Source organism: Hippoglossus stenolepis, chromosome 13 (assembly GCF_022539355.2).
Source record: "Hippoglossus stenolepis isolate QCI-W04-F060 chromosome 13, HSTE1.2, whole genome shotgun sequence".
Taxonomy (NCBI): Eukaryota; Metazoa; Chordata; class Actinopteri; order Pleuronectiformes; family Pleuronectidae; genus Hippoglossus; species Hippoglossus stenolepis.
Window position 1 is genome coordinate 21,223,464 of NC_061495.1, and position 143,700 is coordinate 21,367,163.

The following is a 143,700-nucleotide window of genomic DNA, read 5'->3' on the forward strand; positions in this document are numbered from 1 at the left end:
CAAAGATATCTGGCAGCACATGTAGTTATCATTATCAATACTATTCAAATATTGTTATTGGATTTTTTTCTAACCCCGTAGGAGACTGGCCATCACAAAAAGAAAAAAAGAATGAAGCAGAAACAAAACAAATCCATGTTGAAATAGAGAGACATAAGATAATCAGTTACAGTCACATTTATTTTTGTGTGTACACTATTATAATAATCCAGAATTGGTTTCCCTATATTTACAGAATGTATCAAAAGAGCCTATAAAGTGGTACATCTGAGCATTCCCACAAGAGACTGAATGATGGAGTGATAAATGTACCTCTAAATATTTGAAAGAGTCAGGCTCTATATAAATTTACACCTATCATGCATCATTTCCCTCTTTTACCGTCAAGTTCAGAGAGAACAGTAGGTGTGTAGATCTCTTATCAGATACACTAAGTGTATAAATACTGATCAAACTGTGAAGGTCAGTACAAACCTGAACGCAGCACGACTGAGGTGAGAGACACGAAGAGAAAGCAACTGGTACTAATTTACACACTTATATAACTCATCAGGAAGGTGAATTTAATGGTGTAATATTTCTCTATAGCTAATTTGTCGGAACAAAGCTCCAGAGCCATGGCGATGTTTGGGAAGGTTTTGGAGCCTGTGGGCTACATGCAAACTGTGAGGTGAGTTACCTTCTCTATATATATGTGACATAAACTTCTTAGTGAGTCCTTTTGATCGAAAACTGGGAGAGAACATTCCATTTTCCACATCCTGTTTAGAAAGCAATGTTTTCCAATGCATTTCCAACCCATATGGTGATCTGTCATTGCTCATATCACACAAGTCAATCGGGAGTGTGTGTGTGTGTGTGTGTGTGTGTGTGTGTGTGTGTGTGTGTGTGTGTGTGTGTGTGTGTGTGTGTGTGTGTGGGTGTGTGTGTGTGTGTGTGTGTGTGTGTGTGTGTGTGTGTGTGTGTGTGTGTGTGTGTGTGCGTGTGGCTCAGGGTCCTCGTTCAGGGCATCTGCTCCTACCTGGGCGGCAGTGCCTCAGCAGAGGAGATGGATCTGGCCAAGAAGAACCTGGACCACATCGATCAGGAGCTGGGGGTGTCGGGTCATGGCCTGCTGGACGACCAGGAGGTCCACCGGCTGGAGGACGACCTGGCGGTGGTCTACTACCAGCTGGGTACAGCGGTGAGGAGCCTGTCCCTGAATCTCATACATGCAGTTAGACTGAGTAAACAGATGAATATTACTGTGGAGGGAGAGTATCTGCTTCTCAGTGTTTTATTGTGAAGGTTAAGAGAATGTGAAACAGTCACACCTAAAAGTTAAATCACACACAGTGCTGGGAAAGTTAAAAATTACATGCAAATGATAAATCAGATTATTCAATGATTATTTTGATTATTGATTGATTGTATTACAGATACATTTAAAAATTACACCCTCATTAATGTGAAAATGTCTGTTCCTCAGCCCTGAGGAATTTCTTATTTTCTGACATTTTACACAACAAACCATAACTTGATTAAAAAATTACAGTTTTCTGTATTTATTTAAAAAGACAGAAAGACCGATTGCAGTGTATATTTCTGACAGTGTGAAAGAAAGCCCATGGGAATGGTAGGGATTCAGAGTTCTTCTCAAGGACAAATCAAATCAAATTATTTCCCATGAAGAATTATTTGAATTTATCTTTTTTAAATAAAAACAACAGAGCTGATGCTGTTAATTGATTTGATTGATGCTGGGATCAGAGGTTTTATTGCCATGTTGACTTGTCCGAGAACAAACTCCAGATCAACTTTCTCACCCGACAGACATTTTTGTAGTTTTCATGAACACCACTAACTCTGCCAATTTTCCTGATTCGTGACTGACTGGCCTCATCATGCAGAGTGCATTATGTAAATATGACCAGATGTATGACCCAAGCATCTGTTTAGTCGTAGCAGCCTTCGCATTAACAGGCTTATGCCTTTTATTTTTCTGTTTTAATTATTTCAAAACAGGAACTATTATCATTTCACTGTGAGTGTTCGACCGGGGTGAGAAATGTGAAAGAAAATGTGACTCTTCATCAGCGAGAAACAGAGAAATATGTGATGAACAAGCTGAAATCCAGAAGAAAAAGTGGCTGTGCAGGACGGAGGATTAATTATTGTTAGAATGTGTGTCTGTCTTTTCAAGGACACTTCAGAGTTGGCATTCACTATTTTCAGTTAGTGTCAGCTCTGAAAACTAACTTATTTATTCTTAGAATCCCTTTCAAAAGCAGGATGTGGGTTTTAGTTTTATCCATTATCCAAACCCATCTATACCACTTATCCTTTGAGGATCATGTTTGGGTTACTGGAACTAATCCCAGCTGACATTGGACAGGTCGCCAGCGTAACACAGGACCAACAAACAGAGAAAAACAACCATTCACACCATCGATCTAGAGTGTCAAATTTGTCTCTGGAGAAAAAGCCAGAGAACCTGAAAAACACACACACACACACACACACACACACACACACACACACACACACACACACACACACACACACACACACACACACACACACACACACACAGAAAGGTAGAAAGGTCACAGCCAAGCTGGAATACAAACCAGCAACCTTCTTGTTGTGAAGCGACAGCTAACCACTGTATGGTGAAGAGTCAAACACAGTCATCAGCAATTGAACCCAAATCTTAACGACTGCCAACGACCTTGTTCTACCTTCTACTTCCACCAAAGGCTTGAGGGGGGAATCAGGGGAGCGGTGTAAGTACAGCGAGTGGATAGTAGACTTGTTTGGATAATAAATGGATTCTTGCAAAAGCCCACTGGACATGAAATGACTTTTGATGTAATTTGTTGTAAGGCAATCAAATATATGCAAAGAAACACAAAATGACCACAAAGAGACATAAGATGAGATGCAAAACGAGGCATAAAACTACTATGACAAGATGCAAAATGACTTAACAAGATGCACAACACAACGATAAAGAGACGTAAAATGACTACAAACACAAAAATGAACACAAAGAGATTGCTCTGATGAGAGGTGCGGGGCCGATGCATGTCTGTCTCCAGCTATTTATTCATATTATATCTTATATCTTTTTAATTGAAGTTTCTGATCCGTCCCCTGCCTCCTCAACCCCCGTATCTCAAGAGAAAACCCTCTTATCTCCTCTTGTTCCAGGTGAGGGCCCAGTCAGATTTCACCAAGAAGGAGACAGAGGTGTTCCTGCAGTACGTACATGACCACCGCCTGGAGAGGCAGCTGACAGCGCTTTACAACCGCCTGATGGGAGTGTCAGCGCTGACCGACCAGCCAACCCTGCTGGAGCAGCTCATACTGACCCGCAAACCCAAACGCTGGGAGCTGAAGGAGTTCTGCGTCAAGGTTGGTGAAGGTGCGGGGGGGGGGGGAGGAGTGTGTGTGTGTGAGTGTGTGTGTGTGTGTTTACCTCATCTCCCTACAGGCATCGTTAAAGTTTAATTCTGTCCTACCTTACAAGTCATTATACAGAAGCATGCACCCCTGCTTAACTACACCATGAGGAGGCCTGAGGTGACACAGCCATCCAACGCTCTCAAGTACACAAATGAGAGTAGGAATAAAAATGTCTTTAATCTGAGAGGCAGTAAAGCTCTCATCTGTTTGTCCCGTGTTAAAGACACCGGACCCAGGAATCAAGTAGCTACTTCAGATGTAATTTTAGGAAAATAATGCAAATCTGCTCAGTTAAAGCATCGAGGAGCATGCACAGCTACAGGATTAAATATTCAGTTCCCAGACCAAAGAGATAAATATGAGAGAAAAACATCCAGGTCCTGTGGGGAATGAAACAGGCTGCATCTATCTTGTTGGTATGAAAATAAACTGAATATTTAATACTGCGGAGCTGTGACCTTCTAGTGTCTTCTTGTGTGCTGAGTTGGCAACTTCCCTTTTGCTGTTGTAAAAACTAATTCTTTTTCATCCACCAAAAAGGAGATACAACAGAGAACTGTGTAGGCTTTTAACTTAAAAACAGGAATTTTAAGTAGTCTGTGAAACAACATTGCATAACTGGGGTGTAACTAAAAAGGTTTGAGAGCAACACAAGGAAACATTTCTCTGTCTGCACTCACATTGAGCTTACATAAAAAACCCCACAAAGAACTGGATGGTTCACTCACTTTAAAAAAAAAAGTCACTGTTTGTCCATTAGTCCATCTGTTGTTCTGCTGTGACCCCGAGCAAGACACACACAGAACCAGCAGTCGCTGGCTTGTTTGTTATGTAAAAGCAATTATGCAATTACCTTATAAATATTAGAAGGGCGCACAGCAGAGCGCGGACAGTCCCCTTATGACACCACATTTAAATTCACCGGATCCAGATTTTTATTTGGATCTGCACAAGATTGCACATACTCATAAATTCTTTTCATCAAGTTTCATGAATTCTTTTCTGAGAAATGAAGGAAGTTTAAAACAGTTAAAAAACACCCTATGTTGCAACGTTAAAGAAATCTATCCTTTTTATCTTTATTTAGTTTTTTATTTAGTTTATTATTTAGTTTATCCTGTTGAGGGTTCCGTGGGGGGACGTGGCTGCCACTCTCACATTCTAACCTACCGTCAATTCAGCAAACTCCACACAGAAAGCACCAAGAAACCAACTGGGAACCTTCTCGCTGCTAACCACTGCATCACTGTGCTGCCCACATTCATGAATATCGCTCTCCTAAACATGTCTGATTTTATTCATCAGGAGCCCTCAATTATTCTCTGAGACATCAAGAAAAATGTAAAAAAAAACTCACAAAATCTCACAATGTTAAAGAAAGTGATTACAAAATTCCTCAATCTGCCCCTTGGTTCGGATCCGCACCAAATACATCATACCGCATCCTTTCACCACGTTTTGTGAAAATCTGTCCAGTAGTTTTTGTGTAATCTTGCTCACAAACAAAGGGACAGGGGTGAAAACATAACCTCTTTGTCGGAGTTGATAATCATGGGCATGACGTACGTTGGACCAGCATTTAACCCTCATTACACATGATGCAAAGATCACTCTGAGGGCAGCGTAAGGACTATTTACCAAGTGTTTGTTCATTTAAAGCAGCTGTTGTAAGGACTGGGTGTTTTCAGCTTAGAAACTCAAATCAGTCTAGATTCCACTTCAGGGGGCTTTAGTGTGTGAGGCAGCCAGCCTCGCTGGATTAGCCTTAATGCTGCAGCAATTTCTGCTTGAACTCGGTGCTGGAGCAGTGATTTGTTTGTGCAGTGCTCTTTCAAGGACTTGTGTGCACTATGACCTGGTTTGCATAAATGCACAGGGGAAGATAAAAGCAAAGTGCTTCCACTGAGGCGGCAAGTAATTGAAAAATTTGCCCTCACGCTGCCGTCAAAGTGAACCTCAGTGAAACGATCCAATAAACAATACAATGGCACAAACTTTATTCTGCGTAATGAGCTGAGGAATCGACAGGCTCTGAGACCAAGCTGTAGTGACGTCTACAACTGACTGCAGCGATCAAAGTCACACTGCAGAACCTGACCTTGTTAAGCAAAGCAACCACAACTATGTTTCTTTAACCTTGGATCATATCATATATAAACAGGTTGTAGGTGATAAGTTTATGTGTCATGTGGTATTTTCGCTCCTGCTGGCACAAGAACTCTCGTGGTCTTTTCTTTTTTTTGGGGGGAGAAATTCTAAAGTACACTTTAAATAGGATGAATAATACAAAACTAAAATAATATCCACAGTCTCATTCATTTTCATATCCGTAAAGCTTGGTTGCTCTATCTCCACCAAAAATCAGCAGACGCCACCAGGCTCTGTGCTGTTAAGTTAACCTTGGATAACCTTTGGTGGCGCTCTTTCTTTGAAATGAGTTTGGGACATCTGTGAGCTTTATCTAAAGGAGAGCGATCAGTCTCACCAGCCTCTGTTCTGCAGTAAAAATGAGATTTGGAAACACTATTAAGGTCAGTGTAGTAGCCAAAAAATCCCAGATGGCTTGGTGTATTACTAAAGACAATACAGTGTCATAGACAACGTACTACAGCTGTACAAGATATGATTGTAATGTGAACTGGACCTGTTTTCAGCCAAAATTTGCAAATGGGACCACAGCAGAAGAGAACATCCAATTTTCACGAATTAAAATGTGTTAAAATTATGTTCCGGTGTTGTGACTGTCAGGTACAGTCATGTCTCTGCTCCAGAGAAGGGATTATCAAGACCTTAATTCAAAAAATGTCCTAAACAGTAATTTGAAAAACAGCGACTTGATGTGTTTGGCATTGGGGAATCAGGCCAGCAGTGTCTCTACCACAAACAACAAAACACAACATGTTCTGATGACTGTTGAAACTAGAATGGCACTCAGTAGAGCGCATCCCTTCCGCAAGGCCAAACAGTCCCTTTAAATTAAATCAAGCTACTGCAAATTACACACACTCAAGGATATCAGTTCCCTTAATATATCAGATTTTTTTCAACAAGATTCATTAATTATTCTCTGGGAAAGTGGTGAAAATGTCAAAAAATATTATATCCCAAAATGTTACAGTGAAAAAAAAATCCGGGATCTGCCCCTTTGTCTGGATCCCAGGATCAGTTGAATACTTTATGCGTAGTACAAACTATCAACCAACCAACCAGCCAACCAACCAACCAACCAACCAACCAACCAACCAACCAACCAACCAACCAACCAAACATCAACCGACCAACCGACCAACCAGCCAGCCAGCCAGCCAACCAACCAACCAACTATCGACCAACTATCAACCAACCAACCATCCACCAACCCATCATCAACCAACCAACCAACCAACTATCAACCAACCAACCCACCATCAACCAACTATCAACCAACCAACCAACCAACCAACCAACCAACCAACCAACCAACCAACCAACCAACCAAAAAAACCAACCAACCAACTCAGAACCAACCATCCAACTAAACCACCATCAGCCAACTATCAACCAACCAACCAACCATCAACCAATCAACCCACCATCAACCAACCAACCAACCAACCAACCAAAAAACCAACTCTGAACCATCAACCAACTATCAACCAACTATCAACCAACCAACCAACCATCAACCAACCAACCCACCACCAACCAACCAACCAACCAACAAACCAACTCTGAACCAACCATCAACCAACTATCAACTAACCAACCAACCGACCATCAACCAACTATCAACCAACTATCAACAAACCAACCAAACAACCAAACCACCATAAACCAACTATCAACTAACCAACCAACAGCCATCTATCAACCAACCCATCATCAACCAACCAACCCACCATCAGCCAACTATCAACCAACCAACAAACTATCAACCAACCAACCATCAACCAACCAACCCACCATCAATCAACTATCAACTATCAACCAACCAACCAACCAACCAACACCAACCAACCAACCAACCAACCAACCAACTCTGAACCAACCATCAACCAACTATCAACTAACCAACCAACCCACCATCAACCAACTATCAACCAACCAACCAATCATCAACCAACAGACAGGGGCAAACCACAGTATAACAAAAAGTGCAACATAGTGTATCTGTGTGTATTGTTGCCAGTATGTTGTTAACAGTGTGTTTCGAAAATGACTTTTAGTTCAAAACGACCTCTTGAAGAATTTCTTGATGTTCAACACTTTTCAGTAGTATTCATGCATTAAAATAACCCATCTGGTTCTCCCTGTAAGGAAATACACATTTTAAAAACTATTTATGACCACTTTTCTCTTTATTTCAACAGGTAAACTTTGTCCTGGGCACCGGCCTGCTGTGTCTCTTCACGCAGGCTTCTCTGACAGGCAGAGATCAGGCTCTGCTGATGAAGACCTGGTCAGACCGTATGGGCGCCCTCTACAGGAAGATGAAGAACATGGGAGGCCGCTGCCTGGGATACTTCCTGGAGCAGGCGGAAGGGGATATTCGGCTACAGTTAAATGAAGCCGTGCAGAACCGCGCACCACCTGAGGAGGCAGCAACGGGCATCCTGAAGACCCTGGAGAAGAACTACGATTGGCTGCGCTGGGCGGTGATGCTCCACCCCGCTGTGGGACCTCTGGATGACGAGCAGGGCGAGGAGACAGAAGAAGAAAAGGAAGAAGCACCGGTGGAGCAGCCGCCCAACAATTTGCTGTCAGTGACATCTGACGCTCCAATCCCCCACGTGGTGGCGTGCTACCGTGACACGCCGACTTCACTGGACAAGAGTCGTATCCATCAGCTCATCGTGGACCTGGAGTGGAAGATCCCAAACCCACCCCCTGAAGTGTACGCCTCCATCGAGGATGACCCAGGAAGGGCGCGGCGCTACCTGGCGTCCCGCATGCTGAAGAAGCTGCAGGAGGGGCTGGGCTCCGGCGTGGCGGTCCACGTGGTTCCGGGCAGGATGGAGATGAAGTGCAACTTCCCTCAAGCCTCCTACTACCTCTACGAGTACAAACACCGGCTGGCCTCGGGCACCGTGTGCGTGTTTGGATGAAAGGGAAACGGGGAGGAAACGACCTGTTGTTCTCACACAGATGTTTCATAATCATATTAAAGTATCTGCTTTATTTGTGTTGCTTTCACACTGACATTAATTTGTCTTGAGTAATGTTGCTACAAATAAATGTCATTTTAGAGAAAAGAAACAATGCCATACATGAGTTTTTACCTTCTTTCAATCACTGAGTCATTGGATGTCATTAATTAGCTTCTAGGGGCAATGGGCAACATTTTGGGGCTGCTGGATATCCAAGACTCCGACTAGTTTTTAAAATCACAGAAGTCGAACGTTTCTCCACACAAAACACAAACAGCGATACTTTTTGTTGAAGTGTTTTAGGTCCAGATGACATTTTGGCTAAACTCTATATCAACATCTATCTGTATATGAATACATATAAATTAAAAAGCCTTTCAGTCAATGTGTTCTGCCTCTTTTGCTCTCCACACTGACCGTTCACCTGCTCAAATGTGATTGCTCAAACCAGAAAAAGAAACCAGAAGGCTTCCGGGCCCAAAATCTTGTCCCTCGCCTCCAGATTCTTCATATGCTCAAGAATCTGTTTATATATAACCTTCCTTTAAAGCAAATTTCCAGTTTAGAACAACTTGAGTCTAATCTAATACTGTACAGTCATCCATTAACAGGGTGATAAGTCCAGCGGGAAGACACACAAGAGAACAAATAATCTAAAAGACTACTTGAAAGTAAAACTACAGATTTAAGTTTAAACCTGTGTTTTGTTGAACAGTGATGGATCTTTGAACAACTGGGTAAGAAGTTAATGGATTCATTTACAACCTACGATCATCTGACAGCTTGTGTTTCTTGTTTAAATCTATGTGATCCCAGATCTAAGAAGTTGACTTGGTGAGTCCCATGTTATTGATAGGGATCATGGCCAAAACATCAAAAGCAAACCCCAAGTCATATAAAAACAAAAAGTCTGAATCTTTCTTGTTTTGTCACTAAGATATATATTGACTTTCCAAACATTGCTGTTAGATCGCAACAAGAAAGCAGAGATTAAATGTTTGACCCGTCTTAACTGTTGAGGTCTGAATCATTCCCAGTTCGAGTCAAGGCTCAAGAACTGTCCATCTCCTCGGTAAGTAAATGTCCAATTCATGTCCACATATGGAATCAGTTTTTTGGTCTTACACGAGTCCACCATCAGAGTTGAGCTCAACCATTTGTTCCAAGTCCTTCTTGACATCTGGGAAGCCCTGCAGCGCCTCCCGAAAGTCGTCACAGGACAGAGTGAAGCACTGGCAGTCGGTCAGCGCCTTCATTGTGGCCAGATGTTTGCCTTTGGTCAGCACGCACGTCTCTGTAGAGCGCACACACACACACGCACACACACACACACAGAGGGAACCACAAGAGCGTGGTTAATGAGCGAGTAAACCCTAATGACGGGGATGAGCTCTGACAATTAATCCTAAATTAAATAACCAGACTTAGCTGAGTTGTTTCGGGAAGCCTGCTTAGCTCTAAACGCTGCTGAGGTTTGCTGCCAAAAAGATTATGACTTGTTCCCACTTCAGCCTAAGAATTAAATCAGCCCCACAAATTGGAAAATGTTGATTTATTCACTTTCATTTGCCAATGGGTAAAAAAATAATCTGTCTTGCTCGCCTATGCGAACTTAAACAAACTAATAGAAGTGTTCAGAATGTGTGATAAATGTTGAAAAATCTGACTATATCTACCTAAAATATAATCCAAATATATTGAATTCATCAGTAAATCAAAATATATGTCTTTGAGATAGTACCATATGCCTGCCTCCGATTTTTTCCCCAATGCAATGGAAAACATTTTTTGCGGAGCTCACAGAGTCTTAAAATGACAAGAGCAACATCTTTTCCTAGAAACATGATCCATGTTACTGTAGATAATCCTCACAACCAGCTGTCAGCTGTTTTCATGTGGACGATCTCTGGCAGAAAGTAGCTCCAGTGAGAAGTGCTCACGATGACATCTGTGGATTATCCAGAGTGCAACTATGAACTGCTTTTATAAGACAGAAAATTGACTTTTTTTATGGATTTTTCAATGGAGTTTTGAACAATGTCTTCAAGTGAGACAGCAACATATAATGCTAAAGACCCAGCGATATACAAACTTAGTTGGACCCAAACAATTTGATTAACTGGGTTATTAAATTTAGCAATACTGTGCATTAGATATACTGTGCATTATTAGGATAATTATTTCAAGGAAGGCATGTTACTGCTGATTCTTTTATTAAAATGTGCTCTATAGGTGACAGGAAATGAGTGAAGACACTGACATTGTAATAAATGAACGGTATGGGTTTTAACCACAAGGTCAAAATGACACAGGAAAAAAATATTTTCTTAAATTTCCAAAACTTTCAGCACCATATGGAATTTCATTAATGTTCATTGTCCATTGCATTGAGGTGGAGGCAGAACACCCAAATGAGAGACATCTCAAACTCCAACTGCATATTCTTGGTTTCCTGTAATTTGAGTGAACTGATCCTCTATGGCTATGAGAAATAAATACTTTAAATTGATACCCTGAACACACTCATGGTCAAATGAAGTAGTATCACAGTGATGACTCAGCAAATATCAAATTTAAACAGAGAATATTAAGTATATATTTAAGTACACTGTAAAATTGTGATATTGCTTAATTAAAAACACAAAATGTGAACACAAATGAGCTTATAGTACTTTTTGTTCATTATATAATACTTACACAGCATCATGTACTTATTGTTAGTATTGTGTCACATACTTGGCCTGATTTCAGTTTCATTAAGTTTAAAACTTTTGAAATAAGTTGTAAAACACATTCTGATGTTAATACATCTTAAATTAACCATGAATATAATTCCCCAATGTTTCGCAACTTTTTTCTGTCTATCTCTGTCTGGAAATCAATTTCCAAATCAAAGTAAACACTTTGTAGATATTAAAAAAACTGAGAAAATCCCACCCACCTCCAAAAAAGTCTCCATCACACAGTTCCCTATCGTAGGAATCGCTCTCCATGAGGACCTGGCCGTGGTCGATGAAGAACATGCGGTCGCCCGGGACGTTCTCTCGGACGATGACGTCTCCCTCCTGGAAGACCTCGTACTCCAGTTTGGGGAGGAGGGCACTGATGAAGTTTTCATCTCTGTTCTGAAACATTGGCGCTTTTCTCAGCAGCCGGCTGCACATCACTGTCAGGATTTGCTGAAAAATCATTAGAAATGATTATCAATTCACAAGAAAGAAAGAAAGAAAAATAAAAAATAAAATAATAATATAATAATAATAATAATAATAATAATAATAATAATAATAATAATAATAATAATAATAATAATAATAATAATAATAATTATTATTATTATATGAATGACCAGGAAGCAAGAACCAGGCCTGACATTAAGAGTCAGAGGTTAAAAAATAGTGTTGTTGGGGGTTTGATTTAATTCAGTTTGTTCCAACAGATTGTTTCAAACTGCCTCAACTTTCTCCACCACATTGGCAATGTTGTGTTCATTTTTTACTTTGAAATTACTTTTTTATTAGTTTACCTCTTCAGACGTTTGTATGTGGGTGAGGTCTCCAAACCTCTGAGACACACCCACCATGAGAGAACAGACTCATTTCATATGAGCATGGTAAACATGGTAAACACACAGAAGTCCAGAGATGAGCATTTACCTCTTTGAGTGCTGAAGACACCGTGTCCATCACGTCCTTCTGGTCAAACCACTTCCCCCCATAGCGAGCCTGGTAGTAGTTGCTGATGCGGAGCTGCAGTTCAGGCGGTAGCTTCATAAAGGACATGTAGTGCTCCAAGCGACTCATCTGCAGAGAGTCACAAGGTTTCCACTCTGAGTGTCTCAGATACTCAATATTTGCATAGTCATAGTTTTCCAATGGCTCATTCCTACCCTTAAAAAGATTATAATACAACTGCATTAATAACGAGAGAAGAAATATCACATGAAAAAAAATAACTAGTCCATTTAATAATTAAGAAAGGCTTGACATTCTTTATTTTAATCCTCCACTTTAAATCCAATAAATCATTGCGATGGTGTATGTAATATTTAATGAATATCAATTTTTTACACCATCATTTACTCATATGGTCTCTAACATATAACATAATTTAATATATATATAATATAATATCTAAAATGTCCTTGTCTTTTATTTTCCTCTGCCTACTAATATTATTGTTATTTCCAGCTAATCCTGATTTCATCTTACTTTTTAAAAAATGTTATCTCTTTTTCATATGATTTTGTTTTAAATGTGTTGCCTTGTGTCAAGAACTTTGTAATTTGAGTTCTGGGAAGTTCTCCACAATTTTTTTTTTATTAGTCTAAAATAATTTTGACTTTGAATTGGAACCAATTTCTACTCAGTACTACTAGCTGGTGTAATAACTTGTTTAATATGGTGTGTATTTGCTGATGAAGGATAGTAATTGTCACCCATGAGGACCTTGATCTTGTACTCCTTGGCTGCTGGGTCGGTGTTGGCGATCATGGCGGTGGCGTTGGCCACGAGGACGGTGTACATCAGACAGCCGGACACCATGCTGACCATGACGATCCACATTTCAACATAATCTGGGGCCAACACACACACCAGCTCATTTAGTGTTATGTTTGGTGTATTTATATCTGAGAGTGAATGTGATACACATTTACTTCAAATGGTGTTAGTGTTGGATAAAGAAATCAATATCTCTCACTTGTTGGAGCGTCCATGGAGCCGTACGAGAGAGCAATCATCTGTGAGAGAGCTCGAAAAACTCCCCATGAGTACTTCACGATCACTGTGGCATTCTGGAAGAAATATTTACATCATTAGTGGTAGTTTCCGTAGAACTGCGGTCTGTACCACAAAGTCTAATTGCTCTCTTGAGGTTTTTACTGTGCTGGTCCTTATCAGTCTGGAAACTCTAAATACAAGTGCACTCATGTGAGAGCGTAACAACATCTTGTAAACCATGAATCCATGTGATATTGATTCAGTGTTGAGTTTTACCATCAGGTTTTCTTTGCGGACCCAGCAGTCAGAGGGGAACTCCTCCAGCATGGGCACAAAGTACTGGATGCAGCCGTTCCAGTGACACAGCAGGAAAATCATCATGAACAAAGACAGGATGCGGAAGAACAGGCGGACCACCTCCAGGTTTGCATTTGACACCTAAAGAGGGGTTGACACGAAACGACACGTGACTTTATGGCACTACGTACACACAATCCTGGTGGCTCAGATACAGTATGTGCCATTTTACAGCATTATTCACTGTGATTGAACACCCGCTATAAATAAAGACCTTGAAACCAAAGCAAAGACAGGTCATGAATACAAAAGTTAAACCTCCTGTGCAGACCTGACGTCTCTTTCTATGACTTTAACTTGATGTAAAAATGAGGAAAGATTATTCTGGTTTAGGGCGACATGGTGGAACAGTGGTTGGAACCAGTGTCACCTAACAGCAAGAAGAGATGAGTATGAGCATAAAGTGAATCTGGGATCATCTCTCTCTTTACTTTTCTTTAAGCATCTGTTGTTTGAGCAGTTACCTTTGGGCACATGTGATAAGAAAAAGGTGAGAAAACTGTTGAGTAACGGGCCGGCTTTTGTTTCACAGATGACATTGACAGTGGTCAAAGTCAGATTTGTCATCTGATCCAGGCCTGGTAAGATTTCAGCGGGCGGGGAGAAAGGTCGATTGAGTTTCAGGGGGGAGCTCTGAAGAGCGCCAGGCGTTTGAACTTACTTTCTCCACTTCATTGAAGAACCTGACGAGTCGGGACACTCGGGCGAGTCGGATCAAGCTGAGGATCCGAACAAACATCAGGATCCTCATCATCTTGTTGGTCTTGGACGGGTTGTCATCACTGTTGTAATGCAAGTCCTGGGAAAGTGAAATAAAAAATTCATAGTCACTTTATATGTTTCATTTTATTGATATTATTGTCATCTTTTATATTCATCATATTATAATACTCTCAAGTTCTCAACACATTATTTTATTTACTTTTTCTCAATTATTTACCGTCTGTAAAGCTCTAAGCGCTGCACAAGCTTTTAATTATAAACCACCAACAAATTCATGTAAAATTAAGAGCATGTTGGTTTTGTGCACTGACACACGGTGAAGCACACTGTGGGCTTTTTGCTGCTTCAACAGTTTGATCTCTTCATTACCGCAAACAGCAGAATGTAGCCGATCGGGAAAGCAGCTATGACGTCCGGTATGAACCATGTCCTCAGGTAACTGAGCCGGATCCGCTTGATATCCAGAATAGCTTCCTGTGATAGAGAACAGAGCAGCAGATCGAGCAGATGGATGAAGACGCCGTGCAGCCAGATCAGATGTATAATTTAACACTTGAACTGAACCAATATTTTTGGGCGATTGTCCAACATTAAGGGAGACAGTGATGTCAAATGAGATTAGCGTTCTGCTCAAAGAAGAGAATCTGAATGGATTTGACAACATCATTGAGCTGTTGGGGAAGCTCATGCATGAATATTTCAAACAAGGCATAAACCGACTGAGAATAAATCTGGAGAAACCAGATGCTCGTGAGATCCAGAGTAAACACCACAGATGGGCCAATTTGGGATTGCCAAGATAGAAGTGCGGGAACATATGCAGATGAAAACAAACAGGATGTAGTTGTCTGTATAATACTTAATTGGAAATGTTATACTTCTCATTCAACCATTACAATAATCCCTGTTATAAAATCAAACAGCAGGTGCCAATATCGCCGGTGTCCAGGAGATGAGGGGGCAAGTTTGTTAATCTAGCCTTTCGTGTATTGAGTAGATTACAGATGGGACAGAGATGGATTGTACGTGCTTGTCTGCACGGGGATTATAGTCTCCCAGATTGTGTCTGAAAATAGAGCACATCCACTCTCACCTCGCTGTCCTCTGCTATGATGCCCATGCGGAAATTCAGAGCCACGTCTATCAGGAACAGCGTGTCTGAAAACACGTTAAATCCTTCCCATGCCAGCCCGCTGGTCCCGTCCAGAAAAGCAATCTCCATGGGAATCCCGATCAGGTTCAGAAACGTGATGGCCATCATGCACATGATGTAGTAACTCCTACAGGACCAAAAAAAATCACATGTGACTGGTGAGTGAACCTCAGATCTTGTTTACTATGTGGTTTTGTAGAGTCGCAGTTCATTTGCCAGAGGGACTCATTAGCTGCGGCAGGATGATTTTCTCTGATACTATAACTGCACAACTCCTCAGCCGTGGTTCAATACCAGGCTCAAATAACTCCCTGCTCGCTGATCCTGATTGTTTCATCCCCTCTCTGTTTTCACTCCATCTGATCGCCTTACAGACTGATAATAACAATATGGATAATGCAAAGCCATTCGTCTGTGAAAACACAGTAATTGGATCCATCTGCTTTTTCCTCTTCCAATCCTCAGCTATTATCTTTAAATGCACCTAACAAAACGTGAATTTCAAGACTTTTAATCATTTAAACTCTCACTTAATTATCTCTGTTATTTCTTATGTTTGATTTCTCTTTATATTTTACACAAATTAATCTATTTTTGTTTTCACATGTGCAATCGGTTTTCTGACATCTTTTCAGAAGTGCAAGTCAAATAATCATAATGAATAATTTTTGACAAATAAGTAAAATTATAAATATGAATAAAGTAGGTGAGTAGGTGATGGGCTGATCATTTTATATTGCTGATAAATCTGCTATTAATTTATAGATTATTGACCAAATCAGTTTTTATATATTTGTAATATGATATATCATAAAACACAATTTCCTCACACCCTAAACCATCAAGGTTGTTGTTTTTTATCACTTCACTTTCAAATGTAAAAATATTCTGAAAAAATTCAAATCTGTAAAACCGACGAGTTGGAACCAGAAAATGTTTGCAATCTTTTGATTTATTACTAAAATCATTCCTAATAAATTTTCTATCAATCAATAATTAATCAATTAAACGACTCATTATTACACTTCCAATACGGATAGAAGATAAGATAACATAGGATAACAGCAAAATACCTGCAGGACCTCACTTCAACAACACAACTTCTAAAAATATGTATGGAGTTTTGGGGTTAGGGTTGGGGTTGGGGTTGGGGTTAGGGTTAGGGTTAGGGTTGGGGTTGAGGTTAGGGTTGGGGTTAGGGTTGGGATTAGGGCTAAGGAACAGGACTAGCCTGAATCAGATATATCAAATACCTCATGAGGCTGAAAGGGTGAATGACAAAGACCCCGCTCTCCAGCTGTCGGAGGCACTCCTTCTCCACGGCCACCTCGCTGCCATACAAGTACAGCGACTGTCTGTTCAGCTGCGGGAGGAGCAGGGCTCTCCATCCACAGGTGGACATAGTGCATCCCTCTGTGGGACCTTTTAGTTTCTCCATGGCCCGACCTTGGTCCCCTCTGATCAGCCCATCGCACGCTCCATCCTCCCTTATGCGGCAGCTGCGTCTTCCTCTCAGGACGAGTGGAGTCTGACTCGACCAGTTCTGACCTCCCCCCTTGTTCACGGGGTAATTTTCCACCAACGTTCCAAACCTAAGGGCTTATAGAAGCTGTGTGGAGCGAGGCGAGCGGACACCCTCCTTTCATCTGCCTCCCTCGCTCCCTCCCTCCCTCTCTCCGTCAGCCTCTCTCTATTTCTGCCCCCACCCAACCCCTACACTTCTTTTCTTTTTCTCCCAGCTCATCAACTATTCAGTGTCTGTGTCTCATCCCCACATAAATCAAGCCATGTCAAGAGGGTAAGGTCCAGCTCACATTAATACTGAAGACAATGACGTGTGTGTGTGTGCCTGTGTGTGCCTGTGTGTGTGTTGAGGGGATCACAATTATAGTCACGTGAGCTCGACATCTGCCAGCATGTGCGGAGGACAAGTTCGGTCGGAGCCGTCTCTACCAGGGATGTAATTAAACACTATACTGTGTTACCTGATGCTGGTGATGCTGTACATATGCTCGCAGCTCGGAGCCAGCTACCGTGCTCTCTGTTTGCATTTTTCACATCAGAAGCAAAAACATGTTGGTGTCTTATCTTTTCGGTTTTCCATGGAGGGCTGGTGGGATTTTGAGGCAGGCGAAGTTTGAACCACAAAATGATGTTACAGGATGTAGCAGCATGTGGGAATTAACTGAGGGGTCAGGCCAGTGGGTGAGGTGAACTGCTGGCAGCTTAGTGCATGAGGTGAGATGTCTGATAATGAGAGGGACAATTTAGGAGATGACTCTGCTCAGAGTATCATGGGACAAGAGAAGAGAGGTACAGGAAACAGCAACCGTTTCTCCACTTACAAAGAGGGATTTGTATTGGTAATGAGTTGGACGGATACGTGAAGTGTTATTGGAAAACACATTGTGATGTGATGGACTGTCGAACTGTTTGGGTGCACGCTCGTCTGACGTTCGCTCTGAAATAGGCAACAATGCACCTTATGACCGTGCACAGGAATATCATAACCATTGTAGTTTGTCTCTTAGTTGAGCTTCAAATCCAAATTACAGTTTTCAAATAACATAATAATCTTGTTCTGGAAACTGCAAGTATTTGGTGAAAAGGCAGAACAAGAAACCATCCTTCCTAAGTATAAGGTATTTTGGTGATATAATGTCACACTGCTCAATTGTGATTAAGTATTTTTGCACACTCAATCCATTTTTGCACTTTTCCAGTTTGCACTATTCTCATCCTATCCACTGTGTGCCTTATGACTGCATACTATGTTGTACTGTGTACTATGTTTTGAGTACTTAATATGTTGCATACTGATATGTTTACCCCAGGGCTCAGAGAGAAACATCATTTAAATCCCTCCTATGTCCTGTACAGAATTAACGGTGACTTTCGATCTTGGCTTCTGTCATTACACATATGAAGCAGAAGAGGGTAAGACAACATGATTATCTCAGTGTTTCAAATGCTGCAGAACATAACGCTGCTCAGAGAAAGTAAAATGTTTCTCAGTCATTTTTGCAGAAACTGGACAGAAATGAACTCGGAGCCTTTGTCCCCCTTCGGCTCCCCTTATTAGAGGGTTGATATTTGTCACTCAGTAAAATAACAATAACAGGGTTTAGTCTGACAATTGCTGTCCAGTAAGATAACAGAAATGCCTGAGTTGTTGTATTTTGCTTGGATTAAAAAAAAACACGGGTGTTTGTAATCCATTGACATAATGTGACCTAAATAAATGTTCAGCTTTTCTGGAGCACTGTTTTGTGTGATGGCAATGACATTTTTGCATTTCCATAAAGGGACAAGGCTTATTGGAATATACAGAACATGGGGGATAATTATTATATGTACGCATAGCAAACACCAGTCAAATAAAAACCCTTCTGCGTGTTCTAGAGACTGCTGGAAGCTTTTAGCAGCTGTGAAGAGGAAGTGGCACGTGGTCAGGACCTCGGCTTACACCTCTTCTCCATCAGGGGGCAGATTTCTACATGAAAAAAACAAAACAATGACAGAATTAAGATAAAACTCAGAGTGAATTAAAAGGTATTTGACTCGTATGTTCAGCTCTAGTGCCACACTACATGGATTCTACTCCTGGGGAAAGACTGCAGAGTGTGTTTCACATGGAGGTGCATATATAAATATATATATATATATATATATCACACCATACAGATTAAACCTACAATGTGCTTACTTGCTCATTTATCTAGCACACAGCTGGCCCCCAAACCAGAGTAAGTGACTCAGTGATGCTGCTTACGCACTGCTGTGCTGCGCTGACGTCCTGTGGACCCAGCACACATGTGAAAACACACACACCTTTACCACTGTCGGACAGAACAGGTACATTTTTCATATTAAAATACTCCCACACCACAGAGGTGAGCCCATCGGTAATATATTCTTACAGCTCAGAATATAATATCTGCAACAGAACCTGCTCATGTAGAAACATAATAGCTTTGTGTATTGGCTGATGTTCATTCTCAACTCATATAATGTTTACAGGATTTTTCATTTATTTTATTATTATTGTCACAGATTGTACAGTGACACATTTTGATATTTTACAAGAAATCACTAGTAAGGTGCTGAAAAAAGTGATAATATACTTTGCTTTAATTATGAATTGAAAGAGTTGACATTTATATAGGTCATGGTAAAGTTGAGGCTGTGTGTGTGTGTGTGTGGCACTGAATACATGATTCAGAATCACTGGAGCTGATAATTACATATAATTTGATAATGTTATGGTCTGTTTACGATTTTTTATATTTAGTCTTTTCACTCTCCATCTCTCGTCTTTGTCTCTAGTTTATATTTCTTTCAATTCAAATTGCTTAATTTAACTGATATTTAAATATGCATTCCTGGTTGTTCATAGTATTATCTTTTAAATATGTTTTACCTTGTGCTTATAATTTATTGTTTTCATCCTGATTTTTTATTTGATGCTGTAACATGGCACATTTCCCTAAGGTGGGACTGATATAGAATTATTATATATTATCACATTTTTAAATTGATTTGTTTTTTATGACAAAAAAAGGGGAATTTAATTGAGTTTACTATTTACAGAAACCTGGGAATATTTACATTTAATAAGCTGTTACCAGAGTATTGTTTGTTTTCTGAGGAAATAATGAAACTATTGTGTATAACAGAGGTCAGTAGGTGCCTGGAAACTAATATTAGTCAGTTAGTAGACACTGAATTAGGATTATTTTCTAAAATCGATGTTTTCCAGCATTTTGTTGTATTTAGAAACGTTATGTCTTAATTAATATCACAAAAATCTAAGTGCACATGAAATTATGCTGTAGTATTTAAATGGGTTGTTTCACCTTTCCTTCAATTGGCCGCTGAGGACAAAGTACTACATTTCCCAGAAGCCTCCGCTGCCGCTGGCGGCACGTGGGATTGTATAAAACGCGGACACGTGCTCTTCTCTTCCTCGTTCATTTTGAAGGTGAAGTATTCCCTGTTCTTCGTCCTCCATCCAAGTAAGTGACAGACCTGAGCTGTAGATTCTCCACCGGGTTGTAATCCACGTTGTTCGTGACGTCATCAGCTCATTGATCCGCTGGGTCTCAGTTAATGGTCGTGAGCACGTTTCTGGGGCTGTGGTGTCGCAGCTCTTTGCTAACTTGCAGAACAGGAAGCTAAAGATGCTAGCTCCACCGGTTCAATGTAAAAATCCTCTGTGTTGATCTGAGTTCATGTTACATCATCATCAGCCTCCTCCACGGTTACTATGTGAATCTAAAGCAACGGCACAGACTGTACCTGTAACATCCCACTGCTTCTACCATTCAAACACAAGTAGTTTACTGTCACATCTCAGAAAGGAAAACATCAAATATTTACTTGGTAGAAGCCAGAACCAACAGAAATGAGTATTTTTTGTTTTATTTTTCATTATAATGTATATTTGTAGTAATTTGACTTTTTATTACTGCAAATGCTTCAGTCATACTACAACTGCCATTTACTACATCCTGTGGTTTTATTCAACTTCCCATGAAGTAATTTTGCACAATTCTGATTTGCACTACTCCTAGCAACCGTGCGACTCATCACTGCATACTATGTCCTACTGTGTACTATGATTTGAGTACTTAACATGTTGCGTACTTTATTTACACCGGGTATCAGAAACAGCATTTCAATCCTGTCTATGTCCTGCACATATGTCAGAATTGACAAAGATGACTTTGACTATATGAAACCATCCTTTTATGAATTAGAGACAATTAATAATCAAATTGTCTGACAACAATTCTGACTATTGTGTCTTTCAAGTTCTGAATTCAAATGTACTGTTTACAATGTGTAGAGCTTAAACCTGAATTAATTAAAAAGCTAAATTATTCTCCAAACTGTTAATTGACATTATTTGTGGCTGTTAGTGTGATGAGGTCCATGAGGGGAACTACATGGCATCTATTGTCATTTTCACCTATGCTTTATTAATCAGTGTCATCTTCTGTGACTTGCGTTGATATAATTAAAATATCTGCATTGAGCGACCTTGAGCTTGTTCTCTGGACACTTGTCCACGAGTGATTCTGAGATGCAAAAGTGAAAAATGCACACATCTAATGTTTTCTGCTGGATATTCAAATGTCTCTCTTTATGTTAGTCTCCCTCAGCCTGAAGATGTCGACCGTTTCTGCAGCCAGCCTGGAGTCTGCTCATGTGACTGAGGGCACTGAGCAGAAGAAGCCACTGAAACCATGCTGCGCTTGTCCAGAGACAAAGAAAGTCAGGGATGCTTGGTGAGTGTCTGTCGCCTGAGGAACTGAAACATTTTGTCGTTAGAGAATATTTATTCATGCCTTTTTTTTTTCTTCTTTTTCCTGCATAGCATCATTGAAAAGGGAGAGGAAAGCTGCACAGAGCTGATTGAGGCACATAAAGTCTGCATGAGGGCACTTGGATTCAAGATTTAACCTACCCTGACGACTCCATTTTTGTGTGTGTGTGTGGTGAGTATCATTTAACAATTACAAGCCTTACCTCACAAGGTCACCCTTTGTAGCACTAGCTTGTTTGAAACCAATTTCCTCAGGCTGGGTTGTTGATATCCCTCAGCTGCTCCTGATTCATCCACCATCAAATTCAAACTGGGTTTGTTAATTTAAACATGTTTGTCAGAACCACAATTACACATACTCTTCACACACATTTTCAAATGTTACATTTTATTTGTAAATCGGGTAATGTGCCTTGAGTTTTAATTGTCGCTATCGAATCACATTTTTAAACGACTTTGAAATGTGTTCTGACCCAATTGGGGAGAAATCGCTCTTTGATGTCCAGATGTTGTAAAATCAATGTAATTATGCCATAGATGGATAAAATATCAAAGAGCAGGATGTGAAAACCTGAGAATATTTTTTTCTTCCAGTTATTTGCTTTAATGTACAATAGCTGCCATTTTCCTGTAAATAACCACGTTTCAGGTCTATGACACCCTGTATATTTGCTGTTCAGCTGGTTATTAGTATTCACCAGACTGTTCCTGGCTTCAGTCTCCTTGCTGGGTCAGTTGTGTCTCTTGGCCATTACTGATTTCATCCATTGTTGAGCACCTGCTGCAGTGTCCTATAAGGACATCATGTATCTGGGGGCAAGGAGATGTGGTGTGTGGTGGGCATCACGTCTCCTCTTTTGTTGCCATAGTGCACATGAAACATGCTCATAGCCACACAGCTGAATTCTCGTCTCAGCAGTTGAACCTTCTTTCTCACCGGCTCTTGTAAAATAAACTCTTTAAATCCAGACCTCAGCATTTGATCTGGGTACATTTTTTTAATTTATGCATCTGATTGCTGATCATAAAATCCTGACGTAATGCTCTTGACTTGTTTGACTCAAAATGTTGAAGGTGAAATACTCATTGTGTACTTTTGTTTTGATTTCCCTGCAGTGTGTTGCAGTGTGAGTGGAGGACAACCCTGGCTTTTCCTTCCCCCCCCCCCCCGCTTATTTATACCTCGACGAGAGGGGAGCTGTAGAAATGATGGATTTAGACCGTGTGTGGGAATGTTTTTTAATGTGCTCATTTGAGAAATGTGTGAAACCTAAACTGCTGTCTGTGATTAAATAAAAGTTCTATGCAATACATTTTGTCTGTTAAATCTATTTTAGTTTGGATTGAGTGCATTTGAGGGTTGTTGGCGTGTATTCATCTAAAGCTCCTGACGGTAGTGAAGGTCCTTTCTGCCTGTGATCGGTTACTTGCCACAGTTGCTGTCCCTGGTATGCACTTAGGCTTAAAAATAACTCCTGCCCCTGCAAAGTCAATACTTGCCCTATCTGCATTCTTTCTCTACAGTGTGTCGGTGTTACTGAAGTGTGCCGGGCAGCGGACACATGGCTTGACATTCATTTGCAAACTTGCAAGTGACTAATTGATGTCTGTGTATTTTAAGACTTTGTTTACAGGGACTGACATTGTCACAACTTCGATTAGCAAGTGATCCACCGCTTGCACTTAGTAACAAGTGTATACATGTATCAGACTTTGATTTAAATCGTGTCTTGAGTCTACTACACCAGACTGTTGTGATTGTGTTAAAATGGTCTGCATAGAATTGAGTAGCTAAATTTGTGCCTAAACTCAGGCAGTATTTTGATATATATATATTATATAAAGCAACTAAATGCGTCCTGTTTGAGGCATTAAATTTACAGCAATAATAACTCAAGTGTCCAGATTGTTGCAAAAGATTTATTGTAGAACTTAACAATTACTTTTTAGAAAATTTTTAAAGCTCAATTCATATTTGTTCCAAGGTTATAATTTTGTCTATGGAAAATGTTTCTGCACTCAGACGTCTCTAATGTGAATGTCTGACAGCAAGGTGGATGTTGACAATGAGTAACATCTGCTCAGTACAAATTCATTATGTCTTAAAGTTTTAATTTGTTTCATACATTCAAAATATGCCCAGTCAGTGTGTGTATATGAAACTAATATCAGATCTATAATGCAGTGAATATCCAAATAATTCTATCAAAAACTAGAGACTAAGTCACAACATTTGAATTGAATAATTAAATTGTGAGGCTGCACATTCATGAAACACTGGAACTCATCAGGCATAAGATGAGTAAAAACATAACACATAATAAAATGTCTCCCACATCACAAAGAAAACAATCTTATTTTCCTCCTAAATATTTGTACCAACTTCGACCTCAGAAACGAGCTGGTTCTTATTTGTTTAAATCAATTTTATATTTAATGTTTTTTGTTCGGACTTTGGACTATTCTTATTACATTCTGTTTATTGCCATGCACCAATAAAACTAAAAGTAAACAAAGCAGAGAACATGTTTCTAATGAACTGATGTGTTCGGAGAGTTCTCGTGACTGAGACATGAAGGCGTTGGTTGCACCGATGGGTGTTTATACCTGAAATTGGACCTGTGCTGTCGTTCCACTCATTTCAGTGCCTCTAAATATTCCCCAGCCGAGCCCCACACTCTGCAGGGAGTCAACTGGACTCATGAACTGAACTGTGCTGCAGCTCTGGAGGAACTTTATCAACAAATGTGTGCGACCATTTGTGAGTCACTTACAGATATTTTTTCTAGTCCCTCTCCTCCCTCGTGTTTCCTGCCCCTCTCTCGCCTTCACTTTCTGTTATGTTAAGTAGCAGGCCTGCTTTCCGTCCACCACTCTTCCCTCCTTGGGTTTCAATTCCAAACATGGTTATCCTTCTAGGGCTCAATCGGCAACCTCCCCCCTCCCGTGTCCCTTCTCTTCCAGCTGTTGGTTCGACGGTGCAGGGCCGGCGGGCGAGAGGCAGAAGAGCGCTGCAAAGAGAGACGACAGGAAGACGCAGAGGGCACAAGACGGAGGGGAGAGAGCAAGGGACACATAATGAGAGGAGAAGAAGAAGAAGAGCCATTCCAGCTGTGTTTCTATCACAAGTAGAGTCGTGAGAACTTCTTCACATTGAAGGTTTTTCCACTGCAACTCCAGGGAGCAAACGTTTGACATTTTCTCGTCGGTATTTTGGATCAAGCTGTGAGTCGAACAGAAACACTGAGTTGGACAAGAAGACTGTTTGAGGAGTTTCAAACATGAGCGCAGACAACTCAACTTTGCTGGACAGTTTGTTGTTCGCCCCTCTGTGCGATGGCTGGACCAACAACACCGAGGGAGCCATCTACCACCTGGGCAACACCATCCTGTTCCTAGGCTACATGGGAGGCAGTGGGGCCTATGGGTGCCTTTTCATCTTTGGCTTCCTGACCCCGGCCTTTGCGTGCCTGACCCTGTGGGGCTGGATGACGATGTGCGGCCTGGATGTCTTCACCTGGAACCTGCTTCTGCTGCTGGCCTGCTTGGCTCAGATCTGCCACCTCCTCCACCGACTGCACCAGGAGGGCATTCGCAGCGAGGAGCTCACCTCCCTCTACCAGGCGGTCTACCTGCCGCTGGGCGTCCCTGTCCAGGTGTTCAAGGAGATAGCGAGAGCATTTGAGAACAAGGCGGTAGAGCTGAAAGCCGGAGAGACGTATGCTGTGGAGGGCAAGACGCCCATCGACCAGCTCTCGTTCCTGCTGTCTGGGAGGTGGGGAGTGTGCATGTGTGTGTACGTCTGTTTCCAGAGAATACAACCAACACACAACGCTAACCAGTGAAAACACATCTCACATTCACGATTACCCTTTAAGTTACAACTTTAGCTTATTAACACAGTCATGGAGCAACATTAGCATTACATTTTATGGGTTTACATCCACTCTTTGAATGTATGTTCAATGCCTACTTTATTTTAGCTCCGTTTTTGGTCTCTACCATCTGCTGAGGGAAATATCTGGGTCGCTAGTGGCACCTTTTAAGATTGTTGTTATACGATCATACAAATGTTCTATGAGAGGAAAGCTAGTTTTACATATTTTACACAATCATACTTTAATACTTGAGTACTTTCCTCCACTAACAAACATTTCTCTGATGCAGTCTGAGCAAAAACGATCATTTTCAAATTTTCACAATATCTTCGGTATGCATTGCTTTACAGGTGTTTATGATTTTCCGACTTATTATACGTGTTCACATAGTAAGTGGACAATTTAAGACTTTTGAGAGAGGTAGTTTTGACATTTAATTGTTTTGAAAAAAGCATATAGTTGTTGCAGATATTAATGACACTATTATATTACTGCTGAGCAATTTCTACTACAGACATAGTGTAGAATTTGTTGATTTAAAGCTAAAGATAACACCAATCTTTTTTTTGAAGAAATCTTCTATTTCTGCCGGCTACTCCAGAGCTGAGTTTCTATTTTTGCCTCAGCTGTTGGCAGCGTGCAGCCGTTACAGGAAATGTATCCTCTTCATCCAAACATCCTCAAAGTAGAGCTGCGTTAGATCTCACAATTCTGGAGCCTACACAAGAGAAATGTTAAACAGAGTATTTTTGTCTGTGACTCACTGGTGTGTCGTCCCCCTGCAGAGTGCCAGCTGGTTAAATGATATCTTTGTACTTAGGACATGGAGAGTGGACGCTGACTGCTCCTCTTACCTTGAATTAGAGGTTGGACACAGTGTCGACTGCTCCGGGTGTGCGAGACACATTTTAAACAACAGACAAAGGAACAATGAGCAGATTTTTTCTGCATTTCTTAAATAGTTGTGTATTAGATGTGCAGCATATGATCTTTTGGTCTGTGCCTGTATTCAGCAGACATACTTTTCAGATATAAAGATAAGCAACGTTGATATTTAACCAGCTACAGTTTTAATGTGTCATCAAGAGTCTCTTGTTCACATGGCCAAAAGCATGTGGACACACACACGTGATTGTTGGAACATTTCATTCCACGACCATGGGTGTTAATGTTCTACAACTCTGACTGCTTCCATTGGGGTTGAGGTCAGAGCTATGCATGTGCACGCCAGCCAAGTTCTTCCACACCAAACTCAGAAAAACATTTCTTCTCAGACCTTGGCCTAATTTTCTGCTGCGTTGTTCCGATGTAAAAAAATGTCCAGACCACATTTTCTGGACATTTTCCAGAGTTCATGTCTGAAAACGGCTTTAGACTCACCCTACATCTGCCATATTGTACGTTCATGAAAGAACAACCTTATAGTTTTGGTGTCAAAGATCTACTCTACCTGAGAGGCCTCTGGACTCTATAAGTTTAAAGGCATTTTAAGTCAAAAAAAGATTTTTTACCCATAATTTTCATTTTCATTTTCCCTATCACCCTATCCCTTAAATTCAGCTCAAAGCCCTATACAGAACAGGCTACATTCACACGTATTCATACAGCATATTTATGTCATACACAGACGACATACCGGGGGAAAGTTGGTGTTCAGTATCTTGCTGAAGGACACACATGTGCGCTGGAGGAGCCGGGGATTGAGTCACCGACACGACACACAGCTGCCCCCAGAGGTCCTGGTGTTACAGGGACATTTTTAGCGTGGGACTCCCTGGTGGAGATCCCTGTCCACGACTGTGTAGCTTCCTTATAGGGTAATCAGACCACAATGCACTGCAGCAACATAGCTGTTAATTGGGTGGGACTGCTGTACAGGCAATCCAATTATATGCTCTTCTAGGTCCAAAAGTTTTCTCTTAATTAACACTGTTGTGAAGAGTGTAAATAAAAACTTCTACATTGTTTTCTCTGCCTCAATATTTCAAGCTAAAATGAACAGATTCTCAAATAAAAAGTTGCCAAAACAGAATACCAGTAATACTATTTAACTACTATTTATTTTTGAAATCCATTAAATTTTTATAATACCCTCTTAAAGTACCAACTGCTCTAACAATGACCTAAGAAAGGACAAAGTCAGGAGGAGAATATTTATTTTGAAAGAATTATTTCCTGGAGGAGACGTCCATCTCTTTGTGCAGATGTCAGGTGATTGATATGAAGCAGATCGTCTGCAGCACTGAAATGACACCAAAGTGAGGATAAAACAAACTTTGACACTTTTGATGTTATCCAATGAAGTCCTGATGTTGCGTGTGCTGGATTATCTCACTCTGCGGAAACTATGTCCTTTTTAAATCAAACTTCCCAGAGAAGGAGGAATGTCTCGATATCCCTGAATTATGATTTCTGTGTGTGGAGAGGCAGAAGAGGAAGTTTGGTTTTATCAGTTTATCTGAAAATGCTGAAAAATTCCTGTTTCTCTCTGTCTCTCAGGATCAATGTATCATTGGAGGGCCAGTTCCTGCATTACATCCACCGCCACCAGTTCCTCGACTCTCCGGAGTGGGAGTCTCTCAGACCAAACGAGGAGGGAAAGTTCCAGGTACTGCAGAGGCCTCAACTCGCAGAGACGTTAAAGTTGATTACATGTTTTAACTTAAAAAAATCCAAAAATGATAATTCGCTCATTATCTACTCACCCCTATGCTGATGGAGGGGGTGGGTGAAGTGTTTGAGTCCACAGAACACTTCTGGTGTCTCAGGGGTAAACTTTGTCAGAGCAGAATCCAATACAATTGAAGTCAATGGTGAGTCCTTCTTCAGACGTAATGAAACAACAGAAAAAACATAACATTCCTCCATACTGCTCCTGCTTCCGTCGGAATTGCTAAGTCCGCTTGCTTAGCCACTTCTGGTGGACTTTTAGATTAATAAATTAGTTTAAATGACCTCGTTTCGAGTCGTATTTGAATGTCGGGGCTTTCGGACACCTGGATGACACCACACGAGCAGTAGACTCAAACACTTCCCCCAGCCCCCCATTGGCATAGTGGTGAGTAGATAATGAGTGAATTTTCATTTCTGGGTGAACTATCCCTCTAAGTAAATTCAATAAGCGGACGTCTCCAGGCCAGAGCGTGGCACTAAAATGATAAATGAACTGCCACTAATCTTGAAGGAGCTGAAAGGAGACACCAGACGTAGACATCAAGTCATCTTTCTTGTCCTTTACGCATCCTGTTGATGCAGAATAATTCAGTTCAAGAAGAAAAAATAACTTGCCATGACATTGGACCTCAAATAGAAAAGGACTGCAACTAGGAGTTAGTTGAATACCAATTTATCTTCGTTTATGTGTTTTTACACTGAAATTAATTCCCTGGGGCGTTTTCTTGTAAACAAAATTCATGTTTACCTATGGTGTTACTCTCCAAAATGCATTGTGTATGTCATTGATGGCTAACAAAATTGTGCGATGATACATTTTATGTCACACAAACATTTCTGAAACTTGCATAATGTCTTTCCTTTTAAAACATTTGTAAAGTTGTCATCTCAAATATTTAAAATCATTGTTTATGTCTAGCGAGCAGTTTATTTCCGGTCCATCTTTTTTGGTGCACTGTTATGTTGTCCTGCACAAACCGTCCTTCGTTGTCATGTGCACACACAATACAAAATGTGCGCCGACTTGTAAAAACAATACTTCTCCTAATGGTCAATACCCTCAAAAGGTACCTTCAAAGTGCTTTTAATTATTATCTCATACAATTAAAACAAATCAAATTGCAATTAAAGTGTGACAAAATGAACAGGATCACTTGTAGTGATGATGCCATTGATAATTATCATCCGAATCTTCAGCACTGTCCGGAGCTTTATTCACTTGTTTACTGGTCTGTATCTTTCTGGCCCAACTTTCCTGCTTTGGTTCACTCTCACTGGTCTCAAGACATTCATTTTAATCACAGCCGGAAGTTGTTGTTCGTGAAAAAGCTCAGCAAGCTAGAAAAACACTAGCTGGTATATGCAGCAAAGAGACAGGAGATGGAGGAGACCAAAATCTGAGCTAGATTAGAGTGATTGATGGATTTACATTCTTCAGGTGGACATGAAGAGATGATTTCAAATAAATAATATTTTTTCTCTCTATCTATATTTTCAAATTACAAAAAACACATTGACATTCCTACTCCCCAGGTGACTCTGACAGCAGAGGAGGACTCCTGCTACATCTCATGGCGCCGCCGCCACCTCTACATGCTGATCTCAAAGGAACGCTACATCGCCCGCCTCTTCTCTGTCATGCTGGGCTATGACATTGCGGAAAAGCTCTACAACCTCAACAGCAAGCTCTACATCAAGAGCGGCGTGCTGCTGGACATCCGCCTGCCCAGTCTCTACCACGTGCTGGCCCCGTCCTTGCAGGGCAGCGAGGGCGGCAGCTGCAGCGATGGCGGCATCGCTAAGGAGCAACAAGTTGAGCAGCAAGACGAAGACCAAGTGCCGGCCTACGAGAAGTCCGACCCAGCCCAGTCTCAGCCCTTCCAGCCGTACCTGCAGGGACCAAGGAAGCCCTACCTGGATGAACCCCGGCCCTCCCAGCCTGACCGGTATCAGCACCCCTGGGCGTCGGACCCGGAGCTGATCTCTGGTGAGGACTCCACCAGCCTGGTCCTGGAGGACTTTGCTGATGTGGCGGGCTCCTTAATGGATTATGGCAGTGAGAGGGATTATTTGAGGTAGAGGGGCAGGGTGCTGGAGCTAACACACTGGGTCACCACTTAAGCTACATGTAAGTACCTCACCTGGGCGGGGAGTGGTGTGGGGGCGGCGTGTGTGTGCATGGCTTGAAGTGCACAGTTCTTACTAACCCTGGCTTTGTTGTGACACATAGGGCTGGGCCCTATGTGTCCATTTTTTGCAATATCGATTTAATGATGTTGCAGATACAATCGTAGATATGGTGGTATATATTTATTCACAATACATTATTGTTACTCCATTATATTTATTTGACAGCTGTAGCTACCACTTACTTTACAGACTTAAACATTACATGCAGAAAATATCATCTCCATAAAAACATTTAAAATTAATATTAATTAAGCATTAAGATATAAAGTTTATGAAATCCACCTCAACCATCTAAAACATTAAAATACTACACGTTAATGGCCAGTATCAATTAAAATATCTATATTTTGCACATTATACTATATTTTGTGTACAATGATATTTTTTTGCTCTAACTCAAGTATGATTTGAAATGCAGGATTTTTTACTGTTAAGTTACAACAATAGTTACAATAGTTGTAACATTGTTGGACTATTTTTTAATTTAAATTTTCAAGTAGTCTTGCACCTCTGGATGAAATGTGAACACAATGACACACACAACAGTCAAATCAAGGTTTTAATGTTCATTCTAGACCTTGTAGACAGTAATTGAGAAAATAATCTCAACCCAAAGTTTAATTATTAGCTTGTTCTGGAACTTTTAAATATATCACATGATCTTCATCAGCAAATTCACAATTTCTTTTTTTATAAAAATGTAAATTTGAAGGTGTACAGCGCTGATGATGATCATGTGATTTGATCAGACCTCTAAACATCAAATTTATACAGTAAACTATTAGGATTTTATTAGATTTGCAACTTATAATCAGACAGTTTGTTAAATAATGACATGATATTATGAATGTAGAATGATACTGAATTGTTGTGCTGCTTTATTCTCAGTCGTAAGAGAAGAAATCTTTGCTGTGACATATTATTATAGTCCTTTTGTTTTGTGGCTCTTCTGCTCTTATTTAATTTATATTGTGAGCATCTGATGCTGTGGCTCCTCGGTCTTTAAGCATTTGAAAGTAAAAACAAATTCACTTACAAATGTAAAGGTTTTGGCTGTGTTTGGATTTTGCTGGTTTTTAAGGAACTATACCAAACAATTTCTTGCTGTCGAAATTAAATGGTGTTGGGAATTATTTCCTGTTGGGCTCCTCTGCTTTGGGAAACTTCTGGATTATTATTTTATTTTCCAAACAATATTTTAGGATTAAAATCTTTGTTTGCTCTAATTCAGTCCCTTTACAAGCTGCCCGTCGTAGTTGGTGCAGTAGCAGAGCTAAAAGTGCCCTGTCAGAAAGAAGAGATCTGCTCAGTAAAAACAGTTTAACAGCATATGAGCGCTAAATGTTGCTTTCAGACATCCGACTGAAGGGGGGAGGCAGCGGCATCAGCTGTGTCCTCATCTGAAGAGGATTAGAGCCTGGAAATTCAGGGGATGTCCAAAAAGTTCAGTGCCGCGCTTTTAATCCAGTGTGCTAACCACTTGGCTATCTGTCTGCTTATGTGTTCATCACCCCGCCTCAACCCCACCTGCCTTTCTACCAGCCCTCCAGTCACAGGTGGAGCATCACATTTCATAGCCAGATAGTTGGTTTAATGTCCGGCTCAGGTTGCAGGGCGGCTGTGAGGCTGTAGATCAAATCTATCACAACTTCAGTTCAGACAGAGGAGGCTCAAAACTCGTGGCAACAAAATTTTCTCCAATCCGCAAAACGTGAATCCACAACTTTGAACCCTTGGATATTTGTGACAGTCCCTTCATTTCTGTTTGAGCAGCAACAAATGTTCAGCAGAAAATATTGAAATAGTGTGAAATCTATGCAGCTCTGTGTTTTTGACATCAGTCCCTCATGATTAAAGGTCCAGTGTGTAAGATTTAGGTGAAAAGGATCTATTGGCAGAAATTTAATATAAAATAATCCTATTGATGTTTTCACTAGTGTGTTTCATCTATACTGTAAGAATTGTTATGATATTTACCCAAATGAGCCCTTTATATTGAAATACTTTATATTCACATCAGGAGGTGGTCCTCTCTGCGGAGGCTGCCATGTTTTTTACAGTAGCCCAGACTGGACAAACTAAACATCTTTTGAGTTTTTATGACAACTGAACACACTGAACCTTTAAAGTGGGCTTGTTATGTTGATACAGTGAGATCATAGTTGATATTTTGGTTCTAATTTCTTGTAGGTTTTCAACAAGCTCAGTAAAATGCTGTCATGACAAACACCCATTCAGAAAGTTTACAAAATCACACACATCTAAACTTGATAAACTCATGGTGCTGGACAGAAGCGATGAAAATTAGAAGACGAGAAATGTCAGCACACCCGGATCAGTAACGTTTCGGAGCACAGGCCTTTCTTCAGACTTCTAATAAATAAATGAAAAATAGTGTATTGTTATATCATTCTTCATAATGAGTACTTTACTTTGGATAGTAATATGATTGAGTTTAAATTTAGGCCTGATTTTTACTTGTAGAAGAGGATTTTTTACTAAAAATCTGAATTTCTTCCAGGAGGTGATAGCGACGGGGATCTACCGCCTCGGTTTCAAAGAGGCAGAGCGCCGCTGGCTCCCACCGACACTCCCAAGCTGTGAGAACAGTCTCTCCTGGAAACACGGATATATGTTACAGTGCAGTCGAATGAATGTGTCACATGTCACTTGTTCTGTCTCCTCCTCCTCCTCCTCCTCCTCACGCTCAGTTCACATCTTCAGTCCTGAGCACGGTCAACATGTGCTCCTCTTTCTCCCTGATGCCAAAATGCAATATTTATATTTTGCAACAATCAATATTTGGAGCATATATGTATCACCTATTAACTTTATAATCAATTTGCCTAAAAATCTTGTCATGATGGCTTTGAAGCAACGTTTAGGCCAAAATAAGGCTCTGAAATCTGCTTTAAAATCTGTTGGCTGTTTTAAATGAACATGCAATTTTTACAATGTACAATTTAAAACCTGAGCGAGTTGATTAAATGTTCAAAGAGACAGAACGTTGAACAGGAGGAGATTCTGTATCCAACATTAAAATAAAAATAATAATTAACTGTTAACAATAAGTCAAACCCAAATTTAAATCACAAGAACACCTTCATCTTTAACTGGCACTGAGACAGGAAAGAGAGACAAACCTTCACTTTGTCAATCACCAGCACATTAAATGTCTGAAAAGTTATTTTAATGTTTTTTCATCTCACTAATATTCGATGTTGGATCTGGGATTGTTTGATTTGGACTCGACTTCACCTGAGTTAAGGACGTTTGATGTTTAATTCACAGAAATTCACTTGTATTTAGAGAATGAATTTAACTGCACAGGTTTAAGTTCACTAGAATAAGAAAACTGTTGGACCAACTTAAAAAATGACCTGAAGTGGTGACACAAAGATGAATCAACACAATTATCAAGTTTAATTCAAAAACGTAATTTATTCGTTTTCCACTAATTGAACTATTCTTTTAAGTTGGTTAACAATTTAACACATTTAATAGATGTGACAAATTTAGATGTATTTGGTATAAACTGATATGATGTATAAGTGTGTGAAAGAGGAAAATCTCCATCAATTCATTCTCTTGGAAAATATTAAGTTCAGGACGTAGATTTTCTCTGTTACTTTCATGTGTTGTTGTTATTTACCTGAATGCACCATGACTCTTGGTTCAGTAGCAGAAATGAATGCTTTTTAACAGATGATGTACGACCACCTCTCACTTCTACTCCGGCGATATATTGGATGCCTGTAGATGTTGTTTTTTATTTTATATTTTGTAATTAATTGAGAATTTATACACAGATTCACAATGTGAATTGTCTGTTGTTATCTTCCAAAATAGAGAGATGGGACTAAAATGACGCAGTCAGTGTTTGTAAAAGGTTTTTCTCATGGGGCCAAGATTTCTCCATAAAGATGTTTGTGTGCAGTGAAGATGTATCGGATTTTCTGTGATTTGAATATTAGATGATATAATTAAAATCTAAATATTAATGCAATACTCAAAAAAGTCACAACACAAGTATTGACCACTCAAAGCGCTTTATAGTACAAATCACATTTACCCATTTACACAATTTGGAACAATTTGGAACAATTTGGGGTTCAGTGTGTTGAGGGCACATTGGAATTTAGAGGAGCTGGGGATCGAACCTTCAATATTCTGGTCCCTACCTCCTGAGCCACAGCCGCCCTGTATCGACTGCTGTGTTTGGTGTCACATTGCCGTCAGAGCCAAAAGCTTGTTTGTATTTTTATGGATTTATGTAACGGTAGCTAAACACTTCTCAAATCTTTGATTACAGTAAACTATCATGAAGATGCTTCCATTTACAGTTTTTTACAGTTTAATTGTGGGAAATAAACATTCAAATATCGACTGGGAAAACCCTAAACAATCGCCACTTCTTTTTCTGTTTATTGCCAGAATCCCTAAATACAACAGAGTCTTGTCGCCTGGAGTTCATAAGTTAGACAGATGTTGGGAACAAAACCAGACAACAGGAACAAAGAACACCTCAAGCGAAAGGAATGAACTAAGACGCCATAAACAGAATCAGAAATAAGGATTCAAATCACTTATTTCTCTCAGTCACAATGTGAAATCAGTGGATGAGGCGAACAACAGTGGGACTAGTTTTCATTTTGAGTGTGTAGTAGAGTAAATCCAGAACAGCGTGTGGTTCTCAGTGTGGTTCCACAGAGATTTAAAACTCATTTTAAACAAGATGGTGTACGCGAGGTCAGGTTGGCCCCGATGGCTGACTTCAGCGTAGATTCATTATTATATATATTTTTTCCACTGTCCTGTTGAGCAGATTTCTCTCTTCCGTCAGTAGGAGTCACAAACCTGCACAAAGTCATGAGACCATGGAAGTCCTCGTCTGACGTTGACGTTGTTCACGCACAACGGATCTTCTCGTCTGAAACACAGACACGTGTAATGTTCATGTTAAACTTTAAGAGGAAAGTAGCTATTAAATGTGGGTTAAGGCAAACTTTGGACAAAACAACTTGAGACTAAACCGTACAAGACCAAAGTGGTTCAGGTTGAGTCTCTAATTTGTCACGATTTTTCTTTATAACTGTATTCTCACGATGATTATTTTTCTTAAAAGGCAAATAGAGAAGATGACATGCAACATAGACCCTGGCTAGAATCAAATCAGGGATGTTGCAGGCACGAGGACTTAAGGGATGCCCGGACAGTTACGTGCCAGACGTCTCAGTACATATGAACCATAAACTGTTCAAATATCCTGGATGTAACAACTGCCATCTTGTGCTTTTGACGTAATTCGGAGCAAGAGTCTGTGCAGTAGTGATCGTGGCTCGACCAACCAATTGCGGCTTGAGAGAAACAGGCCTGGACGCTGTCGGGATCCCAGTATCTGTGAGTAACTTTACAGAAGGATCAACTTGCCCATGCAGGAGGAGGAAGTGTGAAAGCTTGCACAGTTAAAATATACATGTCTGGTCCTGTATACCTGACAGAGGGGAACTCGGACAGACAGACGGACTTGAAGTGGATGTCTCCCTGCCTGTAGAACCGAGAGCCGGTGTTCTTCAGCTGGATGGAGTGGATCTCACACAGAGCCACGGGATGAACCATCACCGTCCGGTACACTGTCGTAGACGTCTGACTGAAACACACGTTCATCTCCATGGGAATAATGTCATGAGACAAACACACACTTTCACGTGAGCAATATTCATCACCAGTGGCAGTGTCCAAGGGCTCTGCACTGACAGGGGGCCCCCATATGACCAACATTATTGTTATTGTGGGGCCAGTGTCATATTCTTTTAAAGGATCTAAAACTTCTAGCTTTGCTTCTGGTTATTGCCAATTAAAGTGAATACAACAGACTGACTCCATAAGTGTTGTTGTGTCTTCTTCAACGTGTTTGCTCGATTTGATTAAATCTAATATTGCAAGAAAAAAAGTATCCTAACAATGGCCGGAGCTAGAAATAGATTTATTTACTCCGCCGGTAAAGTAAATGAAAAGCAGGTGAAACATTTTTTTCATGAACTAGAGTGAACCTGTGCACAGCCACTTCCCATCTCTCAGCGTTTCTGGCTCAGTATCTTGCACCTGGCCGGCTCTTTACAGTGGAAATACAGTACCTCGCGTCTGAAAATAGAAGCTGCACACTCACCTCTTCTGTAAAGAAAAATGATTACAGTATGAGCTGCGGGATGAGAAGCGTCTGTCAGAGTCTGTGCTGAACAAAGACAGTCTCTGAGAACGCTGTCACACTGGAATTATTGCTGAGAGATTGGAGTTTCCATTATAATGAAGATTATTTCGCATCATTTGCTTTCAAGGCGAGTTTACGCATCAGATTTGTGGCTGTTTGTGTTGATTTCCATCACGTCAACTTAAAGTCACCATCTTTAATTAAATCTCAAAGTGACTCAGTAAACAAAGGAACATCACGTCCTTCATCTGTATTTATTTATATTTGCTGTAAAAGTCTGGATCTCAGCTCGTCCTCTCTCCTTGTAAACAGCATGTACGACAGCAGAGGGTCAAACATGCAGACTTTTTGTGCAAGAGGATCATTTTGCATAGCTGTAACTCACAATTATTTTCATATGCTTTGTTTGGGTTTTGCTTGATCATAACGTTTGGCGCTTTTGTTTTAGGAATGACTTCAGATTATTGGTTCTTTAACTGATTGACAAATGGTTCCAGCTATAAAATTTTGATTTTAAACAGAAATCAAAATTTAAAGTACAAAGAAATTGCATTGATATGTGTAATATGTGTAATCTGGCTACCTTAAGAAAACTGTATCAATCAGTTGTTATTATTTAAAGTTATTAGTCTGGCCTGTAGAACTTCATAAAAAAGTGGAATCAGAGGTGTGGTACGTACAACCTGAGCCTCCAGTCTGTGCCCAGGTTCCCAGTCCTCAGCGTCACTTCCACCTCAGCGCTTTTATCCAGTCGAGAAACTTCCAGCTCCAGCAGGATGTGATGAGCTGAGCACAGGAACAACGACACACATTCTTTACCTTCTTACGTTCCAGCTGTCTAAATGACAACAAACATAAAAACTCTTCTTCTTGACTGTTGGTGTAGGGCCAATTTTGCCTTGGGGCCCCAAAGTCCATTGAAACGCTTGAGGCCAGCCACCCTGTTTTCAGAGCAGTAAATCCACAACTATTATCTCTCACTCTCTCACACACACACACACACACTCACTGCAGAAAGGTGGCGAAGAGGTCGTGAGAAGGAACAGCTTCTGCTCTTTGGGGATTGGAGATATGGCTATCCCACTGTTTTCTGATAAACCTGAAACACACACACACACACACACACACACATATAAAGTGAATGAGGGTCACACTTGTATGTCACATATAAGAAAGGGCTCCGTGTACGTTAACCGCGTCACAGTATCAGTGTGTGTTGGCGTATCAGGGCCTGAGATGATAAGAAGCTGCCAGTAGCTGCCGTGTGACGAGAGCAGAGCTGCAGCGTGAGTGCAGTTATATCGACTGGTGACACTGAGACTGAAACACGATACGCAGTTTTAACCTCTATTCCTTTATGTGCTGGTGTTTCGTCATCCTGTCGGTTTCTCCACATCCTGAAGGAAACATCAATTACTTCCACTGCACGTGTGGTGTTTCAGAGAGTTTCATCTCTGGTTGTAATGGAGGAAACAGTTATGGATCGTACGGAGTCAATATCAATCTGTTAAAAAGAAACAAGTTATAGCACACTGATGCTACAGTGCAGCTACAGCTACTGTCACTGCTGCCGAGAGGGAAATACGTACCGATATTAAAACGTGGAAGATTTGTTTATTTTGTTTTTGGAATCAAGAAAAAGAGATTTGACTGTTTAAATGCAGTCATACACATTTACAACATGATTAAAATGAAGCTTTGGAAGATTTTGGATTATTTTACACATTTATCTCCTTTGTTGTACTTTTTTTTGTTAGAATAATGTGTAAAACATGTCTGTTTTTCAACTTTCAGGAAAAGAGCTTCAAATCACTATACTTTCATATATACGTTAAGTAAAATTATAGAGAAACAGAGACTATACTTAAATTAATGACAAGAAAAAGAAGGATAAAAGAAAACTACTGGTCAACAGTTTGTCCTCATTTCCTGAAATAACAACTTGGTACCTTGAGATGAATACAATTCTTGGATTGGAAAATCCTGCATAAAGGTCCCCACATTTTTGGGATTTGTACTCTATAGATTTGTCTAAAGAGGGGCAGCTTCAGTGACTTTTTTTGCACCCAGCAACAGTGTATTTGGCTCATATAATAAAAGTTCATAGTAAATATACTGCATTAATAGTAGTTTGACATGAGGTTTCCTCTGTCTCCAATGTCACATAAATATATCATAACTTATAGTGAGTATGTGTGAAACAGTTCATTAAAGTAGAATTTTGGTGCATTATTACCTATAGTTGGACACGTCCCCTTGAAGACATCACAGTTCACACACTGTCCATTCAGGAAGTCCTCATAGTTGGAGCAGGGGATCCCCCTCATAGGGCAGGAGCCATTCAAGGCACTCATGTAGACGTGCAGTGCCCTCATATGGTCACATATCACATAACCGTACACTGGAGAGTAGATGAGAACTGACAACACACACATAAACTAAGGGAGCCAGATGTTTCCGGAATTATAGATACATCTATGTATTTATAATTGACATTTTAAAAATAATTTTAAAATTATTAAAAGTTATGTTAATTATGATTAAAAGTGGCCTGAGGAAGCGTAGCTGCTGTTGCTGCAGCATGTGGAACGTACTTGAGGCGAACCTGGAGCGGGCACATCCTGTCTGATCCATCCCTCCGTTCAGGAAGAAGTCCACATGACCCACAGGGATGGAGATGCCAAAATCTGATGCAGAAGAAAAACCTCATCATTTCATTTTAAGGTGAAAAAAATGTAATATCATGTGATCTAATACTATAAAGCAGGGTTCTTCAACGTTTTTCAGGCCAAGGACCCCCAAACTGATGGAGAGATGGAGCAGGGACCCCCTACTATATATATTGTATAAAATTGGGTTTTATATTAAATGGGCCTAGTGCCATGTATAAACATAGCTACCCTGTTATTGTGCATTCGATACTAAGCTATTCAAATAATACACAGGTTCATATATTCATGTTTTTGTTATTGTGTGTCGCTGAATGTGTGCATTGCTGACTGAAAGATAACGTCTTCTGCCTCCATTTATCCGTTCGCTACAATATGTTGGATTTATGTTAATGTGTATTTAAAGACATTTAAATTCGTGGGAAAAAAATTGGTTGGGAAAAAAATAAAAAAATAAAAAAAATATAAAAAATTGTCTAGTCAACAAAAAATGTCGCGACCCCCCTGCAGTACCTCCACGGACCCCCTAGGGGTCGCTGACCCCCTGTTGAAGTCCTCTGCTATAAATAGGTAAAATGTCAGACAACAACATTAGGCATTGTGCAGCACTGGGCTCTATCAGCTTGAAAAGAAAGTTAAAGTTGTCTCCTCACAGTCAGAGTCTGTGTGGATGGCATCAACAAACAGAGCATCAGACGGGTCCAACCGATCAAAGGTGTCAGCTCCTTTAAACATGGGTCCAGCAGGATCGAGGCCTGGACAACAAGGAAGGGAAACTCGGTTTGAAAGGAAGAAATTAAAGGATTGAATAGATGAAATTCACAGCCTGCATGAGAAATGGTCATTTATGTAACAATATCATTCTTCAGTGCTGTCGGCAGTTCAGAATCTCCTGTGAAGCTTAGTTTGTATTTCAAATGCAAATGGTATAGAGTTTGTATCTTTAATGACATAAACATATCCAGGTTTATAGTTGTAATTAGTGTTTTTACTTGAAAAAGTTTTCATGCTCTAATGTTCAGAAAACAAATCACTGTCCTCATACTGTCCATCGCTGCAGCTCCTCTTTTCAGCCTCTGTCTGAAACACTTGGTTTTAGCCCCTGTCTCTTTGAGACCCCCCTCCTGATAAAGCCAGTCTGCTCTGATTGGCCAGCTGGGTCACTCTGTTGTGATTGGTCAGCTGCTTCCAGCGCCTACTGTCACTTAATGTGGATTTGTTAGGGGTCGTGCCAGACTAGGGGATTCTTAACTTTTAGAACTTTTACATTCACAAAAAAACATAATAATACACGAGAGGAAAGAAAATCTGAGAATAATATGTCTCCTTTAAAATCATTTAAAATGTAAAGTGAAGCTTCTCATTATTTTTATGTCAGAAGCCTCGTTTTTGATATGGATGTTCAGGCTGATCACGTAATAAAGCATCAGTATCTGTAGATGGAGCACAACTACTGGGGTGAAGTCAACAGAGATTTGCTGCAGCATGGCAGCTGCAAGAGAAAGGAAATGAAAACAGAAGAAAATGTGTTGTATCGTGTGTAACTGTTTCACGTCTGCTGTTACTTTGTGTTACTGCAGAAAATGATTCAGGGATGTTTTGCAGTTCTTAGAAGTACTGAACTAGTGTTTTACCGACCACAACTAGAAACCAACTGAAATCTATACATAAATATAGATGTATTTTTGGTATCAGTACACATTTCTTGCAACCACATGTTTGATCTGTAAACATTCCAGAATTCCAGTTGCAGTCCACATCTGTGGCTCCTCTGAGCTGCACATTTAAACTCACACGAGTGCCCGCACTAAACAACCGACATAAACCAGTGAGCAGTGGATTGTGTTGGCTGCTGGGAACGAGTGGCGTGAGCCTCTGATCAAAGTGCCCTCGCCCTCTGAGGAGCGCCGCTAATCTTCCAAGGTCACGCTGCCACAGACGCGAGGCTCAGTCACTTCTGAGCTGTGGAGACCTTCACAGTCTGGACCGTTGCTGTTCTTACTTTGACTCTAGACGACGCAGCAGTGTCACAACAGCCGACAGCTTTAATTTTCCTATTCACCAGCAATCATGACGATATTGAAACAAGGCAGGAGCAGTGTAGCAGAACTTTAAATCAGGATTTTTATACATGAACTGTGAGAGATGATCACTCCTCAAAAACACTGATCCGCACTCACCTGTGATTCTTCCTATCTTCCCCTCAAACAGAGTCCCCACAAAACCAGCGACGTGGGCCCCGAGACTGACCCCGATGAAGTGGAAGGACTCCAGCTTGCATCCGTGTTCCTGTTGGACGAGACAAGACAGTCACGCTCTCAAGTGTTTCTGTGGAACTATACTTGATGTTGAGCAACACCTCTTATGATCAGCATCATATTTAAAAGCAATTTGTATCAGAAGGAAGATTTCCGTCAGCAGCACAAGAAGAAGAGGTTGAAACCTGCAGGTTAACTTCACTACTGCCTCTCTGTATCCATCAAAAAGAAGAATACACAGAGTTTATAAACTTTCCCCAGAGATCCATCACTTCCCTGGACACTGGAAAACGTTTCATAGACACACACATTTAATTTGTATAAATAAAAATATACATCTTTTTAAACACAATGTTGAAGTGACAGAAAATGGACTTAGGACACTGGAAGTTCTTCATGTCTTGGGGTCACTGCCCACTTTGCCTCCATGGCTTAGAATATCATTCACTGCTATTATCAGTACTGTGCTAGTAAAGAATCCATCAAAATAGCAGTAAACAATTTAAACATTAAACCTGAAAACTTTCCAGACAACTTGATGTACTTATGGTGTTTGGCCCAGCAAAAACATTAAATACTCAAATATTTATACATATATAAATAATTAATAAACAATTAAATACTTTTGAGTACCTGAATTCTCACATAAATTGAACTAAGCTTTTGTGGGATTTAAACTGTTGTAACTGAAGTCAACATTCAATTTCAATATTATTATCATCAGATGCAGCAGGAAGAGGAGGAGTGCTTCAAAATAAATGTAAGCCATGTGAGAAACTTCTGAAATCAACGATTAATTCTGAATATCAGCTCATCCTCTGTGGCTTTTGTCTCACCTGCAGCTGGTTGATGAGGACGGAGATCTGCAACGCCACCTCCTTGTAGTTCTGCACCACCAGGTTGTAGGCGAAGGAGGCGCCGTAGACCCAGTCCACCACCAGCACGTTGGCGTCCTGCGCCCTGAGCAGGGCCCGGGCCAGCTCCTTCACCCAGGACGGCTTACTGCCCATGGCTCTGTGAGGGCAGGGGGGGGGATCGGATCATGGGTGGTGGGTCCATGATGAGGTTGACAGGTGGAAAACAAGAATAAAAACAAACCAGATGAGCTGCTATTCAAATTGAACGTATCTGAGCTTGTAGGAGGCCTCAATGTGTCTGTAATGGAGCTGCGTGAATGAGATTGTGAATCAGACTACTGGATAACTCCTGGTATTTCCTGGATGGTTCCTGTAAGTTTTGCTACTATGTTCAGATTTTTGACTTTTTGCTTGTTTTGGGATTTTGTGATATTTACCTTTAACTTTTGCATCGCTTGCTGCCTTCCTGTGTTCGACCTCTGGCCGCATTATAACTCGGACTGTTGATTTGAACTTTGAGTTTTGTCTGATTCCTGCATGCAAGTCTCTGTTCTTGCAGTCATGACAAATCTTCCAGCCAAATGTCATAATGTAATATACCATTTTATAGTTTCAGGCACAGAAACATAAAAACAAAGAATATGTTAAAATGCTGAAAGCAGGATCATGAAACCTAATATAATACACATGTTTATACCAAATGTTAACATGGAGAATATAAACGGAGAATTATTAAACATAAATAGAAATTAACAGATGACTGATTACCTCAACTTTTCAGATCTTAATTATTTTTTTTTTTGCATCTGTCCTGCTCATGACTGTTTTTGTTTGGTTAATTTCTGCAGAATTGTTTGTTGAATTTCTTGATTTTAATGTTTTAAATGTTGCTCATCTATATTTAGGGGCATATCGGGGATTTCTGTAATTACATACTTAGAGTGTGGATTATATCACTTGTCTTGTGTGACTGTGTTTTTATTTCTATTTGTCGTTTCATGTGTGAGTGATTTACCCTTTTGCCCTCGTGAAGACCTCTTGTCTTTTTCTGACAAACTACACTGTCCAAATATCCCCAGATTTCCTCAAGTATAAACTTAGATGGCCCTTTTTTCTCCAGATGAATTGTATCTCTACTGTTGAAGCTGTAATTAGAAGGCTAGTGATTTCATTCTGTGGGGACTTTCCAAAAATGACTCTCTCACCTTTTGTGAGTTTAGAGCTTGGGTGTCGGGAAAGTTTGACTGAAAATCCCTGGAAAACTAAGATTTACCATTAAATATTAAACAAAAATGTATAAATATTTGATACTCAATGATAGTTAATGATTTAAAACCTGCACGTCAAATCTGAATGGGACAGTTCATCTTTAAAACTTTATTGTATTTGTGAAAACACAACAACAAGGGCCATTTAACTCATGTGAATTGCTTGATTGTGCAATGAAATTTTGTGTTGTCACAAATAGAATAAATCTGGAGCTTTTTATCCCTACACACTTTTGGTCAATTTCCAGTTCGGCCTGTAGTAGTTGTAGACCTGGTCTAGAACTGGTCTGCTGTGGCCCAGGTGTTTTCAGGGCCTTTGGGACTCCTCCTCTCACCTGTATCCGTGGACGATGACCTTGGTGGGGCGGGAGGCTTTGAAGTAGGACGGCTGCCTGGTGAGAGACTCCTGGTCGAACGTTTGTGCACAGTCCATGTTTGTCCTGGTCAGCAGCAGGTACTGGACCTGCAGTTTGACCCTCTGCTGCCGGTACCCGTTCCATGTGGTGTTGTTGAGGTCGGCACACTCATCGTCTCCCTGCGCTTCCTCCAAACCTGGTTGATTAGAAGGAAGCGTTTGCCCACGACTGGGTCTGAATGTGAAGTATCGGCATCATTAAATCCCTTTTCTCGCATGATGGAACCAAACAATATAAATAGCCTAGAAGCTTGTATTGTGTATTTGTCATTATGATGTTGTGGGATATGCAAAATCCTTGTGTTTCTTAGTTTTTAGCATTTTTGAGAGTTGTTAGAATTATGTTGAGTTATTAGCATTTTTGAGAGTTGTTAGCATTGCGTTGAGTTGTTATTGTTACGTTAAGTTGTTGGCAGTTCCACCAATGTCCTTATCTTTTTATAGCCCTTGATTTCCGAGTTTGCGAACCACTTGACTTAACTACCTTGCCATATATAAAATATATACTGTACATAAAGATGGATGACACGACAGCTCCCATAATTTAAACCAACTGGTTGATCGCCCCCTGGTGGTTGGCTGCAGTATATGTCATAAACCTCCATGTTGGGAAATGGACCAAACTAAAAAGTACATAGTAAATACAATTTTAACTAAGATGGTTTCTGTCATTTTAAGTAGTTGTTATCACACTGATGTAAGTTAAAATTAGCTCCACCCCAACCAAGTGCAACATTGAATTAGTATTATTAACGCTCTAATAATGCAAATTCAACTCATCCAAAGTAGAAAGAAACATTACGGTAAAATAAGGAGGAAGTCACTGACCAACAACTATTCTTATTTATGAAAATATTTATTTCTACTATCACAGTTACTAAATTGTTATTAATATGTAATTAAAACAAACTTTGGAAAATATTATGGCTTCAAAAAGGACCAACTTTTGAATTTGTGTTTATCACTGAAACGATAAATCATCTATATGTGTATGTTTTATTTCTTATTATTGGATCAATGGACCAAAGACTGAATAATCATCATACTGTGTTACAATAAGAAGTCATTCAGTGTGTGAGTAATTACACGACTGACAAAGCTTTGTCTGTTCCACTCGAGCATCTTTGAAGCTGTTGCATGAATCAAATTCCTAAAAGAAGTGATGCAGAAGAAAATGTGTCCTTCAATGCGTCCTTCAAATCTCACTTACCCACTACCAGTGATGTGATGTAGACCGTCCAAACACAAAGGAGGACGACTTCCCAGTTCATGTCTGCAGTAACAGGGCGGTGAATGGGGGAGAGAAGAAGCTGCCCGGAGCTTTAGTCTGTGCTTAATGCTGCTGTTCTCCTCAGCCCCAGATTGGTGGCTGGAGAGAATCCAAAGCAGTGTTGTAACTCTGCAGCGACCACACAGCCTCTAACTGGCAAGCAGCAGATGTGAAGCAAGGCAGGAATCCATAATCCCATAAAAGAGTCCAAAAACACAAATGTTTTGAATGATCCTTGTGGCGTCTCCTCGTCTTGAAGCCTGAACCGATCCACAACAAACCTTCCTCTGTGTTCTCACTCAGTCATCCCATCTGTCAGAGATTTATTTTTTGTTAGACTGCGTTTGTACCGGACCGACAAGGGCTTGAAGCTCTTTGACTGGCGGTGAATACATGAATGACCTCATTGGCGTTCAATGGCTGTTTGTCTAAAAAGCTGGACTCTGGCCTGCACTGTGTGTGTGTGTGTGTGTGTGTGTGTGTGTGTGTGTGTGTGTGTGTGTGTGTGTGTGTGTGTGTGTGTGTGTGTGTGTAGTAGAGGTCATCCTGCTGTGTCTAAATGAAATCAATCATCAGCTGATTGATTGTTCCACCATCAATGCTGGTTTATGTAATCACTGCTCTTTGCAAATATATAGAAAAAATACTAATTCCACAGCCCTAAGCATTTAAATAATTTCACTGCAGTTTCTGTACTTAATTATAAGTGTGATATTTCACTCCAGATACAAATACAACTAGTTGTTTTGGAGCAGTCACACAAAAAAATAATCCATTCCCAGGAAAATAGGTCAAGTGATTTGTTTGGCTCAGTGTTAATCATGATTTAGAGCTTAGTTATGTTCCAAACCTCACTAGAAAAAACTAAAACACCCTCAGCTGCAAGAAGTTTGCTGCAAATCTCAAAGAACAATTGATTTTTTTCTCTTTGGAGGCAAAAAGGTCAAGTTCACAAGTGATGCATTTAGTTTTATTATGATATTTGTCAGTTGGGTCTGAGAAAAGGGAAGAAAAGAAGAGAACAATGCGCTGAAAAACAAAAACATACAAGTGCCAAAAAGAAAACCACTGAGCGATGCTACGACACGTTTCCATCTCAGCTTATTAGTTTGATAATAATCAGCTTCATCTTCCTGTGTGAATGTGAAGTGTTCAACTGTCAGAAAAAACAAATGCATGAATCATGATGGATATTTTCTAGGTCACCAGATTGCAGCTAATTTGAAAGGCATCTACATTTATATATGTATTGATATGTATTGATAATCATTATCTGATAATAAAATATAACATGGAGATAAGACACGTTTTTGAGTTAAATCATTGTGTCATTCATTAGTTATGCAATAATTCAAGCAATTCATTATTTACATCGCTGTGTTTTTAAAATGACTACTGCTTATGTTTTCATCTTTTGGTGAAATATCTTTTTTATTAAATGTCCAACCCTGACTCCAAGTGGGAAAAAATACCAAAACAGTTTTCTCAATGACATGGTTGGGATTAACATTACAGCTCAGGTCAGGACATTTATTAAATGAATAAAACTGCACATTCATTAACACATTAATACCCAGGGTCAGGTCTGTGTTTAAGCAACAAATTACTTTGGTTAAGTTTAGGGAAAGGTTGTGTTTGAAAAAAATCTTATTTAAATAGTCAATTTGAGCTCTTTCTTTGTTAAAACCTTTGTATATGACTAAACATTTGAGGAGAGACAGTTGACCACTTTGAATCATTTAGCTGTAATTCGTTCCCTCTCTTTAGGCAGCTCTGAGGCGAGCCATTCAATGGTGTGTTTGCGTGCTTCCTCCCAGCTGTACTTGGGCTCGTATCCTAGATCCCTCTTGGCTTTCTGATAGGAGAAGGTGAACGGCGTGTTCAACATGGTGAGGAGCTGCCGGTTCAGCGGCAGGGCGACACGTATGAGAGGTCGGATCATCGTGCACAGGATCTCCAAAATGAAACAGAGCGCGTAGAGGAGGTAGAGCGGCAGCCGGAGTTTCTCTTGAATGTTGAAGCCCAGAGGCGCCATCAGGACGTGGTTGAAGTCTGAGTAGCTCACCGGCGGCGTGTCATCAGAAATAAAGAAAAACTTTCCTCCTATCACATTTCTCTTTTGTGGATCTTTGAGGCCGCGAGCTGCTTGGAGATGAGCCGCGGCTACGTTTCCCACGTAGACAGGATTCACTCGAGCCTCTGGTAGAGACATTCTCAACAGAACGTCCTCGTTTCGTATCCCGTCGTCCATGTGGCCCAGCAGGAAGCGACACCCTTCGCCAAAGATGTACATAGGTCTGAGGGCACAGGTGGCCAGTCGGCCTCCGTTCTGAAGCACCTCTCCGTGGGCCAGCAGGGTTCTCTGCTCTGCCTCATTTTTGGTCTTGCTGTAGGAAAACCTCAAGGTACTGTCATAAATTGTGTCCTCGCTGCCGTTGATTATGGGTTCACCTTTGGGGTTTGGTCCCATCACCTCGATGGAGCTGGTGTAGATTAAGGACACCACGTTCTCCTGAACACAGGCCTCCAGAAGAACCTGCGTTCCTGCAAAGGAAAGAGGCTCTTTAGTTCTGTAGAAGAAAATAATTGACCTCATTTCCTTCTCTATATTTTCTTAATACACCAGGTTCAAGTTCCCTCTCTCTGAGTGACTGTAAGTGATAGTTACACTAGTTAGTGTTCGTTATGGATTAAAGTGTCAGCCTCACCTTTGACATTGACCCCATACATTTCACTGTACTCCACTGATCCATTGACGTCGATGATGGAGGCCGTGTGGAAGATGACTGACGCACCTCGACAGGCTTTCCTCACAAAATCACTGTCCCTGATGTCTCCCTCGAACACACTCAGCTGTGTGCTGCCTCTACAATCTTACACAAAGGACATCAACAACACAATAAAAATACTTATACATATATGTGTTCCAAACATAATGATATAATGCATATGCTATCTTAAAAATACATTCAGTTGCTGTCCCATTAAAAAATAAATGTAAACTGCTCCATGTATTTATTAATTATCTTCATATCAATCTCCCCAAAGTGCAATATTCATTCTAAATTATCTTTGCAATCACTTGCTCTGGATGCTTCATTACAGGGTTTGTGACTTCATTTTAGTGCTGTTTCCTGCAAATTCCTTTTGAATACATATATATGTATAAATATATATAATATGCTTTTTCACTGTGTTTTCTGTGTTTATATATATATATATATATATATATATATATATATGTTTTCTGTGTTTTCTTTCAAAGCCTTACTTTTTGTGTGTTATCAATTAGGCAGCCACAGACTTTTTGCACATAAAATGTAATTGTACTTGCACAGTGACAATAAAAATCTCTTGAATAGCTTAAAGTAGTCAGCACTTATATAAAACAGCTTTAGAGTTGATTACTGTGGGAAAATTTGAGAACGAATTATCAATGATTATCTCCATTAATTAACTTGTCATTGTTCTTGCTGCATATTTTGGCCAAAAACCCTTGAAAACAAGTTTTTTGAATCTCTGTAAAGTTTCTCTAATTATTTTTCAACTGAATATAAAATGCATCATAATACAAAGTGTGGTCATGAACTTTGTGATATTTGCAAATGATCCTCACAGTTTCATGCTGTCAGATGGAAAAGCTTGTAGATTCAGATTAATACTGTAATATTAACATTGTTTTCATGAGATGGATAAATGAGGAAAAATCTCCTCCTACAGTTTTCATGTGCTGCTTATCTTATAAGAAACTGTAATCTACAACTATAAAAATACAAAGATTTAAAAAATTTGAATAAATTGCAGAATGACAGATTTTACCCTCCAGAGTCTGTAAAACTTGAGGTTGTACGTGTTTGTCCAACATCCGAATCTCCGCCATCGTCTCTTCCTCCAGCAGCAGCTTCACCAGCCTCCTTCCCAGGAATCCACAGGCTCCCGTCACCACACACACATCACCTCCCAGAGACATGGCCGGGGTTAAAGAGAAAGAAAATATCTGCCTCTTCCAAAGCTCTTCTCTCTGAGATCTCCTCAAGAGCCTTTTCAGAAAAAAGAGTGTGAAGAAACTGGGATGGACTCTGCTACTTGATGAAGGAATGTGAGCTTCACTGACTGTGGGATGGACCTTTTATATGCTAAGGACAGTTGCTGTTGGAAGATACAATCTTTTATTTGACCGTTAATGCTGCTTTGATTGAGGGGGTGGGCTCAGTGTGGAACACTCACAAAAACAAGACCAGGGTTACTCACTGAAATGAAATGAATGATTTGAGGAAGAGGTAATTTAATATTTCACTTTAAATCTTTTTAATCCCCTTTTGTTTTTTGTCAGCTTTAATGACAAGTTATTTTACAAAATAAAATGTCCCGTGTAAAAAACACATCAAATAAATATGATGTATTTAAAAGATTAAACTTCCCAGTTTTCGAAGTATAACGATTTATTATCATGGGATAAACCGCTTGAGATGATCAATCTTGTTTTCAAGGGGTAGTTAAGTTGACTCCATATTGAGATAAGCTACTTTAAAATTAATAATAATCTGATAATATGAATAACATGTAATAATTTAACTCTGCATCATGGGTCATTATATTTTTGGAAGATTAAGAACTTTTTTGCTGACGATACTTGTAAGTCTGTTTTTTAAGGCTTTTATTTGCAAGTTTTCATGCATAGTTTGTTTTACTTTAAATTTTAGAATCTGGCAACGTCAGGAAAACACCAACAGATATAAAATGCTGGCTCATTGATTACAACAAAAAGAGGTTTGGAGACTTTTTTATTTTTTGTCAGCTGCTTGCTGTATATACTTTGTATATTTTAAATCTTTGCCTCACAGCAGACAAAACAAGACGCCAGCTTAATAATGTGACTCTACAAGGTCAGACCTGTTTGTTTCTGCTCTGTTCCGAAATCCAGAGGAACAGTTTCACAGTATTACTTTAAAAGAGAAGATGGGTCGATCTAATCTCTGTGTTTTAAATACTTTGCACTCTAGAGGAAACCACAAGGCCAGATCAGCCAAATAAAACAAGACTTGAAGTTTCAAGGTGACGTGTGTCTGCCAGATGGCCAATTCTATTTTCCTGTGCAGTGATTAATTTGATTTGGCCGTGTACATGGTGAGTGTGATGGAAACTGTGAGTAAACAGTTAGAATTACATTTGACTGTGGGCATTTTAACCAAACAACGTAGTATATATTAGATCATGTCTTACATATATTGTATTATAAAAAGAACTACGTGAGCAGATTCAAAATAGCTTTGGGCATCTTTTCTCGAAAAATATCGCTGATTTTGTGATTTTTATTTTGGTTATTCAACACAATCATGCATAGTAGCAGCCTACTTTGAATATCACAGCAGCCTGTTGTCTTATCTGGAGGTGAAGGATGCATTTTCAACGGCAGCTTCATCTTCATTCACTTACATCACACATGAAGAAAAAGGCTGTGAATGTGTGTGTTAAGTTGTGAACCCACCTTGCTATTGCATATTACTGCCAGACAGCTCCACACCCAACCACACCCAGGCAATAAAACACTGCATATCAGCATAAATACACAAAACCACATGACAGTAAGTGACTGAGATTTTGATTCGGCAACATGGTCCAAACCCAAACTGAAAACCAACCGGTTTTACTAGAAAAAACTTTATAATACTTTCAGGTTCCTGCTTGTACTTAAATGTAGGCACAGTGGAAGAAAACAAGACGATGGGGAACAACTCTGTAATCAAGAGGAAATGAGCTCAGCTTTTATTTTGTATTTTCTCCTACACACTGCACGATAAGCTGTGTGGGCTGCAAAATAATATCTTTGATTCCACAGTAAGAACAAGGTTGACGTCACCCACTGGTCTGTGAGCTGAGACCTTGTGTTTGACCTTGTCTCCAGCGTCATCTTGGTTTTTTGAAACCAGAGGTAACCATATTTGGAGGAGCAGGGGAGGACCCTTTAGCTCCGCGAAAAACAGACTTTACGACATTCACACAGTACGTTCAGCAAGATAATCTTCACAAATGAAAACCACTTTTGTGATTTTTGAAAAATAATAATCACTAGAAGTAAAAAGCTAACATTAGCCATCATCGATAAACTTCCAACTTGTCTCCTGCAAAAGCCTTTCCTCTTAGAAACCTAATTTGGACGAGCACACATCAAGGCTGTAATGGTGGAATAGAGTAGATTTGTATTCATGTTCTGTGGGATGATGTTTCATGTCCAGACAACCTCTGTATAGTCTGTATTTAACGATGTTTATTTTGTGGAATAAAACAGGAAAATGTCTTGAGTTTGTGATTCCCACAGAGTTTATATATTAGACGTCTCTAAACCCCATTTGAAAACACTTCAACTTCCGGATTGGGGAACTGAGAAGTGCAAAGATGCAAACTCATTCCTGTGTATCAGGACTCATTCCTGCTGCAGTTTATTCAAGATTCTCTACATGGTTTGTCTCATCTCTTATAACACCCCTGACTTTGACCTACAGTATAAAACAAAGCTACTCCGTGGGTTTGACCTCTCTGTCAGGATGTGTTAATCATGATTTAAAGCTTAGTTGTGTTTAACACCTCAGTACAAAAAATAAAACACCCTCAGCTGCAAGAAGTTTGCTGCAAATCTCAAAGAACAATTTTTTTTTCTCTTTGGAGGCAAAAAGGTCAAGTTCACAAGTGATGCATTTGGTTTTATTATGATATTTGTCAGTTGGGTCTGAGAAAATGGAAGAAAAGAAGAGAAAGCAAAAACATACAAGTGCCAAAAAGAAAACCACTGAGCGATGCTGCGACACGTTTCCATCTCAGCTCATTAGTTTGATAATAATCAGCTTCATCTTCCTGTGTGAATGTGAAGTGTTCAACTGTCAGAAAAAACAAATGCATGAATCATGATGGATATTTTCCAGGTCACCAGATTGCAGCTAATTTGAAAGGCATATACATTTATATATGTATTGATATGTATTGATAATCATTATCTGATAATAAAAAATAACATGGAGATAACACACGTTTTTGAGTTAAATCATTGTGTCATTCATTAGTTATGCAATAATTCAATCAATTCATTATTTACATCGCTGTGTTTTTAAATGACTACTGCTTATGTTTTCAACTTTTGGTGAAATATCTTTTTTATTAAATGTCCAACCCTGACTCCAAGTGGGAAAAAATACAAAAACAGTTTTCTCAATGACATGGTTGGGATTAACATTACATCTCAGGTCAGGACATTTATTAAATGAATAAAGCTGCACATTCATGAACACATTAATATACCCAGGGTCTGGGCTGTGTTTAAGGAACACAATTACTTTGGTTAAGTTTAGGGAAAGGTTGTGTTTGAAAAAAATCTTATTTAAATAGTCAATTTGAGCTCTTTCTTTGTTAAACCACACCTCTTTTAATCATAACCACATATACTGAGTGCAGAAACATAGGTAAAAAAGTTGTAGTCACTACAAATGGATATTGTACTGAAAGACTTTGAATTAGTTATTTGCCACCTGACCAAATATGTACATTACAGCAACATTATGTAACTCTTACTGAGCAACAGCGCCCTCTGCAGACACATAGGGTGATTAATTCTATGTACTTTGAAGCTGCTCCTGTAAGATAAAAAAGTTTAAGAGTGTTGCTTTAACAATAAGTTTGCTGTTGTATATAACAAAAAATTTGAGGAGAGACAGTTGACCACTTTGAATCATTTAGCTGTAATTCGTTCCCTCTCTTTAGGCAGCTCTGAGGCGAGCCATTCAATGGTGCGTTTGCGTGCTTCCTCCCAGCTGTACTTGGGCTCGTATCCTAGATCCCTCTTGGCTTTCTGATAGGAGAAGGTGAACGGCGTGTTCAACATGGTGAGGAGCTGCCGGTTCAGCGGCAGGGCGACACGTATGAGAGGTCGGATCATCGTGCACAGGATCTCCAAAATGAAACAGAGCGCGTAGAGGAGGTAGAGCGGCAGCCGGAGTTTCTCTTGAATGTTGAAGCCCAGAGGCGCCATCAGGACGTGGTTGAAGTCTGAGTAGCTCACCGGCGGCGTGTCATCAGAAATAAAGAAAAACTTTCCTCCTATCACATTTCTCTTTTGTGGATCTTTGAGGCCGCGAGCTGCTTGGAGATGAGCCGCGGCTACGTTTCCCACGTAGACAGGATTCACTCGAGCCTCTGGTAGAGACAATCTCAACAGAACGTCTTTGTTTCGTATCCCGTCGTCCATGTGGCCCAGCAGGAAGCGACACCCTTCGCCGAAGATGTACATAGGTCTGAGGGCACAGGTGGCCAGTCGGCCTCCGTTCTGAAGCACCTCTCCGTGGGCCAGCAGGGTTCTCTGCTCTGCCTCATTTTTGGTCTTGCTGTAGGAAAACTTCAAGGTACTGTCATAAATTGTGTCCTCGCTGCCATTGATTATGAGTTCACCTTTGGGGTTTGGTCCCATCACCTCGATGGAGCTGGTGTAGATTAAGGACACCACGTTCTCCTGAACACAGGCCTCCAGAAGAACCTGCGTTCCTGCAAAGGAAAGAGGCTCTTTAGTTCTGTAGAAGAAAATAATTGACCTCATTTCCAAGAAAAGAAAAGTGACCACATTTCTCCTGTATTAGCTTCACTACACTGGCTTCCGGTTAAATCTAGAATAGAATTAAAAATTCTCCTCCTCACCTTCAAGGCCCTTAATAATATGGCACCATTATACCTCAAAGAGCTGATAGTACCTTATCAACCCACTAGAGCACTGCGCTCCCAGAATTCAGCCTTACTTGTCGTCCCTAAAGTCTCTAAAAGTAGAGTAGGAGCCAGAGCTTTCAGCTATCAAGCTCCTCTCCTATGGAATCATCTCCCACTTTCAGTTCGGGAGGCAGACACCATCTGTACGTTTAAGAGTAGGCTTAAAACCTTCCTTTACAATAAAGCTTATAGTTAGAGCCGGTCCAGGCTTGTCTTAGACCTGCTCTTAGTTATGCTGCTATAGGTCGAGAATGTCGGGGGACACATGACACACGGAGCTTCTCTTCCCAGCTTCTCCTTCCTCTTCTCAATCCTTATCACATCAAAGAAATTAATATCTCATCAATACATATTACTGACTTCACTTCTTCCCCGGAGTCCCTTTGCCTTATCGTCCGCAGATCCAGATCTGTGGATCGCGTATCAGAGATCCTGATCGTAATGGTGGATCCAGTATGGCGGATTCTGTATCGTGTTGGCATCTGATACTGGTGGTGAACCACGATCGAGGTGGCAGCTGATGGTGGACCCTGATAGCGGCAGTGGACAATGACTGTGGACTATAGTGGCGTCCGATCTTGATGGTGGATCATGATCGTGGTGGCTGCTGACCATGGACTATGATTGCAGCAGGACTGCCTGATATATAGTATTTCTCCTCAGATACTTTAACATTACTGACAATAATCCATCAATTCATTGACCTTCAGTTATGCTTCAAAATGTTTATTCTTATCAATGCTGCAAATACCCTTATCTTGCTGATGTTCTCCTTTACACTTGACATCTATTGCACTTCTGTCCGTCCTGGGAGAGGGATCCCTCACATGTGGCTCTCTCTGAGGTTTCTACCTTCTTTTTTCCCTGTTAAAAGTTTTTTTTAGTAGTTTTTCCTTACTCTTGTTGAGGGTTAAGGGCAGAGGATGTACCACCCTGTTAAAGCCCTATGAGACAAATTGTGATTTGTGAATATGGGCTATACAAATAAAATTTGATTGATTGATTGATTTCCTTCACTACATTTTCTTAATACACCAGGTTCAAGTTCCCTCTCTCTGAGTGACTGTAAGTGATAGTTACACTAGTTAGTGTTCGTTATGGATTAAAGTGTCAGCCTCACCTTTGACATTGACGCCATACATTTCACTGTACTCCACTGATCCATTGACGTCGATGATGGAGGCCGTGTGGAAGATGACTGACGCACCTCGACAGGCTTTCCTCACAAAATCACTGTCCCTGATGTCTCCCTCGAACACACTCAGCTGTGTGCTGCCTCTACAATCTTACACAAAGGACATCAACAACACAATAAAAATACTTATACATATATGTGTTCCAAACATAATGATATAATGCATATGCTATCTTAAAAATACATTCAGTTGCTGTCCCATTAAAAAATAAATGTAAACTGCTCCATGTATTTATGAATTATCTTCATATCAACCTCCCCAAAGTGCAATATTCATTCTAAATTATCTTTGCAATCACTTGCTCTGGATGCTTCATTACAGGGTTTGTGACTTCATTTTAGTGCTGTTTCCTGCAAATTCCTTTTGAATACATATATATGTATAAATATATATAATATGCTATTTCACTATGTTTTCTGTGTTTTCTTTCAAAGCCTTACTTTGTGTGTGTTATCAATTAGGCAGCCACAGACTTTCTGCACATAAAATGTAATTGTACTTGCACGGTGACAATAAAAATCTCTTGAATAGCTTAAAGTAGTCAGCACTTATATAAAACAACTTTAGAGTTGATTACTGTGGGACAATTTGAGAACGAATTATCAATGATTATCTCCATTAATTAACTTGTCATTGTTCTTGCTGCATATTTTGGCCAAAAACCCTTGAAAACAAGTTTTTTGAATCTCAGTAAAGTTTCTCTAATTATTTTTCAACTGAATATAAAATGCATCATAATACAAAGTGTGGTCATGAACTTTGTGATATTTGCAAATGATCCTCACAGTTTCATGCTGTCAGGTGGAAAAGCTTGTAGATTCAGATTAATACTGTAATATTAACATTGTTTTCATGAGATGGATAAATGAGGAAAAATCTCATCCTACAGTTTTCATGTGCTGCATATCTTATAAGAAACTGTAATCTACAGCTATAAAGCTACAAAGATTTAAAAAATTTGAATAAATTGCAGAATGACAGATTTTACCCTCCAGAGTCTTTAAAACTTGAGGTTGTACGTGTTTGTCCAACATCCGAATCTCCGCCATCGTCTCTTCCTCCAGCAGCAGCTTCACCAGCCTCCTTCCCAGGAATCCACAGGCTCCCGTCACCACACACACATCACCTCCCAGAGACATGGCCGGGGTTAAAGAGAAACAAAATATCTGCCTCTTCCAAAGCTCTTCTCTCTGAGATCTCCTCAAGAGCCTTTTCAGAAAAAAGAGTGTGAAGAAACTGGGATGGACTCTGCTACTTGATGAAGGAATGTGAGCTTCACTGACTGTGGGATGGACCTTTTATATGCTAAGGACAGTTGCTGTTGGAAGATACAATCTTTTATTTTAATGTTAATGCTGCTTTGATTGAGGGGGTGGGCTCAGTGTGGGACACTCACAAAAACAAGACCAGGGTTACTCACTGAAATGAAATGAATGATTTGAGGAAGAGGTCATTTAATATTTCACTTTAAATCTTTTTAATCCCCTTTTGTTATTTGTCAGCTTTAGTGACAAGTTATTTTACAAAATAAAATGTCCCATGTAAAAAACACATCAAATAAATATGATGTATTTAAAAGATTAAACTTCCCAGTTTTCGAAGTATAACGATTTATTATCATGGGATAAACCGCTTGAGATGATCAATCTTGTTTTCAAGGGGTAGTTAAGTTGACTCCATATTGAGATAAGCTACTTTAAAATTAATAATAATCTGATAATATGAATAACATGTAATAATTTAACTCTGCATCATGGGTCATTATATTTTTGGAAGATTAAGAACTTTTTTGCTGACGATACTTGTAAGTCTGTTTTTTAAGGCTTTTATTTGCAAGTTTTCATGCATAGTTTGTTTTACTTAAAATTTTAGAATCTGGCAACGTCAGGAAAACAAAGCTCTTCTCTCTGAGATCTCCTCAAGAGCCTTTTCAGAAAAAAGAGTGTGAAGAAACCGGGATGGACTCTGCTTCTTGATGAAGGAATGTGAGCTTCACTGACTTTGGGATGGACCTTTTATATGCTAAGGACAGTTGCTGTTGGAAGATAAAATCTTTTATTTTAATGTTAATGCTGCTTTGATTGAGGGCGTGGCCTCAGCGTGGGACACTCAGAAAAACAAGACCAGGGTTACTCACTGAAATGAAATGAATGATTTGATGGAGAGGTCATTTAATATTTCACTTTAAATCTCGAAATAATCCATTACAATTAAAGGTCATGTGTTCAAGACCTTAAGTGGCCATATTAGAGCTGAACCAAACTTAGTTTTAAACTGAAAAATCTTGAATTTAAAGGTAACTCAAAATGCATATTACTGCCAGACAGCTCCACACCCAACCACACCCAAGTGTGGCTTGCACAACTTCTCAAGATACCATGACCTGGATGAAGAATGTGATTATTACTGGAAAATAACGAGCAACATTTTTTTTTACATTTTTATTTCAAAACACTGCATATCAGCATAAATACACAAAACCACATGACAGCAAGTGACTGAGATTTTGTTTTGGCAACATGGTCCAAATCCAAACTGAAAACCAACCTGTTTTACTAGAAATAACGTTATAATACTTTCAGGTTCCTGCTTGTACTTAAATGTAGGCACAGTGGAAGAAAACAAGACGATGGGGAACAACTCTGTAATCAAGAGGAAATGAGCTCAGCTTTTATTTTGTATTTTCTCCTACACACTGCACGATAAGCTGTGTGGGCTGCAAAATAATATCTTTGATTCCACAGTAAGAACAAGGTTGACGTCACCCACTGGTCTGTGAGCTGAGACCGTCTTGGTTTTTTGAAACCAGAGGTAACCATATTTGGAGGAGCAGGGGAGGAACCTAACTGAGAGCTAGGGGAACCCACCAGGATTCATCCATCGGCCTTTAGTCTGTTGCAGACTAAAATAAGCTCTGCGAAAAAACAAATTTATGACATTCACAGAGTACGTTCAGCAAGATAATCTTCACAAATGAAAACCACTTTTGTGATTTTTGAAAAACAATAATCACTAGAAGTAAAAAGCTAACATTAGCCATCATCAATAAACTTCAAACTTGTCTCCTGCAAAAGCCTTTCCTCTTAGAAACCTAATTTGGACGAGCACACATCAAGGCTGTAATGGTGGAATAGAGTAGATTTGTATTCATGTTCTGTGGGATGATGTTTCATGTCCAGACAACCTCTGTATAGTCTGTATTTAACGATGTTTATTTTGTGGAATAAAACAGGAAAATGTCTTGAGCTTGTGATTCCCACAGAGTTTATATATTAGACGTCTCTAAATCCCATTTGAAAACACTTCAACTTCCGGATTGGGGAACTGAGAAGTGCAAAGATGCAAACTCATTCCTGTGTATCAGGACTCATTCCTGCTGCAGTTTATTCAAGATTCTCTACATGGTTTGTCTCATCTCTTATAACACCCCTGACTTTGACCTACAGTATAAAACAAAGCTACACCATGGGTTTGACCTCTCTGTCAGGATGCATTGACTGTTTCCTTTCATTTACCATAACTGCAGAGAGAAAGAACCACAAGGAGCTGAGTCGGCGAGACGCTGCATGGCTGACAGTGAATGCAAGGAAAGGAAATGTTACTAAAGATGGTGCTTGAAGAAAGATGCAGAGTTTTTGTACTGTACTGCTGTATAAGCCATGCTTGTAGCGGCAGCTTGAGTTTGCAAAACTACACAATTTTTTTCCCAGACTTTTCTTCGATGGTGTTCAGAGTAGAAGAGGGAACACCTCCGCTCTGTGGCCTGTGCTCAGCTCTTCGCTGTAGGCAGCGGACACTCCTGTATCTGAGCCTCGTCCACTGACCCCTCCGGCAGATGAACCGTCATCGTACAGGCCCGAATCCCCCCCAGAGGCTCCAGCACGTTGAACACTCGGTCCCACGTATCCTGCTCTGGATCGTACCGCTGCACGATGTCCACCATGCACCTGCTGTTCCACGAATACCCTCCCACTACGTAGATCTGCCCGTTAAACACAGTCACCCCGACGTCACTCTGGCCCCGAGGCATGGGCGCCACCACCGTCCACTGGTCCGTGTCTGGGCTGTAGTACTCGCAGCCCAGGACGTCGTCGTAGTCACTGCTGCCTCGGAAGTGATTCCCGCCCATGACATAGAGTCTGTCTCCGACGGTGCACATGCAGTGCAGTCCGCGGAGCTCCCTCATGTCGGCACGTCGGCTCCAGGTGTCGGCCACAGCGTCATAGCACCAAAGCTCCTTCTGGAAGGCGTCACGGGTGATTCCACCTGAGGGACAGAGCAGAGGCCAACATACATGATGTTATATATATATTTAATGTAGATCGTGAAAAATATACAATCCTAAATCAAATTGCCTGTAGTTTTGAAATTTCTTTCTTAGTATTTGAGTTATTATTTTTGTAAAAGGCATGAGTTGCAAATCAGACACTATACAGTATATGATTTAATACAGGATGTTGTGACCACTTAACGTGTGTGTTGTATTCTAGTAAATAATAAATAAATAAATGTTACCAACTGTAAGGGAAATGTAACATTTTGATCATGCACAATGTAATCATGTTAATTTCCCCTTTGATTGATCATGATTGAATCTTATACAATGTAACCTTGATCATGCTGTATCCTGTACAACTGAATGAATCTTGGCCTGATTGCCTAAACTAAGGCATTGTTGCCTTGATGTCATCAGAAGATCCTGACCTTTGGCTTAGAAACAACCTCAACCAGGGGAGGAAGGGGCCAAAAGAGAAAGAACAGCTTCCCATCGGGGTGCATATTACAAATAAACCTTTGTCTTGTGAACCATGCTCTGAGCATTAAAGTGTGACAATACTGTCAGAGCTTTGTGTGTCGTTCCTCGTTGTCAGAGTGGGATTGCAGAATTCCCACGACCCCAACACTGTGCAGCAGTATCGATTTCTGGGTTTTAACTTTGTTGAAAAACACCGTGGGAAGCCTCGACCACAGGTCTTTGTGTTTCCTGCTTCTCCGTCCTATGCGTGATACTTATATTTCTGCTCTCACCACAAGAGGCCGGTTTCCTGTCCAACATTGCTAAGAAACCTGACTCAGATCAGACAACGAGCAGCCGCAGAGGCTGCTGTTAAACAGGAAGTGGTTTCAAATAAGGTTGGCCCTGCAAGTGCTGTATATAATTCATCTTGTCAAGGTGGAACTTTCTCATATTTAGAAAACCGCTGTCAAATCTGCCTGAACAGGTTGAGATGTGAACGGTGATGGACGTGATCTGTATGAATGACAGGGTGTCCACACTTTTGTATCATCTTCCTAAACAATATATATAACGGCACAAGTCAAAGTGGACAATTTATTTCAGATGTTACACAGCTGCTTGATATTAATATTGTAAGTACTCCCAGAGTCGGGGTTTCTATTTCTGTCTGAATTCTCGATCTTGATTTCAGGGTTAGTGAACAGCTCAAGGCTTTTCTGCTTGTGAGATATTGAATTATATATTTTATCAACAATTTAAACTCTTTGTGAAGCATTTTCACATTGACCCAAATGCTGCTTTCCGTAGGTCAGTGCATTTGGCTCGAGGAGTCTAGTTGTACATCTGACAATGGATGACATGTGATGACTGTTTATGAGTCATTTGTCGAAACATCTCAAATAAGTGCGTAGAGTTTCCTGACAAGTCCTGCCCTGAAAGTGCACGACAATGTTGCACAACTGCAAAAGAAAACTAAGAGGAAGTCAGGTTGGATGGTTCGAGAATGCAAAGTATGTGTTGTGTTTCGTTTGACCACAAATACAAGTTCTCTGTTACTCTAAGCAGGACCACGATCTTTCCCCTACCGTAGTTTTTGTTTCCTAAACCTTGACATTTGAGTCACATTTTAAACAGGTGAAGTTTATTTTGTTGGCCAATCACACATTTTCTCCACTGTGTCTTGTCTTTTTTTCTTCTTTCTGTTTTGAAAGTTTTGAATCTGAAGCAACAACCTCTTTAATCTGTATCTATGTTTAATGGTTTTACCTCATTCCTGTTATTTTATCCCATAGCCTTTCACTTTCCAAAAATAAACCATTTATAAAACCATTATTCAAAAGCTTCACTCGACAACTTTATTTAATGTTAATAATACATTTACCAATACTTATGCAGTGATACACGTTTCTGTTGCCATGTTGTGCATTCAATGAGTAATAATGGGCTATACAGAATAACCTATGTTCTTAAAAGTGTTAATAAATGGATCTTGTTCGGGATGTCCTGCAATGTTTCCCATAATCCTACCTCTGCAGAAGGTGGATGTGAAATGATATGACTACAGTGAAAGTGATTTACCTTCACAAGGGAACCCAAACATTATTAATGGCTTTTAAGTGATAGAGAACGTATTAGTAAGTTGTTACTAAGCAGTAGTAGAGCCATACATTTCAGATTATCAACGCATCATGAATTGTGGTTTATCAGAAAGTGATCCCCAGATTAATTCTATCGACTTTTAATTTGCGTGAAATTCGTTAAGTTAGTGTGAATAACAAACGTTTTTACCTGAGATGTACATGAGGCTGCCGTGAACCGTTCCAGCATGACCGTAGTGAGGCTCGATCATGTTGCTCACAAATGTCCACTCGTTCTTCTTCAGGTTGTAGCACTCCACCGTGTCTGAGCACAGAGACACGACTGGGTCAAAACTTTATTCAAACATGCATTTGAAAAATCCACATTCACAGTATCATTAAGTCGTTTTTCAATTATTTGATCTATTCGCACAATAGTTGAAATGTATCCTTCTTTTCAGTCATTTAAACTGCAATTCCTCATGTATTACATAATATATGAAACAATGATGGAAATGAATCATCAGTGCACAAACTGACAGCAGAGGTAGAAGAAGCATTTGCAGCAGCTCACCGATCTCTCCTGACTCGTTCCTTCCTCCAACTGCTAACAGCTTCCCCTTCAGAGCACTGAGGTGGAAGAACGTCCTCTTCTCGTTGAGTGAAGCAATCTGAAGCCACCTGTCGAAGCGCGGGTCGTAGCGGTACGCGCTGTCGATTGCCGTCTTACCCTTGGTGTCGTATGTGCTCTGGCCTGTGGGGAATAGAAGTTAACGACCTCCAGACGACCCTCAAACACAGGTACTGACCAACAGAGGTTAAATACCCCAAACCTCCCTTTAAGCTGCTTTTAGACATGCAATCAACTACGGAGATCCCCTGGAGTTTCTCTGGAGATGGTGTATGTGTGAATGCATATGTCCGCTGATGTCGATGTGATGTAAACGAAAACACGTGATCTCTGCAAACGTTGTGCATGTGTGTAAGGCAATCTCCGGACGCAATTCTCAAGAGTTGCTCCGCAGGTCATGTCTGAAAACAGTTTTAGTCAGTCTTTTCAGAAACACAACGAGTAAGTCCAGTTGCCTAATTACCCTTTTACAACTTCTAAACACAATATGACCATATTTTCCTTTTCTTGCATTTCCAGTGTTTCAATCAGATGTTTTGGTGTCAAACTGTTCCTACCCAAACACCTGAAGTAGTGAACGCTTACTATCTAGGTAATGTGATGTGAGTGTTGTCCTGAAAGTGTCTACGGTTTACAGTACAGTGTAAAGTTGTCGCACTGACCTCCAACAATGAACAGGAAGTCGCCCAGAAGAGCGACACCATGTTGGTAGCGTGGAGCCTCCATGGGTTTAAGGGCCCTCCAGTGGTCACTGTTTTCATCGTACAGCCTCAGCTCGCGGCTCACTACCAGCTGCTGCCTCATCACGCCGCCCAGCGCCAGAATATGCGTGGAGTTTGAGCGTATTTGGGTCCGCTCAGTTTGCAGGGCCGGCTGCATGAACGGCATCATCTGGTAGTTGCTGGCCTCAAGCAGGAGGTTCACGCAGGCTGTTTCAGAACGCATCATGGAGTCGCCTCCTTCCTCATCGTCCTGTGAGATCTGGATCAGCTCATTGGGGCTCATCAGTGGGAAGCGAATATGATGCATTAAAGCATAGATGGACGAGCGACGTTTGGGGTGGTCGTGGGCCAGCCATCCTCTGGCGATGTTGTAGAGCTCCAGCTCAGGGAAACCTTCCAGCGAGTTGCTGGCCAGAGCGTTGGCCATGCTGGTCTCTGAGAGCTGGAGGTAACGGTCACTCTGCACCATCGCGGAGAGGTTATGACTCACAAACTCACCTGGTTTGAAAGAAAAGAAGAATAATATTAATCTTTCAGTTTATTCCACCATAAGGTTTGTTTCCCCCCCTGTCTGTTGGTTCGATTGTCAGCAGGATTACGCAAAAAATGGATTTACAAAAAAACTTGGTGGAATTATGGGACATGGGTCAAGAAAGAACCCACTAGATTGCTTAATGGATCTGGACAAAGAGATGGATCCAGATTTTTTCCCCACTTTTTTTAACACTTAGAATAATTCATGGATCTTGATTTAAAAAATCAGACATAATTAGTTGATTGATATCTGTGAGTGTGCGTGGAGGTATACACTCTTCTGAGTGTCCTTCTAGTTTGAGTTATTGAAACAAAAAGATTGGTACGATGAATTTCAGTGATCTTACTTTATGTTTTAAATATGGGTCGGTTAAATCGGGTCCATTATATGGACTGTTTCTTCAGATTGGTGAGATTGGAAGAAAAAACTCTTGATACTCAAGTCGTTAAACTGACAATATGACACCTCAGCCACTAAATCAAAACAATCAGAACTCTCTCAATCAAAACAATAACCATGAAAATCTACATTACATAGCAAACAGCAACGAATAATCCTGATCTCTCTCAAGTGACCAATACAAACAGTGGAAGGAAAAAATAGCAGACAGGCGAACTAGCCAGCAGTTTGTTTTTCCTTCATCATACGATATTTGAAGTCATAGCAGAGACGGACATAGCCACATGTAAAGAGGATATGATGCAATTAAAAGCCAACAAAATGAAACGTTCCCTTGAATACAATTGGGGATTCCTCTGTGTTTAAACTGTTTTTTTGCCATTTTAATGAAGAATCGTTAATTATATTATATCGTTAACATTAATTGCTCCTTCCCCCCATAATACAATTATAATACACCTTGTTCCTTGGTTACTGAGCTTAAAGATAGGTTTCTCTTACCTATATTTAACTTAACGTCCTCCAGAAGCAAGTCAGTGGCGATGCGTTCGATTTCCACACAGTTATCAATCGTGATCTGTGAACATAAACCCAGAAAATAGTTTACTTTCTTTACTTTCTGCATCACTTTCATATTGGCTGAGTCATGACGTTTTTCATGGTGTACGGTACAGCTAACACAAAGGAAAGGTGTAGGGGAAGGACAGTTTAATGAGCTCTGTCCTTCAGTACCCTCGAATATAATTGATGAGCGCAGAGGCAAAAAAATGTGACATATAACTTTTAAAAAAACACTCTCACCTCACTGCTCAGAAGCTGATTACAGAATCTCAGCACGGGCATGACCTGCAAGAAGTTTGCAGCCTCCAGGGTGTCCTGGAGATTACTCATGTCCAGGCTGACTTTGGATGTGTAAATGAAGTCTATAATGTTTTTTAAACCCAACAGAGTCACCCCATGCAGTTTGATCTCTTTCATATCCTGCTCCCTCATGCCTCCTGAGCAAAGACAAAAAAAGTACAAAGAGACACGGACAAGGTTAAAGAGTTATTCTGCTGCATTTCTGGAGATTTGTCCGGTGCAGAAACGGCACCGTCAGCAAGATACAAAGACAAAGCTGACTATAAAAAGTTTGCAGTTGCTCAATCCACAAGAAGTGAATAGTAGAAGTCAAGTAAACAGCGAAATAATATAATGCAGAAGTGAAGAAAGATGGCCACACACCACACACTTCCTCTTCTTTTACTACAGTTAGTAAAGTGTGAATAAAAAAGTGGAGAAACACGACAAAAGCATAGAAGGAGTGGGTCACTGTAATGGATGTTTATATTGTATGTTGTTGAGCGACGACCACTCACCGGTGAACATGGCCTTGAAATAGTCACTGGATGAAGCCATGATGACTCTGTGGACTGGGAAGGTTTCGTTGCTGTCCCCTGGAACCAGGATGACATCGCAGAGAGTCTTATCTGCCCGAAAATGATCAAAGCCCTGTGCAAGAGAGAAAACAAAACCTGAACATCTCTGAAATATCTAGATATGTAAAATATCTAAATATCTGGAGCTGGTGGCAGAATGTAGGAGGTGTTGGTGGAAGGCCCGCTGCAAGCCCATGGAGCTGGGCTGCAGGGGAGTGGAGCCATGTGGCTGAAATGCACCTTGACGTTGGTTGCCAGCCGCCATTAAACCGAACAAAAGAGAAGAAAAAGAAGAGCCACCAAGAAGATCACCGAAACTGCAGAAAAGGTGTCAAGGTGGCTGTGGATTAAGAAGGGTGATGAATGGTATTGCCTATCAGCCACAACGTCTACCTGCAACACAGCTGCTCCATGGTCAGTGCTGCTGAACACCTTGGACAGCGGCCGAGGAGGAAGCTTGGGCTTGGTTGCTTTGTCCGGGCGTTTAGGCGGCATCTCCACGGGCGGCGAGGGAAGAGCAGGAGCCGGAGCTGGAGCCGGAGCTGGTGGAGGAGGCCTGTCATCTAGAGCACCAAAGATGTGATTAAAGTCATGATACTGCTTTTAAGGCAGGTGCATGGATTGTATAGAGAGTGTAGAAGTAATAACCACAAATTGCCAGTATCAAAGGTAAAAGTTCTCAACAGCAACAGTCTCTGCGCTACATTGTTAGATTGATGTTCTTAAAGGTTCAATGTTTCCTGCTGAAATGTTGCATACGTTGTAAATATTTTTACTTATATGAATGTTGTTAGTCTTGTTGAGCACCACTAGAGTAAATGTACCGAGTCCTTAGTCATTTTCCTCATTTGTTCCGTGTTTGCATTGAATACTTTGGATACAGATTTCATCGTGATGTGTAAATTTCTCCTCTGTCTTTTGTCAAATATTAGGTCAAGATAAGTTTATGTATAAAGCACATTTAAATGTATTTATTTGACCAGAGTCGTTTAACCAAAACGTAATAAAAACATAGAGAGACATACTAAGAACAGTTAAAAGCCTGAGAAAACATGTGAAACTTGACTTTAACCATAAATATCTCGATGTAAGGAGAACACTTATTGGAAAAAATGTATTGTAATAATTGAAAAGTGAAGTGGAAGGAGCAGGCGAGCCAGTGACCACGCACCTTGGTGCACAGGTCTCTCAGCTGGAGCCGGGGGTCTCTCCGGCTGAGCTGGAGGTCTTGGTGGATCCCTGGACTGATGCCTGCTCAGACGAGACAGTCTGCGGCTCAGCCTCCCAGGCCCGCTGTCGTCTCCACTTCCCCTGCAGACAAGGAGGAGGAGGAGGAGGAGGAGGAGGAGGAGGAGGAGGTGTATTACTGTGACATTTAACTTCCCCAAAGCAAATAACATATAGAGATTAAGCTGTATTAAAAACTGCTTCATGGATTTGATTTTATTAACCTGCTACATAGAAGCAATTTAATGCAAATGAGAACAAAACAAGATCTATTTTGACAGTTTCATTAACTGTATATTCAGTTTGATTCTAATTTGTATTCTCTCTCTATTTCCTTTCAGGTTGTGTACAAGTTCAACTTTCCTCATCAGAACTGACAGATGTTAACACAGCTGACGAAAGTCCCCCATCTGTTTTTCTTACTGTGTGTGTGTGTGTGTGTGTGGGTGCGTCTGTGACCTTAAAAAGAAGGAACTAGCAAACGTTTTTTTATTTAAACCACTTCTTTTGAAAGTGCTTCCTGCCAAACTACTCACATACAGTAAGTCCAAGTTAAAGTAAAAACAAAGAGAAATACTTAGCAAACAAAACTAAATATTATTTTACTTTACATAAACCAAAACCAATGTTTAAACTGTCAGTTTTCAGAAAAATGGAGATATAGTAATTAAGTATTAATCTGACATTGGAATTAAAGCCAGTTTCACTCAAATTGCCAAAATGTTGTTCTTACCTGCTTTATTCATTGTACATTATTTAAAATGTAACATGAGGAAGTCAAGAATCAAAATGATTTAATATTTTGGCAAAACTGTCTCAAGAGTACCTAAGTAAATCATTAATGAATATAACATTTGTTCCTAATTAGCATTAATCATATGGTGCAATAGTAGATATACAAATTTACACTGTAGACAAAAGCTAGGACATGATTACAGATATGGAAATCAAACACTTTTATCTTGAACGACTGTGTTTCAAACATAAAGACACATAAACACAAAGCTCCAGTTAGTGATGCATCCAGTGACACCCCGAATTTATCTTCTGTCTTTTAAGGGTGTTGAATAAAAAAAGACAAATACCCCATCTCATTGGGCTCCTGAGGACTGTCGTTCCGCTGGCGAGACTTCCTGAGGACAGAAACAAATTATATATTTATATTATCAGTTTTTTGTCTGGTGCTACAGATGTTTTGTCCCCAGAGGAAGGAGACAATTTGTTTATGTGCAAGTTCATCCATGCAAAAAGCTAAACTATTACATCCCGTGTACGAGGATTCTTTTTTGACACTAAGTTAGTCCGATTTTTCGTAACTTTCCTGTAGTGAATTTATCTTTTTCACAACATGACTCTGATAAATTCTCTGTGATAAACGTGACCTAACCTCTTTGCAGACAGTACAAACTTCACCGACCTTGACTTTAAACCTTCTAGTTCAGTCTTTACCAAAAATCATTTATTGTCACTGCCATTTATTTACTGTGTCTGCTGAGCCCCCCAAAAAATATTTTCCTGTGTATATTTTTATCTGAAACTTCAGTCAGAGACGCTGCAGCTATTCTTTTGTAAATGGCTGCTCACATATACAATGTTGAACTTAACTTAAAGTCTCAAAATATTCTCCACTTGTATATATGTTAATTAAACCAATATGTAATCTGACAAAATAATTTAATTATAGATTTGAGGATTTCCATAGATTTTTGCTTCTATTCTATTCTATTGTTGGTCTTTAACAACAGCACGCAAATCTGTGATGACCGTTTGTCATGTGTGTGTAGTTGTAGGGTCTTACTCATTTCAATTTCTAATCTGATAGGTTCAAATATCCTGGAGCACGTAACTGTACCATATGAGAGCATGTTGGTGTCCTCTTTCTAAAATACTTCTTCTACTTTCTTCTGGTTGTTTTGACGTGTAAATGTTGAAATTAGACAATTGTGGTTTTAGAGCCCCACCATAATTGATGTCTTCATGATCTGTCATTTAGAACTATTTAATGTTGGTTATAACATACAATGAGTTTCAGAATCAATGGGTAAATTGTCTAAGGTGTGATTCATAGTTGAGGGGCTCCTCTGCAATTTGTCTTTCAGCGGTACACTTTAAGTTAGCTCTTACATAAAGCACAGTGAAGTAGAGTTACCACATTCTAATTCTTTCTCAACTCATCAGTGTCATAATGAAGAGACACAACAGCTCAGGGTCGTCAATATCATAGATTATATTTAACAGAAATAAAATGAGTTATACGTTGCACTCTTTAGGCCAAATGCACCTTCCTGTGCAGCTTTGTAATACTCTATTATCATGAAGTGCAGGCGGCTCACACAGGGCCGTACCCAAACCTACCTGGAAGAAATCCTCCTCAGAAGATTGGACCCGAGGCCCCGCTCCAGCCTGACCGTGGGACCAACCAGAGCTCCGAGAGGAAGAGTTGAGCAGAGAGCGTCTGCTGCACTGCACCCGCTTGGTTGGAGATCTGAGGCGTCTGAGCGAGCATCATCGTGTCTGTAGCTTAACACAGACCTCAGCCACTTCCTGTTCTACTTCTGTGTATCGCCGTCTGCGTCTTTCTGCACCTTGACGCTCAACACCACAGTGTGTCAGATACTGTGGGTGAAATGAGCAGAAAGTTTCACACAGGATTTTTTCAGGTCTTTGATTAAGTGTGTGGAACTATTGTGCTTGATTGTTACATTTCTAATGTTAATTATATATCTTTATCTGGATGAAGCTGAAAACATGAAACATATACTGTGTTTTCTAGATGCTGGTGAGAATCCGGCCTGTTCAAGGTTCAACCACTGATTAGTTTCGTTCTGGATTTTTGGATTCTCGAGTTTTCCCCCTGTTACAGACTTTTGATTTATCTTTGTGTTGGACTCATTATTTAATTCACAGACTTTGTGATATTTGGTTTGCATTTGGTATTCTCCTTGTGTTTGGACTTTGGTTTTCTATATTTGGACTTGTTTTGTATATATATAGCGATGTTCTTTCCTTGTGTTCGTTTTTTGTATTTACTTCTCAGTTGTTTGATAAGATAAGATAAGAAAATATAAGATAATCCTTTATTAATCCCACAATGGGGACATTTTCAATATTACAGCAGCAAGAGTCAGAAATAGGCATCATTAAGTAATAAGTAAAATGCAATAGTTAAGTGTAAGGAGTGTTTTCACTTTGAGTTTATTACCTCTGCCAAATTTAAATGATTGATTGATGTTTTCACCTATTTACATTTGTTTGTTGGTTGGTCCGTTTGTTAGCAAGATTACGCAAAAACAAATCAACCAATTTCCATGAAAGTTTGTGAATGGGTGGGGCGTGACCCAAGGAAGAATCCATTATATTTGGATGCAGATCTGGATCGGGGGATCCAAGATTTAATTTCCACTTTTTTTCGGAATTGTGAGATATAGGATGTTTTTTTTGACATTTTTGTTTATTTCTCAGAGAAATGATTTTTGAGTTTTAGATCCATGACTTCTTCACACCTGTCTATGTCTCACCATGGTCCAGTTACTAAATGCCCTGTTTGACATATCTGCTTTTCCTTCATTTGGGTCCTGCTACTCATAAAACTTACAGAGTATCACTGTTTCGATTATATTAGATCCATTGGGGATTTAAAACACAATAGAGCTATTCTCACAATTGCCACAAACTTTTGTAAAGATACTGTAAAGATACTGTGGCCATTTGTGTTTGCATCTCTCGATCAGACTCGTACAACCGAATCCTCCGTGTATTCAACGGAGTAATTGTAATTCTCCTTGAGTGTAAAAGACTTCTGCTACATCTACATGTGTGTTTCCCTGCTTTCGACAAAAACAAATCTTCATTCTCTCAGCAGGTGTTTATTATGGCACAAAACCATCTGGCAGCTTTTCAAACCACAGCGTAAATCCTTATATGTTGTGCTCATTACAATAAAACCAAAGAAATTTGTCGTTTTCATGACCAGTGCCTCCATCCCCTCCAAACGCAAACACACTTTCATTATTCACTTGCTAAATCTGCCACTGACGCTCAGCCTCCCCCAGACACTCTCACTTCACTCTGAACACATGTTGGATGTCAGACACAAGACATTTCCAAGTGATGGAAGCTTCCCCAAATGATAAATACACAAGGTTTGAGGTGGACATCTCTCAGTTCATCATACGATTCAGTCTGTGGCTCAACTTCTTCTGGTTTGATTCAGTCCTGTTCGGGGGGCTGCCGTCCTCGTCCACACTGCTGCCCTCTGCTGGCCAGTTACAGTTTGGCGAACTGAATCAGGTTCCTGTTGATTTCAGCGACGTTCCTGCAGCCTGAATCATATGAATATAAACAAAATGACACTGTTGAGATTAAATATTGCTGAATGTGCACAAAATGTATTCACATGGCGACACTCTGCCTGCTTTCAGGGACTTGACATCTCAAAGGCCCCGTTCCCGTTCACCTCAGGCCAAATGCGTCTCTCTCGTGGGATCTGATTTCATCTCCTTGCACTAGATTTCTATTTGCAGAAAACCGGTTTGCAGAGTCGGCTCCAAATCATTGTTGGCAAGGTTTCACAACCAACCGAGTAAGTACGGATGAGAACGTACTCTCGCTTGCACAGAGAACTTCAGTGGATGTAGACAGCGGCCATACACAGGGGCACTGGATGTCAGACAGAGATGGCAGTGCAGTGCAGTTTCAGTCCGTGCCTAACATGATCTGTGTCGTGTTCTACATATGTGCATCAGAAAATATACTGAATGTTCTCAAATAAAACGAAATGTTATAAAAAATTAAAATAAAAAAACTAGGCCTATTACATTGCTCCCCTCAAAATGTCACTGCAGAAAATTAAATACAATTTTCTTCCACTGATTTTGATTAGTAGTATTCTTTTGCCCGGCAGTTACTGGCCCCCTCAGCTCCCTATTTCCAGAGTACCCACACCACCACCTGATGTGTTGTGAGTTGTTGGATCTCAAATGCATCCACAGTGAGTCCCCTGGGATCACGTGGGGAACGTGTTTTAACGTGTGTTAACACGAGCAGGGCCCGACTCACCCGATAGAGCCATGGACAGACGGAATTCATCATTCAGGATTTGCAGTACCTCCCTCACTCCCTCCTCTCCCTGGAAGATCACACAGGAACCATCATTATTTTAAAATACAAAATATCTTATCATCCATAAAATTATTATGGATCATCCATTGATTTAAGTTTGATTTGATTTATGTGATCTTGACCGAATGGACGTCATTGAGTTTAGACGGTGTTACAGGTCACAAACTGTATTCAGGTCAAGAACAGTTTAAATCACATGAAGGCCTCAGCTTCGACAATATCAGCGACTTTCAAGGATAAACTTAAACGGTGGAGGACGGTGGTTAGTATGTGAAGCTTTTAACAAATCCAAGATCAACATAGTCAGACTTCAGTCAGTAATAATACTATAATGACAAGAAACACTTCAATCTGTAATCAATCAAACGACCCACATACACACAGAGTACCACACACGGTCATATCAGTGCTGCTCTCCTACCTTGTACGCAAGGCCCCACACTGCTGGACGGCCAATGAAAACACACTTGGCGCCCAAGGCTAGTGCTTTCAAAACATCGCTTCCTGTCCTGATGCCTCCGTCCACATAGACCTCGATCCTGCCCTGCACCGTGTCCACTATCTCTGACAGCGCGTCGATCTGTTGGCAGCAGAGGTGGAGACGTAAGGCCAGTGCACTTTATTAAAGAGATGTCGACTGGCTTCCCACTGCACCTCAAGTTTAACTGTGTGTGTTGCCACAGACTGAAAAACATTTCCCTTAAACATTTTGAAACCAGAACGACAGCAAACAAACTATATAATACTATAATAGTATTACTGCAATAGCACTGTCACAATGAAGGAATAGTTTCACATTCTGAGAAACATTTTGAGGATTGAAACCTCCCTCATGTCTTTGTCCTGAATATAAAGCTATAATAAGTAGATTTCATCAGAGAGAGACTCCAGTTGCAGTAATGTTACTCGCCTTGTGTTTTTAGAGCTAACAGCAGTACAAAAGCCACATGATACAACTGCTCTAGCTGCTATAATACTTCTTATTCTACTCTATAGGAGCATCACCTCTACGTCTACAGCATCAATCCCCAGGCTGTGATACCCACTAAATAACTTTGGACAGGACAATTCTTAAATATGAAATAAAATGTGACGTGGTCTGTGAGTACCGAGGCCGGTCCTCCGTCCAGCTGTCTCCCTCCGTGGTTTGACACGATGATGCCCTGGACGCCGTGTTCCACGGCCAGCTCCGCGTCCTCCTTGGTCAGGATGCCCTTGATGATAATGGGCAGGCGGGTGATGGACTGCAGCCAGTACACGTCTTTCCAGCTGATAGATGGGTCCAAGGTGTTGGCTGGGATCCCATAATCCTCTGGGCCTGCAGTCTCCTGCTGGTACACAAAGTACAACAACAACTGATTTAAGCATGCAGTCGATATAAAAATGGACCACTGCTGTTTCTTGTGGGGGGGCAGGTCTGATACTACTGGTACATTGAGTTGATCTTTGGTGATATTTCATTTATTGATTAATAACACAAACTGCATTAATAATTTCCTATGCACAAAAACAGAATCCTTAACCAACTTAAATAAATAAATTGAATTGGTAACACACAAAGTAATTAACGCAAACAAGTTATAGTAACTCAATTTTAACTTTAATCTAATATAAAAATGGAATATTTTTTGTGTACTACTAATTACCAGTAACACTGATTTTTATTAAGTTGGTCCAAAAAGTTTATTTTTTCAGTGTATATGCTTTAACTATATAAAATACTACAAAACCTAGCAGTTAAATCATTGCATTGGTGCTCAGTTAATCAATGATTATGTGATATTAATAATTGAATAAAATGTTTTTATCATATGGCAGGAAGACGTCATTTATAACTGTAACATGCAGGTTACAGTTTCTCTTGCACAGTCTCATTAATTATAACAGTTCTGATACAGCAACTTTAAATCCCTCAACAGCAGATGTGCAAACCCCAGTGTTACCGTTAGAATTGTCCCCCATAAGCATGGGCAAGTAGGAACCAAAGGCAATGAGAATGTAAATAAGAAACCTAAATACACATATTTACATATAAACTCATCTAATGATATGCAATATGTATCACACTTGTATTTGATAATGAAATTATTAATTATATAATGAGCTTAATTCTAAGATACTAAAGATCTAATACGCAAAAGAAAGTAGTGTAAATATATTTGCAATACAATAAGTTAAAAAAAATGTGTACATAATTAAAAGAATGACCTACAATGAAAAGGAAATCTGGAATTATACATTTGATGACAACATGAAAATATATAAATTGCCATTTCAATATGAATATTTCACTGAATATAAATAAGCGATATGACTGAAATAGTGATTTACCATGTTCACTCTGATCTTTGACCTTATCTGTTATGTCTGTACATTTTAAATGCAATAATAATAATAATAATAATAATAATAATAATAATAATAATAATAATAATAATAATAAAAGTACTGTCACCTGGAAAACTCCATCAAAGTTCTTGACCTTGAGGTGAGGCGGTAGTTTGAACTGGTTGCGGATGTCGTTGCGGCGCTTTCCGGTGTAGGGCACATCGACGGTGAGGACCAGGGCCTTGTATCCCAGCCCCTCGACACGGTGCACTATCTGCTCTGAGAGCTTCCGGTCCCGGTACACGTACAGCTGGAACCAGCGGTATCCGTTCGGTGCTGCTGCCACGATCTCCTCCACCGAGCAGGTGGAGTAGGTGCTGGTGATGTAGCAGGTGTTCAGGGCCTCCGTGGCTGTGTGGAGAAAGATGAGAAGTGATCAATGACTTGATATGTAGATCTAAAAACCCTCTGGGTTCTCTGAGAAGATCCACCAAAGTGCATCTGCAGTGCATTTATTAATCAACTCAATTATTGAAAGCTCAGTTCAGTCTAAGATTAAATTAAGAAAATATGAGGAAAATGATTTTGTGTCCTGTACAACATGTCGGCCTTTATTTCAGTCATATGCTTCCATCTAGTGTTGGCTATGCATGCTACGTTATTACTGGATAATAGTTTTAGATAAACAGAAGCTTGTTAAAAAAACAATCTCATGATCTTTTCCATTTGAGAAAGGGTTTCGTCAAGTTTGGAACAAAAAACTTTAACTCAAACTAAGTTAATTAAGGGCTCCTATATTAAATCTTTCACGTATCGGTTCAATTCAAATGAAGAGACGCTCCTCGCTGACCCACAAACACACAAACACAGTCCTCACCCCGAGCTGTGGCCACCTCTCCCTCATGCCAGGCCAGGCAGTGGAAGGCCGTCGGTGCGATGCCCACTGGAAAACTGATTTCTGTCCCCTGCACGGTGGTCCGTGTGTCGCTCACCGACACGTCCCGTAAGATACGAGGCCTCAGACGGATCCTGGGTGTGGAGAGCAGATGAACATGTGATATTAACATGATGAAGGGGGTGAAGGTTCAGGTAGATGATGGTGTTCACTCGGTTGAAAACTACAATGTGGGGAATTTGTAGGAACAGCATCATTTGACCAACTAAAGATCTTCGGAAGGTTGAAGTGGACGATTATAATTACTGCATTTATAATTGATTAATGTCCAGATTATTTTGTCGATTAATTGATTAAGTCAATTATTCAAACGCTTTGCTTTGCTTAACGAACACAAACCAAAGATAATTCAGTTCACGCCACTGCAGTCACACAAAATGACCTAACAGCTGAAACCATGGATATGTTTTGGGCCTTTTTTGTCTGATTGATTAGAAAACGATATGATTAATTGATTATCAAAATAGCTTCTGATTGATTTCTGTTTTTAAGAGAATAATCTTTTGCAGCTGTAATTTGCATAACATCAATTAAAACCTGATTTTTGTCCCAGTATTGATATAAATGGTATAAATGATCAACTAAGCAGCTGTTTATAGGTAAAATGCTTTTCTGCCTAATCCATCAATTCAATATGAGTACATTTTTTCATACACTGTCCGAATACAAATTGTATGAAATACCAGAAATTTAACAATCAGACTCATTGATCTGAAACATTTGTGGCCTGATAAATGATATAATATGGCTATTTAAATGAAAGCTGCCATGGTATGATGGCTATATATGTCTCTAATGGTAAGGAAGTTTATATTGTCTCATATGTGTTATGTTATAAAATGGCACATATCTATGAAAATCAATGACTTCATAACATTGTTGTTTAAAAACTCAAAATATATAATTACGTAAAGTAAAAGTCTATAAAACTGACTCTCTGCCTCATTTTTCTCATTTGGAGAGAAAAAAGTCTTGACCTGTCATGGAACCAAACCAAAATATTGACACAGCATTGCAAAAACATTATCTAATATTATATAAGTCTATATATAAGTCAAAGAAAGTCTATCTATCGAAGGCAAATACTTATTGTGATGATAACCTGCTGTTTTTCTGAGACACACCATATTTCTTGGAATCAGGAGAAGCTGTGATTCTGTTTTCCCAAACCTCGGACGTAACATCATCTTTCCAGGACACAACCCAACCTTTATTCCTACTGGGAGAAAGAAATTCCAACCTGACGCCAAATGCACCGGCGAATAAATCCTTGGTAACAGGTTTGTTGTAGCAAAAACATGTATGTACACATCATCGCAGAGAGGAAAAGCACAGTCTATAAGTTTTCAGAAAGACATGAGCAAAGCTGAGAGGAATGCACGAGGAGACACGCAAAGGAAAAACATTCTGACAAGATACAAAAATAACTCTGTCCCATTGGTAACAACTTTCAAAACAGATCATTAGTCTTTATAAAGGAACTGGAACAACAACACTGCATAAGCTCCGGGGGGAATATAAGTGTTAGTGATTATGAGGAATCACAACCACACGTACAAAACTGTTTAAACTGAAATTAATTACAGCAGATTAAAGTTCACAAAAGCTTTGATTTACTATCTTTTACAAGCTGCGTCCTCGTACGACCAGGAGTTGGAACACAAATCATGTCAACCTCTAGAGGTGAAGTACTTTATTCAGCATGTCAGTACGTGTAAATGAGTTGAGGTGACACTGATGGCACTAAAAATGTCAATAAAAATCCTGTTTACTCTCTGTGCTGTGTGGAGGGGACCCGGCGTGTTCCCATAAATACAAGTATCCAAGTATTAAAAGGGACTGTTGCACTGATTTCGTGTATTTGTGATGAAACTGTAAACTGTACCTTTTATAAGCCAGCAGATTGTCGTCCCTGGTGCAGCATTCGTCTGCTCCGGCTGCGTAATAATCCCAGGTAGCCTTTGAGAGATGCTCCTTGGCATACTCCTCAAAATCTGTCAGGCATACCATTGCCATCTCTGCACAGCGACCCCCCTCTCTGTTGGGGGGGACAGAGATCACAACATCTTCAGTCTCAAGCTTATTAACATTGACAAGAACGAAATTTACAATAAACAAACTATGGCACACAATAGAGCGCATTTCTCTGACAAGGCCCAACAGCCAGCCATTTAAATACACATTCCAGATTGTTATTGGAGCTGCACCAACTTGTACACACTCACAAATAGCAGTTCCCTAAACATGTCTTTTTTGCATCTAGATCCATGAATCCTTCTCTCAGAAATCAGGGTAAAAAGTCAGAGAAACACCTTATCTTAAGAATAATTCCCGGAAAATGTAATGCCAGGTCATTCGCTGACCTGTACCACATCCTTCCACCAAGTTTCGTGGTAATCCATCTTGTAATTTTTGTGTAATCCTGCTTACTAACAAACCAACACATGGCCAGGGTTGAAAACACAATGTCTATGTCACATTCCTGTAAGTTTAATAAAAAAACGTCATGTGGTTTTTGCCTAATCCTACTAAAAGTCAGACAAACACCATTGAAAACACAACCTCCTCCAAGATACGTTTCACCACATACACAGGCCATATAATGATGGTTCACTTAAAATATAGATTTTAATATCCAAAATATCTCTTGATCATATCTATAATGTGTTACACACAGTTCAGTTGTTTTCCTTTATCCCAAACTGTCATCTCTCCTCCAGTGTCAAACAGGATCTGTCACTTTGCATGTGAGACAAGAAGCTACAGGCACCAACAGAAAACACCATCTAGACTTACCCCAAACAATCGATCCGTCATAAACAACGTCCGTCCCTCTCACATGACACATCCTCCACAGACGACTGGAGCTGCGACATCACCCCTCAAACTCAAACACCCCTCAGCAAATGTGGAACCATCACGCGGCCAACAAACTCATCCGTCAAGCCTCAAGCTGAGCAACTTAAATGATTATTTTACTTTTGTCAATGTTGACCTTTAATCAGGTTTAAATCCTTGTGTGTGTGTGAGTCCTTGTGTCGACTGTGTTGCTTTTGTGTCGCACAGAATCAAACTTTCATAGAGCCGCTATAAAAGCCAGTGACAGTGAATGTGACCCGAGGGTGACCCCTGCTCTCTTATTGTGTTTCCACAAGCTGGAAATGTGCTGATGGTGACTGCAGCTATAGTGAGGACAAGAGCTGTCTGACACAGTGCAGCGTGGTAATGATGGTACATACAGTAGTGTACGTATGGCCACGCACATTTACACGCTCCGTACACACAATCCTACATGCTAACAAATACAGTACATACAGTAGTGTACGTATGGCCACGCACGTTTACACGCTCCGTACACACAATCCTACATGCTAACAAATACAGTACAAACATTATACGCTTCTTTCACACAATCCTACATACTAACAAATACAGTACAAACATTACACGCTTCTTTCACACAATCCTACATGCTAACAAATACAGTACATACAGTAGTGTAAGTATGGCCACGCACATTTACATGCTCCGTACACAAAATCCTACATACTAACAAATGCAGTACATACAGTAATATACGTATGGCCACGCACATTAACACGCTCCGTACACACAATCCTACATACTAACAAATACAGTACATACAGCAGTGTACGTATGGCCACGCACATTTGTTGTGTTTTAGTTGAGTGTACTCACCGATTACAAATGTTCATTCTCAATCAGCAGATTTTCCCTCTTGACTCATAACCTGAGAATAAAACACAGGGAGTTACATCACCACTGCAGACTATACAGATACTCTACTGCTGATACTTCCAGTACTGAGAGTAATACTACAACTTTGACCAATACGACCAGAGCAACTGCTTCTACTGCTAACAGTGCTGATACAACCTCCAGTACTGGTGGTACTACTACTGTAAACATTACACTACAACCATCACAAAACTATATTACAAATAGGAGTACCACTACTGCTAAAGTTAGATGTTGCTACTATCACTTACTATGACACAAATATATTGATAATAATACAAACAATACTTGTGGAGCTTCCTCTAGCTACTGTTAGAGTTTCAGGTTGTAAAATGATAAACCACTATTACTACTACTACTACTACTACTACTACTACTACTATTATATTATATATTTATATAAGTGTTGGATTTTGACACACATTTGTGATAGCCATTGTCTCATATTATATCTGATAAACTAAATAAAAAACAAAGTAATACGTTGTTGAATTTGATTACTACTGCAATTTGTACTTCTATATAATTATAGTGTTTTTACCATTGATTGTCTGTTCTGTGTTCGAATCTGTTATTCTTGTATTTATATTTTAAACTTTTTATTTCATTGATGCCCATCTTGACCAGGACTCCTGAGAGAAGAGATGTTGTATCTCAATGGGACCAAATAAAATAAACACATGTCTCCAGCACAAATCCTGTTGTATAAGTTTTCATCTGTGAACACTTGAGGGCAGTGCAACACTGACTGAATCTGAAAGACTGACGTCTGTTCTTAAAGAAACACTCAACATCTGTAACGCAGGTAAACACAAGCTTCAGTTAATGTGTGTGTGTGTGTCTGTGTGTGTCAGTACTGCAGCTACTAAAAACCAATATATGACCTCTGATGTCTGTAGTAAGTAAGTAGTGTAGTAATAATATCTGTGGTAATATTTACTGTAGTAAACAGGATACCGCACTACACACTACACACTACACACTCCACAACACTGTAACACTGTAACTGTACCAACCTGCTTTTTTTTCTTTTAATATTTAAACTAGAATGTATTTGATGTGACAAGTGAAATCTTGATTTTACATTTTAGTTTTTTTTCCTATATTTTTTGAACTTAAGAACGACTAATAAGAAGGCCAATGTGAGCTTTAATAGGTGTAAACAAAATATTTTACATATTTGCAATTATTTGTTCCATTTCATCTTTGTACTTAAACATTTGCAAAACTATACATAGATACAATTTAAGCAATAAAAACGTGTTGTCTCAAATTGCAGTACATTTTTACAATCTCTATTTTTCCACCAGACAACGCAGCTACAAAATCTTTTTTTTCTGACTTTAATATAATTCGTTTATTTACTGTGAGTAAATCGTTTTTTCCAGTGTGGCTGGATGAGTGTGGTGAATGAGAGCTCTGTCCTGTGTCGGCTGTGAAAGGTGACGTTCATTGAATGGCTGCTGAGAGCACATTGTCCAGGTGAGTTTCTAGAATACCTGGTGTTTGGCATTTAGTGTGAAATGCAAAAAGGATAAGATCTCATCGGCTTCTGTTATAGATTATTAGTTCAACATGGGCCTATAGTTAGCCTGGACCTTGTCTCATCACCAGGAAATAAACACAACCTGACACCTTGTTGCTGCCATTAAAATATCTGGAAGAAGAAAAAAACCCGTAGGTGTCTACATTTGGCTGAAAAAGGTCAAATAAGCTGATAAGTAGAATTCAGCAAAGTGTAAATAAAAGTCAGTGAAGGGGATGAAATCATTGTCTTACCTTTAAGTCAGCTGCTTGTCCAGCTTACAGTGCGTGTTGGTTCCCTTCTCATGTGACAGGGTCATGTCAGAGGGCAGCCCCCCCGGCCCACCTGACCCCCCTGTACGACCTTCCCCATCCCCCCCCTCTCACAGTGTGACGCTCCTCCCTCGGTGGCTCGGCACCAGCTATAAGCCGTCACGTCAGCACTCTGAACCCCGGCCTCTCTTTGTGCCAAAAACACACCAAAAGCTGCGGGTCAATGGTTTGTTGTCCCGTCCTCCTTCTGTCTCTACTTCCTCCCACATTTTTCAATCCTCTTCATCCCCGTCCATATTACCAATTTGTCCTTTATTCCTTTCGTTTCTCCCTCATGTGATCTCCCCTTCCTTCCCACCTGAAGGTATTTTATCTGCGTGAGTTTGTCCAAGCGGGTCATATTTGTCAAATGCAAATCAAGTTTTCATCCTGGTTAATAATTAATCCTCACTGCACAAGTAAAACTAAAGTTAACAGCAGTTTAGATTTTTTTGGGCTACTCATTGCCTAATTTTTCCGCAGAGCATTCAGGGCACATTCCGGTACTTTGTATATTAAGTGTTGGAGCAGGAGTTTGCACTCACAGGTCAGGAGTCTAAAACTAATAAAGACTTTATCAAACTCAGATTAGTTTAGCTTGTTTAGTTTATGAGTTTATTTTATACACAATGTATAAACAGTCCATCACATGTAAAGCATCAGACAAAATATAGTCTCCATGTCTGAAAATGTTTCTAAAGGTCAATGGTCACATGACTGATTCGTCTTGATCCATGTTTAACGTTTTGTTTTAAAAATACTGAAGCTTGTGTATTTTCTGATAAACGTGTGAATTTAGCTCCATTTTTCTGCTGCTCTCACTGCGGTTGCGATAGTTATGCAAACTTATTTGAATGTAATTAGAAATTAATTGAAAAGTATTTTTTCCTGAATTTAGTTGCTTAAAGTTGCAGTGTGTAGAATTTAGTGACATAAAGTGGTGAAGTGACATGTTGCAGCTGAACACCCCTCACCTCCTCCTCCCCTTCCAAACATGAGAGAGAACCTGTGGTAGCCTTCAGTTTTCATAAAAAACTCAAAAGGTGTTTAGTTTGTCCACTCTGGGCTACTACAGGAAACATGGCGGCCTCCATACAGAGGATCCCCCCGATGTAAATATAAAGTATTTCAATATAAAGGGCCCATTCTAGTAAATATAACAACAGTTTGTATAATTTAGATGAAAAACAATCGTGAAAACATCACTAGGATTATTTTATAATAAATTTCTGTCAACAGATCCCTTTCACCTAAATCGTACACACTGGACCTTTAATCACCTCGGGCTGATGCTCTGGAGACTACGAGCATTTCCTCTCTGCAGATTGACACACATCAGTTTACATGGACACCGATAATCTGACTGTTGAGCTGATTAGGACAATAGAGTAAATCACATATTTTCTGATCATCTAAGCCAGAATAAGGTCAAACTCTACAAAAAATCTATAATTGAACCAAGACACGTGGAGTTTTCTTATTATGTAGTAATGAAAACGCAACCTAATGTTTTATTTCGAGACGTCGACGTACAAGAGTTACCAACTGCTTGACGACACATGCCTCGGGTCCGAGTGTAAAGAAGTCATAGCTGTGTGTCATAATCAGATCTGTAACATGTAAACAGGAATATGAATGGAATGTTCTATTAGCAACTCATGGAAACGTCATAATCAGAAATACGTCCTCGTTTCAATGTGGAACCTCCGCCTCCTGTTCACTTCTGATCTGTGCGAGCGAGGAAACGGATCAAACATTTGCTGCCTGTGGAAAAATTGCAGCGTGGCGTCGCGTGGAGTTCAACGATATTGGCTTTGCATTTGCAAATGTGGGACCAGGCCCTTATTCCCAATGGGGTCAACAGTTTGAATATCGGTGTCCATGTAAATGTAATCAGTGCTTAAGTGGTGGTGTAAGATCATGAATTCATTTCTAAATCAGGCACATATCTGCAAAACAAAGGCAACTGTCAAAGCTCTAATGAATCACACTTTGGAATGATGGTTCCTTATTTCACAGATTGTTTAATGGGTTTTAGTGTTTAATGGCTTTAGTGTCGTCACACCTGGCTGTGAGCGGCTTGCAGCACAATAAGATAAGTGTGAGAAAACCAGTGAATTCATAAACAGTTTAGCAGGGGCTTGGGGCCGCTGGTATCTGATATGTCTAAAATTCACTCGACTATAGCTCCAGTGAATCAGTCCAGATTAAATACAAGAAAATAGACTTTTTTAGCTCTGTCTCCAAATGTCAGACTTGTCAAACAGACTTGTGGACTTGGACAGGTGTTTTGAGGGCCTTGACATATTTAACACAGATGTCCTGAGCTTTGATATCACAAGCTTGTTATGCTAGGGTCCCCATGTAAGTGATGGATAGATGGCGATGTCACAGTGTCTCCGCTCGCCGTGGACGCAACAAAACGCCCTGAGAAGTTGTTCAAGCGTTTTAAAACAGCAGTGGGGCGCAGTGATTCTAAATTAGATTCTCTCGCTCTTATTTCGTTACAGCGTTTGAATTGAATTTTCCCTTTGTAAATGTAATATCTTTGGTAACAAAACCTGGCTTCTTGAGAGACGTCTGTCTTTCTGTGTGTGTGTGTGTCTGAATTCATGGGTTTTATTTTGGCTTTCACACAAAGGGCTGTGAAGGTGGAGCCAAGGGCTAAACCTGACGAGCTGGACCTCCGCGGGGAGGTGTGGGTGTTACCTGGAACCGAAAGGAGGTGCAAATTGTGTTAATCCACAGCTGGCCTGGATGCCTGACACCACAGAGTTAGATCTGGCTCTGGGGCCGCCGTGTTGGATGTGCTGGACGTTCAGCTGAGTGGAAAACCTCTTCCACATGCCGGTCGAGGCTCTACCCTCGGGCTGCAGCCCAGCACGCCGCAGCACATGTGTGTTGAATTGCCAAGGTGTTATCATGCCCTGGCGAGGCTCCGAGCTCCTCCACCTCTGTCTTTCCCAGGTTTATTATCAGACTAAATACAGACAGGGACATGGGTCGCAAATCCACGCAGGCTTTCATTGGACTCTGCAGCGAGGCCCAGTCTGATGGCTGTCCATCATGGAGCTGCAGTTTTTTTGTGGTTATGCTTTTTTTTTTTTTTTTGCAGTAAAAACAGCAAAGGAATGTTAGAAGAAAAGGCGTTAGCTGCTGGGGGCCACACTCAATTTAAAACAGTTCTTAGCAGGTTTTCTCCCACAATAGTTAAAACAAAGGAGCAATAAAACTGCAGAAATGATTAATTAGGTTAAACAGCGACAAACAACAGGTTGAAAGGGGCCAAAGATAAGAGCTGTTTGTTTCAGACCCTGGATTATCTGACGGTCTCAGGATAGATGGTGAGTTATTTTGACTGTAAAACCCCACGAGACAAAAAGCCAAATTTTCTTCAATTGTGTTTAATGCAATCAAATTTGAAGACCTTCTTAATATTTTGAATACATTTTTTTTTGGTCTGATGTGTGTAAAGATTTGTAAAGAATTAAATCAGATAGAAATCTAAAAAACATGACAATCTTAAATTGAACTAATGTGTATTAAAAATACCAAACGAGAAGCAGTGAAAAACACTACACAGACGGGGGTTTTAATGGCTGATATAAAAATGATGGTTCGTTAAAAAAAACTGTTGAATTGTATGAATTGAATGTAGATAAAATAATTACAATTCTGAGGTGGAAAATGTTAAATAGAAACTTTTGAGCTCTTTAAAAATTAGAGGTGAAATTAATTGTTGTGTCTGCGATAACTTAGACAAATAAACCTATTATATTTAAGTATACTTAAGTGGAGACGTAAAAAAACATCAAGACATTTGTTGTAATTATCAACTGGCTGTGTGGATCTGGTTCCAAAATTTACAATTTTGACATACATTTTGTCGTTATTTTATAATTTTACATTCCGATATTTCATTTAATTTTTTTTAAATAGAACTATAATGTTTCAGTATATAATGTACATACAAGAACTTTAGATATGTTGTACAACTAAAAATTATAAAATCATTAAAACACATGCACATTTATGTCAGTGTGTATGTGTTTCCGTATTTTTTTGATTTTGAGTTATTTTTTTTCTGATGAAAAATACTTTAAATGAAAAGAAAAAAGGCCAAAGACTTTCTGAAGCTACAATCATAAATCCATTCAGGACATTTAATAAACTTTTATGGATGAGTTTCTATTTTCGGAGTGTGTATTTGCAGTTGTGTGTGTCAGTGCTCGGCTCCGAGCACCGAAACGAAGGCAAAGGAGTGAACACATCAGTGGCTGTAAATGTCATGTAGCGGCTGAGTGATGGATGTCCAGAGCATTTGATGTCTGGGAGAGATCTGAGCATAACTCACAGTTTGCAGTCACGCCATATCACACTCTTATGATTCAATCCATGCAGCATCCATGGACGCTTTGCTCACATCTACCGAGGGGCGGTGGTGTTGTGTGAAAGTTGTATTTGTGCTCAATTTGAACGAGGGAGGGGCACATCATGATTTGAGTGAAGGATTCATTCCTCCCTGATGTGTGCTTGAAGCTGCGAAAACTCCACGGTGACGACTGTGAACTCTGTGGGAGCATTGAGACATTAAAACCTTCACTGCACATGAACACCACTTCCTCTACACTTTCCCTTTTTTTGTAGTTTGTTTAAGTTTGGCTTTTCTGTGGTGGGAGTCAGAGTGCTCTCTTCACTCAGGTGTGCAGTGATAGTTTGGAGTCCTGTCCGGTGACGTTACATTAAAGGAACTCGACGTCTTCAAAATGCAAACGCACGTTCCCACGCACACGTCAGAGCAGGAGTCCGTGTTTTCCAGGAAACGGGTTAGTTGGACGTGACATGAGACAGGAAGTAGAATGACTCGTGGAAAACCAGTTGGTGTGATGAGAGGAGACATTTAACTTATTTCAATCAACTTTTATTTCATTTTCAACATGTTTTCTCCGAGCACGACCAGAAACTCAACCCTGACTTTGTTATTTCAGTTGCTTAGATGTGAAGTTTTGGTGATCTCACCCAAAATGTGGCTGCGTTTGAAGACCGTGCAACTAGGCTGTTCCATTTCAAAGGCTCCTCCAAATGCATCCTTCCAGCAACGAAGGCTCCCATGGACAGACCCTCCCCAGCCTAATCTATCCCAGGATTTATTGAACTTTGTTGACAAACTAGCTGTGTCCCAATTCAAGTTTTCGGCCCCCTTGGTTTGGTTGAGTTGAAGCGTGACACTCGAGCACTGGATGTCTCGTCTCACGATAAATCTGATTGGGCTGGGGTGGATCCTACATTAGCCATGCTGCTGTGATGCAATCAATCCTCCGATGCAGCCTCCACAGGATGCAGACCCGGAATTGAGACACTGCGATTGTTTAAAAAAAACTTTCTTGTCATGTCCCACTGCACCTCTGTTGCTATAGGCGACAGCGGTAAGCTGGGGACGCAAAATCCTTTGTAGACCAGACGTCTCATTACGGTTTGGCCTCTGCTGCCCATGATTAGTGGGTCGTCCATGTTCACAAGGCTGCATTTGATGTTTGATGAGGGCATGAAGATGCGTTTATTGAAATGATACCTAAATTGAATTTGATGTTGAAGTTGGATTAGCATTTTTGATAATAATGTATTTTCGTGTAAAGACATGTACCAACCTGAACTAAATAAAAAACGCATATGAGAAAACTGCATGGTGTCAGCTTGTACTACATATGTGTGTGTGTGTGTGTGTGTGTGTGTGTGTGTGTGTGTGTGTGTGTGTGTGTGTGTGTGTGTGTGTGTGTGTGTGTGTGTGTGTGTGTGTGTGTGTGTGTGTGTAAATGATCACTTAATTATTTTGCAGGGAAAAGACACAAACTGACATTCCGACTCATTTTCTGTCAGTCACTGTTCATCACGAGAGGGAGATTAGTTTTGTCGTTAAGCGTCCAGAGGAGCAGAGTTTTGACAGGTTTGGAAATCTGTGGCGACAAACGGTGAAAAGTCGAGACAGTTGCCGGATCTTCATTTGTGTTGTTGGAGTTAACTGTCATTTCTAATTGACAATGATTGAAATTGTGTTTTGCTAATCTAACTAGTGCACGGTAACATGATAGCCTGAGGGAGGTGTGTGTGTGTGGTCTGCGTGTGTGTAACCGTTGAGCAGCTCTACATCATCACTCACTGCTCTATTTGACTGACAGTGATTATGAATGACAAAGAGAAAAAACGATTTTTTCAACTTCTAAGCCGACGGACAACACATCAAACGTTATTAAGATGAAAACTTAAGTGGCTTCATCATGATCTTATCTCTGGGTTTTCCTCACAAGAACATTCAAGACTTGTTGGTAGTAAAATATCAACACCCAGGGGATATACTGTAAACGTGCATCTGCCAAACGTCCCAGATGAAGACCAGATCCAGTTGATAAGTGTTGGCTTCAGTTTTAACCATAGAGCCAATTTAATAATGACTTCAAGTGGACAAAGATGGCAAGGTTTTATTTCTGCAGAGAGCTCCTTGTTTTTCCTTCATCAGATACTGTGCTGATGTTTTTCATGAGCAATAAATCTCCCCTTCAGTTATAAAGATCTGTGACTGGTCCTCTCTGCAAGAGTTTGGACTTTATGTCGGGAGATAAAACAAGAACTAGAGATTAAAAATATATATAAATATGAATAAGTATTGCCATGCTACAGTTTGTATTTAAACTTTCCTTGCTAATGCTTCGCCTGTAAAATATTTTCCTATTTCCCAGTAGAGGTTTGTGGTGACAGGTAACAAGACATGAGCTGTTTTCAAACATAAAAAGATTCCCATTTTCTGGGCATTTTCTAGAGTTTGTCTTCCACATATGAAGAACGCAGCAGGAGAGTGATACAGTGTTTTTATTGAGAATCTGTAGAACAGTTACTAACAATGGAATACAATGGAAATGGAAATTATCTTTAAACCAATGATGAATTCATAACTGTAAATGTAAAATTATAATAATAATAATTAACAAATTATTTTATAGCACCTCTCAAAACACAAGCTGCTTTACAAGTTGAAAATGACAAATGGAAGGTGAACAAAAGCAAACAATAATAAACTATTTAAAAGATCAAACAGAGGCACAGATAGAGAAATACAAAATAATAAAGATGTGAAAAGAGTAATAACAAGATAAAACAAAAGACTTAAATTGTTCAAATAGACGACATGAACAGAACTGGAAGAAAGCACAGCTATAAAAATGTGTCTTTTTAAGAGATAATTAAGTTAGCATATTGTGCACAGAACAACATGATGTTAGCAACATGATGCACATGTAACATGGCTGCAACAGATATGTGGGTAATTTGACTGTGGTTGAGCTCAGTCAGGAGGAGATAAGAGGTATTAGACTTTTGCTCTGATTGTGTGTGTGGTTTGTTACTGATGAACCTGTGTGTTAATGCTAAGTCATTTCCTCTCGTACAATATTTTGGGTTTATTTATAATCAAATTTAAGACCTTTTTCAACTTTCACATTTGATTTAGCCTGTTTCAAAAAATGTGACAAATGTCAAATGTGCACTTACCTGTGAAAACAGAGAACCGAACTTGCCGATAACTTGCCGCGTTTGCTGATAACTTGCCGCGTTTGCAGCGAGTTCACAGATGCAGAGAGGGACTCTTGTCTTTCAGCTGCAGAGACTGTTTGCATGCGTGCTGTTGTCTCTATGTTTCTCTTCGACTTTCAGCAAAACCCTCTGCAGAATAATCACTTGTGTTTTTTCCTGAGAGGAAATAATGGATGATAAAAACCAAACACTTTGAAGTTTGTGGGGGTTTCACTTGTGTCATATAACCCGCTTCAAACTTTGTATCCTCACGCCTGGATCTGTGAACCGTTTTACTGGGGTGAATGCTTGAACTTGCCTTGGGGACACAAAGACTTTATGCAAATAAAAAGACACATAAAAAACACATAAAACTCATGGTGTGCAGCTATTCTATTTAATAATGTGTAATAAATACTCCGGAATGATTCTTTCTGATCATTGAAAATCTAGCGAGCTTTGATTTAATGCCTCTCTGAAATAAGAATGCTCTCCAGCCCGCCCTCTCAACCGCTTTCCTTTCTCTTCCCACATTTTCTCATTCATTCCATAGCCTGTTGTCTCAGGACTCTTCATGCGTCCTTGGGGCTCATTTGGAAAACTTCACGTCCAATCAGTCGCTGCGGGAAATGCGAATCCACTGTGACATTTTCTCTAATCAGCTCTCTCCGAGCCTCGCCATCCTGCTCTTGGACATTATGCAAATCACAACGCAATAACCTGGCCAATTAGAATCAAACAGAACCCCGCACTCATCCCCGTGGTCTTTTTTTGGTTCCTTCTCGAGGGGAAGAAGAGGACATCACAGTACACGGGATGAAGCAATGCCGACATTCAAAGTGCTTGTGTGTATCTGGTACGTACGTGCGGACTCGCTGACCTGCACCAGTGCTAGGCTGAAAACTGGATTTTGAATAGGGACAGGCAGGTACGCTCATCTGCAGATGGACACTTGAAGGCATGTTCCCAAAGCAACATGCACGCAAATACAAATAACCCCTACACCAATGGATAAATGCAAAGTTCTTGCTGTTTTTCAGTTTTAAAATTTGCAGCTGCCAGAGATTTAGCTTTGGATACAAAAGTTTTCTAACGTCTATCTCAAAGTGGTCTGGGATTTAACAGTCGAAACCTATTTTTATTTTATATTCTGAAGCAAAAGTCGAAGGAACTGTCCATCATTTAAGGTCTGGTTTGTTTCAGGGGTTTTACAACACTGGGATTGGTTTCGTGATTTTAAATCCAAAGCTTAAGGATACGAGATAAGTGAAAATTTGGACGAACAACGCTTTGGAAAACAGGACTCACAATTACATTCAGGTGAAAAATGATGGAATAATATGCATTGAAGTATTTTATAAGCAAGATTGAACTTTCCCAGGCAGCCCCAACAATGTTTTAAAGCACATTTGGCAGGATGAGGTTTGGTCTCTACTGAAAATGTTTTCCAGTACCAAACTTAGAAGCCATTATTTGCTGATGTTGCTTAAACAAAGACATTTAAGTCATTTTTTTTCGCAATGTTTACATTTTGAGTTACTGAAAACCTTTGAAACACCGAAACAAATCAATAAAATGGTAAATTCAGTGAGAAATCACCATTTAAACACTAAAATCTGATATGTTTGTTTTGACAAATGCCAAAATTAGCTGAAGTTTTTGGCAAATTGTGAAACAGTTTCAACCCCACCGTGTGGTTTGAATTTTATTAAATGAGTTCTCTTTTAATTCTAATTATGTTGTATTATTACTAATACACTGTCCCTTTCCCAACCACTGCCACTTTGGGTGAATAACTTCCAGCAGACTGCAGGGCACGTCTATTAAAAAACCCCAACTCAAGCACTTTAATGCTGTTACTAATTATCTGTGGATGTAAGAGGGAAAAAACTATAAATATTACAGCTGAGAATACGCTCAGTATAATCTATTCCTCGTGGAATCGCACACAACATTACTCAGTTGAGGGGAAAGAGTAAAACAGTTTGGCCAAATCCTCTCCATTACTGAAGTGATGGAGGAGCCACACGCCTCATTTAGGAGAATCAATTAAGGGTTTGTGGAAATTAGTCAAGAATGGTGGAAGCCACAACACGGTGTGCGGGAAATGAGTCTGTAATATAAACACAGATACGTGTCAGGCAGAAAGAGTCGAGGGAGCTTAAGATTTCTAAACTCTACAGTCTGTGTGTGTTTCTGGAGGTTAAACGGCAGAAGGCATTAATCTCCTCGCTGGTCCTCGCCGCTCTAATCTGTCGCAGGACGGACACGCTTGATGAAAATCAGACACCTGATTCGTGTCAGCTGCACTCAAAGAGAGGCCGTCACCATCGCCATCTCTCAGAGTCCAATCAATCCGAAGACAACTGGAGAAGTATATTTAGCTCAAAGAGCCGAGCGGCAAGTAAATATTTTTACTGGATTTTTCCATCTAATGATATGCAGCAGATGTGGAACGAGGCGAGAGGGATGGGAATCACTTCACTGACTGACTGTGTCCCTGCCAATACGAAGGCAGCGAGAGACAATAGCAGACTTTCAAGTTCGCATTAAAGAGGTTAAAGTTTAAATATGTTTTACTGGGATTCCTGTCTGTATGAACCCAAGTTCCTTCATCCTCAAATAACTGGGTTTTACAAGTAAAAGTCCACAGTTGTTTATTTCAAATCTGGGCTTTTGATTTTTTGGTTTGGCAGCAGGAACTAAGGATTTGTTATGGATTATAGTCAGTATGCTAAACTCTCATTTTCCCCCTCTGATGAAAACTGGACAAATTGTGGGCTTTTGGGAAAAGTTTGCATGAGTACACATGTGATTCTATTTGCATGCATGTGTGTGTGTGTGTGTGTGTGTGTGTCAGTCAAAACAAGGTCTCTGAATCTCCCCTCCGGCCATCACGAAAAGTTGTCAATCACCTCCTCTTTTAATTCCAAAAAGATGAGTGCTCACACGCTAAAGCGACGCCCACCTAGCCACAGGCTCTGCCTCTGAAGCCTGTTGGTTTTCCCTTCGCCCCAAAATATGGAAACAGCATGACGGGCACAAAACGGCTTATCTACCAAATGAAAAGTGGCGCCACATTAGTTTTACACATTTTCAGTTTGATTCAACAAAGCATTAAATCCATAAAAATAGGCTGTATCAGATATCATGTCAAACCATAATCGTAGTGTATTTTTAGTTTGATAGTGTGTGTGTGTGTGTGTGTGTGTGTGTGTGTGTGTGTGTGTGTGTGTGTGTGTGTGTGTGTGTGTGTGGGTGGCAACCCTCGAGGGATGAAGTGAGATGATGGTATTGTGCTGTGACGACTCTGGGGTGTTTCATTTAAGAGTATCCACTATTAGAAACCATTTAATCCAATACAGAGAGCTGGAATTTGACTTTATTGAAAACATCTAATGCAAAACAGATTTCTACAAATTTTTTGCAGTGATTTCATCAAATCCTCCTGTCGACGTCATTTAAAAATTCTATTACAGGTAAAAACGGGTCTGAAATAAAGTTATTTACATTATTTAACGTCATTGGCATAATGTGATAAAATTTCTGCTTTCAAAACGAGACACAATCTTTCGTTAATATGATTTTCATTTTTTGCAGCATGAGGGAAAACATCCAAACCAGGAATTCGGACTCAGTCTCGCCTATAAACGTTTGCTCCAGCGCCAGAACTACAACTGTGTGGGAACCAGCAGAGAGTGGAGGGCCCACTCTGCCACGTCGACCCCAGATTACAGAATGTGACACATAACATACATTTACTGTCAAATCGTGAATCTAATTATCTTTTCATTTGAATATTTATCATCACCCCAACCTGGGTTTACAACAAACTAGAAAAAGGTGAGATACATCCTCCGTCTTTTACACGCTTCTCTTTAAAAATAAAAAACGAATATCCGACAACAAATCTGAAAAACCCAACCTCACTGACGCGCTCAGATTTAAAGTTTGCCAAATACTTTTCAGGAGGAGATAGAGAGTGAGAACAGGATGGTGCTGACAGATTTATATGCTCAAGAGGGATGTTGTAGACTCCTTCTCTTCCTGCCCGCTCTTATCTTATAGTACCTGTAACGTGGTCTCTTTGGTTTCCTCCTGCCATCTACAGTAGGACGCCCCCACCTGGCCACCTGGTGTCTCCACTGACAGGTGAGGACAAAGACCCTGCAGAGAGCGAGGCTTTGCACGTGGCATCAGGTTTAACAAGCTGTCACCAGGGTTTAGGGGATGGAGGGATGATGGAGACTTTAAATGCATGTGTGTGCGAGTGTACCCGAATGTACTGTAGACGCAAGCATGTGTATGAGGCTATTTGTGTGTGTGTGTGTGTGTGTGTGTGAGGGATGCAGCAGAAACACAGGAGGCGCCTGGACCTGTTTCCAGTTAAAAGCAGAAGCCCCCACAACAAAGGTTCTGGCCGGGGGAGTCGTAACGAGGAGAATATCATTTTTCTTTGGCCTCTGTGATCTGCCATTCTTACGTTTCACTTTCAAAGCTCTGCTCGCTGGCACAAGTCCTCAGCTCCGCATCTCTTGATGGAAAGAAGGAACATTGCCCTCCTCATTCCTCTTCCCTTATTCCAAAAAAACGAGAGAGAGAGAGAGAGAGAAGAGGAAAAAAAGGCCAAATAACCCGTCCTGCTTGGCACGGCTGATAAAAGCTGCACGGTTGTGTTGGGAGGCATATTTCTCTGTCAGTCCGGCTCTGACGAGATCTCGCAGTAATCCTCCGACAGGCTATTTAAGACTTGTGGTTTCCTGGTGAATCCCTCTTCAGGACTTCCCTTCCCTCTGCCCACGGAGAGAAAAAACAGCTCCGTTCCCTGGGAGGACTTACAGGAGATGCCCATGAGCAAGGTGGATCGTGCAGAACTGCTTGTGAGGAAACTGTGGTTGCAATGAGGCGTGTTAACATTTAATGAATTACAAGTGTATGATTGTGAAATAAAACAATACAAGCAGCTCATGCTCAGGGAGATTTTGGCCATGACTCATGTAAAAGAACAACTTCTGTCCCAAGACACCGTCTACTTAATAAAAGACATATGAAACACAGAAATGACAGATCTGTCCACAGCCCTGCTCTTCAAAGATGTATGTAAAGTGCTCTCATCAAAATACGAAAATCGTCCAGAAGGATCATTTGAGAACCCTCGCTTTCCACCTTTATATGCAGAATTTCGTTATTCTTCCATTTCCAAATCAACAGTTTGCTGGAAATCGCTCAGTCCCCACTCTGCACTTCCAAACTCCCCTTATGCTGCCTTTAAAAAGTATTCACAAATCATCACGACTCGGCCACAATAAAAGCTTTGATCAATGCATCTGTCAACGAGAAAGTCTTCATAATCTGGGTTACATGTTCAAAAAATTGTTTTTATTTGGGCCCAAACAGAAGAAGAAATTGTTCCGTTCATTTGGCTTCAGTTTGCCTCTGAGCAAAGCATTTAACCCAACATGGTGCAGCGGTGTGATAGTGTGAGAAAATAACTCTAAAAATACTATTTAAATTTATACAGTGGATGAAATGACTGTTTATAATGTTGATATTGTAGCAATGAACCAGATGGAGGTCATGTTTTTTTCAGATTGTTTGCAGGATTATGCAAAACTGAACAGATTTCCACGAAACTTGGTGGAAGGACGGCATTTGGGCTAAGAATGTGTGACGTCACCCATTAGTCTGTGAGCTGCAGTTTGAAGCCTTGACTTTGGCGCCATCTTGGTTTTTTGAAACCAGAAGTAACCACATTTGGAGGAGCAGGGGGGTGGAGCCCTGACTGAGAGCTGAGGACAAGGCCTACCTACACATGCAACCTGCACCCATTGGATGGTAGTAGCTGTCAATCACATTGTATCCATGCCACAATGCGTACGGTGCTTTATGGTCTATTTGACACTAATTTGGACCATAATTTATCAAATTAACATCATGCATCAACTCCTAAGAACTTTAAGAACTTTTAAAACCAGTGGAGTCACCCTCTGCTGGTCATTTGACAGAGTACAATGTCCATTTTTAAACGTGGAAAGAGCACATTACGTCTTGGTGTTGATCGGGACAATTGGGACAATATTTTTTTCATTTTCTTTTCTTTTCTTCTTGTTTTTTTACGTAAACCATCAAGACAGATGTAACCAGCAGGTTTTGATGGAAACTTTGAGTCTCTTATTAACTATCAGGCCACCTTGTTGCAGTAAAACACCAGGCAGGCTCTGTAAGTACAGTTGTATGATACATAATGCGTGGGCCATTGAGCTTCTTTTGAATGTTCACGTCTCTCATGTGTTGACCAGATCTGTGAATCTGACTTGATGCCTGCGGCGTGGTGGGGGAGGGGCTCGATATTATTCATTGAGCTGATTATTTATGGACGGAAGGAAAGCGGCTTTGATAGAGCGTCTCTCGAGTGCTCTCAAGATGAAATGTACTCATGTCCCTGACCTCTCGCCGCCTCCCCTCTTCATCTCATCATCTTTGTTTCCCATCAAACAATGTGTATGCGCACGTGTGTGCGAGAACAGAGAGAGCGCCCGAAAAATCGCTGCTCCATTAAAATGTTAAGAGGCTAAAAGTCCCCATTGAACTGCCTCGTAAAATACTTATGGGACAGTCACTTAATTATTATAAGTTCAAGAGGTGCGATGTGGATGCTTGCTCAAAAGGATCAAGGGTGCAGAAAGCACAGAGTGGTTTCATTTTCATTTCAAGTTTACATTTTCTGTCATATGGGAGCTTCCTGTAGGCTATTTCACATCATTGTAATGTTCTGTTGGACAAGGTTTTGATGTGAAGTCTAAGATTTGAAAAAGATTCAGCCATGTGCTGTTGTTATTGTTGAAGTCCTCACATATGTATGCCACAAAGAAGCCAGGCACAGGGCCTGTGTGCCAGGTGTCTGAGTGACGGTTCCTCCTCGACGGGAGCCGGTCCAGCCTCGGAGGCTTCAGGCAGAAGTGCTGTGGCTTTCACGCTGTTTTATCGCTCAAACATGTTCCACATTTTACTGCTCCGCCAATGAGGAGCAAGGTATATAACCACCAAACTGTCCCCTAGAGGAAATGTTTGGAAGTTCTGCTGTAAGTCATTCATTAGAAGATCGTAGAAATATATACAACACATTACTAACACATTTTTAACTTCTGCTCAGAAATGTTGACTTGTAGTGCTCAGCTGGCTAAATGGTGAAACTACAACCTCGGCCTTTGCCACGATGCCTTCTATAAGAAAGGTTGTGCTGTCTAGTAACTGATTATTACCATTGACTGTAGCCTATATAAAGATGGACTGCATGACAGCTACCCCAAAAAGAATGGGGTTGTTGCAGAATAGATAAACTCCGGTAGGTAGTTCTTATCAGACTGAAAGAGACATCATGATTGACATGTGAAATTGACTTGCAATGGTTGGGTAGAACCTCGATATCGCGATATCGCGGCTACACTCCCTTACATCATGATTGACCATCCATCTTTATGTACAGTCATTGATCATTACCTGAAAATGCCTAACACAGAATGTAGCTACTCCATCCATTGACAAGATAGGTATTTGAAAGTTTGGAAAAACTTGTGAGTAGATGAGCCTTGTGTTAATGTTGCCTTATCAAACTGTAGTGGAGTCAAGTTTCTGTCCACCTAACCATGACCTTTAATTAGTTTACTAATTACTCTCTTGTCATAGACAGAAAAGCTTGAGGGGGGAATTGATTCCGATTTCATATCAGTGCTTTAAGTTCAGAGATCAGAGTCATTCATGTGGATATCGTAGTTTAACAAAATGACTGGATAAGGACCAAAGGGAAAAAAGGAAGGTAATAAAACCTTGAAATTTGACTTATTTAACCTGTAATTAAGAATTTGTTGGGGTATAGTGTAGGTTGCCAGATACAGTTGTTGTATTGGCACCATTGTTCAAACCTGGCAACCCTGAGGCCTCTTGTGGCTTTTAGAATCCGGCAGTTGTTTGCCAAGATAAAGTTCCCTTCTCTTAACTCCAAATTCAACAATACATTATTTTTAGTTTAATCATTAATAGATTTTTCTAACAAGTAGAGATCAGACCAGACTACAGTTTTTTTTCTCACTCCCTCAAGAAAGCGTATGCTAACAACCTGAGTTAATGCACAGATATAAGATATTATCATTCTGATGTATTAATATCTTCTCACATCACTCTAAGAAAAACAAACACCAGCATATCCCACCATGAACATGGACGTCTGTACAGAATTCTCTGTCTGCCGAGTGAAACAAAATAAAACCAGCTGGTGCTGTGGACTTCAAAATGATGCTCGACGGTTATGTATCATCTCACTTTAAGCTGCATGGTATAACACTGCTGTACACACTTACAGCTGAGTTTATGGTTGAGCCTTGTGATGTTACCCCGGCTTTTTTCTCCACATCATCTCTTTATCCACGTTTGCATCTCAGTTTGAGGTTTTTATAGCAGAGCTCGCAAAAGTGTCAGATGCTGCATCACCGCCCACCTCTCTAAAAAAAAATCACACATCTTGACCTTTTTTCTTCTTCTGCAGTTCTTTTAGCTGCACAGACGTCCCAACATCCATCCATCTGTAGAGCAGGTTGAGATTCAGGGCACTGTGTTACATGAGGAAAATCAATCTGCCTCAGAAGTCTGCTCCACATGTGCAGAAGATGTATTGGGTGGTGTTAATATGTGGGCATGCGTTATGAATAATATTAGGTGAGTGTCGGTGTGTGAGAGAAAGAAATGAAATGATGCAAACTGTAACATGTGCAATCCCTATACACACATATTAACACCTGTTAACCGGTTATTGACCAGAAACTCACTGATATTTCTCCTTAAAGCACAATTATCTCATCAAAACTCATTTGGGTTAAAGGAGACATATGATGCTTTTAGAGTTTTTCTTCCCTCCAGTGTGTTATATAGTTTTTTGTGAATGTAAAAGTCCTGCCTCAAGCTACTTAAGACCCATTTGAATTGCATAATGCACGCCTGGCGAGTAGTTTGAAATACCCCCCCCGAACAAATAGAGTTAAGGCCGACATTTCCTACACGTGTTAGAAGGGGTTGACCAATCACAACAGAGGGGATCAGCTGGCCAATCAGAGCAGACTGGGCTTTATCAGGAGGAGGGCCTTAAAGAGACAGGATCTGAAACCAAGTGTTTGAGACAGAGGCTGAAAAGAGGAGCTGCAGCGACGGACAGTTCGAGGAAAGTGATGTGTTCTCTGAACATTAGAGCATGTAAACATTTTTAAGTAACAATAATTAAAACTATGAACTTGAATATGGGCAGAATAAGTCTTTAACAACATGATACTGAATACATATAACTGGTAATGCAATGATGGATATTTTCAAGTAGAGCATTTTTAACAATGCCATTCATTGCTAATGTCAATATACAATTATATCTTTACATTTTTTTTATTTTAATTACATAATTTCCCCTCAAATTGCGCTATAAAGAACATGTTATAACTGTATTTATTATTATTTATTTGATAGTGAGATGATTATGTTTGCATGTTTTCTGAAGTGGCAGCGTTCAACACATTAGGCCGTTACTTCCAAACTGACAGGCTCTCAGTTACTTGGGCATCAAAACAGATGGGCTAAATACAAAGAGAGTCCACTTGTTACTTTATTATTTCCAAAATGACCATAATTTTCTCCTTTTAATTCCAACTTCTGCACATTGTTTCAAGAACCGCCATCTTTTTTCTCTCTGTCAGCATAAAGGCATCAAATTAACAAGCTCGAGTATAATGCAAACCAGGAGGGAGGTCAATCCCAACTCATTTACGCTGCTAAGGAGGGATAACCACTGTGAGAATTCCTGGTTCCCACCGGTAGGAGAAAAAAAAATCTCGTCCTGGTCACTGAGAGATCAATGCAATTGAAGCTGGCACCTCGCACTCAGAGGGAGCTCCACGGGGAAGGAGGCCCAGCCCCGGGCGGTCCGCTGCCAGCCGAGGTGAGGGATCAGGAGGGAAAGGAGACATGGCAGCTCTACTTCCTCTTGGCTCGGCTGGGGCGGCCAAATTAGAGAGAGAGCAGAGCCTTGCATCATCTGTCATATACTCTTCTCATCTCTCACTCTTTTTGTCTTCTTTATCTCTCCATCTCTTCAATCCTTCGCAGCGGCGCTCCCTCTTCCTCCTGTTCGCCTTCTACTGGATTACAGTGCAGAAATATAATCCAGATGATGGCTAACCACAGATCACTGGAGAGCAGAGGGAGCCTGCCAGAAATCACCATGCCTGATAATCAGTGTGTGTGCGTGTGTGTGTGTGTGTGTGTGTGTGTGTGTGTGTGTGTGTGTGTGTGTGTGTGTGTGTGTGTGTGTGTGTGTGTGTGTGTGTGTGTGTGTGTGTGTGTGTGTGTGTGTGTGTGTGTGTGTGTGTCTTGATTACGCTGCTCTCCACAGATTGGTTTGATGATCATGGAGGAGCTCTGACAGGTCGAACCTCTGCACTGGGTTGCGGAGTCGTGGACTCAGTTTCATTTTTTAAATTTGAATTTTTCCTTTGTTGTTGACATTTTGTACCTATTTGATAGATGTCATAGTGTTCTCCCTTGATTTAAGTTCTTTTCTTATTGTGGTTCTTACTTATCATATTGGTTTTGAAGTGAATTGAAAGCAGAACTGGATTTGTCTGGCGATATTCATTGTTTTATTATAATTATTTTTTTTAATTCTGGAATTTGGTTGAAGATTTGTCACACACACACACAAACACACACACACACACACACACACACACACACACCGCACACGCACAACACACACACACACACACACACACACACACACACACACACACACACACACACACACACACACACACACACACACACACAGATACAGTATAAAGATGGCAGCGTATAAGTGGTACATGAGTGGGTCTGACATGCAATCAGGCTGAATTACTAAGTGAGAAAAGCAGGCAACTACTCGGGGGCCCCAAACCTCCCGGGGCCCTAAAAGCCAGCAGATTTTTGGGTAATTTGATTACTTGCAAATTTGTCAGGGACTGTGCACAACTAAAGTGCAATATTAACAGATCCCTGCATTATTATACTGTATGGTCAAACTTTTGTCCTAAAATATCCCTACACAATTTTCCAGATGAGACACATGTCGACCGATCACGAGTCAGTGTCAGTTGTCAATCATGACTTTTCACCCCATTTCTATAGCATCAAATAACATATTATATACTAGAAAAATAAACACTTGAATCAGTGTGATAATGAAAATACCTTAAATGACAGAAATCATCTTAGAGGAAAATGTATTTAATGTGTACTTTAACAGGGATTATGACCTATACTGCAGCCAGTCAGCTGTTTGGGGGGAAAATGCTGTCTCTTTTACTAAATTAAAATAGTTTTGAAGATTTTGTCTCCAGCAGGAATCAGTAAGTTTGAGGCCGAGAGCCACAGACAGTTTTAAAACATTTAGAAACAAATGAATGCATTGCTGGTTTTGCCATTTTCATTGGTTAGCTGACAAAAACAGAAATGCAAAATAGCAGCAGCTTGAAGCTTTATAGAAACACGTTCTTCTGTCTTCCTTTCACTCTCTCCTCCTGCCACACAGGGCTTTTAAGAGCTTTCACACAGAGGACACTGCAGGCTCTCCCTCTTCCTCTCCTGCTGCAATATATACGTGTTTTAAAGCCGTAATAAATACTGATCCGGCCTGTTTCCTCTCTCTCTCACTGCACACACAGCAGACGAGCTCCTCTCTGCGGGTCTGGTTTCAATTTCTGGAAAATGAAGAGGTTGTGGGACGGAGAGAGGGAAAAAAAATACTCCCGCCTTGTAAATCCATTATTGTTGAGGATATATCAGAAATCCAGCTTTAATAGCAGTGTTTGTGTAGGATCTGCTCACAATCCCCCACTACATAATCCTACTCGGTGACCAAGGCTTAGCTGCACAAATAAATACGGTAATGGATCCCCTCACATACAGCAAGGAGAGGAGGCAAAGAATGAGGCACACTCCGGCCCAATCTTTTCCAGATGGCACCAATAGATCACATTATTTACATCGGCTGTGTTCGGGTTCCCAAGGCAACGCTGCTCCGTTTTACAATCGTTGGGTTAAATGACCCGAATCCTCTCTGTATTTATTCTTTTCTTATCCCGGGTCTTGATTAGCGCAGAAGATGGACGCTACTGATGCACAGATGTGGTGTCACTCCAAAGCACCTTCTCCAGAGGATAAACCTACCGTCTCCCACCTCGCCCCATATGGGTTTCCTTATGATATTCAATCCTCGAGCTGGGCTTGCATTATGCACTGATCAACGCGCATCGTTTCCATTAGCGGTGCTCGCTCCCCTTCGTTCACCCGTGACCTGCGGTGCAGTATTTGGGACTCATTACTCCACGGCTCTCTCGGTGCGGTTATGGGTGGTTTGCTTCGTTCATGACCCTTAATTGTTTCTCCTTGTCTTTTCTGCTCAAAGATGAACAGCTGTGTGGATGAGGATGTTTGCTGCAAGATCTCCCCGGCAGGCGGAGACGTCTACACAAGGAAAAAAAAAAATAATGCTTGTACGCCAGTTTCGGTTTGTGAGTTTGTAACATCCTCTTTTCAGCCATTTTGCTATCAAGAGGCCAGGGAACATATACGGCCAAGCTGTGGTGATATAGAAACAGACCAACGCAATGCTTCAGGGACAGCAGGATCTCACACTGAGCAAAAGAGGTCAAAGGACGTACGACAGACAGATACGTTTTCATTGCTGGTAGCAGGGAGGGGGTTCCGCTGAGGATTTCAGCTGCCAGAAGTATCTCTAGCTTGTTAATCAGCTGTGGAGCCTGGATACAGCATCTCTGAAGCCCTGAAAAAAAAACAGCTTGAAGGTTGTTGCCCCTCAGGAGAATCTTCCTGAGCTGTCTTGTAGTCGATTGCGTAGATCGATTGCGTAGATCTCCCTGCGTCTGCCGAACGTCACTGTCTTCTTCATCTGGCCGGGAGTCAACCCTTCTTCAGGCCGCGTCTTTCCATTTCAGTGAGCAGGGAAGAAAAAAAAACAACAAAGAGGTTGGAGGATGTTAAGATCTGGCAGTTCTCCATATAGTCTGGGTTTGCCTAAGTAAAGTTTGTTGCTGCGTTGCTGCCAGTTACACTGTGTGTGTGTGTGTGTGTGTTTTGGTTTTAAACACACATAGGATTTGACTGATATGGGTTTGTGAATAGTTATTTTAAATCAACTTATTTGCCAAAATTACCCTTATTTGCAAGCAATCCTCCATATTTTGAAATTTGACGACTCTAAAAATGTAAAAGAAAAATAATAACACCAAAAATACTGTATGGTTCTTCCCCAGAGTTGTCTTCTAATCCAGGTGGATAATTCAGTATTTTTCAGTGCTATATTTATACCAATATTATCCAGTAGAATTGTTAAATGAAAATATAGTTTGCTTTTCTATTGCAGCAGATAACTCAGAAGAGCGTATACCTCTGCCAAGGCCTCTCATTCCCCTTAAATTTAATCAAGCTGCACCAAATTTCACAAACGCTTAGATACCAGATCACTTCATATGCCAGATCTTTTTTTTTCATCAAGTTCCACGAGTTACTGGAAATCTGGGAATATTTGGAAAAAGCTATCTGTTGAAGAAAGTGAAAAAATTCCTGATCCAGGTCCGCACCTTTAAGTTCTTGATAATCCATTCAGTAGTTTGTGTGTAATCCTGCTGATAAACAACATGTAAATAGACGTTGAACAGATGTTTAAAGACATCTGAGATTAAAATGACAACCGTCTTGACCAAAAGGTTGCAGCGGTGAAAATGTCTGTTTTTGCAGGTTTAACAAAATGAATAATGAAGAAATCATGTGACAAAGAATTCAGTTCAATTGAAACATTGCAATAAAAAGAAAACAGAGAGCATGAATGAAGCCATCATCAAAAAACCATTTAAGAAGCATGTGCCTCATGTTTGGAAAGACAATATACAGTATTTATTAAAACAAATTAATGACATGAGCACAATAAGCTTTAGTTGGGATAAACATTATTGATCCATGAAGAGGAAAACTGTAGAATGAAGGATAATTAGTTTTCATCATTCAAATATGTAGAGCTCCTCTGGGCTCAGAACACACTCACCATGTTGACTGTTGCCAAATTAACAGATGTGTAGTTTGCAGATACACAAAATCACCGTCCAGCGCACGAGCAAATGTGCATCACTTGCCACTTTGCAGCTGGAACACACACATACAGAGGGATGAGCCAGTGATGAACTGATCCCCCGGTCCGTCACTCCGTCCAAAACTCGACTCCCCCCGCTCTCTCCTGGTAAAGGGTACTCTGACTGCATGTGTTCGATTCCTGGCCTCTGACCTGTGCTGTCATTTTTCTCTCACTGCACACATTCCTCTCTTTGTGGCGATAAAAACTCGTAAAACGTTGCCAAGAAGTGGCTGCCCGCAGTCCCCCACTTCCACAAATACCTCAATTAAAAAAACAACAATGAGCAGTTGCTGCACATTGTTTGTTCTGGAGCTGCCTGACAGGAATAAATCTCTCGTCCTTCAGTGACAGATCGCTGCACGATTCAGGCTAATATATGAAGTGACGGCGAGCCGATGTAAGCAGAGGAAGACGAGGAGGAGGAAGCTGGAAATGTAATTATAATTAATGTGGGTGGGAGGCCGGTGAGTACGGACAGTAAGCAGAGGCACGTCAGTCGGCTCCTGGATGGTTGTGGGTGTGAATCCCTTGTTGCTGAGGCAGCTGAATAAACCCAGCAGAGGAACATTATGTTGAAGCAGCTAACTCATTAACCTTTTGAATACTCCTGGTGTTCTTCTGTTTGTTGCAAATGTAAACATTTATGGTCACAGTAGACATTTGTCATGTAACCATTGGTTTTGGTTACATCCTAGAATAGCTGCCGTAAAACAGTCCTCTGAGGGAAAAATGAAAAGGTACGACACTGTAGCTCGGAGTTGAGCATGAAGGCCGGCAGTGGGAATGTCGCTCGGGAGAGAAGAGAGACTGAAATGAGAGGAAGCTCCCGCTGGATGGTCTATAATTTCACAGATGAAGAGCGTCTCTGTGTCACACCATCCCTTCTTAATCATGTATCTGCTCATAAACATGTCTGCTGGGAAGCACTAGTGTCTCCTCTCGTGGCAGCGAGGCATTACTCAGGTCTTTTCATGTCGTCGGATGTTGTTTCCAGATGGAACCAGGAGGAAAATACGCCACACTCAGAAATAACTTCATAATTTGACATCCCTTACAGCTAGTTGGCCCGCCTGAAGTACACACTGAGACGTGTCATTGTACGTAGATAGAGACGGTTATTTCAGATGCAGGATTCAAACCCGCAGTGCAGACAACAACTGATTCTCCAGTTTGGAGGTTTACGTATCACTGGCTGAGCAAATGGCCCGTTTCAAACAAGACTGTTTAAAATGGGTGCTGCACTCGTAGAACAAAATACAGAGAGATTTGAATTTAAATGAATGTGATTCAATGGAACCAATAGATAGATAGATAGATAGATAGATAGATAGATAGATAGATAGATAGATAGATAGATAGATAGATAGATAGATAGATAGATAGATGTACTTTATGTACTTTATTGATCCCAAATTGGGAAATAATTGTGTTACAGCAGCACGTCAAGGGCATTGCACATAGAGCGAAGTAGCAATAAAACAGATATGAAGAACTAAACTACTAAAATATATATATATATATATATACATATATTTTCCATTGAAATGAGTTCTGAGTCTATGACCACAGTTGGTGTCTGTTCCGTTTTGGGCCTCCATACCTCTTTATCAGCGGCTGCTCAGCTCTGCCTGTGCGCGGTGAACCTGATCCTGACTGTGTCTCTTCATGCTCGTTAGTGTGTTTGCTGCTCCAGCAGGACTCAACCCAACATCCATCTGGGACAGATCCCCTCGGCCTGGGCTGCAGCTGGGGAGACACACACAAGCACACAACATACAATATAGACACACCCATTTATTGTTTATATCTGATATCTTTTAACTGAAGCGCCACGATGGGCTGCAGACCTTGTTGCAGCCACCGGGACGGAATGTATCTCCCCTCGGTGACACAGCCGTGGTGGAGGTAAGTGCCCTGCTACTTTATAACTGTGTTGTTGTTCAGGAATCCCACAGGAACCTTAAGGGACCCCATTGCATGTTGGCCTCTGCTACACAGTCAGAAACTCCACATACACTGTTACATACTCTACTTTCCCCCTCACAGACACACACCTACACACTCCAGCAGACAATCAGACGTGGATTCACCATCGCACCCACAGACGAACATGCACGCTGCTGTCATGCTGCGGCTCTGCTGTTTTTTCCGCAGTGATTGTGCAGTTGGGCAGGAGTGCAGATGAAAACGAGCGGGTTCGGCGGAGAGACGGCAGCGGTTCCAGCTGTATGACTTCAGTAAAACAATCCTCCGTCACACACGCTGCAGATCTGACGTGCTGACAGCGGTGATGAGGCCTGGGAACAGATATTACACATCTATTACACATGTGAGCAGATCCATACACACACACACTAAAACACACATATGTGCTATCTGTGTGCCGGGCTCTTCCTCACATGTGCACACACACATGGGTTAACACTGGATACTTTACAGACAGGGATGGCTGAGTTTGGGGGCGAAATGGAAAATGGTTTACTGTGCATACAGCCAGTGTAAATGCATCTGATTAAAAGACTTTCAAGTTTCAACTGCACCAACTAAACATAAGAAACCCCATGAGAAAAATGTATAAAATAATTCTCAACATGCTTTAGTTGGGTTAACCTAGGTTACAATGATTTCTTGTTTCAAATGTTCCTGTTTTTAAAAGTACATTTCAGTAAATCCACTTATTTTCTGTTAAACTGTAAATTCCCACGCCATTTATTTTTATTGATTCCAAACTAAAACGCTGCTCTGCTGCTCCAAGTTCTTGTTTTGTTTTCTCTCACCACTAATTAATTGCAGTCAGTCCTACTTTGCACATCTTTCATTGAGTGTTAAGCTCCTGTCAATGAAATCACACATTTCCTGCACAGATGTTTCACATTAAAAGTCTTCCAGCTACTTATTACCTTGCATGCCGATATAGCTGTGCAATTGTTTTTCGCCCCTGTCTGTGTGTGTTCGTCCAAAATAACTCAACAGCACATGGATGGATTTTCACCAAACGTGGTTTCATGACATATCATTTAGCTGAGGCTTTTATCCAAAGCGACTTACAATAAGTGCATTCAACCATGAGGGTACAAACCCAGAACAACAAGAATCATGTAAGCCAAACTACAAAGTGCTTAATGTAAGTACAATAAATGAGGGAGCAACAAGCCGATTGGCAGATGCAGAGCGGAGTGGACGGGCTGGGGTGTAAGGTTTGACCATGTCCTGGATGTAGACTGGGCCCAATCCGTTCACAGCACGGTATGCAAGTACTAGGTTCTTGAAGTGGATACGGGCAGCCACTGGTAACCAGTGAAGAGAGTGGAGTAGTGTGAGCCTGGACCAGAACCTGCGCCGCCTTCTGAGTGAGAAGGGGACGTATTCTCCTGATGTTGTGCCTGGAAATGTTGGAGAAGCCAACTCTGGGAATTTCACCAACCTCTCAAGGAGCTGCCGTTTGGCTGGGTTGATGATCTGCTTGCTCGGATTCGGGGCCAGGATCTGTCTCCAGTGAGTTTCATTTCTCAAAGCTGATTGGCTTCCACAAAACATCACATCACGCAAATTTTTCGGGCGAGTTCAAACATTACAAACTCGAGTGAGTGAGGCAAATGATGCGAATTTCTCATCTCCACATGTATTGTGTCGCGTCCTTCTAAGCGCTTGCGTCATCCGGTGTGAGTGATGTGAAATCCGCGTATATTGCGCACCATAAAGCTAAAATCAGAAAATGATTCCCCATCACAAAGAAGTATCTCTGTATCGTATAGCACTGCAGATTAGACATGAAGTTTGTATAGATCGAAACATATTATATGATGGTTGGAATGACTTCACTACGAAGTCAGCTGTATCTGTGCAGAAGCATATGTCAGCTTGAAGCTCACATGGTGTGTATTACTTGAGTGCACCACATGAAATGAAATCTGTATTATAGTAATAACTGATGGCTCACTGGTGAATGTCCCCTCTGATACTGGGAGGTGTGGGGTTTGACTCCCAGTGAGGTCACAGCAAATCAGGACATGAAGCCTATTTTCTCCACTTTAAGCCCCTCTCAGCTATCCATGGTGTGGGTGTGCAGCTTTAAAACCAGATGAAACCTTAGTGATCGCTGTGGGAAAAAATAGAGCAGAGAGCCTGTCCTATATAACCATCAGCATCCATCCATCTTGTCAGAGCGGCCTTCATCTCCTGCCTGTTACCTCCCTGCAAGCTGCTCTTGATTAAACCGTCAGACGTCAAAAATGTCTCCTCCAGAAGAATCTGAATATCGGAGCCAGTGTTGCACCTACAGCCTCGCAGGTATAATTTTCTCAGATGTGTTCATCTGAAGCCGTTTCCTGAAACAGAATACAGACTGTTTCACATTTGCATGGGGAGCAAATACCACCGACCTCTCGTTCACTCCTTCCTGCTATTAAATGAGAGTAAATTAGGTGTTACAATGTTGTGGCTGTTTTTAGTGCCTGCTGAGAACACACACACACGCACACACGCACACACGCACACAAACGCACATGGACAAACACGCATATTTGTACGTTTATTTAGTGTTCCAGCTCTTAATCCGTCATCAGGTTCAAGGGGAAGTAGGCGATATGAGCAAACACACACACACACACACACACACACACACACACACACACACACACACACACACACACACACACACACACACACACACACACACACACACTCTAACTGGATAACATAGATCAGGATTTTCTTTGGCCCATGTTGTAAGTCTTTAACGATTAAATCATTTATTGGTTCAGGCTTTCATTTCCCTGTGTTAGCACATATCTGAGGGTGAGGGAGGGCGCACATGTGTGGCCCAGTGTATTTAGTGCAGGTACAAACTGTACACATGCACATGTGTGTTTATTTATCGACTCACACAAGAAGATCTTATTTATGTTGCACACTTTTGAAAAGTTCTGCGTCTCTCTGTTACAGTTGGTGTTCCAGCTCAGCAGTTATGGAGTGTAAAGGGATTATGTTTGTAGATTCACAATAGAAATGTGGTTCATTTGTATTTGTAAGAAGTAGATAACAAACTATTAACTTTAAAGCAGCTTTTGCATCTGAAATGACAACTGACATTAGCCGCTTGATACCAGTGCTTTTAGATGGTTGGACCCTTTTCTTGCTGACTTATATGGAAATGTGAAGCCCGGCAAAATAATTTTAGAAATCATTTAATGGCTTCAGTTTATTCACTCAGCTTAAAAAAAACATATATATATGCAATAAATAAATAAAGATGGCTAGTAAAACATGTTGAAAATGTGAAAGTAATAGAAAAGCAATGTCAGGGTAGCAGGTGGGCTTTGTATTACTGGGCATTATTATAAGGAGGAACTTATGATATTAATTGTCTATAATGGAAAATAAACTTAAAAGCAACACCTACCCTATAATTTATTGGATCATAGTATTTTGAACATGCTGGCTCTGTTGTGGAGGCATTTACTACTGTAGGTAGTGAGATATTTAACAATCTTTCATCAACAACCTTATAACTGTTGTGCTTTTGTTCTTGGAAAGTAAACACACATCCCTATTTTTATTATATTCAAGTAAATTCTACTTAATAAAATGAAATAAAGTAAGTAATTAAACAAATCTGCATGATTCTTTCAGTGTTGGTGTTAATGTATGAATCGAATCAATAACTTGATTTACAAATGATAATGTTTCTGTGTGTATCAGTGAATAGTAACTTTACATGCACAGTTACACAGTGAATCAATGCAGTGTGTGTTTGTTTTTGTGTGTGCTGCACAAGTCCAATGTAAAAAAAGTAACAATACTTCCTCTGTCCTTCTATTTTACAAAAAACTCAAATTAAAAACAGAAACTCAATGACGTTAAATAAAAACATTGAATTAAGAAGAAGATCAATCAAAAAAAGATCAAATTCTTTAATGAAAACCGTGTTTGTTCGGATAACTGTTTTGATCGAGGCTCCTGCTTTAAAGTGACACACATTATTCATACTCCACATTAATGAAAAGAAGGAAAATGTGACCAATTCTGGAGGCATCTGACTGTGGGATCACTGCAGTCTGGAGGAATTACACTACAGGGAAAACAAGGGAAAACTGTCGTCCAAATCGAGTTTGTCTGCTAGTTTCTTTGGTGGGCGGCTGCGGGGGGGAGATGGAGGGCGAGTTCACATCCAAAGAGACAGTCATTATTTTTCACTTCACAGGGAATAAATGAGCGTTGTCAGGCTGACTAATGACCGGCTCTGCTGCAGTGGAATCAGGAGAGAGCCTCCATCTTTCGACGTCAGTCATTTTCTGATGGACCCTGGCACTGATGGATTGTGGGATCTGGCTCTGATTACACGCTACGCTGGCATCCACTCATCCCCCGATCCCTTTGTTATTTTGGAAATGTGTAATAAACACTCATACAGCAGACATGCATGCATCCACAGAAACACACACACACACACAGTTGTGTATGTATGCAGATACACACACACATTTCCTCCCGCTCTGTAGTCTTCATCAGTTTTGACACTTCACTGTGGCCTCGGCTCAGTCAGAGGCTTCGTGGTGGAAACCCAATAAAGAGTCTGGTATCCAGAAAAATGCACGGAACGCTCTCAGTTACACTTCCTTCATTGTGCTAAAGAGGCTAATAATGCCATTAAAGTACACTTAATGTTATAAAGTCTTTCTCAGACACGTTTTTTGTGTCTTTACAGTTTTTGGGGAAAGACATCTTCCTCGTGATAGGAAGCAACTAAGCATATGAGAAATGTGGCTGTAATTTTGAGAAACACACAACAGCACTGATGTGAGACAGAAGGGAATTTAAAATGATTGAAAAACACAGTGAATGCATTTATTCTGCACGTTGGTAAAAACAGACACTAAAGTTCACCTGCTGCCTTAAAAACACAATTCAACTCAACTTGGGGGATGGAACACCGACACTGTTTTTAATGCAAATATTCAACTCACTGCAATTTGTGTGACCTTTTTCTGACTTCATGGTCGAGTCAAGCTTTTCACATTAGAAACAAAAAGACCCACATGTAGAGGTTAGGTTCAGAATTTTGTGTAATAGACAATACAAAACAATTGTTAATCCACTTCCTTCCAGGTTGTGCGACCTCCGGTATCAGTGTCGTTGGTATTAATGTCTGATTTTCATACAGAGGCTGAGGAAGTGTCCGTTTGATCTCTTGTAATTCAATGTTTCACCCTGTGTAACCTCCGACTCGCGTCCTGTCAACGCTACAACAGGCAACGAGACAAGGTGCTGAAAGTGACTGAGGGGACCCCAAGACACCCAACCCTGAACCCCCGATCACACACACACACACACACACACACACACACACACACACACACACACACAGACACACACGCACACACACACACACACACACACACACACACACACACACACACACACACACACACACACACACACATTGCAGCTGATTGACAGCACGCACAGGAAGACCAGGACAAAATGAAAGAATAAAACAATAGAAAATAGTTAATGTGTTTACATGATGAATTGTTGTTTTCAATAAACATAATTTATCTAATTAATTAATGAACAATTGATTAGATAAATTATTTATTGTCACAAAAGGTTTCTATTTGCAGATGCAAGACACTTTATCAAGAGTAATTTTGTGATTAAGATGCATTCATCCACATCTCCTACTTTAGTGGTTCCATTTAAATATAGTTATAGTTAGAATTTATAATGATGTAAATAGAGCATTGCTCATTTTTTAAAATTGTATGTAGATATTAATAGTGTTTTTTCATATGTTTAACTTTTATTAAAGTCAATTATTTTTCACTTTATCTCTTTAATTTTGAAAACACAGGTTACACAAACAATGCACTCAGGAATACAAAATGAGGGCGGGAAATAATGATGTATTATTATCAAGTCTATATATTCAATTAAGGTTCTGATTCATCATAATTTTCCGGGTAATGTAATTGTCGGTTATTTCTTGTGAATAATCAAATTATCTATAAATAGTAATAATAATACAGTGTAAATTAAATATATTGTCCAATCAACAGTCATGAACTAAAAGGTATTTATTTTTTACGATATATAAGTTAAACAACAGTAAATCTTCACATTGAGATGTTGAAACCTGATGATATAAATGTAATATAGAAATCATACATTTTTAAATTTATTAATCAGACTTCTCTGTCATGCAAATAGTTTTGATTAATTTTAATAGACAGACAAATTTTTTCCACTTGTTGATTCAGCTTCATTCACAGCATGTGTAGTTTTATGCCTCAGAATATTGATATAAATTTGGAAAAACGTTTTTTAAGCCAGTTGTGAAACCATTATTAGATGAAATAATTCAGTAGGAATTTCCGTCTGTGCCAAAATGCAGAATATTTTACAGCATAGGCCAAAATGCCTAAACCAGCAAGAGATAATAAAATGATCTGTAAAAATAACATTAAAGTAAAAGATATATTATTTTCAATTCTTTCCTGCTATATGATGTTATATCACCCAACCTACATACAGACATGCATACAGACACACTCTGTGCACAGTCACACACACATTAGTAATGAAATCCAGATCCTCCTCGGGGATGAAAACATCGTTTTACACAAAATACTTTGTCCTGAGTGTTTATTATGATTTCTGAGGCTTCCCACTCTGAGAACAGCAGGCCAGTGAAGGGGCAGCGCTGCAGGCTGTGTGCGGTCGGCCCGGCAATTCAATCACTGACACATTCTCTGCTCTGCACTATCACACTTTATTATTATTTCTATCCATTCATCCAAATTCTATCTTTCCATCCATAGACTCATCTGTGTCTCTGTCTGCTCACTTGTCCATGGATAGATATGTTGTTCTGTTTGTCCTGTCTATCTGTCCGTCCCTCTGTCCATCCGTCCATCTGTCCATCCATCCATCTGTCTGTCCATCCATCCATCCGTCCATCCACTTGGGTGGTGTAGTCCTGTGGGCTCGAATGTCAGTGGGGAGATCCTGTCTTTCAGCATCAGGATCCAGAGTCTAGGGAACACACACACACACTTACACACACACACTCACACACTCTGACACACACATTTACACATCTTTGGTCCCTCACTCAGCAGCCCATCCACCACCCCCCACCACCCTCCCATCATGCCTTGCCTGGCTGTATTTTGACAGGTGGAGCGTCGGTCGCCACCAGCCGGTCTTTTCCTACCAACATCTCTCCTCAGCTCAGGAGGGCTGCTGCAGGGTGTGTGTGTGTGTGTGTGTGTGTGTGTGTGTGTGTGTGTGTGTGTGTGTGTGTGTGTGTGTGTGTGTGTGTGTGTGTGTGTGTGTGTGTGTGTTGGTTAGAAGTTAGAATCACTATGTGTGTGTCTATATTTGCATAATTTGCATTAATGTATACTGCAAATCTTCCTAAAAATCATTTGCATTTATAAGAAATCACAGGTTTTAAATATGAGCAGTCTTAAATGATGAGCGGATGGTAAATGATGGAGAAGAAGAGATAAGAAATGAGGAGGACAGCAAGACGAAAGATGCAGATGTAAGCAACAAAACAGAAAGAGGAGGAGAAAGAGCAGGACAGAGCGAAGGGAGAAGACAATGATGACAATGATGAAGATGAAGGTGAGAATGGAAGGATTGAAGGGTGGAGAAGGAGGAGCAGAGAGTCTGATGAGGATGACAAATGAACGACTGTGACGGTGAAAGGAGAGAGGGTTCGTGATGAAAACACAACGTCTTCACTCATCACCTGGACGGCCTCTCCCTCCTCCCCGGAGGTCAGACTGCTGACTTTCTGTTTCTGCTTCTCAAACTGAGTGACGGACACTTTTTAACACTTGAATTCCCAGTGAAGAAGAAGACGACGCCTGAAATAACCTCAACACATTTACTTCCTTAAAACAGCATAAGGATCAGTGTCGGTGCTGTATAATACAACACAGTGTATGTTATGATTTAGCACGTTAATAAAATTTAATTAAATATACAAATGTTTTAATGTGGATTTAAAGTTGTATAGAGTATAGAATTTTTTGTACTATTTATTAAAATAATAAAATGACGTAAAAAGCATCATATAAATGAACATGACTCAGGGCAAGGCAGTTTTATTTATAAAGCACTGGTCGAGTCAAGGTGCTGCACAGGGACATTAATAAACAACACAAAGACAAAATTAAAACATTGTCAGAAACCAAATTTAAGAGTTTTTTTATTGCAACATCCTTTATTTATTTGTGAAGATTTCTGTTTAAAGATACTATTTATAATCCTGTAAATAGTACGTTTCTCGTTTGTTTAATTGTATTTTTACTTTTTACTTTTACCCTTATATGGTTGATGCTCATAGTGTTTTTCTTTTACTTTTTGCATCTGTTTGAAGTAAATTTACTTTCACTTTAAACCCTTTAATTTAGAAAAGACACGTTTCGGAAACAATACACTCAGGATAACAAAATACGGTCTGGAAATAAAAATGCATAAGTTTATATATTCTGATTCATCATAATTCCCCTTGTGATTTATTACTTACTCAGTTGTTTCTTACGATCAATCAAATTGTTTATAAAACGTTACTGTGAGGACAACAGTAATTTTAATATATTGTCCAACCAACAGACCCAATTTTTTACATTTTACATTTACATTGATATAAAACTTACAGTAAATCTTCACATTGAGATGTTATAACCAGATGATATATATATATATATAATATAGAAATCATTTATTTTTTAAATGACTTAAATAATCAAAATTGTCAATCATCCAAATATAAGACATTGATTATTTTGTTTTTGTACTTTTACTGTATATCCAATATTCCGTATGTGTACAATCAAATCCCCACACAGCAAGCATGCAGCTCTTTTTCACACTAGGCCCCTGAGTAGGTTAATACAACCATGACCTTCAGCACACCACCATGTTGTGTACGCTTTAAGTTTTTATTAGTGGTGACCTCAGTAGGAAATTGACAGTATTAGAAATCTTTACCATGCTGACCTCACAGTTGTTGTGTTACCCAGATAATTTATCATGTGACTCAAAACAGCAGAACTTTTATAAAAGGAAGGTGTAGAGAGAAAGGAGAGAGTAGATGAAGCACAGGAGGACCAACGTCTTCAGGGTGGCCAGGAAACAGGAGCTGAAGGCACACACACACACACACACACACACACACACACACACACACACACACACACACACACACACACACACACACACACACACACACACACACACACACACACACACACACACACACACACACACACACACACACACACACACACACACCCACACACACCCATCTTTGCTCAACCGACCTCATCTCCCATCACCCAGGCGTGAGAGAACACACCAGCTCAGGTCTCTAAAAATCTGACGCACCAAAGAGCCGAGTCCCAGGGCCTCGGGAAATAATAATGAATATGGAATGATAGTCTGTATTTTGTGCTGCAAATGCAACCAGATGCAGAAGGTGGAGGGAAAAAGAATCAGGAGCAGATGTGTGAGAAAAACAAGAGGTCTCGTGTACTGTGAGCAGCCAGCGTGCCCTGCAAACATATTGTAACCTTAGCCAGTGTGAGGAATAATCACTTGTAGTCTGTATATCGCCACTTTGTAATGAGGGGAGGTATGGAGTAGTTCTGCAGCTGCTCCCTGGGAAAGTTCGGTCGCTGAGGAAGCGGCCGAGCTAGACACAACACCGCCCAATTAACATGGAGACCTCTGACAACCAGTGTCTGACACATTTCTGCAGCCTACTGTACATGTGGTGGTGGGATAGCGAGTGATCGCATATCTTCCTCCTCCGTAGGCTCAGATGTACACGTGAGAACTGTGCAGCTGGATGAAAGCAGGAGATCCTGAGCAGTTTACTGGTGGTTTTAAACTTTCAAAAAGATTAACTTAAGCTACCTTCTGCAAGATTCTTGCTTCTTTTCCATTCCGACTCCATTTTATCGGTGCTGAGAAGAATTGATTCTGGCAATTCTGCACAATTCTTAATAGAGAGGACTTGGGCTTTAAGTCACCAGGCAACTGGAATTCAAGACCTATTATCACTGTTAAATCAATAAGGGATCCAGAGTCTGTAGCTGATATTTATCAGTCAAACAACACATTGGTACTTAAAACTTAAACCTGAAACTGTCTGCATGTTTTAATCTCCTCAGACTTTTTGTAGGCAACAAGGAAACATGTGTATTTAGAGCTGGCAGCTGCCAGTTGAACTTGTCAATGAGAAAGCTGTGATGTTCTCTCATCATGTTGCGGAAAGTCTTTGTGATAGGTGATAACCAATCACATCTCTGTCTTGCTTGTTCTGATTCACACACAAACACCTGGTGATGAAAAGTAGCGTCATGAAATAAAAAAAGGTTCGCGAATAAAAAGATGAAAACGGTTTTAGCAATTACACGATGTTTATCTTAAAAACAGAAAAAAACGTTCTGATTTATCGTGCCTGTTTGATTAATTCACAAAATCTCCTCATAAAATCTTTGTACCAACATATTGAGAGGGCTGATAAAAGTTTTGACACTTTTTTTCCAGATAATGAAGTCATTGACCGCGGACATTTAATCTCTCAGGCTACAAAGAGCCTCTTCGCTCTGACTGAATGTCTGACGGCAGACCTGCAGCTGCAACTGTTCAGGAAAACACTGCAAACTCATCTGTACACGTTTACTGTCTTAGCATTGTTTAAGATTTTTATATTCTCATCTATCAAACAATACTGTGAAATGAAAAGAGAGAAGACAAAAACATGCTTGGATCAACAATGGTGTTCACACCATATATTGATTAGATTTATTGATTATTTTCTCTTAGTTCATGGTTTTCAGTATCTCAATAACCTTTGCACTTTGTCTCAGAGCATTTTCACACTCTGATTTTTAGGTTTTAATGCCATTTTTAGTTTTTCATCTTTTATGTGTTATACCCTTTTAGTGTGTTATCTTTTCAAGCGTGTTCAGGGCAGATGCAATATTCAACTCACTTTTATTCTGCATTATTATTCTGGCTCTTACAGGATATGTCCTTGTGTAATGTTTTTTTGTTGTTATTTGATTTGATATCTTTTTACAGATCAGGTTAATTGTGAGTCAATAAATGCTGCCTGTCATCTTCATTTAATTCCACCGCTGGATCGCGTTTGTTCCTTTTGTCCTCCCGAAGCCACCGTACCGTGACGTCACAGTAAAGATGGCGCTGCCCGTGCGGACAAACTTCAGAAATGTCTCTAGATTCATCCGGACCCGTTTCTCTTCGGTCAGATCCGTCTGCGCCGGAACCAGGAGCCCGGAGAACCAGGTACGATCTGCGGGTCAAAGTGTTTCATTCACCGAGGGAGTTACAACATCCTGACTGCACGAGCACAGACACACACATTCACAAACACACAAACACACACCCTGGAATATCACTGTATTCGAGTGTTAAACAGTCTCACCCTGTTTACAGCGTTTCACCAGCTTCATGTGTTTCTTATTTCTTTCTGTCCCTGTACCCCTGCTCTCTGCACAGTGTGAAGCTCAGAGGAAGGTTTCATTCAAACTCTGGCTGTTGGATCCAGGTCTCACCTTCAGATCACAGGTTCAAAACCTGCAGCAAACATGTTCATGCTCTCTTTCGTTTATTCTAAGAAGACCCACAAACAGCAGTTGTTTCATTTGCAAAAGTTTGGTGCAGATGTGGAAGTAGAGACAACATCTGGAACACTATGAGACATGACTGCACGTCAGTACGGAGACCGTGAAGTACCAAAAGATGATATTTGTTATCTGGTGCTCACAAGTTATTATCTTGTAGGAACAAGTTACTATCTTATCCCTGTGATCATGGACCATAGATCGTGATGCTGGATCGTGGATCAGAGATGTGATCGTGGATCCTGGTTGTTGTTGATCCTGATCGTGGACCTTTTATTACAACTGCTTGATATACAAAATGTCTGCTCACATATTCTACCCTTACTGACAATAACGCCTCGATTCATTTGTCATTGCTGCTCCCTTCATCTCCATCGGACATTTTCTTATGCATAAATACTTTAAACATTGACACACGTTTTCATTATGTCACAAACTGTTTCTACTAATCAATGTTGTAAATACGGTTGTTTTGTTGATGTTCTCAGCTAAGCGTGATATCTATAGTACTTGTGTCCTTCCTGGGAGAGGGATCCTCTCATGTGGTTCTCTCTGAGTTGTCTTTGGTAGTTTTACTCTTGTTGAGGGTTAAGAACAGAGGATGTCGCACCTTGTTAAGATCTATAGGACAAATTGTGATTTGTGAATATTGGCTATACAATTTGATTGAGTCACATGAGTTGTGCACACAGAGTTAATATCTGCGTAGTAAGGACATAATTCTTTGAAGACTACACTAAGTTACGTTAATATCTTTTAAGAGTTTGTTAATTTCTCAGGTATAATATTTGAAACATAGTCCTTCAGCTGAGCCCGTTTTCCTTCAGTACAGCAAATGATTCCCGACAATCCTGTGTCTCTGTGCAAGAGCAACAAGAATTTCATTGTGTGACATTCCCAGGTGAAAATAAAACTAGATCAGCTGAGTTCTCTCCATCTATGGTACAAACCTGGTGGCTGTGTGCATGATTGATTAAAACACAAACATCTTCTTAAAATAATGAACTTGTTAATCTTATAGCCGAGCGGACTTGAGGAGCTAGGGATCGACCCACCGTTCCTCTGGTTAGTGGACAACCCTTTCACCTGAGCCCAACTGGCCAAAACATAAGCAAACCCTCACATTTTAGAAGCTGTAACTGAACACTGCTTCACATCTTTGCTTGAATTGACTGCCCAAGATTGTTATTCTCTTTACCACATATAGTTCATTCTAGAGCTGATGAATCCTATGTCATATATTTGAAAGTAAAAATACTATACATATATACTCAGTATGTGATATGAACTTCTCATTAAATTTGCATTTGTGTTAAAAAACAAGAGGACAATCATGTTCTCTGGTCATTTAAGGACAAATGTGCTGCTCTTGCAGTTTTATTTCTGAATTAGAATAATTCAATCATCCTGCTTCTTGCTGAAATTAGTACTTTTCGAATGAGTCTGTTACTTTCAACTGTAACAGTCTCCTCAACCTGTCACTGTTTTTGTGATACTATTATTTAAACCAAATGTCGGTATATAGAGAATACTTGTGGAATTGCTGCAGGGAGTTTTGGTATCTGCAGCAGCTGCATCTAGTTTGACAGCACACAGTGTTTTCAGAGACTGGAAAGCTCAACAGTCCCTGTCAGGTTTGTTATCAGCCGAGTCAAAGAGTGAAGGTGTTTTTTGTCTTCGGTACAGATTCAAGCAAGCATGGCTACACCCAATCCCCGGGGCAGTTGAATTCTGGGTAATGGAAGGAATCAAAAACTGAAGTTGAATGAAACGAGTCATGTTGAAGTAAAGGGTGTTTCTACGTATAAAACAAGTCATCACATAAATTACATGTCATTGGCGGCGTTGTTATTCCTCATGGAGGATGTTTTTAATGCTTCCTGCTTGACTTTGAGACGTTATTCTGTTTTGGGCTTTTCCCTCTCAGCTCTGAACGGCGCACCTTGTTCATCGTCGACTTTCGCAGCTTCCTTTTGCGACTAAAATGTTTCTCCTCGTCTAATTGAGTTTATTTTGTGCTGTTTGTCTTCGTGGTCTGGCACCTGGCATGATATCTGCTGTAGTGCTCCTTGAGTGTGACTTCTACTGTGAATTCAAGAAACGTGCCTCCTATAACTCAGCTGAGGGTTTTTCTTATTATTGCTTGGCTGCCTTGGAGAAGCAAATGGGGTGTTAAGGCAAACAACGAGTCCCCTGGCTCACACAAGAATCACCGGTGTGTTTCAGTGTGACAAAGATCCCAATTACTGAGCTGCAGCTGAAAACCTCACCCATCTGCCCACGTAGCACTGTTGTTGGTTGATGTACGAGCTGTAATACAGTATGTGTGTTCACCGCTGTCCCGTCTGTGTTTTGCTAAGACGTAGTCTCGGGAGAGGCCAGAGAGTTGAGCAACTAGACGGGACGACAGGGTGGAAAGGGGAGGGGGAATCACAGCAGTGCTTCATTACCAGCAATAACATCAGAAATGAAGTGTTGGTTTTCATTTGTTTAAATTTTCTCCAAATGTGGCCGGGCGAGTGCAAACACCGGCACGCTCACAATGCCCCGAGGTGTGATGTGCGTCAAACACGCTTTTGTGCAGGGTTTTTTTTTTTTGCCCTGGAAAACTGGAAAATGTGTTTTTAAAGAGTCGCTGAACCTTGACGGGCTGAAAGATGAAGTGTGACCTTCTTCACGCTTTGACTTTTGTTTACGAGAGGGCTCCGCCTTTGCCACTTGTGGTTCAAATTTGCTGTTAATATCTACTCATATTCGCAAATGTCGGTGAGATAACCTGCGGTAATTCGATAAAGAGGGAAGAAAGGAAGAGAGGGAAACATGAGCAGATGTAAGGCTTCACGACTGCAGTGAGGTCGGCTGGGGTTTTTTCAGCTGTTTTTCATAAAGAGACAGACGGTGCATAATCATTGTTTCTATGCGTTTTTTAAAAACAGTTTTATACGAACTATTAATGGAAGATATTTAATGTGATACAGTTCAATTTAAAAGTAATGAAGACTTATACTTACTGTGTTCATGTTTGATGTCAATCCTCTTAGAAATTACTTGGAGTCTACATATTTGAAATGGAAGCAAAGTGAGGGTGTGGATTCTGGAAGACATGGGTGTTGAATCTAATCAAATTAAAAATGGTATTTAGTTACATAATTTGAAAATTAGGATCCATTATTTCTTGACCCATCTCCTCAACTTGTCTGTAATATAGGATTTACTGGAGCAACACAAATAATTAACAAGCTACGTGAGCTGAGGGATATATTTTCAAATTATTTTTCAACTCAACCTTCCATAATGGCTGAAATAAACAACGACAATAGTAGTAGTTTTTTTATTATAGTAATTATCTAATCATCAGGGGCCCAATGTGTGCTTGACTGAAGTATTTTTTTTTCTTACAGAAGAATCAGTTTTATTGCCAAGAAGGTTTGCATAACAAACATAGGAAGAATTGTAAAAAAGGATAAAGGAAATTAAGAGAAAGTACTGTAAGAACAAGGAGAAAGATAAAGACAGGGACCAATAGAATAAAATAAGAAATAGAATAAATTGCATACAAGTAGAAAAAAATATGAAGATATCAAAGTAAATGCGATAAGTTACAGATTCTGCAGAAGATGTGCAAGGTATGCAAGTGGTCGATGGTGTGTTCTAATGTAAATGACAATGAGGTGCGAATTGCAAATGTAGTGAAGTCTGTTCTATGTTTTAAGATTTTTTTCTCCATTTGAAATGTCTGTATCCTGACATGTCATCATTTGAAAGTATTAACAGATAAAGCTACAACGCTAAAATATAAAATCTTATTTCTTTGGAAAACAAGCAGATATTTGGGAGTAAACGTTTTACGATTGCTCATCATTTCTAAATGGTAGAATCGTTTCATGAATTACTTTAACCTGCGTGGTGAAATTTATCTGTTCTAGTCTTTGGTTAGAGCAGAAATCGGTCTGTGCAGCTCTGCAGCCCCTTCAGCCTCATGTCAGCTGTAAATACTGGGCTCCCTGTCCAGGGGTCCCTCGCCTGTGGTCCTGTTATTGGCTGATATCACTCATGTCAGCCCCGGGCTCCAGGAAAGAGGAAGTGACTTCTAATTTGCCTCTCTGTTCTCCTCAGCTCCAAATTCACTTACTCGGGTGTCAGCTAAAACCATTAGAGCTGCTCCCGCACCACATGGGAGCGGCCGGCGAGAGCGAGGAAACATGGCCTCCCCTTCGAGGATGTTCATTAACTGCCCTATTTATTTTCAACTGTCAGAAAAGCCCGCTAATTCTCAGCAGTCCGCTCTGCGTAATTAGGTCTGTCGTAGTCATTCTCCTGCCAGGGCCCTCACTCAGGCTCTGTGCACATTACCTGCTTCTTAAAAACTATGCCATATGTCAACATATTCCTCTTTTTGAAAATGCATGTAAAGCTAAGTTGAATTACAGAATCGCTCTGTGGACATTTACCCACAGTGGTGCCTGGGGACTCTTAGTCGTTTTACCATGTTTTAGTTTTTGCCTGATCCGTAAGCTTTAAGCCGAGCATCTGACATTTCTAATTAAAACGCACTAAGTATCTGGTGTCAGGGCTTTGAGCTGCACTCAAGTAAATAGCTGCTGCTTTTACAGGAGGGAATGAGCGGACTCTTCAGAGAAGCTGCTGGTGGAGGTTTGCCCTGAGTGTTACCATAATTACATATTGATAAATTTGTGAAGTGTATGTCGGTTATTTTCTGCTGCGTTGTGTTTTTGTGTGTGTGTGTTTCTGATATTATTAGCTCTCCTGTCAGTCACTTGTTTCCTGCCAGTGAAATAAAATGAAACATGCCCCATTGTCAACACAGACGAAGGAGGAAGTGGTTAAAATTAAAGTATTTGAAAATGTGTAAGTAACAAGTAGCTCTGGCATGAATGTGTTTATCCAACGGTGAAAAAAACTGCAGAGAAATTAAGCTAGCCTTGACTTTTCCAGCTGCACACAGCTGCTCTACATGTGACATGGACATATATTAGAAAACCTGCATAAGTCTGAACTTGAGCTGAACTTAGTTTTATTCGGTGACACTGGTTTTAAGCAGATTTGGTTCATAACACAACTGTGATCAGACCTGACTTGTACGTTGTTGGTGACAGTCAATGGTTCTTGTGGGACGTGTGATGGAGAACTTTGTTGTAACTGCAGTAATGCTTATTTGCATATTTGTTTGATAAATCCTGTTCAGGTTCACAGTGGTGTCATTAGAATTCTTAAATATTATTGAAGTACATTATTAATGACTGGTTAGCTGTTGACACCGTCCACAAGTCTCTGGAGTGTTTGAGCCCCTAGAAATTAAAGAGTACTTTGGAAGTGTTGCTGACATTTTTGGAAACATTTGGAAATGATGACGTTGTTGCTGAACTTAGCGTCGGGATGGATGTTGGCAATGACTTTCAACTGCAGAAAATATTTAAATGTGTTCAGACTTATTTTAGCCAGACCACCTTGTTGGCCAAGCAGGACAGCTTGACCCCAAAAAATATGATTTTGAGTCCGTCTGCAAAAAAGGCTGATCTGTGGCTGGATGATCTGGCAGAAACACGCTGCTTTGACCAATCAAATACATGCAAGCTTACATTTACTGTAGTTTACTTATTGATATGTCCACTGTGATAGTTAGAGATTGAGTTTTCTGAGTTACAAACTCCTGTCACACAGTATTATAATGACCTTGAAGTGCTTTGGAAACTGTCAATAACAAATGGACCTGAAACTGATATTGTTTTTGATCCTAACACGGCACACTTCCTCAGCAGATCGAGACTTTACACATTGGGTTTGTTACTCAAGATGTTAATAATTATTTTCCTCCGAGTGCTTCAGCTCTAGATTCTCAACTCGACTAATTAGTTAAGTAAGTTTTAACTCCAATAGTTTATAAACCTGTTTCTATTGAGATATTTTATTATGGGCCTTGCTGCCAGATGATGTAAAGTTTGTACTTCTTTGGGTTTAACGTTGCACATTTTACACTTGTGTAATATAATTATATCAACAGGTACTGTAATACTATTATTGGTGCAATATCAGTTGTCAGTGTTTGTCACTTCTCATAAACTAGAGAAGTTGTTAAATGTTTGGTTTCTAATGAGCCAGATTACAGTTTCCTGTCTCGAGTATGTGCTGCTTCTTTTGGTTCTGCCCCCACACCCCCTCCACCTTCAGACTGTATTGAAGTCTGGATCCGTCAGAAGCTGCAGCCTGTTAGGGCTGGAGTCTGGGGCTGCCTGGTTATTTTTGGAGCTCTGTCGGGCCCTGTCTGCGGGGAGTGCTGTTTTTGAAGGGCCTCCAGTCCCATTAATCAGCCCAGGGACCCCACGGCGCGAGCGGGCCCCGAGCCCCGGCCCGCCACACTGCAGCGTTCTGTTCCTGTACCCCTGCTCTCTGCACAGTGTGAAGCTCAGAGGAACCTCATCAATCTCACCTGTCCCACACGTCAACCGCAGATTTAATCAAACGCTCCTTTTGGGCCTTCGCATCCACCCCCCCCCCTCCAGGAGGAAAAAAACCCCTACCCAAGTCCTGACTGAACTCAGTCACACTTTTATTCTTATTTATTTATTTAGTTTTTATCACATTGCCTTCTCCGTCACATTCTTTTCTCTTTTTCTTCCTGCTTTGTCCACGGCAGCATTCCTGAATTTTCCCGTCTCTGTGTTCTTATGCATTCGTTCCTCTGTTTTTATCCTGCACTTTGTTTCAAGCTGTGGTGTGTTCTCACACTGGTCAAACGCACACACAAACACACACATTTTAGGATAAGGGGGGGTGTTATACAGTAAACCCCATTTCCTATTCGATACCTCACTGAAGTGCGGCTCTGTTGGTCGCCCGCCTTAACAGGTCCCAAAGTGAGAGGAAGACCGAGATGAAGAAAGATATAGAGGAATGGTATGTCATGGTGCATGTCAGCAGGATGCCGGTGTTAATGGGGTGCATGGGGCGCTCAGGACAGAAGAAGAACACTGGATCCTGTGTGTCGGACAGCCTCCATCTGCAGGCCCGTCTCGATGCTCTGCAGCCACTGTCAGATCTGGAGCTCTTGCCCGGGCCACAAAGAGCTGACGGTAATTCACAGCGGGGCAAGCGGTGACGATCCCAGAGGTGGTTTTTGAGACTTGTTGAAATTGGCGCGGTAAAATGGAGGCGACTGTCGGCTCCGCTCATCAGCCCCTCGGTGAGAGAGATGTCAGTGGTCCACTCCAGGACTCCTGGGCTCTGATATGATGTATGAGACCTGAAAAGCAGCCCAGAACAGATCGGAGAAGAGAAGTCCACTGTTTCGAAAGTCTTGGCTCAACCAAAGCCATGGATGTGATTAATAACATTGAGCAGACTGAGGCTGTAGACTTGGGCTGGATAAGCTGCAACTGTTCAATAATAACAAATGTAATAATAATGGTGAATCTCAGGTCTCTTTCCCCCCATAAGCAGGCAACACTTTCCACCATTTACTAAAGTAACAGCTGGACGTTTACAGTCCCAATAAGCAAAAACAAGATTCTCCAGTCATGATGTTATTCATCAAATTAAATAAAACATAGGATATGGAATCTAATATGCAATCATTCACAATTTGCAGTAATTTAAATTACACAACTTTAAGTCATATCATCTCCATACCATCTCAGTGTCCATGTTTATATATTTAACTATTTAGTGTGAGCATACTGTATGTTTTGACCGACAAGGTAAAGTATGAAACAATTCAGTACAGTCTCAGTCTTGACTCACTGTTGGAGAAATGCATTGCTTTATGAATCTGTTAAAAAGCATTTTCATGCAATGAGTTTTTTGCCGCCTATATTTGTCATTGCTGCACAATCCTCTGTGAAGATATAGTTTCATTTTATCTTGCTCTCCCTCGAATTACAATACAACATTTTTTCTCTATTACCCACTGTGCAGTTGTTTCCATGGCTCTGGAAAGACGCTGGAGAGAAAAGGGAAATGTTTCCTGGAACTAGACTTACTCTAGAATTGTGGGAAACCTGGTGTCGATCCCTTTTTGTCCTCAAATGAAGTGAATCCGCTTTAATTGCCTGCGGTTTTCCATCTAATGATGCAGTTTGTGTGTAGAACCAGATCGAGTTACTGCTTTTTACTGGACTGTCTGGTTGTTTTCTTTCCACCAGTGTTGTTTCTGATGCAAGCTGTCAAATTCACATGGACAGACACCTTCACAGCTTCAATGATGTTGATGTAGGCAAAGACTACAACACTTGCGGACATATGTCTGTGTTTGCACATGATCTCTACCCCCATGAATAGTACCACACACACTGACATATGAACACTATTCCAGGAAAGGCAGTGAAAGTGTGAAAACCAGGCCTTTTAGTGTACGTAACCTTCTAGCTGTTGCTGTAATGTATTCAACATATGGCAGACGTGGATGAAGAAAGCTTTCGTCACATTAGCGACGATATAGTAGGACAACGCTGTGCCTGTCAGTGTAAAATATGAGGAGAGAACCACCAGAATTTCCCTCCTTGCCTGTGTGTAGAGGCATGCAAACGACAGTGAGGCAAGAGATGGAAAGTGGCTTCATCATTAAACTCAAGAGATAGTATTTTTGTTCTTATTGCTTCTATTGAGCTTGACGTTCCTGTTGCACATGTTTTTATCTCAAAAATTGTTCTTCAAATCAGAAACATTATTTATCTTAGCTGTCTTTCAAGGGATGGCAATGTTGTTCTCTGAACTTAATGAACCACCGGGAATATAATATTTGTAGCCTGGCATTGCTAGATGAGTTTGCATGTGGGATTGGGTCTGGAACCTCTCCTAACGATCGCTGCTGACCAAAACGCCTCTGGATGCAACGTGGTAGACCTGAAATTAATCAGAGCAACAAAACATGTGATGTAGCAAATCAACGCTGTACGTGCAGTTGTCTATTTTACCTTTCTATAAAAAACTAATATACGGTCAGGTTGTTGTAATATTGTGATAGCGGATTTTACAGACCTCCACCAGCAGCAATCTCTAGGTTAATGAAAACTTCTCAGCAGCGTTGTGTTAAATCTTGCGAACCATTTTAGTTAAATAGTTGTGGCTTTCTTGACCAGGTTTAAGACGGATGGAAATCTGTCTGAACGGCTGGTGCCAGACACATCTGTGACGGCTGATAAACATGGGCTCGCTAATTCGTCTGATTTCCTGGTTAATTGTGGATTTGAGTGAAGTGTCTGGATTAACTGATGGGTTCCATGATTCAGCACAGACATTCATGACTCCCTCAGGATAAACTATAATAACATTTGATCTTAAGCCATCATCAGGTCAAATTTTGAATGTGTCCCATTTGTTTCTGAACAATATAAAACTGATATTCCCATAAGCCTAAGCTGTCCTTTTAATTTTAGTGCAAGTTCAAATTTCTGCCTTTTAATTATGCCTGTATGGTTTTAGTTCTCCATTAACATGTTTAAATCTGGTTTCAAATTTGTATTCATCTGAACTCTTTGAAATTCATTTGGTTTATTTTACTCGATGCATCCTACTGACCACAAGGTGTCATTTCACCTTTAAGAATTCACTTGCACAGGTTTAATATAGTCCATGGCAGAAGTAAGCTGGATGATATTTTATTACTGTTGGCTTTGCAGCGCAGTATACATTACAACCATTAATTGCTTTACAACATTTACTGTCTCCACTGTCGTCATGCGCTAGTTGATTTATTTCCTTGTGTAAGCTACTTTCTCCTCCAACAATCATAGAGGCACATCCTTGAAGACGCTTTCCTCTAACTAAAGGTAACGTGGAGGTGTCGTGATAGCCCTCGATTGCCCAGTGGCTAGTTAGCTGTGCTGTTGACTCTCATTTAACACTCGATTGGCTCAAATGACACCATTACCATGTCTGCATGGCTAATGGCTTCCCCTGGGGGTTGGTGCAGAAGGGGAACATGCGTTTGGCGTGTCAGCTCGAGGTGAGAACACACATGAGCCAGACCCAGGGCCCCGTCCACACCCAAATCAACCCTGACACTTCTTAAGAGGCTCTCAGCATCAATGGCACTCCAGTGCAATTACCCTGTCGGTAATGACATAAGCACCCAGTTCCTTCCTGCCTCTCTCTCTTGCCGAGCAGTGACCAGCTCCCTCAGGCCAGTAGACAGAGACTTTGTGGACCATGCTGGCCTCAGAGCAGTCGTTATTTGATCCCTTAGGGCTGAGAGAGGGAGAAGTTCTGGGCCACGCCGGTGACCGAGCAGCTGTTATCTGATCTCAGACGCTGTGCTGAGCCCGTCCCTCAGTCAGATTGAATGTGATGTAGTTCAGCAAGCTGTCAAGATAACCGATTTCCCAGCAGCGAGCGAAGAGGATATCCTCTGAAAGCGTCAGGTTTTAATGAATAGTTGTGATAACCTTGAGAAGTGCAGCCGGGGAACATATGATCGCCAGTCATCTTTGAGGTGATAACACGGTGATCTCAGGGGTTTTGTGGAGCTTAGGTTTAAAAATGAGCTCCACTGCTGAAATGTCCAGGTGTTGCTGGTTGCAACACATCTCACGTCGAGCTAAAACAAACTTCACCTCAACGCAATCGTATGATCATGACAGTATCAACTTTGACCTTAAGATCTGGACAGGTTGTTGAGTCAGAGAATGTGAGAGAAGTTTAGTTTGAATGGGTTATTGATGGACGAAACTTTGATCATATGCAGTTCATGACAAACAGGAAAACTCGATCTGCTGAAGAGTATCTTGTGATTCAGTAGAAAGCATGTTGCAGTAAGATTATTTTGATACTTTTTGAGGGCCAATTCCGAGGTGGGGTGTAACGCCACTTTTTCCACTTAATACGATGGATAACAATGGATGATACATTTCCAGAGTTGTTCCACGTCACTGTATTTTTATAATTCTACATGCAACATTTAGAAAACACTTCATCATTGACACCGGTGGCCAATAAGTGAACTGAAGTCATCACTCCGTAGGTTGGCGCAAGCAAGAATCTTTGGCATCACCCAAAGCGGTGATTTGACGTGCACTAGACTGAACATAATTGACTGGGAACGTATTGATAGATGAGAACTTGAATTATATATATATATTTATAAACTATATTTGACACTAAAGACTGTATTTGACTGTCCAGCTCTGGCACAGTACTAAAAGAAGTGTGGAGACCTCACTCTGGCCTTGTGAGACGAAAGTTTGACGAATGTGGAGTTTGTGTTGGAGTCTGTGTTGTACTGAAGGAGCAGATTGTTTGTTGACGTTAGCAGACTCCATTTCTAGGCTAACATAAGGGCTAACATTAGTCATTGAGGCAAGGCACTCAAGCATTAACGTCACATCCTTAGGAATTTTCGCAGAAAATTTGACGCCAGCTCTTTTATAGAAACCGGTCCTCGAGCTCTTATAGGCGGCCGAGAAAGTGCGGGAAGTTTATTTATACATGTGAATTTCTTTATGTGCTCACATATAACATGAAATATGTTGATGTATGCGAATCCTTCAAATTCATGGATGTAATTTATTACTGAGAGCTGGACCTTGTGTTTTTTTCATCATCTTGTTGGTACCTGTGGCCACACCTGTTACAACACATACGAAAGACCCTGGCATTGTTGGCCCCTCTTTAATTCTGGCGGTTGTTGACCTCATTGGGGACCAAACCCTAGTGAAGCTTCGTTCTCACCCACATATTCCATCTACCCATCGCAACAAAGACATGCATGGTCCCTCATCAACTTCTCATTTGTGAGCTGGCGGGAACTGACTCGTGGTGTTGTTGTGGGATCTCCATGTGTGTTACCCAGGCGCCAAACACTTTGTCTTTCTAACTGCCCAAGGAAAACACAACTTCCAGTCTCCGTCTTTGTGTTTTCTGCCCTGTTAAAGCCCTAATCTACTGTGTAACGGCCATAGATCTTGGATACCATATGTCATTGCGGTTTCGTGTCTCATGACAGGTGCCGCCCTGCTTGCCCTCTAATTGTATCATGTGGTGCCACCACAAGCAGTGGTTAAGACTTCTCTCACAGCAGTGCCAAGTGAAAGCCAAGGTTCAGTTGAGAAGGCCAATGCCAGAAGAAATGAGGCAGTCTGGCCTGGCAAGGTTCTGCAGAAAGAGAAACAGAACATTTGCCCAACGCTACAACTCTACGAGTGATCTCCCTCTCTCTTTTAGAGTCTCAGCTCCAACTCTATTAGATAAGTTTCTTGTTTTAATGTTGGTGACACTGTAGGCTACTATGCTATATTTGACATATTTCTATTCTCCTACCTCCCCCTTTTCCTCTCTTAGTGTCCTTCCTTCCCTATTGCGGTATTGGAGGCCTTGGAGTTGGTTGGATGTTAAATGTTTTTGTTGGCCCGTGAGGTGATGCATTCTTCGTGCTGGATGTGTATGAGAGAGAACAGAGGTGCTAGCCATGGAGTTAGCATCCCAGTAATACAAGCGTGACCGCAGCTGGCCCTACAACCTGCCAATACTTTACTACTGACACTTCAGTCTCTGCAGGCTTCTCTCAAGTTGTGACTTTCTCACCTTTTCACCTTGAGTCTCACTCTCCAAAGATGAGTCTCTTGTACCATTACAGGTTTTGAAGGCACAGAAGACGAAAGCCGTTTTCAGACATGACCTGCGGGTTAAAATCTGGAGAATTGGCTATGAACATATTAAACTTACATTGTGCAAATGAAACTACACCTAGCAAATTCTGCTATTTCTCAAGGAGCCTCCAGGAGGTGGGCGTGTATTTTCTGGGATCCAGCCAACCGGGGTGCCCCACCTGGGCAACTACCTGGGTGCCTTGGAGAACTGGGTGGCCCTGCAGAACCAGTATCCGTTGGTGCTCTACAGCATTGTGGACCTGCATGCCATTACCCAGCCTCAGGACCCGAAGCAGCTGAGGAGCAGCATACTGGACATGGCAGCCAGTCTGTTGGCATGTGGCATCGACCCAGAGAGGGCCATACTCTTCCAGCAGTCTAAGGTGAGCAGGGGATGGAAGGATGGATGGAGGGATGGATGGTGTAGTAGCTTACTAATAGAAGTACAGAATTCCCTGACCTTGGTAGAGTTAAAAAAAAAAAGAAACATCGACATTAAGTAGGAAATTAGCATAGAATAACAACTGTATGTATCTGTTCATAACATTATCAGGGCATCATTAGACTAGTGTGAAAGTCTGAATGAATGAATTAAGAGTGAACAGTTTATTAGGTACACCAACTAAGTAGCATAAATAATCCTTCATTAAGCCTCAGATGTTCAGTTTTGTTGAAATGTCTGTTATTTAGCTCACATGGCTTCGAATGGGACAATAGGGACACCTGCCAACACAAAAAAAGTGCAGTGCAGTTCAAATTATGATAAATTGAATCAACACCTCTTTAACACAATTTATACAGAAGCTTTACATTCTTCGCGAAGGAACTGTTCGTGTTTATTTCACTTCTGCTGAAGCTGCAGTGTTTACCACCGACATGCTGGCCAGCTATGATGGCTCCTGATCGTTATCTTAACTGTATGAAAACCCATCACGTTTTGCTTCGGGGAGCTGAGAAGGATAATGACAGATTCAGGGTTCGAAGCAAACAGCTGATCCCACGTTTTAGGTTTAAATTCACTGTGTCGACAGAAAGAGATCACAGCTGTTTGGGGTTTCCCATGATAATGTGAGTGTTTTATTTTCTTACTCACACAGGTTTAAAAGTTGAAGTGTGTGTTTGTGCGTCGGAGAGTGTGTGATAGTTCAGTCCATCTGTGTTTCTCTGCCACCTCCTCCCTGCAAACACACACATCCAGTCTTATATTTGTTCCCGTTTAGCTTCATGCCACATAACTTGGCAGCGTGGCGACCCTCCTGTCGAACACGCCTGCTCCACATGTAAAAATACGACGGCCGCCCAAAGAAAATATTCGACTTTGATGCACAAAAAAAAAGAGCAGAACTAGCCTCCAGCAGAACTTGGTGGTATCAAAAATGAATTGAATGGAATGAATCCACAGATCCACAAATCCTTTGGGTTTTATAAAAGTATCAGGGAGAAAAGTGGCGTTACTGTGTGGGACCAACTGTTTGCTGATCTCTAAAATCCATTCATAATCTGAAGGAGCTGCTGTGATTGCCGTACGATAACTCACAATGGGTGTAATGCCCATTTGATCCGTAACATTAGCATACCTCTTGTCGCAGTGCATTCTTGCCGTGCACCATGAATGGACGCCTTGTTTTTCCCAAGCCTTTAAATATCAAACTTTTTTTTTTCTCTATTGCACTTCAAATCGTATCCATCCCTTCCTGCGCTGTCATCGACATCTGTCCCATCTCTTGTCTGTGTGCAGCGTGTAATGAATACCGACCCCCTGCATGTTCGCCCCGAAATCCTGCTTTATGTCCGTGCTGTCTGGCGCTGACGTCACGCTCCCCAGAATGCTTTTCAAGCAGCAAGAGAAAGAGAGGATGGCAATATAGCCAGTGTCCATAAACTTTAATTTGCTGAAGCAGAGGGCTATTTCCTACACACACACAGTTTATCTCTCTCACACACACACTAGCATGTTTTTTTCACATCCACCACAGCCTCCATGAAAGCAGATACGTTGGAGCTAATTTACCGCAGCCAGATGCACGGGCTACTCCGCTTTTACGTTCACCTCCTCGTTCCTCCACAACATGTTATTATTTGACCACATGCACAACAGTTTTTTTTAATTAACTAATTCAATAAACAAATTGCCAACAAACCTATAAAAGCAGATGGTGCGTAAAAGTTACGGGAAGTTTGAGTTGCGTCCTGCTGAGAGATTTGAAAAGCAGCTGTTTACTGTTGCACACACACACACACACACACACACACACACACACACTGGGAAACCCTGGTTAAATAAAGGTTCAGTAACATTATGCTGAAACGTGTATTTATGTCTGAACTGCATGGATCAGTGTTTATTAGCTGATATCATACATGTTTCATCGGACGCACGTGAGTTGGTGCACCTGTCTGTGTCAGGAGTGGTGAAGTGAGGTGTAAAAAGGCAGTACTATTCTCTGCCACTTGGAGGCGCTAGGGAGTTACACTCCTCTTTCTCCTTCCCAACCCAGATCTCTCCATCCATGAATCTGTGTTTCATCCCTCTGCTTAATTCCATTTAGAATAAATATTTATCACTCGACTTCTGACTTCTGAAGTTTGGATATGTGATTATTTGTCTGTTGGGTAATTTACCTTCTCTTGATTTTTCAACACGTATGTTCATTCCCTAATCCTCGCCATGTCTTAATTCATGATTTTTAAATGCTTGTAAGTTAATTACAATAAGTTAAGTTTTTGATTAGAGTAAAATATGAAAGATTCAGAATGAACTAAAGCAGAAGAAATGACCCAGTGAAACCAAGTTATTGCGTCAAGAACAAAGGATTCACTTCAAGATATAATTTGGTGTTGCTGTTAGATCTTTAGCTGCAGAGAGATGCATTGTTAACGTGTGTGTGTGTGTGTGTGTGGTGTGTGTGCTTTTGTTTTGAAGCAGAATATAACAGGTCATTTTATTCCTAAAACTCATATTGCATTTGTCTGAATCCTGCAGGTGTCTGAACACGCTGAGCTCTCCTGGATCCTCGGCTGTCTGACCAGCATGCCCCGCCTCCGACACCTGCCGCAGTGGAAGGTAACTCTATATTTCCTGCTGCAAATGCTCACATATGCATGTAAAATATCAAGAATTATGATACAACAGTTGCAGAAACAGCAGTCATTTCTTTAAGTGATTCTGCCCCTGGTAAATAGTGAACTTAAAATTATTATAAGACCTTTTTTCTTTGAGTATTCAGTAATATTAATGATTTTATGATTTATGTTATTGACATTTGTAATTATCTGTCTTCGAAAATTTAAGTATTAAAGTAGTAATTAAGTATTAAGTAATAAAGTATTTAAACGTGTGTGTATAAACATTGCACACTGCTGATTTAAGGTACCAAATCATATTTTAACAAGCCTCTAATGACCAATAAAAAGTGGCCTAATAACCAAAACTTTAAAACATAGAACATAGAATTATTGTTTAAAAGAATATAAATATTACTGTTGAAAAGACTATTCTGAAAGACAAAATACAAAGAATCTGTTTCTTTATTTTTATTTGTTCGGCAAATAATTACAGTTGTGTTTTTTAATTTTGTATTAACTGCAATAGATTCCAAATAATAAACATTATTTAAGTAAATTATTTAAGTAAAATCTGATGCCAAATATTATAAATAATCAGCTGTTGTGACATCAAGTTAACCCAAGCTCTCATCATACGTTACTTGTCGGTAAGATCGATTTTGACTTATCGACTCTTCAACTCAGAGTATTAATTTTATAGCTGAACACAATTAAATTATTAAATATTTAAATACAGCTTGAATTTCTGTGAAATTTTATAAATGCTAAATTTGTATCAATTAATGTAAACATTTAGATGATTCCTTTTATATTAAATAACATATATAGGGATCATTATTGAGATTATTATGTTTATTAAATGTTTTATATCCTTATCCTCCCTCACTAGTTTAGTATCATACAGATTTAATTATCACCATGTGTGCATTTAACTTCAGTTTGATCGTCACAAATTACGATTCTTCCTCTTCCCTCTGAATGTCCGGCAGTTACTCAACATCCCTGTTGTCTGTTTGATCGCTTTGTTTCTCATGTTCCACCTGCCACGGTTTTTAGTCTCAATGTTACGTCATTTTCTCCAGCCACATGTTCTACGTGATGAGAGGAACCCAGAAGAGGGAGACAGCGGTTCCCTGTTCCCCGTCTCTGTTGCTTCATAGAAAACACCTTTTTGTTTACCCAACAGATGAGTTGATCTCAAACATGGTGGAAAATGTCATGTGAACTCATCCGCACCCCGTTTGTCTGAGAGCCGATGAGTCGTAAAAGTGAAAATGGCTCTTCCAGGGGGCAGAGGAAAGGTCGACGTGACTCAGTCTTTCCCTCTCATTTTTACATGTGTTTAGGTTTTTTTCTTTCCTCCTTTTCATTTCCTTGTTTCGTCCGTCTCAACCTGATTCTCTCCATCGTTTCCTCCAGATGAAGAGCAAACAGAAGAACGAGGGCAGCGTCGGCCTCTTCACGTATCCTGTTCTCCAGGCTGCAGATATTCTCCTTTACAAGTGAGATTCAATTCAATTTTATTTTTATAGCACCAAATCTTAACATTATCTCACGACAGTTTATATAGAAGGTGGATACCTTAAAAATTACAGAGAGCACAGATCTCTGTGAGTGTTTTTAAATGAGTTATTACACATGTTTAATGTTGCACGTTGCTCCTCAGATGCTAAAAACAATAATAAAAGTAAACAAAAGTCAGTGGCTATTTGTCTGCCAATGCCCAAAGATTCAACGTGCATCATAACGTTGGGCCAAAAAAGTTGCAACGTCTAGCCAAAATAAAAAAGGAGAAATTAGCGTTTTAACCTGGGTGTAACTTTCCAATCACTGCCATTGGGAGACAATTAAAACCTGTGTCATTTCAACCAGAGAGTGAATGCAGATTGTATCCATTCCCATAGCAGACAATAGCCAGATGTTAGTGGCTCTTTTGACCTGTGGAAAAGTGGCTCAAGATAGAGCATCATCACTTCCAGTATTTTTTTTTTTTTTTTAAAGATACATCCACTTCCATATATATATATTTCCCATTTCTATATTTTCTCCCTCTGAGTGTCACAGTTTTCTCCTTGGCCTTACTTTGCCTCTGATGAAGCTGAGAAGAAATACAGTTCATACATCCAGGTTGAAATCATGATTTACAGCCGTTCTCATTGTTGGAACCATCCTGTGCTCGAGAGCTTTCAAAAAGATTAATCTTCGTATTTGAGGGGCAGAGCGATTGCCTGTATTTAATCTCAAAGAGAAGCTGCGGAGATGTCGACTGCATGATTTTAAACTGAAATCTGGATTTAATAAAGTGTGAGTTTATCGTATTTAATAATACAAGTCTAACGTCCATTTAGTTTAATTTACAGCCCTCTATCGATGATGTGTGTTAAACCTTGCCAAGTGTTAGTGTTTTCAACAGCATGTCAGGAGGAAGAGGCACTTTGTCATACAACCTAAAAAATACTCCAATTGTTGAATTGAGTTTTTTCAAATTAAAGTTATCAACTGAATCAACTTCTTGAAGTTACTTTTTTTCTTTGTAGGGTAAATGCCACATATTTTGTGACGATTGTTTTGGTCGTCGTTCACTGACTCAACTGATCAAAACAAGAGACGTGTCTGTTTGTGGCTCTCGACCTTGGCTGGGGCAAAGCTTTATTAGCCAATGAATATCATTCTATTGACTTCAGTTGAATCTATTCCCACATTTAATGGTGAATTCACTTATAATGAAACTCAGCTCCCCGTGCAGCTACTTTTCTTTTGGTCTGCCTCTGTCCCCATATAAGAAGCATTTCTTGATCATTCCTGGCACACGCAACATAACCAAAAATTCCTCAGCGTTATCTTCCACCATCAAGGTTCCCGTTACTATTAATAAACTGTTAAGTGTTTCTTGTGGTTTATCCAGAATAATGGAGACATTGTTTCTGGATAGAAATGTTTTAGTTTACAGTTTTTAAGTGACCAAAAGTTCCTAACTCATCTGGAGCCTTCACATCAACTCCCAGGTTGTAATGACGACTGGGAAATGGTTCATGTGTGTAGCAGAAATGTATTCTGGTAAAAAGCCAACTAAAATCTATAAGTTAACTAAGTCCAAAATTAACTCAGGATAGAATTCTTGTTTTTGACCCATTCATCCACAACAACCTACACTAAATTCTGTTACTCCTTTACGCTACCTCACCTGACATCCTGAAACCGCTTCATTGATTAAAATAAATTTCTAGCAAATGGAAAAACACGACAGTAACGTAACATAACTTGCCAACAGACAAAAATAGTACCTTGAGTTTGGAGTGTGCAGAGAAATTAAATATCATGTGCTCTGTTTCGACTGGGGGTAGTGGTGCACTTCAGCCTCTTGTGACCAAAACAAGACAAACAACAAACTTCACTTGCCTCCCGGGGCTTTCGCAGGTTATTTTATTCATTTAGTTTTCACAGATGGGGAAAAACAAGTTGCTTTACTTGGGTTCCACCATCTTCCTTTAAAAAAACATTTGTGTAAAATTTTAAATCTGGAAAACAAGTGAAAATGTGCCAGTGGTGCATCAGTAGATTTAGATTTGAGCCCAGTTGGTGGTCGGATCATTGTAACTTAGTGTTTCCTCAGTGAAAATGAATCCTTCAGCCACATATTTCTGAACAATTTACAATTTATCTTCAGCTGTTTCTGTTTGAACCATCAAACAGCCAAAACCTTAATTTCCTGTTATGCAGCAGATAAAACCTCATCTCTAATGCTCTGTGGACTTTATTAAAGAGGAAATTAATGGACTGCTTCCTCCCGAGTGACTGCTGTAAAGTTGTGAAACCATGGCTGAAGACGGCTCCAACAGCGACGCAGAGTGTCTCCAATATGTTGCTCCCGTCTCGCTCCCGTTTTCAGCATGTGCAGTTGTTCAGGAAGCTCACGTTGTTTTCTGTGTTCGTCTCAGGTCCACGCACGTCCCCGTCGGAGAGGATCAGGTCCAGCATTTAGAGCTGGCTCAGGATCTCGCTCGCATCTTCAACAATTGTTACGGAGACGTGTTCCCTGAACCCTGCGCCCTGCTCAGTAAGAACACACATGGTACACACTTATGGTGGCACACACATACACACGTTTCAGATACAAGCCATTAAAGTGAAGCTACCAATAATGAGATGGATCTTGCCCAAACATGAGTGGTGCCAGCATTCAGTAGTTTATTTTCATGCACAAGATTTATTCAATGGTTTCATCAGTTTCCTTATTAAAAGACTGGAGAAAACGAATGGCATTGAAAAGGATACTTCCTTACATGTTCTGAGACTTTAGATCTTTGCACTTTTATTTTATTATGTACATTTTAATAAAAAGAGGGCAAAAGGTGATTTTCTAATATTTTTTTATCATGGAGCTGGGTTTTTAATTGAGCTGTTAAAAAAATGGGGAAAATGCTAAATGGCAGCTTAGTTAAAATTCAAATTCCTTGTATTTCAGTCCAGACACTAGATGACTTATGTCACTGAAATGCTTTCTATCATCAAACCCTGTTGGAGTTACAGGAAATATCTGGATGATATAGCATCAACTAATGTCGTCCAGCTGGTATAAGAAGAATGCAGCAAACAAAGTAATAAACAGCTATAACTGTGTTTTCAGTATTTTTCAGCTATTTCATATTTGTAAACATGCATGATATTTTCATAGTCTTTATTTTTTTGTCAATTTTATGTTTTTATGAGATATTGACAGTCGCAGAGAGATCTGAGGGAGGAAAAAGAACAGGGAGAGAATCACATGCAACAAAGTTCTGCAGCTGGATTTCAGATGCGGCCACAGTATCGTTCTTTTTCAAACTTATTTCACAGAGTTCATTTTACAGGCTATACTGTAGTTTCAGGATATATATATTTGCTGTCGCCAACATTTGGATTGAGATGAATAGGAACGGCTTCATGTTTTCTGCTTCAGTCACGGGAAGGATATTAAATCGAGGGAACTCTCATCCTCGGCCAATTTCAATACTATTGCAAATTAATTTGTCATTTTTATGACTTTTTCTTTGCCTTAGATGTGTTGATTGTTTTTTCCTCTAACTGACTTTGTATCATTTTGTCTGCAACATTGAACCGTTTCCAGCCAGGTCTCCATCCTCACACAGGCCTATACCAAAGTAAATACAATTAAAAAGAATACATTTAAAGTAAAGTGACACACCACATGTTACATTAAACGGCACTTGAGGCCTTAACGTGCAATAACATTTTATTATTTTATTTTGAAAAGACACATGCACACTCTCATAGTCCGGCCAACATGTTCAGAGAACCCCCCCCCCCTCCCCACTGCCCACTTTCTCCTTGATTATCATCAGCCTCATAACAGCACAAGATGGAGTCAGTGAAGTGTGCAGTGTAGCTTTGATTAAAGAAATATTCTCTTCCTCTTGTATCAAAATAATAACAGTGATAATAGATGGGGATGGGGGGTCCTCGGGATGACTTCAGGGGCTCAGGTTTGCATGTGTGCTTGCGTGTGTGTGTGTGTGAGTGAGTAGACAGGACACCAACAGTATTTGGCTCCAACTGGTGGATCCCTTCTTTATTTGTCATCTTTGGCTCAGCTCAGCTGCCAGTCACCACCTTCCTTTTGAAACCACACCAAAGATTTTCTCTTTAATTTGTCTGAAATAAAGTCGTCTCAGGATGATTAACAACATGTGGACACGATGGATGTGGACTGTTAGTATGAGGGGGGGAAAAGAGCTGCAGATTGTGAGATGGTGGAAGGATGGTGTTCATAAATAAGGACGGGAAGGAAATCTCAGCTCCTGCTCATCACTTCAGGCTCCAGTAAAGAGACTGAACCTCTTCACTCCTCATTTCTCTGATTTGATCATTTAACGTCCTCTGACATTAAAGGGACTCGGATCCACATCTGTGTCACAACACGTTAAACCAGCAGGTCATCCACATCTGGATACATGTCTCATCTGAGTTTAGAGCCTTTACAAGTTCATTGAGAGAGAAAAATCACAAAGAAGGAAACTGATTAAATGTTGCTTTGTTCTTACACCTTCAGCTGTTGAAGCTTTGTGGGCTCGTTTTATTTATCAGGCTAAATCAGGCTGACCTCTGATTGTTTTTTCTAATTAAATAATCTGAATAAAAAGATTTGAAAACACTTTTAATGACTGGACCTACATTTTATTTATTATTATGATCATGAATATTCTTAAACAAAGGTTCTTGAATTAAACTAATCTTTTGGGAAAACTCCAATTTCATTAACATAGGTTTTGGGGGATTACCAGATATAACTAGTTCTTCACTAGTTTTGTGAGATTTATAAATACAGCAGAAATAGTTTTTCCAATCCGATCACATACTTCACTTTGATGTCAGATGTTTTATTTCATATATTTTTATATTGATGATAGTTTTCTACCTTCCTTCCACAGGCTCCACACGAAAGGTCAAGTCCCTCCGCAACCCCTCCGCCAAAATGTCCAAGTCCGACCCCCAAGTGATGGCGACGATCACCATCACAGACTCTCCTGACGACATCGCCCTCAAGCTCCGCCGAGCCGTCACAGACTTCACCTCCGAGGTCACCTTTGACCCAGAGGCCCGTCCAGGAGTGTCCAACCTAGTGACGATCCACGCCGCCATGGCGATGATCAGCGTGGAGGAGGCGGTGTCCCAGGCCAGAGGGTTGGACACGGGAGCCTATAAGAATCTGGTTACTGAGGCGGTGATCCAGAGGTTGACGCCCATCAGAGAGGAAATCGAGAGGCTGAAGTCGGACCAGGCTCACCTGGAGGGAGTGCTGGCTCGGGGGAACCACCGGGCGCAGGAACTGGCTGCACCGGTCCTCACAGAGGTCCGGCAGCGAGTGGGATTCTGCTGAGATGCAGCTCGGCTGGAAAATAAAGCCACATTTGTACCGCGGGCCCGCTCAGTGCTTAACTGCTGCTGATATAAAATTTTATTCCAATGACTGTTTATATTTCCAGGATAGTCAAGGATGTAACGTATTTATTAGAAAGGGTGTTGAAAGCAAAGGGGAAAAGACTCGACAGCAGACTCCTGTCATGTTTAGACTAAAGACTCATTGGTGGACAAGCTTTTAAAGACTTTGACCTCTGTGTTGGTCTCATTGAAATGAATGAGGAGGCTGTTTCTAATGATGCAGAGGTGTAAACGCATCAAAATGAGAACACGACAATAAGAGCATCTACTATAAGAGACCATAAGACATTGCATCTTATTTATTTGTGACCACACAAACTGTCTGTTTGGTCTTCTTGTCCTCACTCGCTAGCAGTTGCACAGCCAAACTGCAGCACCAGCAAAACTCTGTAACCTACTTTCTTTCAAAGACGCAACATTTACTTATTAAATTACACTGACTTGATTTCATTCTTCGAATACGAGTGGAATTTTGATCACGGGTGTTGAGATCTGATGTTGTAACACTTGTCTGTGGTTCTGTTCGCACCGACAGTTCAGTCAGGTTTGTCTGTCGATGTTGGAAGCAGATTAGATTCAGGAAATCTGAACCCAGATCAGCGGTTTATCAGAAGTGATTTTCAAGGCAGGAGAACTGTGACAATACAAATAAACAGACAAATGTAAGAAAATGCACCAGAACGCATGCAAATACAAAGGTGAGACAGTTAGAAGCTGCTGTGGCTGCAGGATGTTGTGTTCCTCCTGCACTGCAGACCGTATACGACCTGTTAGACGGAGAGAGATGACTCCAGAGGTTCTGTGGTGCAATGAGTGAAATAAATATTAATAACCAGAGTCACATCTTTAAGTTTCTGATACAACACACACACACACACAAAGTTCCTCCTGTTTGCTGAGCAATTATCCATCTGCGGATTTTCAACTCTGCTGCGGGACATGGTTTCAGCTCCACTGCTTCCAGACCCCGTCATCGCAATCCAGAGGTAAAGAGCTGAACTTGAACACTACGGTGATAAAAGAGCGGATGATCGGGAGTCACCTGGAATTCTGTTTGTTAGGAGGAGGTTGTGTTTTCACCCCTGGTTGGTTGGTTGGTTTGTTTGGATTATGCAAAAAGTACTTTATGGATTTCCAGGAAACTTGGTGAAAGGAATGAACATGGGCCAAGAGAGAAATCGTTAAATTTAGGGGCAGATCCTCACAAAGGGGCAGTTGTGAGATGAGGGCATTTCCCTCACATTTTGACCAAATTCCCAGGGAATCGTTCATGGATCTTGATGAAAACAAGCCCACGTATTTAGGAGACTGATACTGTGAGTGTGTATTCAGCTCGATTGAATTTAAGGGGACTGTTGAGTCCTTCTGAGTATTTGGGAAAACATTCGTCCAGATATTCATTTGTTTCTTTCTCTCATTTGTCCTCTCACCACTTCATCTTTTCAGTCTTCTCCTCTTCCTCACCCCCAATCATTGTCTCCTTGCAGCGCCTCCCCCTCCTGAAGTTTCTTCCTTGCACAGTTTTAACTCTGCTCTGTGCCACCACATTTTCTCTAATTGAAAATGCATCTCTGTGTTCATGTTATAATCCTGCAGGGACATTCACACAAACACACACGCACACACACACACACATACTGTGGATGTAGACTCTGCTGTGGTTTTTCCATCTCGGTGTTTACCTGGGAACAGAGCGTATCCTCACTCGGTTTATTTCCCTTTGGCCTGTGCAGCTGACAGAATATAAATATAAATATATAGACTACATATGCGCAGAGAAGCGGGCTGTAAATCACAGGACCGCAGCATTGTGACAAATACTGTCTCTGTGTCGAGACAGACACGCAGCAGAGATACCGGTGCGCTGGAACAAGTTGGTCTTAATATGAAAGCGCCACCGCAACTGACCCGTTTTACGCGCAGGAGTAAAAGGTTTAATAGAGAGGTGATAAATTTTACTTTTTAAAGACACCGTGGTAAATGGATGGAAACGGTGCGCATGGAAACAGCTTCAGTTCGGGTGGAGACTAAATAAATATAATTATATGAATAGAATTAAAAATGTTTCTGTGTTTTACTGATCCTGAACTTAGACTGTGTCGCTGAGCAGAGAAGGAAACTGTGAACCCGAAGCCTCTCAACCTTCACACATTATTATTATTGTTAATATTATTATTATTATACGCAGGGTTCACGTGCACGTGTTGGTCTGACTCTGAAACACAGTGATGGTAATTAATCTGCAAAATTAACATTATCATGGCGGATTTAGGGTTTTTATTGCGCTTTTACACAACGAGATGCAATTAATATAATTTATGGTGAAATCATAGGAAACCTTTGTCTGTGTGTGTGTGTGCGTGGGTGCGCGTGTGCGTGTGTGTGAGAGAAGGAAAAGGGGACAGGGGATATATGTTTTGGGGTTTTTTTGGTGCAATTTATGGCGATAATATCTTAAATATTGTAAATGTATTTTTTCTTTTCTTCTAGACCCATGGTGTACACACTATAGAGACACAGGCACATCTAAACCAATAATCATAATAATATTACTTGGGCTATAGCTCTTACAAAATTACTAAATGCTTTACACGTTTAAAACAACATTAAAACGGATATAACAAGCAGTTAAACGAATACATGAAATTTAATTAAATTTAATAAGTGACAACCTGTGACATTTTATTAAGTTAGACTCTTTAGATAAATGTTTTTTTTTTTTATCAAAGCATTACATTCTAGTAATTAACCAAAATTAGTGTGGCTGCATTATATCTTTTTTCAATTTCATAATTACATCTTTAAAATATTACTTTCTAATTTGTTGTAATGTTCGATTTCACAAAACAAAAACAAGCGCACTTTGGAAGTTTCATGTTGTATTGACATATAAGTTAACACAAGGTCAAGAGGACGGGCCAGCTCAGCTATAAGAGCAATGTTATAAGAAATATAAGGTAAGAATAAATAGAGAAAAATGAAAGGTATACTGTATATAGGCTACTATGTATGTATAGTAATAAATACAATATTATAGAGTGATAAGTGTATACTATGAGTATATGGACATTATTGGTCATTTGTCAGTAAACGATTATTGTAAACTTATTTTAAGCTTCTATTCCTTTATGGGGCTGATATGGGAGCTTAAACGTATTAAATATAATATATATAATTATTGGGATATGTAAATCAGGAAAATCCTAAAGGATGAGCTAAAGTATCCTCGACTCCACATTACGCATCAGTTCACATAATCACAATATTTATCTTTAATCTTTAATTCACTGGGGTCTTCGACTCTGAAGGAAATGATCTCGATGAGACAGAGCGGCCTCTTCATCCTTCATGCGTCCTCTGGTTTATTGGCCACGTGTGAGACTTTAAAGCGTGAACTCTGACCTTATTGTTTGTGGTCATCACGGTCACACACTTTCTCATTAAATGCACAATTTAACACCGGATGCAGCTGAGTTTGTGTTTTTTTTACGCAGCAGCATCAGGTGAATGGAGCGTCTTCACCCTGCAGCCAAAACCCTCCAACCAGACGTAATCCTCACATCTTTACCCGCAGTTTCTCTCCGCACCACTCCTCATGCGCTCAGCCCCGTGCGGGGGTTATCAGTCTCTGGCCCGGGGTAGAAGGAGCCGGGGAGCTGCTGTCTGTCTGTCTGTCTGTCTGTTTGGGTGTTTTACTGCTTTATCCTCCGGGGTCAGGCGAGGTTAGACGCTTTCTTTCGCTAATTGAATATTAACGACACGTCTGAGCGTGTCCGCCCACCTTCCACGTGTCTGAGGTCAAAACAACAAACGGGACTTCGGGTTTTTTACCATGTGTTTATGCGTAAAGATGCCAACGAGCCGCCACTTTACTTTTAAAATGCAAAAAGAAAACCAAACAGGAAATACTGGTGTGTTTACAAGTGCTTAGATGAGAGAGAAATTCAGAAAACGTTAAAACTTGAATTAAATCATGAATTTAAAATGTTCCATGCAGACCTCTGGACACATCTGGTTCAGTGAGGATCAGCCCGTTCAGATGTGGCGCTCGTGTTTTAGTTCGGGATGGCTCAGATGCCACCGGGGCTATAATTTGGATCTCAACAGCAAACAGTTGGTTTTAGTTTTTACTGTGGGTGTTTAACGAGTTTCCCCCCGCAGGGGATTCAACACCACCCCCTCCGACACACGCGCGCACCCAGAATATTTACTTGTTCGCTTTGATATAACTTTACGCACAAGCCTTTGCGCGCAAAAAACAGGAAATGTGTCCAAATAAACGATGCACGGAATACAGTTGCTTTAATTTTAATAAAATATTTGTTCATTTATGTTTCTCTGCTTTTGTTCTCGAGAGTTAGTTTTCATCTCAAACCAAATAGCGTGCACTATTTCCATCGTGTTTGTCCTGTGCGTCAGAAATGTTAAATTGGTCTCTATTCATAAAGCACTTTTCTAGTCTCACTCAAAGCGTAGAAGCTGTTAATGAAAACACAGTTCAATATAATGATATTTAATACTATTTCCACATAGTGACTAAACCATGCCGGTAAAAAAAACCCATGACATTATGTGTCAATCAAATCTGTTTATCCAAAGAATTTCAGTAATTCATTTCATATTTTATATATTTCACACTCATATATAAATATTTATTTTACCGTCCTCTAAGTTCTTGTTTAACATTTATTTCCACCTTTTCCGTAGTTTTCCTTGCGTCATAATCCAGCTCTGCAGTATCATATCCAGATTTGAATGTCGAATGCGCAGCGGTGACCTTTGGAAAGCTGCGTCCCGGAGCCGGAGGTTGTGCAAACAGCCGCTTTCCTCCGGCGGATCTTGAACCTTCATCCTCTGCTCGTCTCCTTTGGTCGCTGACAGAATACGTGACACATTTATTTTTTTTCTCCA

At 40.4% G+C, this 143,700-nt stretch overlaps 9 protein-coding genes across 12 annotated transcripts; 3 read left to right on the forward strand and 6 right to left on the reverse strand.

Moving 5' to 3' along the window:
• Nucleotides 1-8,582: 8,582 nt before the first annotated feature.
• Nucleotides 8,583-18,116, reverse strand: hcn5 (hyperpolarization activated cyclic nucleotide-gated potassium channel 5). Its single transcript, XM_035173935.2, has 10 exons — nt 16,781-18,116; nt 15,468-15,654; nt 14,744-14,848; nt 14,313-14,450; nt 13,571-13,732; nt 13,275-13,368; nt 13,022-13,149; nt 12,230-12,376; nt 11,515-11,752; nt 8,583-9,867 (listed from the first exon to the last, which is right to left on the reverse strand). The coding sequence occupies exons 1-10, from the start codon at nt 16,963-16,965 to the stop codon at nt 9,695-9,697; spliced, it is 1,557 nt and encodes a 518-aa protein (XP_035029826.1). The 5' UTR covers nt 16,966-18,116; the 3' UTR covers nt 8,583-9,694.
• Nucleotides 18,117-20,379: 2,263 nt separating this feature from the next.
• Nucleotides 20,380-23,166, forward strand: LOC118119740 (cytochrome c oxidase copper chaperone). The gene is made up of 4 exons (XM_047342510.1): nt 20,380-20,542; nt 21,682-21,817; nt 21,907-22,027; nt 22,972-23,166. Exons 2-3 carry the CDS (start codon nt 21,699-21,701, stop codon nt 21,989-21,991), a joined length of 204 nt encoding a protein of 67 aa, XP_047198466.1. The 5' UTR covers nt 20,380-20,542; nt 21,682-21,698; the 3' UTR covers nt 21,992-22,027; nt 22,972-23,166.
• Nucleotides 23,167-23,901: 735 nt separating this feature from the next.
• popdc2 (popeye domain containing 2) lies at nt 23,902-36,477 on the forward strand. 2 transcript variants are annotated; one of them, XM_035173940.2, is made up of 4 exons: nt 23,902-25,630; nt 28,233-28,341; nt 29,940-30,393; nt 33,118-36,477. In XM_035173940.2, the coding sequence occupies exons 1-4, from the start codon at nt 25,137-25,139 to the stop codon at nt 33,198-33,200; spliced, it is 1,140 nt and encodes a 379-aa protein (XP_035029831.1). In that variant the 5' UTR covers nt 23,902-25,136; the 3' UTR covers nt 33,201-36,477. The 2 variants fall into 2 exon arrangements, with proteins under 2 accessions (XP_035029831.1, XP_035029830.1); XM_035173939.2 differs by having other exon boundaries at nt 23,906-25,630; nt 29,940-30,534.
• On the reverse strand, nt 34,629-45,952 carry pla1a (phospholipase A1 member A). Of its 2 annotated transcripts, none has more exons than XM_035173938.2 (11): nt 45,485-45,952; nt 44,195-44,411; nt 42,571-42,748; nt 41,657-41,765; nt 40,130-40,231; nt 39,402-39,494; nt 39,044-39,208; nt 37,817-37,906; nt 37,488-37,593; nt 36,091-36,246; nt 34,629-35,526 (listed from the first exon to the last, which is right to left on the reverse strand). In XM_035173938.2, exons 1-11 carry the CDS (start codon nt 45,543-45,545, stop codon nt 35,436-35,438), a joined length of 1,368 nt encoding a protein of 455 aa, XP_035029829.1. In that variant the 5' UTR covers nt 45,546-45,952; the 3' UTR covers nt 34,629-35,435. The 2 variants fall into 2 exon arrangements, with proteins under 2 accessions (XP_035029829.1, XP_035029827.1); XM_035173936.1 differs by having other exon boundaries at nt 39,044-39,226.
• Nucleotides 45,953-46,498: 546 nt separating this feature from the next.
• On the reverse strand, nt 46,499-49,687 carry LOC118119640 (3 beta-hydroxysteroid dehydrogenase/Delta 5-->4-isomerase type 1). The gene is made up of 3 exons (XM_035173752.2): nt 49,364-49,687; nt 48,253-48,417; nt 46,499-48,088 (listed from the first exon to the last, which is right to left on the reverse strand). The coding sequence occupies exons 1-3, from the start codon at nt 49,512-49,514 to the stop codon at nt 47,280-47,282; spliced, it is 1,125 nt and encodes a 374-aa protein (XP_035029643.2). The 5' UTR covers nt 49,515-49,687; the 3' UTR covers nt 46,499-47,279.
• Nucleotides 49,688-51,214: 1,527 nt separating this feature from the next.
• Nucleotides 51,215-69,176, reverse strand: si:rp71-68n21.9 (kelch-like protein 9). Of its 2 annotated transcripts, none has more exons than XM_035175112.2 (12): nt 69,088-69,176; nt 67,818-67,865; nt 66,677-66,816; nt 65,899-66,068; nt 65,446-65,578; nt 64,889-65,085; nt 64,589-64,664; nt 63,094-63,651; nt 62,375-62,554; nt 62,012-62,125; nt 58,273-59,751; nt 51,215-51,426 (listed from the first exon to the last, which is right to left on the reverse strand). In XM_035175112.2, the coding sequence occupies exons 2-11, from the start codon at nt 67,820-67,822 to the stop codon at nt 59,255-59,257; spliced, it is 2,070 nt and encodes a 689-aa protein (XP_035031003.1). In that variant the 5' UTR covers nt 67,823-67,865; nt 69,088-69,176; the 3' UTR covers nt 51,215-51,426; nt 58,273-59,254. The 2 variants fall into 2 exon arrangements, with proteins under 2 accessions (XP_035031003.1, XP_047198644.1); XM_047342688.1 differs by lacking the exon at nt 51,215-51,426 and adding an exon at nt 51,871-52,077 and having other exon boundaries at nt 58,962-59,751.
• LOC118120310 (3 beta-hydroxysteroid dehydrogenase/Delta 5-->4-isomerase type 1) lies at nt 52,250-56,792 on the reverse strand. Its single transcript, XM_035175113.2, has 3 exons — nt 56,474-56,792; nt 55,410-55,574; nt 52,250-54,073 (listed from the first exon to the last, which is right to left on the reverse strand). The coding sequence occupies exons 1-3, from the start codon at nt 56,622-56,624 to the stop codon at nt 53,265-53,267; spliced, it is 1,125 nt and encodes a 374-aa protein (XP_035031004.2). The 5' UTR covers nt 56,625-56,792; the 3' UTR covers nt 52,250-53,264.
• Nucleotides 69,177-70,582: 1,406 nt separating the features above from the next.
• On the reverse strand, nt 70,583-80,752 carry hao2 (hydroxyacid oxidase 2 (long chain)). The gene is made up of 9 exons (XM_035174909.1): nt 80,675-80,752; nt 78,836-78,887; nt 77,022-77,174; nt 75,059-75,210; nt 74,309-74,592; nt 72,963-73,184; nt 72,275-72,433; nt 71,791-71,860; nt 70,583-71,054 (listed from the first exon to the last, which is right to left on the reverse strand). Exons 2-9 carry the CDS (start codon nt 78,850-78,852, stop codon nt 70,999-71,001), a joined length of 1,113 nt encoding a protein of 370 aa, XP_035030800.1. The 5' UTR covers nt 78,853-78,887; nt 80,675-80,752; the 3' UTR covers nt 70,583-70,998.
• A 34,938-nt stretch (nt 80,753-115,690) lies between these two features.
• On the forward strand, nt 115,691-139,626 carry wars2 (tryptophanyl tRNA synthetase 2, mitochondrial). Its single transcript, XM_035175452.2, has 6 exons — nt 115,691-115,847; nt 128,907-129,167; nt 131,768-131,848; nt 133,270-133,352; nt 135,789-135,907; nt 138,279-139,626. Exons 1-6 carry the CDS (start codon nt 115,740-115,742, stop codon nt 138,725-138,727), a joined length of 1,101 nt encoding a protein of 366 aa, XP_035031343.1. The 5' UTR covers nt 115,691-115,739; the 3' UTR covers nt 138,728-139,626.
• Nucleotides 139,627-143,700: the final 4,074 nt, after the last annotated feature.

Excerpts from the sequence above, each read along its gene's own strand:
- hcn5 (XM_035173935.2), bottom strand. The coding sequence starts at position 16,965 with ATGGAGAAACTAAAAGGTCCCACAGAGGGATGCACTATGTCCACCTGT. Across the intron at positions 14,451-14,743 it reads GCTACATTCTGCTGTTTGCG|GACTTGCATTACAACAGTGA; the intron begins GTAATGAAGAGA and ends TCACTTTCCCAG. Across the intron at positions 13,369-13,570 it reads TCCGCAAAGAAAACCTGATG|AATGCCACAGTGATCGTGAA; the intron begins GTAAAACTCAAC and ends TATTTCTTCCAG.
- LOC118119740 (XM_047342510.1), top strand. The coding sequence starts at position 21,699 with ATGTCGACCGTTTCTGCAGCCAGCCTGGAGTCTGCTCATGTGACTGAG. Across the intron at positions 21,818-21,906 it reads AAGAAAGTCAGGGATGCTTG|CATCATTGAAAAGGGAGAGG; the intron begins GTGAGTGTCTGT and ends TTTCCTGCATAG.
- popdc2 (XM_035173939.2), top strand. The coding sequence starts at position 25,137 with ATGAGCGCAGACAACTCAACTTTGCTGGACAGTTTGTTGTTCGCCCCT. Across the intron at positions 25,631-28,232 it reads TCGTTCCTGCTGTCTGGGAG|GATCAATGTATCATTGGAGG; the intron begins GTGGGGAGTGTG and ends TCTGTCTCTCAG. Across the intron at positions 28,342-29,939 it reads ACGAGGAGGGAAAGTTCCAG|GTGACTCTGACAGCAGAGGA; the intron begins GTACTGCAGAGG and ends CCTACTCCCCAG.
- pla1a (XM_035173936.1), bottom strand. The coding sequence starts at position 45,545 with ATGAACTGGGAAGTCGTCCTCCTTTGTGTTTGGACGGTCTACATCACA. Across the intron at positions 42,749-44,194 it reads GTCATCGTCCACGGATACAG|AGCCATGGGCAGTAAGCCGT; the intron begins GTGAGAGGAGGA and ends CTGCCCTCACAG. Across the intron at positions 35,527-36,090 it reads TCCGAGTTCCCCTCTGTCAG|ACGAGAAGATCCGTTGTGCG; the intron begins GTATACAGGACC and ends TCTGTGTTTCAG.
- LOC118119640 (XM_035173752.2), bottom strand. The coding sequence starts at position 49,514 with ATGTCTCTGGGAGGTGATGTGTGTGTGGTGACGGGAGCCTGTGGATTC. Across the intron at positions 48,418-49,363 it reads AGTTTTACAGACTCTGGAGG|ATTGTAGAGGCAGCACACAG; the intron begins GTAAAATCTGTC and ends CCTTTGTGTAAG. Across the intron at positions 48,089-48,252 it reads GTATGGGGTCAATGTCAAAG|GAACGCAGGTTCTTCTGGAG; the intron begins GTGAGGCTGACA and ends TTTCCTTTGCAG.
- LOC118120310 (XM_035175113.2), bottom strand. The coding sequence starts at position 56,624 with ATGTCTCTGGGAGGTGATGTGTGTGTGGTGACGGGAGCCTGTGGATTC. Across the intron at positions 55,575-56,473 it reads AGTTTTAAAGACTCTGGAGG|ATTGTAGAGGCAGCACACAG; the intron begins GTAAAATCTGTC and ends CCTTTGTGTAAG. Across the intron at positions 54,074-55,409 it reads GTATGGCGTCAATGTCAAAG|GAACGCAGGTTCTTCTGGAG; the intron begins GTGAGGCTGACA and ends TTTCCTTTGCAG.
- si:rp71-68n21.9 (XM_035175112.2), bottom strand. Across the intron at positions 65,086-65,445 it reads TTTCAAGGCCATGTTCACCG|GAGGCATGAGGGAGCAGGAT; the intron begins GTGAGTGGTCGT and ends GTCTTTGCTCAG. Across the intron at positions 63,652-64,588 it reads GGACGTTAAGTTAAATATAG|GTGAGTTTGTGAGTCATAAC; the intron begins GTAAGAGAAACC and ends CTTTCAAACCAG.
- hao2 (XM_035174909.1), bottom strand. Across the intron at positions 73,185-74,308 it reads ACTTTGATGGAGTTTTCCAG|CAGGAGACTGCAGGCCCAGA; the intron begins GTGACAGTACTT and ends TTTGTGTACCAG. Across the intron at positions 71,861-72,274 it reads TGTGGGGCCTTGCGTACAAG|GGAGAGGAGGGAGTGAGGGA; the intron begins GTAGGAGAGCAG and ends GTGATCTTCCAG.
- wars2 (XM_035175452.2), top strand. The coding sequence starts at position 115,740 with ATGGCGCTGCCCGTGCGGACAAACTTCAGAAATGTCTCTAGATTCATC. Across the intron at positions 129,168-131,767 it reads TACTCTTCCAGCAGTCTAAG|GTGTCTGAACACGCTGAGCT; the intron begins GTGAGCAGGGGA and ends TGAATCCTGCAG. Across the intron at positions 135,908-138,278 it reads TGAACCCTGCGCCCTGCTCA|GCTCCACACGAAAGGTCAAG; the intron begins GTAAGAACACAC and ends TTCCTTCCACAG.